This window comes from Heptranchias perlo, chromosome 29 (assembly GCF_035084215.1).
Source record: "Heptranchias perlo isolate sHepPer1 chromosome 29, sHepPer1.hap1, whole genome shotgun sequence".
Taxonomy (NCBI): domain Eukaryota; kingdom Metazoa; phylum Chordata; class Chondrichthyes; order Hexanchiformes; family Hexanchidae; genus Heptranchias; species Heptranchias perlo.
The window spans coordinates 19,977,401-20,121,579 of record NC_090353.1 but is presented as its reverse complement, the minus strand read 5'-3'; the positions used below and the strand labels follow the sequence as shown (position 1 = coordinate 20,121,579).

Sequence of the window (144,179 nt, the reverse complement as noted above, 5' to 3'; positions counted from 1 at the left end):
TCCTCGTAACTTAACCCTTTACGGAGCAGAGCAACCACGGCGCATCCTCCGCCCAGTCGGCCATCTAAATTGTATCAGGGTCCTATGTACATCACAGGACCCCAATTTTCATAGATTAATGAGGCTCCCGCCTGATTATGGCAGGCACCTGGGCCGCCCAGTGGAAGGCCTGAGTTAAAATGGCAGCAGAGCAGGAACAGGCCGGTAAGTCGACCACCTCAGTTTTAACTCCACTACTGCCCCTTTTCTGCTGGATGCTATCCTTGTTTAGATTAAGCCCGTCAATCTTGTAAAGACTACTCCTGCACATAACAGGTCCCAATGTCCCAGGAATCTGAAGCCTTCCTTCATGCATTATCTCTGCAGGCACAGAATTAATTCCCTATTTTACTATTCATATTGTGACTAGCAAATGTAACTGGGAGTAATCCTCTTAAGGTCTTTCTTTTTAATCTACAACTCATAAGTGTGTCATGATGCTGTTTGGATTGTGAAGAAAGTTTCCAGCTTCTCTCAGATTTTGATTAAGCTCTTACAATTTATCATGGGTGTCATGGTAGCCACTTTGATTTGGATGGAGGAAGAGGAGCTGCAGCAAAAGCAGCAGCCTCAGCAATGTTGTCAGCCATGTCTCAATGGTAGCACTCTTGCCTCTGAGTCAGAAAGTTGTGGGTTCAACTGCAAATACTTGAGCATATAATCCAGGCTGAAAATCCCCAAGGCACTATTTGAAAAAAGAACAAAAGAGTTCTCCCTGGTGTCCTGGCCAATATTTATCCCTCAATCAATATCTCTTCAAAAAAATATTATCTGGTCACCGTCTCATTGCTGTTTGTTTACTGTATGCAAATTGGCTGCCATGTTTCCTACATTACAACAGTGACTACACTTCAAAAATACTTCATTGGCTGTAAAGCACTTGAGGTCATGAAAGGCGCTATATAAAGACATCTTTCTTTAAAACAGCAGGAGCTGGAGATGGGGCGTATTAAAAGACAGCAGGTGAGGTGGGCAGCTCGTAGAAGGCCATACCCAACCCACAGAGTCTGTAGGCCAAGAGTCATTTTTGTGGATGTATGTGAGGAGCAGTGCGGGAGGAGGCTGCGCTTCTCCAGGCAGGCTGATGCAGACCTCAACAACCTCAACAGGACCTGCTGCCTGGGTGGAAAGACTATTGCACAGATCTTCATTAAGAACATAGGAACATATGAAATTGATGAGCAGGAAAAGACCAACTGGTCCATCAAACCTGTCCCATACCATGATGGCCGGAGCATCATGACTAAGCACTCCCTCCCTCCCTCCCCCCCCCCCCACCTCAGCTATGTAATTGTGTAATGTCACAAATCCCATTTCTGACACCATATATTAAGATTCAGTCAGACTGCTGTTCTTTAGTTAGTGAAGTTTGGTGCAAAACCTACCAAACAACATAATAAGGAGTCAGTCTCTGCCTGAGAGCTAACACTACAGGAGCTCACCTTCAGAGCACCTGGGCACAAAGCATGGGAACGTAAGAACATAAGAAATAGGAGCAGGAGTAGGCCGTATGGCCCACTCGAGGCTGCTCCGCCTTCCAATAAGATCATGGCTATATTTTCTACCTCAACTCCACTTTCCCACCCTATCCCCATATCCCTTGACTCCCTTAGTGTCCAAAAATCTATCGATCTCAGTTTTGAATATACTCAACGATTGAGCATTCACAGCCCTCTGTGGTAGAGAATTCCAAAGATTCACAATCCTCTGAGTGAAGAAATTTTTCCTCATCTTGGTCCTAAATGACTGACCCTTTATCCTGAGACTATGACCCACTAGTTCTAGACTCTCCTGCCAGGGGAAACAGCCTCTCAGCATCTACCCTAACAAGCCCTCTAAGAATTTTATACGTTTCAATGAGATCACCTCTCATTCTTCGAAACTCCAGAGAATCTGGTCCATTCCATTCAATCCCTCCTCATAGGACAGCCCTCTCATCCCATGAATCAATCTAGTGAACCTTCATTGCACTCCCTCTAAGGCAAGTATATCGGGGGTTAAATTGGTTAACCCTCGAAAACGGGCGCTGAGATTGCAGTGCGTGATTAACCCACACCCGATTGTTGAGATGCAGGCAGCACGTTACATTCGTGCTGCCTGCTGATTTCAATGATTGCTGCGTGCAGCCAGTGCTACCTGTGCTGTTGATTGATTGCACGCACCAACAGGGGGCCCCGATATCAGGAATGGCTAGCATCACTTAAAGGAAACCTACCCCTCTTAAAGGGGTGGTGCACTGTGGCAGCAAGGAGACCTGGAATTGGTGTGGCAACCAACTCTGTACTGGAATATACTGAAAAATAGCTGGACTTGTGAGACAGCGTGCACCAAGGATCTCGGATGGAGCACTAGAGGCCTTGGTGCAAGAGGGGGACAGAAGGAGGGGCATTTTATATCCACAGGGGGGCAGGAGGCCCTCCAGACACATGCTAAAGAGGCAGTGGAAGGAAGCGGCGCACGAGGTGAATGCCAGGAGCATAGCTCCAAGAACATGGATGCAGTGCAAGAAGAAGTTCAATGATCTGACATGAGTGGTCAAGGTGAGTGAGTTCAACTGTCAAGTGGTATATCCTACCAATTGCACCACGAGCCTCATCCCCTCATCCACTGCTCCACACAATACGTACCCCATCACCCACCTACCAACAAACTCTTTCATTCAGTACGCACCTCTTCAAATCAGATGCTACATCACCCTTACACAATACTACTCTTGCAAGCTGCACACCCACAACTCACAGGTCACGCACACTGGCAGCTATTTACCCATGACAGCCACATCATCCAAATATCTTACAGGACTCTCACCGACAAACTTCCCACTTTAATGTAGGAGAAGGTGGTGCATAACAGGGGGCAGCAAGTGGCAGTGGCTCCATGGAACATGAACCTGCTGAGCTCGATCAGAATCACTGTATTCCTGCTCCCACCCCTGCCACTCCGCCAGTGCCCTTGCTGTTGCCAGTCAGCTAGCCAGCCCACTGTCTGTAGTGTATTGAAATTTTATTATTGGAACATAGGAACAGGAGTAGGCCATTTAGCCCCTTGAGCCTGTTCTGCCATTCAATGAGATCATGTCTGATCTGTGACCTAACTCCATATACCCGCCTTAGCCCCATATCCCTGAATACCACTGGTTAACAAAAATCTATCAATCTCAGATTTAAAGTTAACAATTGAGCTAGCATCAACTGCTGTTTGCAGAAGAGAGTTCCAAACTTTGACCACCCTTTGCATGTAGAAGTGTTTCCTAATTTCACTCTTGAAAGTCCTGGCTCTAATTTTTAGGCTATGTCCCCTAGTCCTAGTACTCAAGTATTGGAGACCTCCAAAAACAGGTACAAATGCATCAGCAGCCAGAAGCAATAATCTAGCAACTAACCCATAATTCCTGCATGATCACTTTAAATAGTGCTGGTGGGGGGGTCCTCCATGCCATTTAAGACCTGTTCAGCTGTGTGAGGTAAAAATCATGCGTTGGCTGGAACGTGGATTTCCAATATAGCAGCGGTCCCTTTAATTCAGCGTTGCAATTGATTTAGGTTATAATCTCCCTACTTTACATGCTGCCGTGTTCGTTAGGTGCGCATGCACAAATGCCTTTACCAATATGGCGTCCTGCACACGTCATGCTGGAAGTGTGCACGTGCATCACGGACGCCATTTTCGGGGCTTAGGAGTCTGCATAGCGGCTACAAAACGGGTGCTACGTGGCCAAATTTAGCCCCCTTCCTTCCTTCCTTAGGTAAGGAGACCAAAGCTGTACACAGTACTTAAGGTGCGGCCTCACCAGAGCCCTATATAATTGCAACCCCCTTGCAATAAAGGGCTAACATACCACTTGCTTTCCTAATTGCTTGCTGGACCTGCATGTTAACTTTCTGTGATTCGTGTACAAGGACACCCACATCCCTCTGAATACCAACATTTACTAGTCTCTCACCTTTTAAAAAATATACTGCTTTTCTATTCTTCCTACCAAAGTGGATAATTTCACCTTTCCCCACATTATACTCCATCTGCCAACTTCTTGCCCAATGACTTAACCTGTCTATATCCCTTTGTAGCCTTTTGTGTCCTCCTCACACCTTACTTTCCCACCTAGCTTTGTATCATTAGCAAACTTTACATCACAGAAACATTACCCTCAGTCCCCTCATCTAAGTCATTGATATAGATTGTAAACAGCTGAGGCCCAAGCACTGATCCTTGCAGCACCCCACTAGTTACAACCTGCCAACCCGAAAATGACCCGTTTATTCCTATTCTCTGTTTTCTGTCTGTTAATCAATCCTCAATCCATGCTAATATATTACCCCCAATCCCATGAGCCCTAATCTTGTTTAACAACCTCTTATCGAATGCCTTTTGAAAATCCAAATATACTACATTCACTGGTTCCAGCTTATCTACCCTGCTAGTTACACCCTCAAAAAACTCTAATAGATTTGTCAAATATGATTTCCCTTTCATAAAACCGTGTCGACTCTGCCTAATCATATTATGATTTTCTAAGTGTCCTGCTACTACATCCTTAATAATAGATTCTAGCATTTTCCCTACTACTGATATCAGGCTAACTAGCCTATAGTTCCCTGTTTTCTCTCTCCCTCCTTTCTTGAATAATGGGGTTACATTTGCTACCTTCCAATCCACGGGGACCATTCTAGAATCCAGGCAATTCTGGAAGATCAAAACCAATGCATCCACTATCTCTGCAGCCATCTCTTTTAAAACCATAGGATGTAGGCCATCAGGTCCAGGGGATTTGTCGGCTTTTAGTCCCATTAATTTCTCCAGTACTTCTTCTTTACTAATCTTAATTACTTTAAGTTCCTCATTCTCATTAGCCCCTTGGTTCCCCACTATTTCTGGTGTGTTTTTTGAGCCTTCTACCTTGAAGTCAGATACAAAATACTTGTTTAATGTCTCTGCCATTTCCTTATTCTGCATTATAATTTTTCCTGTCTCTGCTTCTAAGGGACCCACATTTACTTTCGCTACTCTCTTCCCCATTACATAGTTGTAGAAGCTCTTACAATCTGTTTTTATTTTTCTTGTTAGTTTACTCTCATTCAATTTTCTCCCTCTTTATCAATTTCTTGGTCATCCTTTGTTGATTTCTAAAACTCTCCCAATCCTCAGGTTTACTATTTTTTTTGGTAACATTGTAAGCCTCTTCTTTTAATCTAATACTATCCTTAACTTCTCTAGTTAGCCACGGTTGGATCACTTTTCTCATGGAGTTTTTATTCCTCAAGGGAATGTATATTCGTTGAGAATTATAAATTATTTCTTTAAATGTTCGCAATTGTTTATTGAATGTCATTTTTTTAATCTAACTTCCCAATTTACCTTAGCCAACTCGTCCCTCTTTCCTACATAATTGGATTTGTTTAAATTTAAGACCCTAGTTTCGGACTTGACCACATCACTCTCAAATTCAATATGAATTTCTATCATATTATGATCACTCTGCCCCAGAGGATCCTTAACTATAAGATTACTAATTAACCCTGTCTCATTACACAATACTAGATCTAAAATAATCTGTTCACTAATTGGTTCCACGACATATTGTTCTAGAAAACTGTCTCGAATACATTCCATGAACTTGTCCTCTAAACTATTTTTGCCAATTTGGTTTGCCCAGTCCAAATGAAGATTAAAGATCCCCACGATTATTGGACTACCCTTGTTACACGCTCCTCTAATTTCCTGATTTATACTCTGTCCAACACTATAACTACTGTTAGGGGGCCTATAAACTACTCCCACCAGTGTTTTCTACCCCTTGTTACTTCTTAGCTCCATCCATTCTGATTCTACATCCTACGTTCAGCTGAACAGAGCTTGGGGAGGAGTGTGCCCTCCATCGTGGACTCTCCATACAGCTACCCCTGCCAACAGTGTCTGCTCGTGCTCACTTGTGAATTGTGAATCACCATGTGAAAACCTAACTAACTGTGTAACAGGACCCACCGAAGTGCGAGTATTTGCGCTGGTGCATGGCTGTGTATCCTGTGATGGTGCACCCTCAGAAAGAATGAGATCCTCTGAGGAATCATTGTCATGCATCTCCGCAGAATCATATTGTACACATGAAGGCCCTGGAAGAAAAAAGAAAGTGCTATCAATTAGTCCTGGCAAAGTAACAATCTTGCCAATCACCATACTCAGGCTGCTCATTATTCAGTTATTGTTGAAATAATGTGCTTGAAAGAGGTTTAAGTTTTGTCATGAGGCATCTGCGAGTTCCCAGTCTCTCCTTCTCTGATTAAGAGGGAATCAGATGTGTCACTTATCTCCATGGCGTCCTCCTCTGCATCAGTGAGCTGTACTATTTGTGGAGGGCCACCTCCAGTTCTTTCCCTCTCCCTTGCATTTTGCACTCTCTTCGTCTACAAGAGGTGAAAGAATAGAACTGTGAGTGACCAATGGATGCTGTGCATTGAGTGAGATGACTATCAGACAGATGCATCACATTGCATAAGGATTGGGGTGGGTGGCAGCGGTGGATGGATATGTAGGTAGGTGTGGAAATGTATGGAAAGTGAAGGATGGGTGCTGCTGAAACTTAAGTGGGGTGTGAGGAGTGATGTGATGGAGTACGCTTGGCAAGACAGAGTGAGAGGGGGGTGTTGTACACCATAGGATGTAAGTGAATCAGCAACTGTACTCACTTTGCCTGACCTGGTTAGGTCATTAAAGTGCTCCCTGCATTGCGTCCAAGACCAGGGTACAATGCTTCTGCTGCTCACCCCCTCAGCCACCTCCAGCCACGCCTTCTTGGTAAAAAAGCAGGTTTCTTCCTGCCATTGCTGAGGAAAATGATGTCCCTCCTCCCCTCACTACACCCAGCAGTACTTCAAGGGAAGCATCAGTGAATCTGGGTGCTAGCCTTGCTCTTTGTGAATCCATGCTTAAATTCCTCCTGTCTCCTCCAAATTCCACTTTTGCATTAGCCCTTTAAATAATGGACTTCAGATCGCATCATGCAGGTGTGCATCACACCCACTTTCATTTCGAGGATTTCATTTCCAACAACGTTCACCTGAGGAAGGAGGAAGCCTCCGAAAGCTTGTGAATTTAAAATAAAATTGCTGGACTATAACTTGGTGTTGTAAAATTGTTTACAATTGTCAACCCCAGTCCATCACCGGCATCTCCACATCACACCCACTGCACAGCTTAGAGACCTGAAACCCAGAAGAAAAATTGTAATTCTTCAATTAAGTTGCGATCACAGAATCCGACTCGCTAACTTCAATTCCGGGTTTTGTGTCTGAAAAACTTCCCTCACTCTCTTCCCGGCTCCGAGTAAATATCGGGGCCTCTATGTTAGGTTTCACCTGCAAATCACCTGCCTAATTTGGGCATATCAGCAGAGTAACACCTCATGAGAGGGACTAGAATGTTTGCACCCTTGTTCGTCTAAATTTGCCTTTACTTAATTTCGTTCTTGGAAAACTAATGTCAGAGCCATTAAACCCCACATATTCCTGTGAAACTAAACAGTCTCCCTATGGGTACTTACATCATCACAAGCAGTGTGCTACACACCCAGGTGACAGATTCCTCGAACAGGTCTGAAGCCACACCCCACGGTCGAACCTATAATTATTTCTTAGTTCTGTTCATTTCAAACAATTTAGCCATTCCTTCCTCTTAAGTAAAGAATCAGTTGATACCTGGCACTCTGTTGTGATTACTCATACTCTAAACAACGAGTTTTTATTTGGCCAGCCAGACATCTGACACACCTGGAAACCTACCAGTATGCTTAAATGTTCCTAAAGCAAACAACTAAAAAATTCAACATTGGTACAACTTCTGCCTGCCTACTTTTCAGTAATTAGTGCTGTCCTGTGTGTGTATGTGTATATATATATATATATATACATAGAAAGGCTGAGCAATTCGATGGCGCGCGCCCATTTTCAGGCACAAAACAGGCACCTAAGCATCCATTATGGTGGATGGGGAGGAGCACTAGCACTTAGTACGTAGCAGAGGTGGGCAGCCTGTCATATTGGATTGCAGTGCTCTGTAGGCATCCAGAGCACACATCAGAACTATTTAAAACAATGAATGAAATATTGATATTAAGGTCCTACACTTGTTGTAAGAACCCTTTTCTGATATTGGTCTGCTCCAGCGCCGGATTTGTCACCTGCCAAACTCGCCCAGCAACTCGAGGCACTAACAGGTAGGAAGGACCATTCAGCAGCGCTATTTAAAGGTTACAGGTTACAGCACTACTTACAGGTTAGTTGCTGGTTTGTCATTTGAGGCTGGGTCACAAAATGTGGGTACCTCGTCACTGTGTCTTCCAGCCATCTGTTTGTTGCGATGTGTTCTATCCTGTCTGCAGCCAGAGTACACCTTCAAGAGGTGCTGGTTGCTTTTAAATGGCGTTCGCCAAGTCTGATTTCTGGCCCCCCCAAACAGGTAGCGCTGGCTGCATGCCTGCCACATTATAATAAGGTCCCAGCACCAATTTCAAGTGCTAGCTGGAACAGCCAAACAAGCGCGTGAATCGCAAACCCCACCCCCTGCGTGTGCATTTTCAGGCGCGAACGAATTTCTGGACCAGAGTCCATTTTTCTCTTTACAGAATATGCATACATAACCAACATCTCTCCCCACAGTGACTTGCCTCATCTACCAGACCCCAGAGAACTTAGTTTCTAAGTGCCAAGGTTTAGGGATCCCCTATTGCACATTGCTGGAGTTTAAGTGCCTAGAAGCATGCAGTTAATCAGCTCAAAGCACTTATAAGCTTCTTGCTGCTTGCCCAGTTAGGATCACCTTACCTGTTAGGAAATTGGGTTATCTGAGGCGGAATACCCTCAGTGATAGATCCCATCAACGATCTAGGCTGACTGGTCTACTGTGAACAGCACCCTGGAATGGCCTGGCTTAGATATCAGAATTTGAGTTTTCCTCAAAATGTTCATGTAATTCCAATCTTGAATTCATGTCAACCTCAAGAGAACCCTGCTTATATTCCTCCAATGAGAAATGTTGTTCATGAGTGGTATTCTTTTAATGGTATCTTCACACAGTGAAGAAAATGCAGATAGAACCATAGAAACATAGAATCATAGACTGCTACAGCACAGAAGGAGGCCATTTGACCCATCATGCCTGTGCCGGCTCTTTGGTAGAGCTATCCAATTAGCCCCACTCCCTTGCTCTTTCTCCGTAGCCCTGCAAATTTTTCCCCTTCAAGTATTTATCCAATTTCCTTTTGAAAGTTACTATTGAACCTGATTCCACCACCTTTCAAACAGTGCATTCCAATTCACAACAACTCGCTGCATAAAAATAATGTCCTCATCTCGCCTCTGGTTCTTTTGCCGGTCACCTTAAATGTGTGTCCTCTGGTTACTGACCCTTCTGCCACTAGAAACAATTTCTCCTTAATTACTTTATCAAAACCGTTCATAATTTTGAACACCTCTATCAAATCTCCCCTTAACCTTCTCTGTTCTAAGGAACTTCTCCAATCTCTCCACATAACTGACGTCCCTCATCCCTGGTATCATTCTAGAAAAATCTCTTCTGCACCCTCTATAAGGCCTTGACATCCTTCCTAAAGTGTAGTGCCCAGAATTGAACACAATACTCCAGCTGGGGCCAAACCAATGTTTTATAAAGGTTTAGCATAACTTCCTTGCTTTTGAACTCTATGCCTCTATTAATAAACTCAAGGATCCCATGTGCTTTTTTTAACAGCCTTCTCAACTTGTCCTGCCACCTTCATAGATTTGTGTACATACACCCCCAGGATTCTCTGTTCCTGCACACCCTTTAAAATTGTACCATTTAGTTTATATTGCCTCACCTCATTCTTCCTACCAAAATGTATCACTTCACACTTCTCTGCATTAAATTTCATCTGCCATATATCTGCTCATTTCACCAGTGTGTCTATGTCCTCCTGAATTCTGTTACTAGCCTCTTCATTGTTTACTACATTTCCGAGTTTTGTGTCATCTGCAAACTTTGAAATTATACCCTGTATACCCAAGTCCAGGTCATTAATATATATCAAAAAAAGCAGTGGTCCTAATACCGACCCCTGGGGAACACCACTGTATACTTCCCTCCGTTCCAAAAAACAACCATTCACCACTACTCTCTGTTTTCTGTCCCTTAGCCAATTTCGGATTCCCGCTGCCACCGCTAACAAGTCTATTATGTGGTACTTTATCAAACACCTTTTGAAAGTCCATAAACACATTGACTGCACTACCCTCATCAACCCTCTCTGGTACTTCATCAAAGACTTCAATCAAGTTAGTCAAACATGATTTGCCTTCAACAAATCCATGCTGACATTCATTTATTAGCCCATACTTTTCTAAGTGCCAATTAATTTAGTTCTGGATTATTGTCTCTTAAAGTTTCCCTAGCACTGACTTTAAGCTGACCTGTAATTGTTGGGTTTATTCCTCTCCCCTTTTTTGAACAGCGGCGTAACATTTGCAATCCTGCAATCCTCTGGCATCGCTCCCATATCTAAGGAGGATTGGAAGATTGTGGCCAGAGCCTCCGCAATCTCCACCCTTACTTCCCTCAGTAACCTAGGATGCATCCCATCCGGACCAGGTGACTTTTCTACTTTGAGTACTGCAAGCCTTTTAAGTATCTCCTCTTTATCTATTTTTATGCTATCCAATATCGCTACTACCTCCTCCTTTACTGCTACAATCTTTTCAAGTGAAGACGGATGCGAAGTATTCATTTAGTACCTCAGCCATGTCTTCTGCCTCCACAAGAAGATCCCCTTTTTGGTCGCTAATCAGCCCCACCCTTCCTTTGACTATCCTTTTACTCTTTATATGTTTGTAAAAGACTTTTGGGTTCCCTTTTGTGTTAGCTGCTAATCTATTCTCATACTTTCCCTTTGTCTCTCTTATTCCCTTTTTTAGATCTCCACTGTACTTCCTGTATTCAGCTTGGTTCTCTATTGCATTATGAACCCTACCTTTGTCATAAGTCTCCTTTTTCTGTTTCATTTTAATCTCTATATCTTTAGTCATCCAGGGAGCCTAGCTTTGGATGCCCTTCCTTTCCCCCTCATGGGAATGTGTCTACTCTGTTCGCAAACCATCTCCTCTCTGAAGGCCTCTCATTGTTCAATTACTGTTTTGCCTACCAATTTTTGATTCCAATCCACCTGGACCAATCTCCTTTTTAACTCACTGAAATTATCCCTCTTCCAGTTTAGTACTTTTATGCTTGATTGTTCCTTTTCCTTTTCCACAACTATTCTAAACCTGATGATATTATGATCACTGTTCCCCAAATGCTCCCCGACTGAAACATGCTCCTTTTGCCCCACTTCATTCTCCAGAACTAGATCCAGCACTATTTTCTTCCTCATTGGGCTAGAAACACACTGATCAAGAAAGTTCTCTTGTACACATTTCAGGAATTCCTCCCCCTCTCAGCCTTTTACACTGTTACTATCCCAGTCTATATTGGGATAATTGAAGTCACCCATTATCACCTCTCTATAGGACTTGCATCTTTCTGTAATTTGCCTGCAAATTTGCTCCTCTATCTCCTTTCCACTATTTGGTGGCCTATTGTATACACCAAATAGTGTAATAACTCCTGTATTGTTCCTTAATTCTAACTTAATAGTTAATCTTCTCTCTACATCATCCCTTTCCAGTGTTCTAGTTTCTTTGATCAATACTGCCAACCCCATCCTTTTCTTCCTTCCCTATCTTTCCTGAATACCCTGTAGCCAGGAATATTAAGTTCCCAATCCTCCCCTTTCTTAAGCTAGATCTCCGTTAATACCATTATATCATAGTCCCATGTGGTGACTTGTGTCTGCAGCTCACTAACCTTATTTGCCACCCTACGTGTATTTGCATACACTCGAAACTCATCTTAGGATCCTTCGCATTTGCCCCTAGTCTGATCCCTCCTATTTTTGAACTATTCTTTACTCTCGTGCTATTTGTCTCTCCCAGTCCTTTGTGCACCTTGTTTCTCCTCTCTAATATTTCATCCTGGTGTCCAGCCCCCTGCCAAATTAGTTTAAACCCTTCCCCACAGCAGTAGTTAACCTCCCCACAAGGACATTGGTCCCAGGTCTGTTGAGGTGCAATCCATCCATCTTGAACAGGTCTTTTCTGCCCCAGAACTGGTCCCAATGCCCCACTGTAACTGCTGATTTACATTTGTTCTTTAATTGCTGTATGCCCTTGGGCCCATGTTAACATCCTTTGTATGTGCACATAGGGTATTAGCCTTGACATTGGTAGGATAAAATATTTTCAGCAATCATGTAATTTTGTGTCATTTTGTTTCTTTCTGAAAAAAAAGGCTTCAGGTATATTTGTTACTAAGCAAAAGGTCAGGGAGTTGTATAGCATATATAATGTTGCTGTGCGATATTCCAGGGTGGGACATGACTCAGTGGGAAAAGTTAGAGCTCATTGTACTTTTATAGTGGTCATTTCTTGGGCCAATATTCAGGAGATTCCTGTTCAAGCCATTTGTAAGATGACACCTTGGAGTCGTTTATATGCTTTCAATAAATGGTTATGATCCGCACTACTGGCACCCATTGAGGTTGATGTTAAAAGTGACAGAAAATTGGGAAATAAGTGGCAGCAGTATCCTTCAGTGATTTTAGTGCTATTTCCAGTTTTCTGTGCTTAAAAACAGAAATTATGAATAGCTTTGTGATGTTATTTTATCAGCCGTTGATAATTAATGCTAATTATCAACTTGGTAATGGTTGTTTGGTGTTGTAGTCCCCTGGAAAAAAAATTAGTCCAATAGTTGTCATGGCTGCACAGCTAAATTTAAGTTATGTCCTCTTTGGTTACAGAAGGTGGCAGATTGAGCTGTTGTAACAAGTATTGACCTGTGTATTAATTGTGGGGATTCATGATGATCTTGTACAATTATGTTTCTTTTTACAGAACAGGCATACCCAGAATGATGTTTCAGTCAGTGCCAACATTTATTTCTGCTAATATGCCCTACTGTGCAGATGCAGTGCCTATTATGGGGTGTATGAACCCAGATAATGCCAGGCTTTTTTCTTCTACCAACCTCCCCCTTAACCTCAGTTTGGGTTCCGCCGGGACCACTCGGCTCCAGACCTCATTACAGCCTTGGTCCAAACATGGACAAAAGAGCTGAATTCTAGAGGTGAGGTGAGAGTGACTGCCCTTGACATCAAGGCAGCATTTGACCGAGTGTGGCACCAAGGAGCCCTAGTAAAATTGAAGTCAATGGGAATCAGGGGGAAAACTCTCCAGTGGCTGGAGTCATACCTAGCACAAAGGAAGATGGTAGTGGTTGTTGGAGGCCAAGCATCTCAGCCCCAGGGCATTGCTGCAGGAGTTCCTCAGGGCAGTGTCCTAGGCCCAACCATCTTCAGCTGCTTCATCAATGACCTTCCCTCCATCATAAGGTCAGAAATGGGGATGTTCGCTGATGACTGCACAGTGTTCAGTTCCATTCGCAACCCCTCAGATAATGAAGCAGTCCGAGCCCGCATGCAGCAAGACCTGGACAACATCCAGGCTTGGGCTGATAAGTGGCAAGTAACATTCGCGCCAGATAAGTGCCAGGCAATGACCATCTCCAACAAGAGAGAGTCTAACCACCTCCCCTTGACATTCAACGGCATTACCATCGCCGAATCCCCCACCATCAACATCCTGGGGGTCACCATTGACCAGAAACTTAACTGGACCAGCCATATAAATACTGTGGCTACGAGAGCAGGTCAGAGGCTGGGTATTCTGCGGCGAGTGACTCACTTCCTGACTCCCCAAAGCCTTTCCACCATCTACAAGGCACAAGTCAGGAGTGTGATGGAATACTCTCCACTTGCTTGGATGAGTGCAGCTCCAACAACACTCAAGAAGCTCGACACCATCCAAGCTAAAGCAGCCCGCTTGATTGGCACCCCATCCACCACCCTAAACATTCACTCCCTTCACCACCGGTGCACAGTGGTTGCAGGTGTGTACCATCCACAGGATGCACTGCAGCAAGGCTTCTTCGACAGCACCTCCCAAACCCGTGACCTCTACCACCGAGAAGGACAAGAGCAGCAGGCACATGGGAACAACACCACCTGCACGTTCCCCTCCAAGTCACACACCATCCCGACTTGGAAATATATCGCCATTCCTTCATTGTCGCTGGGTCAAATCCTGGAACTCCCTTCCTAACAGCACTGTGGGAGAACCGTCACCACACGGACTGCAGCAGTTCAAGAAGGCGGCTCACCACCACCTTCTCAAGGGCAATTAGGGATGGGCAATAAATGCCAGCAACGCCCACATCCCATGAACGAATAAATTAAAAAAAACCTCCTCTCCCCTGCCCCTGCAGCCTCACCTCTAGCAATAAGTACAACAAATTCATGGATTTCTTTCTTACCAAGATAAAGAGCATCCAATCAATCTGTAGCTTCCCTCTTTTCCCTTTGCTCCCGAAACCAAACCCTGACGACCGAACTTCTCTTCCTGGCTACCATAGTAGCTGACATTGTAAGTGGTTCTCTTTATTCAGGCACAGTCCCTCTCCCTTTCAGTAATGCTGTGATCTTTTACCCCACAAAAAAACACACCCCAAATCCCTCTATCCTCATAAACCACTTCCTTTCTCTCCACATTTCCTTAACATATTGTTGCCTCCCAGCTCTGTGCCCATCTGTCCCACAACTTCATGTTTGCTTGAATGTCTCTAATCTGTATCTGCCCATCCCACTGCACTAAAATGACCCTAACCAAAGTCATGAATGACATCTTCTGTGACTGTGACCCTGGTGTATTATCCCTCCTCATTCCCCTCAATCTCTCTGCAGCCTTTGACACAGTCGACCACAGCACCCCCTTTCCAACACCTCTCCTTCGTTGGCCTGCTCAATGGGAATGCCCTCACTTGGCTCCACTTTTGCCTATCCGATCATGGACCGAGTATTTCTAGAAATAGCTTCTGTCCCTACCCCTGCACTGTCATCTTCAGTGTCCCCAAAGGATCCTTCCCTGGCTCCTTGCTCTTCCTCATCTACGTGCTGCTCCTTGCGCAATTATCTTCAGACATGAAGTCAGCTTCCATATGTATACAGATGACACAGCTCTCACTCTGCAGAACCTCTCTTGACCCTGCCACTGCCTTGATGTTGTCAAAAGTTTGTCTGGATGCGCCTTGGATGAGTCTCCACATAAATAATGAGAAGACTGAAGCCATTAGCCCCGACTTTAAGTTCAGCGTTGAGGCAGCAGGGTGAATGGCAGGCTCACCAAGCAGTCAGCATGAGACCCAGTCTATTTTAACTCCCGGGTTTCATTACCATAGTCCGGGCCCGACTCCCACCCGAACCCGGTGAGAATGATGTGGAGGCTAGCGGGTGGGAGTGGGAAAAGGAACTCATGGAAACAGTCCCTGGCATAAGATTAGTGATTGGGGGAGGGACCGGGAGGACTGAACCGATAGTGGTTGCAAGAAGGGGAAGGGAAGCCTGGGGCTGGGAAGACCCAAGTACTCCTTGCAAGGTTCTGCTCATCCTGACCCACAAGGAAACTTTTTTTTTTACTTACTGTGCCTCTTCTGGCCCTGAAACCTTCTCATGCCAGCTTCCCTGGCTGCGATTGTAACCCTCCACGTGCTCCTGTTCACGTTGGGGATTAAAATTGGGGCTATCGTCTTTGGATTCTACCAAAAACATTTTTTGCCACTGTCAACATTCCCCCTCCCAGCCACTGTCTCCGCCTGAGGTTAACTGTTCACAGCTTCAACATCCTGTTTGATTCCGAGCTGGGTTTCTGAACTCATTTCCTCTCCATCACAAAGAACATCTACTCTGCCTCACAACACCGCCTGCCTCCGCCTCTGCTTCAGCTTATTTGCCACTGAAACCCTCATACATGCTTTCGTCATTCCAGACTCAAATATTGCTTCCAGCCTTCCATCCTCCACCCGTTCTAAACTTCAGCTTGTCCAGAAATCTGCTGCTCATATCCAATCCTGCACCAAGTCCTGCTCACCCATCACCTCATGTCCTTACTGGCTTACATTGGCTTCTGGTCCCCCAACCCCTCAAATTTAAAATTCTTGTCCTTGTCTTCAGCCCCTCCCTTGCCTCCCCTACCTCTCCTCTCCTCTGACACTGGCCTCTTGTGCATTTCCCCTCCCTTTGCCTCACCTTTGAATCACAGCTGTGCCTTCATGTACCTAGGTCCCATGCTCTGGACTTCTGTCCCAAAACTCCTCTACATCTCTACCTTCCTCTCCTCCTTTTAAACCCCACTTAAAATCCACCTCTTTAATCAAGTTTCTGGTCACCCCTCCTAATCTCTCTTTCTTTGGCTCATTTCTGTTTTCTTCACGCATCTGTTCGGTGTTTTTGGGATTTTTTCTACTTCAAAGGTACTATAAATATACAAGTTATTACTGATGCTGTTGTCATTGTTGTGTAAATCCTTCAAGTATAGTTGTGAGAGATCGGAACTGCACTGTTGCACATTCTCTGACACCCTTTGCAGGGTGTTCAGCACAGTTTCAAAAGATGTCTTGAAGGCTTTTTGAACATTTAGCTGAAGGCAAGCGATGTGAGGTACTGAACAAAAACAGAAAATGCTGGAAAAACTCAGCAAGTGGGGCAGCATCTGTGGATAAAGAAAAAGAGTTAACTTTTCAGGTCATAGACCAATAGTCAGGTACAGAAAGCTGGCCCTTGCAGCAGTGTTGGCCTGAGTTGGAATGTGAGGGCAGCTGCTTCCTGTTCCTTGGTTGCCAACTGCACTTGTCCCTCCTCACTTATGGTTGGTGCTCCCTTCTCAAACACTCTATTTAAATGCCCTGGGGTGCTTCCAGTTTCTGGTAGCTGTGTTGATTCTGAGGACGCCTTTCAACATTTATGTGTCCTAGTGTAACTTGTTTGCATGCCTCACACAAAGTCTTCCCTACAGCATTTGACAATAAACATGTGTTGAAAGGTGAAAGATTACTTGATAGATAAAAGTAGCATTGACATTAAAGAAGATGATAAATAATTGAAGTAGTAAATGAATACCAGTTCATTCTGGAGTGATACTCAAAGGCACAAACTGAAAAAAAGGTTTTCTGGAGCACTTTGTAGAACTTTACATTTCAATAAACAGAAAGCAAAATCTTCCTTTTAGTAGTCTTAAGGAGCTGAAAATCTTAGGTCATCCCAGTGCTGTCCTGCTGTAACTCTGCCAGGAATGAGGTGGCTGGGACCCTGATATGCCAGGTCCTGGTCTTCCCCAGGAGTTTCTGAATGGCCTCAGCCTGCCCCAAACAAGGCAATCAGTGTAGGAGGGGACGTGGCCAGGGACAAGGGCCCCTAAGCCAATAATTCCTGCCTACTTGGCTTTGCAGAGCATTTGCTGGCAAGTAAGCCGGGTGAGACTAGGCGGCCCAGCCCATCCATTGGCAGAAGTGGTGCCCACCTAGTGGGGTCCAGGCCTGGATCGTGGCCTGGACTCCTGAAGAAAGAAGATTTTGTTGAGGGATTTTACAAAGGGGGCTGATAGGAGCACATTAATCATGTCCCCCTCCCCAGCCCAGCACACTCCACTACAGTTTACAGCTGCCTTAGGAATGTAGGCATCCCAAGATGTGCTCAGCATGGAACAGGTGCCTGCCTGGACAATTTGGATTAAGGGACCTCACCCTGACCCGCCACTTTGGCGAGGTCAGTGCTGGAGGTCCTGGGTGAGCACATCCCAGCAGTTACGCTGAAATGCTGGGGCTGTGGCATTTTGGCTCCCTTGTCTTGCTCACGGCTAGTCTGGGATCTGAAGTACAGTTTCTAATGCTCACTGTGGACCTGCTGCAATCTAAATACAACAGTGTTTCACCCATCGTTGTAACACATCCAATTTATTGAAGCAATATATCACAGGACTAATGCGAGGCAAAAAAATTACACTTTGCTGAAAAATGTAGGCCTGACAGAAGGTAAATTCACTGATCCCTAGCTCCTAATGGGAAAGCTATGTTTAAAAGCAGCATGGTTGGAAATAGTGCTATAGTACCATATGCTTCAAGCATTCAGAGCACGGGGTTAGTTAACTTATCCTAATATTTGCAATATTATTTGCCAAACACTTTATAAAACTTGCGTAAGATGCAAGTAACTTCATTTGTTCTTCTCTCCCCAAAACCTTCTATCGCCAGTTACGTAAATTATAATTTTTTTCGCTCTCCCTCCCATGATGGATTTGCAGTATTTCCTTATCATGAATATAGTTTATTTATTTATTTTTCCCAACCTTCCTCCCTCCCATAAACCCATTTTTTTTTCCCTCAGTTATTTATGTGATAATGAAATATATATTTTTCTTTCCTCTCCCATTTCCTACCATGGATTTCTGATCTTGGCTGAAACTGTTGTTAGTGAAGTTCGTTTTTCCCACTGTCGAGTCTCCAATTACCAAAAGCTGAATAGGTGGCCGTGTGGAATGGCCTAAGTCTGATCGTGGCCACACTGCCCTATGCCAGCTTCAATACTGCACTGAGGTGTCAGCCTAGATTATGTGCTCAAATCTCTTCGAGCTAGAGTAGGTTGACCCAGGGTTGAGCTAGGGCATGGGGTAATTTCTAACTGAGGAATGAGGATTTTAAAATGCTTTGGGACAGAGGAATACCCATGTTGCTCTTAATTTGGGTGGGGGTCAAAAATTTCTCGGGAGTCCGACAGGCACTCAGCCTGTCAGATTAAAGTCCTTCTCTGCATCTGACCAAAGCAAGGAAAAACTATCCGAAATCTCACTTGTAACTGGAGATATTCCCAGAAGCCTCTTGTCCCAGGTTGCAGACTGCATACAATCGAGAACTTCCACCAAGATCAGTTACCCGAGGAGCTACTACAACTCTTTAATTTCAGCATCAATTACGCTGGTTGACAAGGCGTCATTTTTGAATGCAAATTACAGGATGTCCACAAAGAAACACCATCCTACCATATACATACTGGGCTGGAAATTGCTTTAAAAAGACCGGTGAGCTCAACAGCGCTCATCATTGTTAGCGGCCAAATGAAAGAACAAGTTCCGGCATTCGTACATGTGCAGACAAATGCAGAAATCCGGAACTTGCTCTTCCAGTTTCGCCGGCGATCTGACAGGTTTGTTTTAAAGGGATATCACCAGCTGCAATCAACAGACCAGCACCAAACTGCTCTTCTGCCCAGCTGGAAACTAACAAATATCGCCACAAAACAGATATGCTTAAATATACCAGGTCTAAACTAAGTTTTAAGTCTTAATGACTGTCAAACAACTAAAAATTAACTTTTAAAAACATGGGAGTCTCATTACTCCTTATTTTAGTAGTTTTTGGTCATTGAAATTTTTTTTTTTAAATTTAAGTTTAAAACATTTTTCTTATTTTTTCCTTCTGTCTCTTATATTTAATTCAATATTTCTTACCCGCTCTTTTTCTCACTGTTTATAACTGTTTTCACAAATGATTTTATTGTTGTAGCTTTCACTTCCTGGTCTTTACTTCAAGATTTTGACTCTTGGCGGCTTTTCAAGGATGCTGCAATCTGATTGGTCGAGGGGAGAGTTCGCTCCTCTCACTTCTTCCACGGGTCCTGGAGCTAACGCTGGGCTCTACTCAGCTTCCTATAAAAGGAAGTACCCGCAGTAAAGACAGTAAGTTAGTGGGTGAGTATAAATCTATGGAGGAGCGAGGGCCGTTCATTTGCCATTTGGAGCAATTTACAGGCAATTATTTAAATGACCTTGCACTATTAGCCAAAAAAAACAAAAATCAATCAACATTTTGAAAACCTTCACATAAACATGTCTATAAAAAGTGATTGAGTACAGTATGGTGCTGATAAATTATTGTTGAATCCTGATCTGTGTAAATTTTAAAGGGAAACAGTCTTGAATCAGAGGGAGAAATGTTTCAACAACATTCATGACTATGGGGGAAGAATTATTTCAGTAGCTATTGTAGTAACGCAGTAAAAGGTTTCCTCTGGTCAGTATATCCAGCATCATTTTTCAGTGTTCTCAGTTTTGCTAAAATACCCAGCAGAGCAAATCTTCACAAATGTACTTATGATATTGCTTGCACAGAGAGATGAGAGCATTTCTTCCCCCTGTATTGCCATTTTGATCGCATTGGAAATTTGTGTATGTAATTCAAAATAATTCACTAAAGTGCCTGAAGCTTGATGCTTTAAAACTCCCAGCATGAGCGTCTGACCCTTGCAGATGGTCAAAGTTGATAGGTACTAGCGTACAGGAAAAAAAGACTATTCTTTAAAGAAGAATACTGTTATTACTAGATGGGTGCAAGGGTGGGTTATGCAAGGCATTGTGACAAAGGAAAGCACAAAAGTAGTGCTCAAAAAAACACTTATTTGATGAAACTTAAGAAATTTTGCAATTGTACAGGAGTTAGGATGGAATGATGTCACCCATCCTAAATTCTGGAACTTCCACCTTCCCATCCATCTTTGACAACATACACCACTTCTCATTCAAAAAACGTATCCAGTCTGCTTACTAACTTCTAAAAGAGTGCCAGCTGTTTCTCAATTCACATCAGCTCAAACAGTTGCAATAAATGAAAATTGACGTCATATATATGCTATAAAAATAGGCTATAAAAATAGATTTTCACATCGTTCACCTGTCGAAGGAGGAAGCCTCCGAAAGCTTGTGAATTTAAAATAAAATTGCTGGACTATAACTTGGTGTTGTAAAATTGTTTACAATTGTCAACCCCAGTCCATCACCGGCATCTCCACATCATAAAAATAGGGAAATGCCTGCTGGCGTTATGACTAATCAAAAGCTTATGGGTGGGTAAAATATGGGATCAGCAGAAAAGATCATCACCTGCATCATTCAGAACTATGTTTATTAGTGTGCAACGTCTGGGGAGTTGTCAATTTAATACTAAAGGAATCCTACTCAATCAATTCAAAGTTGATTTTTCAACCAAATTGAAGAAGAAAGACAGCAGCTTATTTATGAACAGGAAGATAAAAATATTCATGGAAAAACATACAGCTACCCATCTGTATACCATTGATGAAACAAGGCAAGTGCAAGATTCTACAGAAACATCAGGCAATTTGCTGGCAAACCATGACTTTCTATACAAAAACAAAATTGCAAATTAAAGCCACAGGCCCTGAAATTCCTGGGTTGGGGGAGGACTTAATTCGGCAATTATGCTCTTTGCTGGTGCAGTGGTTGCTAATGGCGCCACTGCTGCCAGGGTTCCATTGCAGAAATGCCCTGGCATTAATTCTGTTTAGTTTCAGGGTGCTCTATAGACGTGCCCTCTCCTTTGCAGACATGTGCACAAAATGGAGTTAGGATGGAATGATGTCACCCATCTTAAATTCTGTAACTTCCACTTTCCTATCCATCTTTGACAATGTGCGCCACTGTTTAAAAGGTGCAGTTTGCCAGGACCTGGTCATCGAGGCAGAAGCACTTGGTTGGAGGGACACTGCTTAACTGAGATGGCCTGTGGAGATTTGGCCATATCTTGGGAGACTCTGCAGATGCTGGAAAAATGTTTCCACTGTCTTACTCAGGAAGCCTTCCCCGACATTATGCATTATTCTTGGAAAGCGTTGTATTACAAGAGAATTACTGAGTTAGTATCTGAGGGCGACACAATGGGCTTCTTCATGCGAATCCCACTTTCCATGATCTATCTGCTGGAAGATGAGGAGCAGCAGGAGGCTGTAAGAGAAACAGATTAATCAGATAGCACCAAAGCAGAGTCAAACCATCCCTTACAAAGCAATCTAAAAAATCTTGGAAATGGTGGAGAGCTGGCACAACCAGGTCCCTGCCATTTTCTAGTGGGTTCTATTGGTCTCTTGATGAAGTTACGGCAAGAGACCGGTGGAACCCGGCTAGATTTTCAGGACCATTGACTTCAACAAAATACTGCAAACAAGAATTTGATGGTGGCATGTTACTAAAAAATACCACCCAGAGGAAATTAAACTCCTATGGAATATATCCCTATAAAAAATTAAAACTAGAACCAGTGAATTTGTCAAAGATATATGAAACCATAAATGTACATAAATGCCACAAGTCCTTCCCAAGACCTATTCGCGACACACAAGCTGTCTTCAGGAAACAGAGATCAGAAAAGCAAACCCATAAGGGTAACTTCCTGATTCCGAGCTGCCAGTCGGGAACCTCACCCACTGGGAGCTCATACCAGAAATGTGGGCATGTGCTATGTGCAATTTTCCAATCATAATGGAGGATGTGGGATGTGGTATTGGCCAGACCAGTATATGACTTTTTTTTTGCTTTGACATAGAAAATTGCCAAGTTTGGTAATGAGGTCATCTGATTTTCTGAGCCTACCATCCATCCTATTTCTCATCAGAAAGGATGATGGCGGCCACAATAATATCTTCAACATTACTTTTGTGGGTTTTGTGAAGCTGACATCCTCTTAGTGACATCTCTGAGCTGAACTGATAGGTAACAGGTCTACTATTTCTTCAGGTATATGAAAACTACAACATGGCCACTTACTTAGATTAATTATTAAACTTTAGCAATGTTTCTGACAGTCCTACAACTCATTTCTAGTATCAGATACAGGTGTTGGACACTTGTATTCTCTGTTCCCAATGGACAAACACGTTGCCGGGAACAACATAGCTATTTCTGGGTGGTGTTTTACTGTAAGCAAAGTTTCTGAGTGCAAAGAAATTTGCCCCAAGGACGTTAGGTGGACTCAAACCATTGACCTTTTGTTTGTCAACTGAGTCGTATTGCTGAATTATACCACAGTGATACCCGGTACGTACATGTAACTCTACTAGAAAAATAACAATGACTCTAATAAGCAGAATTAGCATTTTATCTTAGACCAGCTATTGCTTTTGAAAATGTAAAAATGGGTGTTGATTTGGAGATGGTTCTTGCAAGATAATTATTATTAATAATGACTAGGTAATGTAATTTATTTCCTTTCTGTTTGTATTGTGAACAAGTGTTTGTAGAGATACATGTGGTGGTAACTAGGTATCATGGGATAAGTATAGCTAATGACTCAGTAACAATATTGGGACACTTGGTTGGAATGTAAATGTCATTTTATAACCTATTACAGAAATAGAAAACCCTCTGGAATTAAGAAATGTCAGGGAGCGGCAACTGCGTGTTACAATCGACACAACTACATCACTGGTTAAGAAAAAGAAATAGAAACTGTCCTAGGACTTGATAGAACTAGCACTGACTGCCTCCACCAGTAGTCGGGCGTAACTGTTTTGAATTTATTATTTATAAAAAGAGGACCCTATGTTCTACTCTCAATTCCTATGGATTTTAGTTTAATTAGAAGTCTTTCATGTGGAACTTTGTTAAAAGTTTTTGAAAGTTCAACTAAATAATATCATAGGGAGTTTAACTTTTTCTTCATTTGTGGCATCCTCAAAGAAATGATCAAACATGGTCAGGCAAGATCGTCTTCTTATAAATCCGTTCTGGCTCTTTCGTATTAAGTTATTGCTATAAAGGTGCTCCTCTAGTCTACAAAAGCAACTTGTATTTGCATAGTGCATTTAAAGTAAAAAATATTTCAACGTACTTTAAATAAAGCAGATAAAGGAATAGACATAAAGCCATGAAGGGAATTAGGAGAGGAGACTGAATCCTTAGGTCAAAAGAAAGGTTTTGAGAAGGTTTTAAAAGATAGAGAAGTGGAGAGGCCAAAGGCCTTAGGTAGGGAGTTCCAGAAAGTAGGACCAAAGACCAAGGAAGTTGAACAGTCTGCCAGCAATATTGGGTTAATGGAGGGCTGTCAGTTAATGAGTGTATGGCAATTGTGATGGGAGACGTAAAGTGAGAGATGTGGGGATGTGAGGATGTTAGAGTGGAGGAAGGTGTTTTGGGATCGTGAAAGGCAGTTGGTGTGTGTTAGGAGAATTGTAGGTGCCTGTACCATGACTGTAGTGTGAAGGCTTAGTAGTGTGTGTTGCTTTAACAGGGTGGAGAGTGTGGTGGTGTCCAGGGTTAGAGAGGAGGACAGGGAGAGTGTGGCGACGTGCTATCCTTGCCTGCCCTCGTGAAGTGTCTTTATTTCTTTCTCCATTGTTGATCAGTCCTGAGTCTGAGGTAGTTGGGAGTCAGTGCCAGTGCAAGCTCCCTGCAGATAGCATGACTGATGTTGATGTCTGACTTGGTGAAAGGAAGATCAAGGAGTTTTGAGGCCCCTGTCTTGTACCTCACGGAGAGGGCTTGGAGATCTTCATTGGAGAAGCCGGTCGTGCTTCTTCTGCCTGTTGCCCTGATGTAGTGCCCAGTGGATACAGCTGGCATTTAAGTGTGCATGCTGATGCCAACCAGGACTAATGCAACAGGTCAAAGATGGCTTCAAGTGATTAGATGGAAATTTCCAGCAAAACCACTTGTTGACTGCTTACCTTCTCGTCAGGTGTCTAGTGAGTGCTTTTAAAGAGTTACATCATTGTTGCACTGAAGTTTCCTGGGTGAGAGGTCAGCAACCTACACAGTTTCTACATTCAAGTTACACCAGAGCTGCAACAAAAATATATAAATTAACTTATCCCATGAAACTTGTCTGTAACTCCCTTTGCTGGTAAACAACACTAAGGAAATTCAGGGACACGTTTCTGCAATATGCTTAACTTTTGTATTATCTTAATCTCTTGGGGACCTTTTTCACCTCTTTTAGCCTGTTTAAATAAACTCCTGGACAATACATCTCCCAGAAAATTTGGGGGGAATTTTAACCACCACAATGGGTGGGAGAGGGACAGTGGGGGGCGGGGGGAGGTTAAAATTTCAAAAATTTGAAACCTGACCCCAATCCACCTCAAATACACCCACTTCTGGTTTCAACGAAGGTGGGTTGGGGAGTGGGCAACTAACCTTCTCCCGAGAGGCGGGTCAGTTATTTAATTATGTTAATGAGGCTGCATACCTCAAATTTTAACAGAATTTTACATTTAACGGCTATGGGCTGGGTTTCCCAGGGTTTGGGAAACCCAGCAGCTGAAGACAGGTAAGAACTGCCAGATCCAGCAAGTAGGTGCTTTTCCAGCACTGCTTGTGAGCCAGGAGGATCAGGAGTGCTTCCCCCCAGCCCTCCCCCCGGCCAGGCAAACCTGCCGCAGGCGGCCTCCCTCTCTGCGATCCAAAGCCCCCCCACCAACCCACTATCCGAATCCATCCCCCGACTCATGATCTCTTCAACCCCCCTGCGATCTCCCCCCGACCTGCGATCTCCCCCGTCCTGCGATCTCCCCCCCAACCCGCGATCTCTCCTACTCCCCCCAAACCACAATCTCTTCAATCCCACCGTCATCTCTGATCTCCCCGCGACCCGCGATCCATTCCCCAGACTCGCGCTCTCTCCCCCGACCCACGATCTCTTCAACCCGCGTGCGATCTCCCCCCCGATCTGTTATCTCCCCCCACTCCAACCACGATCTCCCCCCCCGACCCACAATCTCCCCACCTGACCTGCGATCGCCCCCCCCCCGCCCCACAATCTCTTCAATCCCCCCGCGATCTCCCCCGACCCGCGGCCTCCCCCGACCCACCATCTCCCCCTCCCTCCCCCCAACCTGCAATCTCCCCCACCCCGACCCGCAATCTCCCCCGGACCCGCAATCTCCCCCCCCAACCCGCAATCTCCCCCCTGACCCACAATCTCTCCTACTCCCCCCCGTGATTCCCCCCCCCGATCCACGATCTCTTCAACCCACCACCCCAAACTCTCCCTTCCTCCCTCTCTCCGCTCCACTCCCCAGCTGTGGCCTTCTGGTGCAGGCCTTCTTGCCCAACAGCCAGTCACCCGCTCAATCTGGCCGGCTACCGGCTGGGAAACGGAGAAAAAAAATTAAAATAGGGTCATGTCGGTAAATTCATCAGGACCTCTGCATAACCCACATTTCCGGGTTTCCCGGCCACTACGAAACTGCGGCCCTGATTTTCCACTTTGGGCGCAATCGGCAATTGGATACAAATTGCGGTTGAAAATCATGCTGGCTAGGCTTTATTGCAAGTTTCCACTAAAAGGCATTAACATAATCACAAACCTAAAATCTTCCATGAATCAGTGCAATCCGGCAGCTTAACAGTGCAATTGTTTTTTTTGCAAAAAAAATTCATTAATGTATTTAAGATGTATTTAACAACAGCAACAACTTGCATTTATATAGCACCTTTAACGTAGTAAAATATCTCAAGGCGCTTCACAGGAATGTTATCAAACAAAATTTGACACCGAGCCACATAAGGAAATATTAGGATAGGTGACCAAAATCTTGGTCAAAGAGATAGGTTTTAATGAGCGTCTTAAAGGAGGCAAGAGAGGTGGAGAGGCAGAGATTTCGGGAAGGAATTCCAGTGATTAGGGCCTAGGCAGCTGAAGGCACGGCCGCCAATGGTGGAGCGATTAAAATCGGGGATGCGCAAGAGGCAAGTATTGGAGGAGCGCAGAGATCTTGGAGGGTTGTAGGGCTGGAGGCGGTTACAGAGATAGGGAAGGGCAAGGCCATGGAGGGATTTGAAAACAAGAATGAGAATTTTAAAATCGAGGCATTCCCAGACCAGGAGCCAATAGACCGTAGGTCAGTGAGCACAGGGGTGATGGGTGAACGGGACTTGGTGTGAGTTCGGATACGGGCAGAAGAATTTTAGATGAGCTCAATTTATGGAGAGTGGAAGATGGGAGGCCAGCCAGGAATTGTCGAATCTAGAGGTAACAAAGGATGAAGGTTTCAGCAGCAGATGATCTGAGACAGGAGTGGAGACAAGCAAAGTTATGGGGGTGGAAGGAGGCGGTCTTGGTGATGGAATGGATATGTGGTCGGAAGCTCACCTCAGGCTCAAATAGGACGCCAAGGTAACCTGGTACAGTTTTATTAATACAGCTGACAATGGGATTATCACAAACAATAAGCATTTTTAATAAGAGTGTCTAGTCCTCCACCTGTGAGTAACCTTATTATAACTGAAAATGACTTACAAAAACTGTACTGAAGCATTTATTACTTTTATTAGTGTACACTAGTCAGTTTCTTAGTAAATTAAATATGTTTTAATATTTAAAAACGTTTAAAACTTGCCTACTAGTGCCTGTGCACTTAAGAAAACGAGCTGAATTTAAGACCCTCCTCGGATGGGCACAGGCGGGTGCAATTGGTGCAAACTCACCATCCTCATTGTTTTGATCAGGGAGGTGTGGTCAGTTTTGTGGGTGGGGCCAACTGCAGTGCAATTTCTTTTGAACCAGTGCAAAACATTGCAAAAACTTGAATTACGCAGGGCATAAGTTTTGTCCTGTGTAAATCAAAATTCCGCTATGTCTTGCGCTGATTCAGCCTCTTTGCAGTGAAAAAGCCAACGCAATCTAGCAGAAACTCAGGGCCACCTTGTTTAAATTGCATATATTTTCCTTGGGATATATTAAACATTTTTTCTGAGATACTGTATCTTTCTTTGGTGCTTCCAAGTTAGTTTCTTTAGTTCATCCCACATTTCATATAAGTTTACTTTTCTAAAGTCAAACATTTTGTCTTGGTTCTTATTGGTGCTGGTTGCCAGATAATCTCTCAGTGGTCACCAGACCCCAAAAACACCACTGTATATATTATAAATATTACACTGGTTACTTATAGAAACTTAGTCTACATGCAAATTGTGCCTAGTGGTCTCTGTAACATATTAGGCCAAGTAGGGAATCTATAGTTCTAACTCTGTTGCCTCACTTTATTTAGGACATTGCCAGTTTCACTTGAGTGGAAGTGGTCACACATCATTACAACTTTATTGTCGGTACACATGCTTCTTATATCATCATTGTTGGCTAGGGGCTGCAGAAGGTAACCTGAGATGTCAGCTGCTGATACACAGGCAGGAACGACTTTTGAACTAAAGTAACCGTGTGTGTAGTAAAAACTATTTACAGGATGTACTGCAGCAACTTATCAAGTTTATTTCAAAAGCACTTTCCAGCCCTGTGGAGAGCAAGAGGAGGAAGATCAAGGGAACACCATCACTTCCAAGTTCCCCTCCAAGTCCTAGACCATTTAGACTCGGACACATATCGCCATTCCTTCAGCATTGCTAAGTCAAAATCCTGGAATTTCCTAACACCACTGTGGGCGCACCATGACAGTGGTTCAAGAAAGAGTCCCACAAACACCTTCTCAGGGCAACTGTGGATGGGTAATAAATGCAGCTTTCCTTGCCCGTGTCTCTCACATTCCAAGAATAAAACAAAAAGATAGCTGGACTTGCAGGATAAATTGCAAATTAAGAATGCTGATTTGGTACACCACAGAAAATGTAAGTAAAGTAGTCTGGCTTGAGTTTAAAAGTAAGCAGAGAATGGTGTTAACAATAGCTAGTGCTGTGCTACAGACTCCCTAGGAAAGGATAGGATGTCAGCAACATTAATGATGATGTTGACCGGAGGTCACCGGTTATGGTTACTGGCTTAGTACAAAGAGGAGAAGAGTCAATTCTCTCTTAACTCTCAATTCACTTTATTCACGCCGTTAGATCATATACATATAGCTTATACGTCTGGTTAGATATAGGCATGCAGTTTACACCAGGTTATACAGTCTTATACCCAAACTAAGATCTAAACGCACACCCACTAGGTTTCTCTGACACTCCCTGAGTGGTCACAGAATATAAAGGATAATACCCGAAAAGGAGAGCTGATGCTGGCCAGGCGTTCCGTTCTCTCTCTCTCTCGACGTCGTCTCTACATGCCTGACGTAGGGTCTTCCACTTCTGCGATGGTTGGTCTCTGGAGTCTTCGCTCTGGCTCCACACCCCAGATCCTTCATTCTTATTCCAAATCTTATCTCTTCAAGCTGTGCTGTCTCGCTCCCTTTGGTTTAGGCCTGCTCGCTTTTGCCTGGGTCTTCTCCTCATTGGCTCTGTCCCAAGGACTTAGGTAGCATTACCTCATTACTCCTTTTCTAAATAAGGACTTGTGTCTTATCACATTTCCTTTGTCTTTCACAAAACTTGGTAAATTCAAACCGGTTCCAGGCAGCTAAGGCCAACAATATACCTGGACATGTTTGCCACAGAGGTTCCATAACTCCCCTACAATCTTCCACAAGTGTATGGCATTTATACTGAAGGGATGTTCTTACTCACAGTCTGTTCTACAATATGTAGATAGCATTTTGATTGCCACCAAGACTCGAGAACAACATCTGGTAGTGCTCCGGGACGGTCTGGGCAGACTAAGGACGGCTGGAATAAAGATCAATCTCAAAAAAGCTCAGCTACTACAATCAGAAGTATCATTTCTGGGGATCACTTTATCACACGACAGAAAGACGCCTGATACCCACAAGGTGGACATTATACAGAGGCTACCATTGCCAGTGTCAAAGTCAGCTCTCCGGTCATTTTTGGGGCTGGTGGGATACCAATGATCATTCATTCCACAGTTTGCAAAACTCACGAAGCCATTGTACAACTTACTCAAAGGAAATGATGATTCAGTTCAGCAGGATTAGACGGACGGACATACTGATGCAGTAATCAAGCTGAAGCAAGTGGTTGCACAGGCTACGTGCTTGATCTCTCCAGATCCAAATCAGCTGTTTCACCTGGAAGTGGCAGTCACATCCGAAAGCCTAGCAGCTTTTCTTTGCCAGGAGGTGCACAGCAGATTGACACCGATCGCTTATGCATCCCACATCCTGGCTGGAGTTAAGAAGACATTCAACCCATGTGAGCGACACCTTCTAGCAACCTTCTGGGCAGTCAAACATTTTACTTATATCACCGGATTAGAGAATTTGGTGTTGCATTCTCCCCACACCCCTCTGAACTTGTTACTAAAGCCCGCTGACACATTGGTCTCGACACAACGACTGAACCACCGGACATGCTGCTGATGGAATGTGACATCCAAATCACCCCTAAAAAGACAATGCTTATTCTGCATCTTTTATTGTACCAAGGGGAGTCACACACATGTCCCTTGCCCATCATCCAGTTTGATCACCACCCAGCCCTAAAGACCCCAACAGACGATGCACAAAATGTCTACATTGACGGCTCATCCTATCACGTGAATGGGAAACCACATAACGGATTTGCAGTGGTTACCCATGAGCAGGTGTACCAGTATAAATGTAACACTCACTCTGCACAGTATACTGGATTGGCTACTTTACTAACGGCTGTTCAAATCACATCCGGTGTGGCTACCAACATCTATTCAGGCAGGGCCTATGTCATCAACACAGTACTGTTGTTGCCGCTTTATTACCGACATAACTTCTGTACCGCGGACCAGAAACTGCTGGTACATGCAGCAATGCTCTCCCAACTTTGGGTAGCGCTACAAGACAGGAGGGCACCGATCTACCTCGGGAAGGTCAGGGCTCATAGCAAAACGGGATACCCACATGCCCACGGAAACTCGCTGGCTGATCAACATGCTAAAGCGGTAGCATAGCATGGGGCGCCATGGTAACGTACTCCCATGCAGCAGGTGTCAGTGGTGAATTCTCCAACCTCCACCCGCTGTTGACGTACACACCTTTCAGAATGAATATGAGCCCTACTACCAGATCCGAGAGAGGCACGACCAAGGGAAACCTCTTCCACGACCCACGCTGTATGCCCACTGTACCACTCTCTCGATCCATTGAGTCATATTCGGTCCTCATGTACAAAGGGCCTGGTTGCCAATTCCCAGTTGGGTATGTGCCACCCAGCTCTGCAGAGGACTTCTTCCAAATGTTTCACTCATTGCCTATGGGCGGTCACGTGTCATCAGAAATTACTATCTTTTAAATCAAAGAATCAGCCGGGTGGCCCTCCCTTAAACCCAATATTGTTCACAGAGTTAGTCGATGTTTAGTTTGTCTGCAGTACAACCCGGGTGTTAGTGTTAATAATGTTCGTAAGGTCGGCACCTCCGCCTGACAGTCCTCGGACTCACATTCAAATTGATTTTATTGGCCCACTACCACAAGTGCTGGGTGGGTTTATTCACTGTCTAGTCATTCTGGATAAGTTTACTAAATGGATAGAGGCTTTCTCCGGTACTCACCAACACAGCTTTAACCGTAGAGTCCTAATTAATGCAATAAAATCTTCCTGAATCAGGGTGATCTGCAGGTGGGGAGTACCAATACAGGTGGACAGTGATCAGGGGTCACATTTCATAGGGAAAATTTTCATCCAGCTACAGGCAAAGATGGGAATCAAACAGAAGTTACACATTTCCTATCACCCACAAAGCTCAGGGGTGGTGGAAAGGGGTAATTGAACCCTAAACGCGATGCTCAGGAAATTTTGTGCCGATCACCCTGCACAATGGGCAAATGTTCTTCCTATGTGTTTCTACAACCAGCATATCGGCATATCAGGCTATTACCGTAAGGATGATGAGGACACATTGTCACTTGTTAACCCCAACAGCTACATCAATGTTGCAGGGAGCAGTTACTGAAAATTGGGTACAAAAAATGGAAGAATCAATCAGAACCACAAACATGTATATGGCTAAACAATTGGGCAAATAAAAAAAAACAGATGAAAAGGTATTTCGACAAAAAGGTACGACCTTTTAAGTATCAGGTCGATGACACAGTAATGGTAATAGATTATGGCAGAGAGGAACACCCCATTGCACCTAGATGGAAGGGACCATTCTCCATAATTGATAAAACTAGCCCATCGGTATACCTGATTCAGAGTATCGGGAAGAAGAATGTGAAAAGTAGTAGACAGTATCATATGAACCAACCTAAAACAGCGGCTTAACAATTACTTTTAAGACTGAGATAGTAACAGATGCTATGCTTGGTTTACAGAACTAAAACTGGAACTGGAAATTGGACGGTATCTACTGCTCGGACTGATATTCGACCTGTGGGTGAGTCCACAGTCAACGACTCGAGCATGTAACATCACAGTTGATGGAGATGGAGTTGAGAGATGCAACAGCACACAGCTGGACCAGCCACTACAAGGACTATATCTTGAGGACAGAAAATTTATGAACTGTCCGCTGAATGAAACCGAAGTAATGACTTACCAAATCCCGGAAGGGTCAGGCATTTGTACCGTCTTAGATTTCATAGAATCCGAACTTCACAACTACATTGCCTGGTTTGGTTATAATATCCCTCCGATTCGATAAGATTTTATAGCATTAATTAGGACGCTTAATGATTCTGTCAAACATCTATACCAGTTGCAGCAAAGGAATCAGGAACTATGCGCGGATATAAAGAACTTGACCCCCGAAATTCAATGGTGCGATGTTTTAATTGATATCTCCGCTCACCCCTGGGTCAGGATGTCTTGGTGATGTTGCAAGTGGTTATTATTGTTATATTGAGCATTATGATGTGCTGTTTAAAGCGTATGCTTAAAAGGCTTAACCGGCACGCTAACAATCTGGAGCTAGCCGCCCTTATGCGGGAGGGAGAAGATGATTAGTCATCCCGTTGATGGATCAAAACGTTTTTCACCCTCAAAGTGGGGGACTGCTAGATAACCTTATTAACTGTCAGACGAGCTGAGGGGGCCTTAACCTCGTTACTTGATGAACGTAAGCATATAAATGAAAGAGTGCAAAAAGAACGAAACACAGCAGATTTGAACGAGACCTACTATGCTGCGCTGCTTTCCAGAAGCTCGGACCGGGTAATATTGACCTTGATTTTGTTAATTGTTGCTTGGATACTGTGTGCATTATTGATTCTGCGAACATTACAATAAAACCTTGTTATACCCAATTGGGAGTACCAAGCCGAATCATTGGTAGGGTTACCTAGGGCCAAGTGCCCCTGACACCCGGCTGAACGGTAGTTTGGAGGTTAACAACAGCCCTGGGTTAAATGAGGAGTTGGGGAGGTGGAGTTGAATGTTACCAGCGTACATGTGAAAGCTGATCCCATCACTCCAGATGACATTGCTGATGGGTAAGCATGTAAATTATGAACAGCAGAGGGACAAGGGTAGAAACCTAAGGTGACCAGGGATGACTGTGCAGGCATGAGAGGAGAAGCCATTGGAGGTGATTAAATGTCTACAATGCAACAAGCAGAAGTTGGATAATGGGAGAGCAGTGCCACAAAGATGGGGGGTTGAGGAGGGTCATTTGAAGTGGATGGAATGGTTGAAAGTGAGAGAATGAGGCAATGAGGAGTGACAGCGAGCTGCAGTTGTAGTCACACAGGATGCTATCTTTGATTTTGACCAGTGCAGTCTTGATGTTGTCAATAGGCCAGAAGCCTCTTTGGAGAGCTTCTTTCAGGGACTGGTGGGAAGGGATGGTGTCCTGGATGGTGTCGAGCTTCTTGAGTGTTGTTGGAGCTGCATTCATCCAAGCAAGTGGAGAGTATTCCATCACAATCCTGACTTGTGCCTTGTAGATGGTGGAAAGGCTTTGGGGAGTCAGGAGGTGAGTCACTCGCTGCAGAACACGCAGCCTCTGACCTGCTCTTGTAGCCACAGTATTTATATGGCTGGTCCAGTTTAAGTTTCTGGTTAATGGTGACCCCCAAGATGTTGATGGTGGGGGATTCAGCGATGGTGATGCCGTTGAATGTCAATGGGAGGTGGTTAGATTTCTTTGCTGACCATCGATGCATCTCTTGGATTTGGCCATCAGCGCCGTAATCATTCTTGTCTTAGCGACATAACAAACTAAGTTGTGGCACAATATTTGCTGTTAATATTAAACTTGTTTTGTTTGTCCGCAGTGTGGTAAATGGTGACAGCACCACAGTGACTGCAATCTGTTCATTCAAAAATGATTCCACCTTTGAGGAGGTCGACAGAGTTCTTATATATCATGTGTTTGAAAACAAGACCAAGGACATTTCCAACTTGGGACCATATGCATTTGTCAACAACAGCCTCTATGTAAATGGTACTTATCCAGTTATTATTTAGTGTAGCTCTTTGTATGGTACATGTGTTACAGTTTGGGTAGAGTCTGAAAACATTTCAATGCAGAGAGCATAGCACCACTTTCACCTGCAAGGCCACGTATACAATGAAGCAAACCGTCAGTTTAGCTGTTAGTTGTTCAGGGATACTGAGTCCTCGGGTGAACATTGCAACCTAGAAAAGATATATGTTAGCACTATAACTCTTTGAGCAGCAAATGACATTCTTATAGAATGTGTAAGACTACAAACTATGAATCGGAATAATTATGAACCAAAATGACTGGAAAACAAATCCAGTTTTCACTAGAATACACAATCGGTTGCATAATAGTAAAAATTCAGCACCATTTAGCCAATTTTTGAATTTTGATTAACTGCTATCACAAGAGAGGCTTATCGGTCACTCTTTGCCTCTACCCATGAGGAAGCATCAAAAAGGAAGACTCGTAAAAGGTTCCTGTAGTTACTTTTCTGTCAGCTCTGCTTCGAGCATGGAACTGTCCATTGACACCAGGTTCTAATAATATAATTGAAGTGTTTTCCATAACAGACTCATTCCCGCTTGTGCTGTCTAAAAATCTCAAACAATTAGCAGTGCTAACTCGTTGAAGCCATAATCAAGTTTTTAGACAATTGCATCTTTCTGGACAGAGAGAGTAGAAACAGCTACATGTCAATGCTCCAGATCTTTCACTCCTCAAATTGCACGTTAATAAGTCTCGTTGGCTCATTGCAGCCGACCTTCATTCCAACATTCTATTGTGTATGTCTGGTCTCCTTCCAGCCATGTAATAAGCATTTAAAAGTGATTACGATACTGACCAGATACAAATTCCACTGAAGAAATATTAAAATTTAGAAATGTAAGTTATTGCAAACATGACTGTTCCCCCACCCTCACAGTGTTTTCCTAGGAGATTTGAGGTTGGTCAGATTAGTTACACTTAATGTTTGACATCAATTGCTGTTTATTTGACCAGAGCAATGGGCTGCGATAACTCGCTGTGACAGCATAATCTTTTTATATTTCCAGATTATCATGAATCATCGTATGTAACCAGTGAGTATGGTTTCTCTTCTATTTGTTGGGAAATGTTTGCCTATTCATTACATCACTGACAATCTAAGCATGCTATTTCTGGGTAGAATAGCTTTTGGTAAAGGTTGTGTTATTATTTTTTCAGTATTACTTTAATAGGTTGACCAGGTTATTTTTGGCTTAATATTGATTAACAAATACATCAGTTAAAAGTGTTAATTTCCTGAAGAAAACAGACTGCCTTTGTCAATGAGGCAAAATCTGGTTGGATAGCTTCAGATCAATTAAGTGTTTTGACAGTGATTGTCATACGTTCCTGGTCAGATCATGGAGCAGGAGTTCATTTTACAAAAATCAAAGCTTGAAATCAACTTGCTTTGGGATTTTCCCATTCCGCTAGTTAAGCTCTCTATCATTACAGGAGTGGAAAATAGTTCCTTTAATTCATTCTCATTTTTGTACTTTCTGTGCACTAAACTGTTTCTCTCTCTTTCCACAGCTGCAACACCACCTGTCACTGTAACACAGACTCCAACCGAAGTACCAAAACCTATTAACTATAACATGACATTCATTATAAACAGACCAGCATTCCAAGAAATTCAATCAAATTCCTCTTACCAGAAAAGCTTTGTGGAACAGTGCTGCGGTTGGTAGGATGTGCCACTCAACACTTGCATTCACTCACTTTGACCACTCGTGTCAAATCATTGAACTTTTTCCGGCACTGTATCCACATGCTCTCCGTTCCTGCACTCCCTCCACTAAGGCCCCCTATGCGCTGTTGGAGAACCTTGAGGCACGCTCTCTTGCTGCTCCAGCTATTCTGCCTGTCATCCTGCACTGCTTCCTTTAACAGTGTACCTCCCCTGTAAGAGATTCAGGCTGCCTTTACCTAGTGCTGGTCTCTTGCTGGTGCATTCAGCCACTCAATGGCAAGGATAGCGCTGGCTGCATGTGGTAATCATGGAAATGAGGATGCAGCACGAATCTCGCGAGCTACCTGCATCAGTAACCGTGCACCGCAACCTCCATGCCCGGTATCGAGTCTTATCCAATTTAACCCTCAATAATTTTTAGCTACCTTCGTTCAAATTTGTCTTCACGTAATACTACTAAAATAATGAATATGCTATGCCTTCCCTTATCAGTGGGTTGTCTTGCATGACTTAAACCAAATAACCTCTAGCGACTTTCCTCAATCCTAACCTTCTGATTCTGGACAAAAGTGTACTCTAGCAGCTTTATGTTTAAAAATGACTGTCACTGAGTGTTTCTCTTTGTTTTTATCTCCTTGTATTTAAAACCGGGAGGCCGGCCTTTGCCAGACAGCCCCTGCCAAGTACTTAGGACCAGGGACTTCCCAACGCAATGGTTTGAGGGTTCATTTATTACAAAGACAGGCTAATAAATTGTTTATTGTTTTCATCTTTGGAAAAACACCTTCAATGCCCGAATCATTAGTATTTTAACCACCTTTCATCTCAGAGCTTTTTTAAAAGAAGTAATTGTCAGAATACATTTTGCTTTAAAAAGCCAACATTTAAAAGTAACTCTTCTCCAAATCCTTTGTATAAAAAAAATCCTTATTTAAGCTTCTGCCACCTCCTCAAAACGTTCCAGAGAAAACAGTTCCGGCATATTGTAAGATATAGAATTTTTGGAATTTGTATGGCTTGGTCACTTTTATCTTGACATGTTATTAATAGAAAGGAAACTCAGCCTGTTCGGATAACCGTATACTTTCATCTGCTGACAAAAACCCAGGAAACAGAAATAGTACGACTTTGAAATACACTGTACTACCAGTTTCTCCCTATCTACCTCGCAAAACCCCATATAATTTCCCTTTAACCTTCTCTGCTCCAGAGAACAATCCCAGCTTTTCTAATCTCTCCATATAACTGAAACCCCTCATCCCTGGTGTCATTCTAATAAATCTCCTCTGCACTCTCTCCGAGGCCTTGACATCCTTCCTAATGTGTGGTGCCCAGAAATGGACACAATACTTCAGCTGAGGCCTAACTAGTGATTTATAAAAATTTAGCATAACTTCCTTGCATTTGTACTCTATGCCTCTATTTATAAAGCCAAGGATCCCATTTGATAATGACAAGATAATCTGTTTTTAGGTTTTGATTGAGGGGAAAATATTGGCCAGGACACCCGGGAGAACTCCCCTGCTCTTCTTCAAAATAGTGCCATAGCAGACAGGGTCTCATTTTAACCTCTCATCCAAAAGACGACACCTTCGACAGTGCAGCATTCCCTCAGTACTGCATGGAGTGTTAGCCTAGATTATGTGCTCGAGTCTCTGGAGTGGGACTTGAACACACAACCTTCTGACTCAGGCAAGAGTCCTATCAACTGACCCAAGGCTGAAGCCTGTAGCACCAAGTTTTTCTGAGAGCAGTTTTCCCCCTAAACTGCACCCAGGGCTATTAGAGGAAGTTTGAGTGCAGAGTTTTCTGTCATTCATTTACATAAAATATACACTGCTGCACTTCAGGTGTACACATTCTTCCTCTGCATTGCATCTATTGTTTGGGCAGAACGTGGGAGCAGGGCAGATGAAAATCAGCCCTGTGATGTTTAGCTAATAACCTGGTTTGTCACATTTAGGGTACTGCTCAAGTGCTCCCTGTGGGAATCTAATGAATTGTAAATGCTCCTTACTTGTTGAGATCAAACAGAGGTTAACATGTTTAGAAATGTCACCCTCCAGGTCAGACAAACCCACAATGAATTGTCTGGCTTTCTTTCGTTTTTTAAGATTCTTTTGCATTTGTAACAAAGTGTCGTATCTGGGGTATGACAAATAGATGGTAGACACAAGACATTATGTATATATAGCTTATCTCTTATGATGTTGCTCACGGGTAGCCAGGGGTCTGGAGCATGCTTGTGATATTTAGATGCTAATCTCGTCTGTTCCTTTAAGGCCACTCTGCCGACATCTACCTGTAGAGAACTGGTGTAACAGGTTCTTGGGGATGATTAAAAAATAATTATTGTCGTTATGGGGAGTTTACTTAGATTGGCAATTGCCTGGCTTATTTAACTGATTGCCATATCAACAATCTCTCCATGTTAGCTCATTAGCTCAGAAAATCAGAAACTAAATTGGTTTCTTTTTCTGTTTGTATACTTTTTACAGATTATTCAGTTGTAACTTGTTGGCGTTTTATAAAAAGGGTGATATCTGAACTGTGACATTTAGAATGTGACAGGTACTCTCAAAGGAGATAAATAGATGAAAGCCTGGACCTTGGCCAACTACCTGAGTTATACTACACCCAGTGCACAATCCCAAATGGCGTGAGAATACCTGCTGGAGACAGTCTCATTATTGCTGTATGAGTATATTTCGGATACACATCAGTAACCCTACTCATAAGATATATGCCACTTTCACACCTCTCTGCACCTGAAACTACTTTGTATTAATATAAAAGTAATAGTATAACTGCAGCCTTAGGCCTGAAAATTGAATCATGCTGTGCCCATTATACAGTCGTAAAACGGACGCCTCTGGGTCCAACATTGCAGGTGATGGGCATGTGTCGCCGGTAGGATGCCGCTTGCCATATTGGCGAGGGCTCCTCCATAGGCATCCAGAGCACATGGCCGAAACAAGGGTTAGGTCTTCTGCATATGTAAATCGAGGGCCTAATGCCTGTTTCAAGCCCCCTTTGCAAAATTCAATTGCAAATGACTGTGCTGTGCGGTCAGTTTCTTCAGCCACTTAGCAGCTAAACCAGCAAGTGGGGGTGGGGGGGACCGCTGGAGGCTGCCACCCAAAGGATAAGTTTAAACTTTTTTAATAACCTTATTATGGAGGCGGGAGGAACTGGAGTGCTTCTCTTGGCTCCACATTACACCTGTGGGCCACTGCCGGCCACCACTCGACCCCCTCCCAATTGCCTCCTACCCATGCTGATTCTCCTGAGGACATGAGGATCTTGCTGCCCCACCTTCCCCCCACCCACCCCCAGGGCCCCGACTGGAGCCCGAAGCTTGCCAGTAATAAACAAAGGAGGCCAATGGACCAATTCACGCTCAATCAAATTTCTAGGCCTTAAACTGGCTAGTTTGAATAATGTATCAGATACTGACCAGACCAGTGCCAAAATGCACTGACCTGTGGGAGCCAAAACGTCAGGTGCCAACAGCTGGCTGCCTGTACAGTGCTGATAATTTTTCTTATGTGGCAGGGCACAAATTCCCTCTTGAAGAATGGACCATTGAAGAAAGGTGAGGCATGAAGTAAGAGTGCCGAAATCAGGCAGACGGCCGCATTGGAGCAAAACATTTAAATATTTTTAGGCAGGCCTCCCCTTCAGTGTTCATTGGAAAAAAACTCTCAGTAACAAGAACACAGGCACTCCAGCTCCATAATTGGGAAGGCCCTAATTTAAATAATTGTGGGGGTTTTAATGAACTCTGCACACTATCAGGGCACAGGCGCTTAGTGTGTTAGATGCTGCTTGCCAGCATTGGGGTGTGCCGAGTTCATCAGATGTGGAATAGGCCTCAGGCCTCTGTGCAGACCATACCTGATAACATGGATCCCAGCCAACCAAGGAACTGCAGTGCTTCAAGCATCTGCCACTCCATTATGAGCTCTCATATTGAATGGTTTAACTCACCATCAGACTAAATTAGAATACAGTGGATCAGAATAATTGAGTTTAGAAGCTCAGTCAGAAATGTATAAAAGTCAAGTTTGCAGGACTGTTTAAATTGCCTTTTTCTTCAAAACTACGGCCGCAGACATTTAGGGGGGTGATTTTAAACCCCAAGAACGGGTGTGTTGGGGCGGGTGGGAGTTGAAAACAGTTTTTTTTTGGGTCGCAACCGCAAAATTTTTGGACTTGGCATTCCCAGTGGGAAGCCTGTACTTTTCCGCGCCAACATTAAACCCGGAAATAAAGCCGGGTTGCGGTCGCGACCCAATAAACAACTGTTTTCAACTCCCACCCGCTCTTGGGGTTTAAAATCACCCCCTTAGTTTATCTGAGCAAATAATCTTACAGGAAATTGCATTTCTGTTTATATAAAAGAGGAATAACCAATGCTGGAAGTATGCAGCATGTCAGTCAGCATCTGCAAGAGAATAAACATTTTCATTTCTGCTGGTCTAAACCTGCTTCCTTTTTGCAGACATTGATTGATCTGCTGTGTATTTCCAGCATTGCTTTCTCTTTATCCCTAGAAATGAAAATGCAATTCGCGGAGATAAGATAAATCAATATTTTATTTCATTTAAGATTGACAGATAATTGTTATCTAGAATATCTCATTCTAAATGTAAATGGCATTTGCCTGATATTGCAACATTATTTTTGTTTGGAACATTAATGACAAAAGTTAGGGTAGGCTTTTATTAAACCTCTAGTGTCAATGCAAAGCAATTTTATTTTACGGTATAACTCTGGAGTCAAATCTAGACCTGGCTCTTGAAGAGAATGTTGTGAGACTCCTGGAAAAGGCAGTCTTATATTGCTTGGTTTTGACAGCACATGGAGTATAAGTCCAATATGGTGTCAAACTGGGTTTAAAAAGTGTTCAGGGGATCTGTTGACACTTTATAAACCTACCCAGCACTTATTTAAATGTACTGAGACTGTGGGTGTTCCCGCGGTGACACTCAATCAGTGCATGTGTGAGTTCTCTCCGAAATAGTCCTGAATGCAGCTGGGCATTATATATAATGGCCTTGAAATCCGATTGTGCCCATTTTTGGGCACGCAGGGGCATAGGGATCAATCCCTGCTCCTGAATTGTGAGCCCTGAGGTGCACCCAATATTGGGCCTTGGGCCTCATTTCCATTGAGCTGGTGAGCTGTGGCAGCTCGTCAGTGAAGCAGGATTAAAAATCGGGCCACTGGCAGCAACCCTCATGTAAGTGAGGAAGTGGTGGGGGGGGGGGCTACCGGGAAGGGGGGGCGATTGGGTTGGAGGGCAACTGGGAAGTGGGGTGATCATGTCGGGAAGGAAGTGGTGACCGGGGTGAGAGAGCGATGGCGGGGGGGAGGTAGCGGTGGCAATTGGAGGGGGAGGTAACAGCAGCGATAGGGGGAATGGTGGCCGGCAGCGGTCCGTGTACTTTGAATATAGGGTCGGCAGGCATATTCCTACTCCACCTGGCTCCACTTTCAGGTAAGTATATCATAAAAACTTACCTTGTTGTTGTGGTTAAGGACCACCTGTTAGGCCGCATGTAGGCCTGGTTTTCCTGACTGCAGTCGACGCCAGCTGCCTCAGGGTAAACCAATCTTGCAGTGGGAGCCTCAAACAAGCGTTAAAACCCTTGTTTCAGGCATGGGCACTGTAAGCCGATTTCTTGGCCTTTACCACTTTGGCAGGTGCTGCACTTCTAACTCAGAATGAGCGGGTACTTCCTGCCCACCATATTGGAGGCTTTAGGAGGCCGTTTGGCGCCCGACAAAAACGTTTAGCGCAGCTGATTTTCAATGTCACAGTACTGTAAGGAAGCTGGGTAATGGTAGAATTATATTTTTTAAGTATTAGCTTAAAGCAAGCAGGGTGGTAATCACTGAATTCAAACATGATGTTAGAGTGAGTTTCGGTTGATGCAACAGTAAACTAGCAACTGTTTGATCATTTTGTGTGACGTACTGATAAGAAGAAACAATGTGAACAGTTGCAGAGATAAGGGGCTCGATTTTAGTAGCGGGTTCCCTGTGCGTTATTGGTGGGGTGGGCTCAAAAATGTCAATTTCCATGTGCGGGACCGGATCGCGCCGCGATCCCGGCCACTTCCGGGTCCCGCGCTGACGTGTGGGGCTGCGTGCGTGGCCCCCGCTGGTGGGAATCCCGCAGGCAATTAAAGCCAGCGGGATGCCACTTGAGTGTACTTAGCTTGCTTGTTGAGCTCATTAAATGAGCTGAATCAGCTGTCATAACAGGAAGTGTGGGATTTTACCTTCAACTCAGACTGTTTCACACACTGGGGGAAACAGTCTCCCTCCAACCGGACGTGTTGCAGCCAGCAGCCTGTGGCAGCTGCCAAGGTGCACTCCACAGGGTGGGGGGGGGGGGGAGAGCCCTCACCCACGCAGGAGGCCACCGCGTCACATATGGCAACCCCTGCCTTCCACCACCAGCCGCCAAGCCAGAGGACAGACCGACGTGAAACCGCAGCCCCAGTTCGAGGAACCACCTACCTACCCTGCACAACCCCTCAGACCAACACCTGCCAGATGGGTGGTGCGTTGACATCCTCGGAGGACGAACAGCATGACCATCCCCAGCAGCCTCGCAGTCCACGCCGTCCGCCTCAGAGTCGTGGAGCCCCCCAACACGGTGCTGTGGCACACCCACCTGCACAGCAGGAGGGAGGGCAACCGCAGAGAGAGATGCATCGCAGGAGGCACTATCCACCGAGGTTCAGCTTCATGGACCTCTCCGAGGAGCAGTGCATACGTTGGCTCAGAGTCATTCGCCAGGTAGTCGCCGACATCTGCAGCCTCCTGAACGACGAGCTGCTCCCGGATGGACCAAGCAGCATCTTCTTACCTGTCGCCGTCAAAGTCACCACTGCCCTCAACTTCTTCACATCCGGATCTTTCCAGGGTGCCACCGGGGACATCACCGGGGTCTGTCAGTCGTCTGCACACAAGTGCATAAGGCAGGTCACCGATGGGTTGTTCCGCAGGGCCTCGCACTACATCAACTTTGCCATGGACGAGCGCAGCCAGATGGAGAGGGCGGTTGGATTCCATGCCATGGCTGGCTTCCCACGGGTACAGGGTGTAATCGGCTGCACCCACATCGCAATACGGGCACCTCCGCATGAGCCAGGGCTGTTCATCAACAGGAAAGGGTATCACTCCATGAACGCCCAGCTCATTTGTGACCACCGCCAGAGATTCCTACACGTGTGCGCCAGATACCCTGGCAGCTGCCACGATGCCTTCGTCCTCAGGGAGTCCACCGTCCCGCCTATCTTCCACGCACCCAACGCGGGCAACAGCTGGCTCATCGGCGACAAGGGGCTTCCCCTACACACGTGGCTCATGACGCCTCTGAGGAACCCCATCACCGAGCCGGAGCGTCGGTACAATGACAGCCACACTGCTACCAGGTCTACAATTGAGCAGACCATAGGGCTGCTCAAGATGCGCTTCAGGTGCCTTGATCGTTTTGGGGGAGCGCTCCAATACACACCATTCAGAGTGGGACGAATCATAGTTGTCTGCTGTGCCCTGCACAACATGGCCCAACAGAGAGGGGTGCCGCTGGAGGAGGCCCAATCCACACCCGCCACCCACATTGAGGACGGCGATGAGGACGAGGAGGTGGAGGTGGAGGAGGAGGAGGAGGAGGAGGAGGAGGGGGTCGCGTCACAGGATGATGGACGACCCATGCGCCGAACCCCGACTCACCGTGATGCTCGCCGGGCCAGGGAGGCACTCATATGTCAACGGTTCTCCTAGAGTCAGACAGTGCGAGGCGCTCGCATCTCCTCACCTGCTCATGCGAGGGGCCATACCAGCCCCCTCCACTGAAGAGTGTTGCCAGTACTCCTGCACCCACAGCAGTGTGCCCAATGGGCGGCAGCAGGTGTTCGCCGTCATGATGGGCTGCACGGAACGCACCTATTGCACAGGCCGCAGAAGAATGGACGAGAGGTGGCAGGAGTGGTGAGAACAAGGTGCAATACTATAAACAAAAAGTGTACAAAGTAACAGACACCCTGGTGCATTCCCTTTGTGCTTATGACGCCTTTGGAGTTCTTTTCCGGGTACCCCTATGTGGTGCTACCCCTGTGGCTCCAGCAGAGGTAGTGGCAGGTTGCTCGTGTTGTTGCCCTGACCGGGTAGATGCTTTGGGCGGACGGCCCCTGGGTTTCGGTGCCCGTGAGGGCACCTCCACAGACTGCTCCTCCTGCACCTGTGTAGGGGCAGACTCAGCCACCTGGAGAGGAGGCACCATTGCGGGTACTGGTTGAGAGGGGGGGCAACGGGTGGGACGTGGGGGCACCTTGAGACGTGTCCCCGCTTCCATGTCCCCGGTCACCATCATCCCTCTCGTGGCCTCGGCCCACATCACCCCTTCCACCCTGCTGGACGACAGTTTGGATTGCATGTGTGAGGCCTTGCAACGCCACCCCTAGTGTATCCGTCAGCCTGTTTATGGCGGCGGAATGTTGCTCACCCTGGATCCGTACAGCCGTTGTCAGGGCCTGCACGGACTCGATGTGGAGCTGTGCGTGACGCTCGAGGGAGGCCAGCCTGTCCTCCACCGCAGACGCTCCCGCACCTACCCGCGACACTGTGTCGCCGGTACCCTCCTGTGCCTGCGCCACCAATGCCCGCATGCAGGAGTTGGACTCCTCCATCGCCTGCACGATTGCCGACAATGCGCGCGGCACCTCTCCCAGTACCTCGGCAATTGGCTGGTGCCCCTCGACGACTCTCCTTTTCACTGGTGGCCCCCTGGGTTCAGCATCTGGGTCCGGCTGAGCAGAGCCTGGAGATGAGTGCTCCCACCGACGCGGACCCTCCGCGGCTGCCCCTGCCACCAGGGTCTGCTCATGCTCACACGTGCGCGGTGATTCACCAAGTGCAACCCCAACTAGTTGGCGAGGGGGACCCACCGAGGTGCGTGTCTCTGCGCTGGTGGATGGTTGGCTCACATGTGACGATGCACCCTCAGAGACCGGCATGTCCTCTGAGGAATCGCCCTCCTCGCACGAAGCGCTCGCAGACGGCCCTGCAAGGGAACAGAGGGCACTATGAGGCATGTGCACAGAGGTCGCGGTGCGCCAGATGGCAGGTGATGCTAAGGTCATTCGCGATCATGAGTGTTGAGTGTCGGCTGTCCCTTACCGGCCGATGCTGTAGCGCCAGACTCGCCATCGCCCACCGACAGGCACAGTTGCGTTCCGCTCAGCTCCAGCGCCTCTGCCTCGGCGTCCATGTGCTCGAGCACGTGCGGCGGGCCCCCTCCAGTGCGGTCCCTTTCCCGCGCGTTCTTGGATCTCTTCTCCTGTGAAGGCAAAACACAGATGCGTGAATACGTGCAGATTGCATAGTGAGACGCCTGGAGCATCGGTGTGGGTGGGTTGCGCGTGGGGCGGATGGATGGGAGGATGCGTGTGCCACATGCCCGTCCCATTGCATTGGGGTTGGGGCGTGTGGTGGTGTTCCAGTGGGGACGGGGATGGTGGGTGAGTGCAGGCACGGTGAGGATGGTGAGTGAGTGGCTGTGAGGATTGCTGTGGGAGCGCTGTGGTGGCTGTGCGGAAGGGGTTGTGGGGTGTTTGGCGTGATGGTCGAGACGGGTTCTTGTGGGGGGGGGGGGGGGCGTTCGTGTACTCACCTTGCCGGACCTCGTGAGGTCGTTGAAGCGCTTGCGGCACTGCTCCCAAGACCTGCTTGTGTTCGAGCTGCTGCTCACCTCTGCCGCCACCTCTGCCCATGCCCTCCTGGTTACCGAGCCAGGGCACTTCCGTCCGTCCCTCGGGAAGAGGGTGTCCCTCCTCCTCCGCACACCGTCCAGGAGGAGCTTCAGCGCTTGGTCAGAAAAGCGGGGCGCAGCCTTACCCCTGGGTTGCGCCATGGTCCGCTTCCTGGTGCTGGATGCAGGGGGGGCTCTGTGGAACTGCCCCTTTAAGTGCGGCTCCAACATCGCGCTGGCGTCACTGCGCGTGCGCGGGCGGCCGGCGCACAGCTGGCCTGCGGCGAACCCGGAACCACGGCTCAACTAGATCAATTATCCCGCGATCGCGCGGGGGGCGCCCTCAATTAACCGGCCGCGTTTTCCACACTCCCGGAGGACCATCCGCTGGGAACCCGCAGGCCTGGTAAAATCGGGCCCAAGGAAGCAAGACCAACAAATTGTTAAGAGATTTTTTGATGTTTGATAATTAAACAGCAGATTTTGGAAAGGAAACCATATAAAATAGTTCATTCTACAAGAGTTTTTAGGAGAACCACGGATGACATCAGAACAAGACGCAGTAGGAAAGGAACCTTTGTTTTCTCCCCAAGACAAAGACTCTGATCAAATCTTTGTTTTGAGTTGTACTCGTTAAAAAGAGAAAGGTTGTACGAAATGTTACTACTTTCTCTCTGGTACAAACTGTCACATTGTACATCAAAATAAATGCTTGAAAGTTAGAAAATAACTACAATGTCTCGCTTGATTTCTTAGCCTTTTGTATTCTGAACGAGAGAAAAACAGTACTGCCAGCTGAAAATGGAAATATGGCTACATTAGAGCTGTACCCTTAAGTACAATCATATTGAGGTGTTGACTTTCAAGAATGCACTAATGTATAATTTTGAAAAGCTCCCTCCTCTCTGTTCCCTTTTAAGTATACAAAATACTGCACAGCTTCAATGGCAATAGACAAACTTGATTATTATTTGCTTTAGCCTTTGGTTGATGAGTGTAATATTAGTAAATTTGTATATACCTACGTATGGGAGTTCATTCATAACTGGGAAAGGGACTGGTCAGCCTATGGAATTTAGGGAAGAACCCAAATCACACTTAAGAGAATTTGGGTGGGGAAAGACTTTCTACAATCACTGTAAGTTTACACCTATTATTACGTGCTTAACCTATCTTTCTTTCAATGAACAAAGCAAGGTGTGGTATTTGGAGACGTCAGACATACCAAAACACTTCATAATTGGAGGTGTGATATATTTGAAATCAGAAAGGTTTCAAATACTCCTGAGCCACTTTCCTTGAGACAGTGGAGTTTTGGTTCCTGCAATAATAGGACTTACACCAACTGGAGAAATGGATCATAAAAAGTTTAAGTCAGTAATGTTATTTTGGCATGTAATTATGGGTAGCCTCTGTCTTTCAGGTAAGAATTCAAAGTAATTGAAAATTAATTGATCCTGGCAATATGTAGAGTGATTATTATATTTTTCATGTGTGTTATGTGAAAACTTATTGTTATTTTTAGTGACAAAGGAAAATAAAAGTTGTTGGAATGGTCGTGTTAATTCAGCCTTTCTCATTCGGCAAATTGCCTTCATCTTCTAAGATTTTGTCCTTCAACCTTCCTAGGTTAAGGAGGTGAGGCTAATTGGTATGATGAGATAGTCAAGAATATCTTCATATGAGAAGTGTGGGTGAAATGTGATATTTTTTCTTTGTCAGAGCTAAGACCAGTGGCATTGGTAGAGCCTGTTTCATGAAGGGATTAACAGGTGTGTGAAAAAATGTGTATATTTTTAATGTTGGTTGCAAAAATACTTAGAATGCCCCAACTATTTTGAAACTTCTGGTGCATATTATCGATTTATGGAAAACATCTCTGTGACCCCCAAATCTGACAGAACAAATGGAAATTTGGAACAATGCCAAATTATGGTTGAAGTGCATTGTTTCAACATATCTATTTTCTCGGTCATACTTTTAAATCTTCATTAAGAAGCTCAAGATTCTCATATTTTATTAGAAAATAGTAAAGTCAATTTGATAATGCTGAGAGCTAGTTTAAATGTATTCCATTGCAGGTAAACTTCCAGGAACAGAAACGCAACAAACTGAGTTATGCACTAAATGTTAGAAAAAATAACAAACGTAACAGAAACACGAGTCCCAGAAGGTGCAGCCTGAATGTAACTCAATTTATTTTATTCAGAGTGTGTTTAGTTATGCATGGTATACATTTTACAAAATAGTTTACATCAGAGTGATCAAAAGTATGTAACTTGACTCAAAAAGGAATTAAATTATAAAATCAATAAATATAAATGCTTTTAAAACTTATTCATGTAATATCAGTAATCAAGAAAATGCTCTCGAGCAACATGCAGTACATCATCTATGTTTGTCTAAAGTGCACAGAGAACATAAGAAATGGTCAGTATTGTTTTATTTAATATTTATAAAATCATTTGCCATGTCTTAAGGTTGCTGGGAAAAAAAATTGCCGGTAATTGTTTTATCAACAGTAATTATGTGTAATTTTCAAACAGTTTTGATTCTATAATAACTGTGAAATCAATTTCAGACAGATGAAATGTATGTTTATAATTATTTCTTTAATGATATTTTGTTTTGAACTGTAAACCCTTTCAGCAAGCTATACATATGTTTAGATAATTCATAATGATCTCTCACAGAACAGGGCTTGTTTGTGGTCAGGTTTCAAGTCAAATCTGGTGCAAGTATAAAGTATTCCTTAGTGAATACGGAATTCATACTACAGTTCAATGTGGCTATGAAAAAATATGGTAATCTTAGGTGCAGCATACTGCATCTTGATTGGAATTGATCCTTGAGTAGCTTGTCAGACAAAGAATGTAAGGCACTTACTTGGTCAACGTCTGAAACGAGGGGAAATTAAGTGTCAGTATTAACAAGTTACGAGACATTGGTTCAATTTGCTGCATTACTGGTCAAGCATAATATTCACCACTAATCATTAGGTGTTCTGGTTCAGTAATGACCAATCCCCACAGAAAATTGATAGACTTATTTTATCAAATTATTAATTAGGCTATAGTAATGCTGCAATTATGATTATTAAAATTATAACTCATTTATTCCAGTCTCTATATAGCAAAATCATATTGAGATATCTGTTGCTTTTACTATGTAGAAAATCAGAATACTGTGAAGGCTCACTTAGATCTGAAAATTAGGGTTGTGCAACATTTTGGTTCTGCGCCAAGTGGTGCAGTGTGCCAATAAAAACAGTTCCCTAATATTTTGATTCGACATGTGGAACATAAAAGAGGCAGAAACAACTTTTGCTGCCAACAGCAGCTGAGTGCCAGCATTATTCTAATATATTTTTCTGCTCAATGAGGATGCAAACCCACTGCATTCGCAGAAGTACTAATTATGAAAATTCCGCTGCAATCCTATTAGTTTTTGTAAATTACATTTTTAGGTGTTACCATCAGATTTTTTTTGTGGCCATATGGGTTCCCAGTGCTTGTGGGAGGATTACATTGTTACATTAGAACAAGGATTTTGCAACACTGTAGTGGCACGGAGCTTCAGTCCTGCAAGTGCAGATTGCAAAATAGGATGTGCAGACTCACACACCTGATTTGCCGCATGCAAGTAGGCTGTGCTGGAGCCTAACATGAACCACATTTAAAATTTGTAAATTAATTACAATTGGTCCCACATCAGGTTTCATGCTCCTTTCACCAGCTGTGGTTTTTCTTGGACCTCACCCATGTAAAATGGACTCATAACTAACCATTCGACTGGCTTAGCCTGCAGACGTAGACTTAAAATTGGTTATCACTTGGAATTTGTTTCTGTTTTTTGAACAAGTACTAATTTTTTGCTGCATTTTTCTCACTATATTAATCCCTGCAGTTGTGAAGGGTTGTATTTTTCCATTGCAAGACTATTACTTAATTTGTAGCAAACAAAGTGCTCAGAATGAGAATTTCTTGGTTTAAATGAGGAAGCTCAATTCATGAAGGTACACCAAAGGCAGGTGCAACTACACCCGAGCCATTATGTTTGCTCCCATTTTTGCCCCAGGATCCACATTTACAGATTCCAGACCTTTGTGTGACAGCCTTGGCTAATTGATAGCACTATCAACTCTGAGTCAGAACATTCCAGCACCATTACAGAAACATGCACACAAAATCTAGGCTGACATTTCAGTGCAGTCCTGAGGGAATAATGCATTATCAGAGGTTCAGTTTTCAGATGAGACTTTAATCCAAAGCCCCGTCTGCCCTTTTAGGTAGATGTAAAAGATTCCCTGGTACTATTTCAAGAAGAGCAGGGGAGTTCGCCCAGTGTCCCTGCCAATACTGATACCTCAACCAACACCACTAAAATGGATTATCTGGCCATCTATTTCATTGCTGTTTGTGGGATCTTGAGGTGATATGAGTTGCCCTAAATTATAACAGTGACTACAGTTCAAAACAAAAAGTACTTCATTGACTTTGAAGTTCATTGGGATGTACCGAGATTGTGAGAGGTGCTATATAAATGCAAGTTCTTTCTTGGTGATCCTGTAAGATGCGCTTCCCATAGTGCATAACCTAGTGTAGATTTAAGAGTTCCCTAAGTGGCAGGAGCAAGTGTGGTGGTAGGTTGCTGTCCTTCAATTGGGGCTTCATTATTGGAGGTGGCCCTGTAACTCTGGGTTAAGGGTAATGAGATGGTATAGGAAGAGCCTTGCTCAAGTAAGCAATGCCCACCAATTGGCAAATCTTCAATCCTTCATGGGTTGGGCTGGGTTGGACAGAAGTGCAATCACCCTGGATAGAAGATCCCTAACCTGGCCCTCTTTCTACAATGCTCCAGCTACCAGGCACTGCTGCATGATGACTAGCAAATTGTATGGGGAAAAAAACAGAGAATATCACTAAGCAGTGTGAAGCCTGCAATAAACATTTTCTTGGGCTCAGCACCAGCCTATCCCTATCCTGCATTGACAGACAGCAGTAAGTTTGAGCCCAAGTTCTTAACATACCCAATCACATTGTTAATGACAAAAGCTGCATGGTGGCTTGGCCACACTGTTCTCGGGTCTCCCCTGCAAATGTCCATTGTTCTCATGTACTTTATAGTGCACTGTCATGCATTGCTGTGTCAGAGATCGGAGGGTACCATTACCTGGATCATGCAGCATTGAAACACCTGGGCCTAGATCCCTCATGCGTTGCTTTTCGCTCCTCAGCTGCCGCCAGCTCTTCCTCCTCCTCATTTATGAGTAGTGCTGTTGAGAAGGCTGTTAAAAAAGCATACGGGTTCCTTAGCTTTAAAATAGAGGCATAGAGTACAAAAGCAAGGAAGTTATAGTAAACCTTTATAAATCACTCGTTAGGTCTCAGCTCGAGTATTGTGTCCAATTCTGGGCACCACACTTTAGGAAGGCTGTCAAGGCCTTGGAGAGGGTTCAGAGGAGATTTGCTAGAATGGTACTAGGGATGAGAGACTTCAGTTATGTGGAGAGACTAGAGATGCTGGGATTGTTCTCCTTAGAGAAAAGAAGGTTAAGGGGAGATTTAATAGAGCTGTTCAAAATTCTGAGGCATTTTGATAGGGTACAAAGGGAGAAATTGTTTCCACTGGCAGGAGGGTCAGTAACCAGAGGACACAGATTTAAGATAATTGGTAAAAAAGCGAGAGAGGAGATGAGGAGAAATATTTTCACGCGGTGAGTTGTAATGATCTGGAATGCACTGCCTAAAAGGGTGGTGGAAGCAGATTCAATGGTAACTTTCAAAAGGGAGTTGGATAAATACTTGAAAAGAAGAAATTTGCAGGGCTATGGGGAAAGGGCAGGGGAGTGGGGCGAATGAGATGGCTCTTCAAAGAGCCGGCATGGACATGATGGGCTGAATGGCTCCTTCTGTGCTACATCATTCTATCATTCTATCATTCTAGTAGCATGTGAAGATTACTGTGAGTTGGGTAGCACAGGCACTTAATAGAGGTGTCATCAATCAAAGCATATCTTAGTTATCTTAAGGGCTGATTTTAGTGTCCATTGTGTTGCATCCATTTCTGTTTTTGGGCGTAAACAGAATCAACCACATTCTCGACAGTACCACTCACTTCAACAACAAGCGGTGAGTATACTCGTACACTTTAATCAACAGTTTCATTCTGATTCATTTCAGTTAAAGCTAATTATGAGGAGTTAAGGATGGACCTAGGAAAGGTAAACTGGAAAAAAAAATCGACAAACAAAGAGATAGAACAGCAGTGGGAAATATTTAAAAAGATGATTAATAGAGTTCAGGAGAAGGATATTCCGCTAAAAAACAAGAACAAACGAGCCCATAATGAGACACCATGGATGAATAAAGAATAAAGAGATATGGGTAAAATTGAAATTAAAGAAAAAGGCTAAATACATAGACAATAAAGGGAAGGATGACGAAATGGAATAAGAAGAGGTTACGAAAGAAATCATAAAAAACAACTAGGAAGGCAAAGAAGAATTACGAAATGAAATTATCAAAGAATATAAAAAGAAATAGGAAAGTATTCGACAGATACATGAATAACAAAAGGAAAATTACGATAGGGATAGGGCCACCAAGGGTTGTTCAAGATAAACTCACAAGTAATGACATTGAAATGGCAGAAATATTGAATAATTACTTTGCTTCAGTATTTACCAAGGAGACTAACAAGGTGGGCATGACATTGGAAGACGAGATCAAAAAGGATATCAACACATTTAAAATAGAAACAGAGGAGATAATTGATAACCTGGTCAAATTTAGAGAAGATAAAATCCCTGGTCTGGATGGATTGCATCCGCGCATACTAAAAGAAGCTAGGGAAGAGATAGCAGATATATATATATTAAAATTCAATAGAAAAGTGCCAGAGCACTGATGAGCAGCTAACGTTATTCAAATATTTAAAAAGGAAGATAGAACAAATCCATGGAATAGTTAGCTTAATGTCGGTGGTAGGAAAGATAATGGAATCCTTACTCACAGATGTAATAGAATAACATCTAGAAAGCGAAAATATAATAAGGAATAGTCAGCATGGATTTCAAAAGGGAAGGTCACATTTGACCAATCTTATTGTCAACAGGACAGCCAAATGACGTGGCTCCCTCTATAGGGCATCTGGGACCTGTGTGAACAGGGCAGGTAACTGAGTAACTCCTTAAACAATCAGATTGAAGAATTGTTAATGACAGCGAAGAGTCAGATCCGGGAAGTATAAGTTAGAATAGTGAATTCAATGTCAAATCAGGTACAGAAAGCGAAATAAAGAGAGGGTAAGAAAGATTGAATTAAGAGATAGAGATAAAAGAGACAGAAAGAAAAAGTTATAAAACTGTATTTACATTTATTTATAAATGACCAACAATAATTAAAATCTGAAAGAATGAAACTCCACGATTGTAAAAGTTAATTTTCAGTGCCAGAGAGATTGTTTGGCAGTAATTAAGACTTACCACTCCATTAAAAGGGTACTTAGACTTGAAATGACTTGACATAACTTTTTTTGGCGAGTTTAGTCCGTATCTATGAGTTAAGTACAGGAACTTTACGCTGTTCAATGTATTTGAATGGTGAGTAAGCTGGCGAGATGCAGTTTTCGCACAGCTTTTGGAGGAGCATGGCATCTCGAACACCAACTTCACAATTTCCGCGTCTAACTGTGCATGTGCAGTCACCAGACGGTACTGTTCAATTTGCACATAAATAACGGTAAGCAGTGTTAGCTTCACTGTTATATTTACAGCAAAATCCGAAACATTACTGTGCAATTTACAGTATACAAGAGTTCTAATACAAAATAACAGTTAGTCTTTAATGGAACAACATAATAAGAATTGTCCAAGTTTCCTGTTTTCCTCAATAACGCACTAACTACTTTCTTAACAACAACAGAAATATTGACTACAAGTGCACAGAACTCCACTGTTGCACCGACCTCTACTTCAGATCCCGTCTCAACAAGTACGACATTAACAACAACTACAGGGAGCTCTTCTGAAGCATCGACAACTGAACTAACGACAATCACAACACCACTCACTTTAACGACAAGTGGTGAGTATATTAGTACACTTTTATCAGATGTTCCATTCTAATGCAAGTTTAGAAAGACATCTGAGAAAGTACGACAAAATATTGTCATGGTATGTTGTCGGCTACAATTATGCAGGGGAGAATTGTGTGCAAATGTCACTTGGTGCTATGCTATTGTTACAACATGGCAATATTGTTTTAATTCGTAATTTGCAGTACATCGTATGTTACTCCAAGTTTCCTGTTTGCCTCAATAATGACATTAACTACTTTCACAGCAACAACACAGTTATCGACTACAAGTGCACAGACCACCACTGAAGCACCGACCACTACATCAGTTCTCGCCTCAACAAGTACAATGCTACCAACAACGACAGGGAGCTCTACTGCAACATCAACATCAGAATCAACAACAATCACAAGACCGCTGACTTCAGCAAGTGGTGAGTATACTCGTACATTTTATCAGCTGTTCCAGTCTGATTCCTTTCAATTGAATGCAGAATTAGAAACACAAAATGAAATAATGACAAAGTACTGTAGAGGCATGTTGTCAGTTACAATAGTGCAGGGAAGAATCATGTGCAAATGCCACTTGGTGCTCTGCTGCTGCTTCAACGTGGCTACGTTGTATTAGTGAGTAATTTGCATTCTATATGAGTCTGAACAAAACATAGCAGTTTGTCTTTAATGCGCAATTCTTTGTAAGTTGTTCCAAGTTTCCTGTTTGTCTCAATAACGACACCGACTACTTTCACAGCAACAACAGAAACATCGACTGCCAGTGCACAGACCTCTACTGCAGCACCAACCTCGACATCAGCTCCGGCCATGACAAGTACAACCGAACCAACAACTACATGGAGCTCAACTGAATCGTCGACAACAGAATCAACAACAATCACAACAATACCACTCACATCAGCAAGTGGTGAGTATACTCGTACATTTTATCAGCTGTTCCAATATGATTCCCTTCAATCTAATGCAGAATTAGAAACACAAAATGAAATAATAACAAAGTACTGTAGAGGCATGTTGTCAGCTACAATAGTGCAGGGAAGAATCATGTGCTAATGCCACTTGGTGCTCTGCTGCTGCTTCAACATTGCTACGTTGTATTAGTGAGTAATTTGCATTGTATATGAGTCTGAACAAAATATAGCAGTTTGTCTTTAATGCGCAATTCTTTGTAAGTTGTTCCAAGTTTCCTGTTTGCCTCAATAACGACATCAACTACTTTCACAGCAACAACAGAAGCATCGATTGCAAGTACACAGACCCCCACTGCAGCGACAACCACGATATCAGCTCCCGCCTCAACAAGTACGACAGTACCAAGAACTACAGGGAGCTCCACTGAATCAACAACAATCACAACAACACCACTCACTTCAACAACTGGTGAGTAGAAACATCGGAACAAAGGAATAGTTTACGTCATTCCGCCCCTCGAGCCCGTTCCATGACACATGTATATCTGGTTTAACAAAACATAGAAGTTTGTCTTTAATGGACAATTCTTATTATGTTGTTCCAAGTTTCCTGTTTGCCTCAATAACGCATTAACTACTTTCTTAACAACAACAGAAATATCAACTACAAATGCACAGACCACCTCTGCTGCACTGACCTCCACATCAGATCCCGTCTCAACAGGAACGACATTAACAACAACTACAGGGAGCTCTTCTGAAGCATCGACAACTGAATTAACAACAATCACAACAACACCACTTGCTTCAACAACAAGTGGTGAGTATATTAGTACACTTTTATCAGATGTTCCATTCTGATTCCTTTCAATCTAATGCACGTTTAGAAAGACATCTGAGAAAGAATAACAAAATATTGTCATGGTATGTTGTCGGCTACAATTATGCAGGGGAGAATTGTGTGCAAATGTCGCTTGGTGCTTTGCTAATGTTACAACATGGCAATATTGTTTTAATTCATAATTTGCAATACATCATATGTTATTCCAAGTTTCCTGTTTGCCTCAATAACGATATTAATTACTTTCACAGCAAAAACACAGTTATCGACTACAAGTGCACAGACCACCACTGAAGCACCGACCTCGACATCAGCTCTCGTCTCAACAAGTACAACGCTACCAACAACTACAGGGACCACGAATGAAGCATCAACAACTGAATCAACGACAATCACAACAACACCACTCATTTCAACAACAAGTGGTGAGTAGGAACAGAGGGACAGGAGTAGGTCATTCAGACCTTCGAGCCTGTTCCGCGAATCAATTAAATCATGGCTGAGTAATTTCCATATATATGAGATTTAACAAAACAGAGCAAATTGTCTTTAATGGACAATTCTTCATACATTATTCTAAGTTTCCTGTTTGCCTCAATAACAACACCGACTACTTTCTCAGTAGCAACAGAAACATCGACTGCTAGTGCACAGACCACCACTGCAGCACCCACCTCTACATCAGCTCCGGCCATAACAAGTACAACCGAACCAACAACTACATGGAGTTCAACTGAAGCATCGACAACAGAATCAACAACAATCACAACACCACAGACTTCAGCAAGTGGTGAGTATACTCGTACATTTTATCAGCTGTTCCATTCCGAGTCCCTTCAATCTAATGCATAATTAGAAACACAAAATGAAATAATGATAAAGTACTGTAGAGGCATGTTGTCAGCTACAATAGTGCAGGGAAGAATCATGTGCAAATGCCACTTGGTGCTCTGCTGCTGCTTCAACATGGCTACGTTGTATTAGTGAGTAATTTACATTGGATATGAGTCTTAACAAAACATAGCAGTTTGTCTTCAATGCGCAATTCTTAGTGTGCTGTTCCAATTTTCCTGTTTGCCTCAATAACGACATCAACTACTTTCACAGCAACAACAGAAGCATCGATTGCAAGTACACAGGCCCCCACTGAAGGACCAACCATGACATCAGCTCCCGCCTCAACAAGTACGACGGTACCAACAACTACAGGAACCTCTACTGAATCAACGACAATCACAACACCAACACTCACTTCAACAACAAGTGGTGAGTAGGAACATAGGACAAGAGTAGGCCATTCAGCCCTTGAAGTCTGTTCCGCCAATCAATTAGATCATGGCTGAATAATTTCCATTATAGATGAGATTTAACAAAACAGAGCAAATTGTCTTTAATGCACAATTCTTCATACATTATTCCAAGTTTCCTGTTTGCCTCAATAATAACACCGACTACTTTCATAGAAACAACAGAAACGTCAGCTGCCAGTGCACAGACCTCCACTGCAGCACCTACCTCTACATCTCCGGCCATAACAAGTACAACCGAACCAACAACTACATGGAGCTCAACTGAAGCATCGACAACAGAATCAGCAACAATCACAACAACACCACAGACTTCAGCAAGTGGTGAGTATACTCGTACATTTTATCAGCTGTTCCAGTCTGATTCCTTTCAATCTAATGCAGAATTAGAAACACAAAATGAAATAATAACAAAGTACTGTAGAGGCATGTTGTCAGCTACGATACTGCAGGGAAGAATCATGTGCTAATGCCACTTGGTGCTCTGCTGCTGCTTCAACATGGCTACGTTGTATTAGTGAGTAATTTGCATTGTATATGAGTCTGAACAAAATATAGCAGTTTGTCTTTAATGCGCAATTCTTTGTAAGTTGTTCCAAGTTTCCTGTTTGCCTCAATAACGACACCAACTATTTTCACAGCAACAACAGAAGCTTTGATTGCAAGTACACAGGCCCCCACTGAATCGATGACCACAACATCAGCTCCCGCCTCAACAAGTACGACAGTACCAACAACTACAGGGAGCTCTGCTGAAGCATCGACAACTGAATTAACAACAATCACAACAACACCACTCACTTCAACAACTGGTGAGTAGGAACATCAGAACAAAGGAATAGCTTAGGCCATTTTGCCCCTCGAGCCCGTTCCATGACACATATATATGTGGTTTAACAAAACATAGAAGTTTGTCTTTAATGGACAATTCTTAGTATGTTGTTCCAAGTTTTCTCTTTGCCTCAATAACGCGTTAACTACTTTCTTAACAACAACAGAAATATCAACTACAAATGCACAGACCACCTCTGCTGCACCGACCTCTACACCAGATCCCGTCTCAACAAGTACGACATTAACAACAACTACAGGGAGCTCTTCTGAAGCATCGACAACTGAATTAACGACAATCACAACAACACCACTCGCTTCAACAACAAGTGGTGAGTATATTAGTACACTTTTATCAGATGTTCCATTCTGATTCCTTTCAATCTAATGCACGTTTAGAAAGACATCTGAGAAAGAACAACAAAATATTGTCATGGTATGTTGTCGGCTACAACTATGCAGTGGAGAATTGTGTGCAAATGTCACTTGTTGCTTTGCTACTGTTACAACATGCCAATATTGTTTTAATTCATAATTTGCAATACATCATATGTTATTCCAAGTTTCCTGTTTGCCTCAATAACGACATTAACTATTTTCACAGCAACAACACAGTTATCGACTACAAGTGCACAGACCACCACTGAAGCACCGACCTCGACATCAGCTCTCGTCTCAACAAGTACAATGCTACCAACAACTACAGGGACCACTACTGAAGCATCAACAACTGAATCAATGACGATCACAACACCACTCATTTCAACAACAAGTGGTGAGTAGGAACAGAGGAACAGGAGTAGGTCATTCAGCCCTTCGAGCCTGTTCTGCGAATCAATTAAATCATGGCTGAGTAATTTCCATATATATGAGATTTAACAAAACAGAGCAAATTGTCTTTAATGGACAATTCTTCATACATTATTCCAAGTTTCCTGTTTGTCTCAATAACGACACCGACTACTTTCTCAGTAGCAACAGAAACATTGACTGCCAGTGCACAGACCTCCACTGCAGCACCCACCTCTACATCAGCTCCGGCCATAACAAGTACAACCGAACCAACAACTACATGGAGTTCAACTGAAGCATCGACAACAGAATCAACAACAATCACAACAACACCACTCACTTCAATGACAATTGGTGAGTATATTAGTACACTTTTATCAGATGTTCCATTCTGATTCCTTTCAATCTAATGCAGAACTAGAAACACAAAATGAAATAATAACAAAGAACTGTAGAGGCATGTTGTCAGTTATAATAGTGCAGGGAAGAATCATGTGCTAATGCCACTTGGTGCTCTGCTGCTGCTTCAACATGGCTACGTTGTATTAGTGAGTAATTTGCATTCTATATGAGTCTTAACAAAACATAGCAGTTTGTCTTTAATGCACAATTCTTAGTGTGCTGTACCAAGTTTCCTGTTTCCCTCAATAACTACATCAACTACTTTCACAGCAACAACAGAAGCCTCGATTGCAAGTACACAGGCCCCCACTGCAGCGACGACCACTATATCAGCTCCCGCCTCAACAAGTACGACAGTACCAACAACTACAGGGAGCTCTACTGAAGCATCGACAAATGAATTAACGACAATCACAACAACACCACTCACTTCAACGACAAGTGGTGAGTATATTAGTACACTTTTATCAGATGTTCCATTCTGATTCCTTTCAATAATGCAAGTTTAGAAAGACATCCGAGAAAGAACGACAAAATATTGTCGTGGTATGTTGTCGACTACAATTATGCAGGGGAGAATCGTGTGCAAATTTCACTTGGTGTTTTGCTGCTGTTACAACATGGCTATATTGTGTTAATGCATAATTTGCATTACATCAAGTGTTAATAAAATAGAGTTCATCTTTAATGCACAATTCTAAGTATGTTATTCCAAGTTTCCTGTTTGCCACAATAATGACATTAACTACTTTCACAGCAACAACAGAATTATCGACTACAAGTATACAAACCACCATTGAAGCAACGACTTCTACATCAGCTCTCGGCTCAACAAGTACAACAGTACCAACAACTATAGGGAGCTCCGTTGAATCAACGACAATCACAACAACACCACTCACTTCAACAACTGGTGAGTAGGAACATCGGAACAAGGGACTGGCTTGGCCATTCCGCCCCTCGAGCCTGTTCCATGACACATATATATGTGGTTTAACAAAACATAGAAGTTTGTCTTTAATGGACAATTCTGATTATGTTGTTCCAAGTTTCCTGTTTGCCTCAATAACGCGTTAACTACTTTCTTAACAACAACAGAAATATCAACTACAAGTGCACAGACCACCACCGCTACACCGACATCTACACCTGATCCCGTCTCAACAAGTACAAAGCTACCAACAACTACAGGGACCATTACTGAAGCATCGACAACTGAATCAACGACAATCGGAACAACACCACTCACTTCAATAACAAGTGGTGAGTAGGAACGTAGGAACAAGAGTAGGCCATTCAGCCCTTCGAGTCTGTTCCGCCAATCAATTAGATCATGGCTGAGTATTTTCCATTATATATGAGATTTAACAAAACAGAGCAAATAGTCTTTAATGGACAATTCTTCGTACATTATTCCAAGTTTCCTGTTTGCCTCAATAACAACACCGACTACTTTCTCAGTAACAACAGAAACATCGACTGCCAGTGCACCGACCACCACTGCAGCACCCACCTCTACATCAGCTCCGGCCATAACAAGTACAACAGTACCAACAACTACAGGGACCTCTACTGAAGCATCGACAACTGAATTAACGACAATCGGAACAACACCACTTACTTCAACAACAAGTGGTGAGTAGGAACATAGGATCAGGAGTAACCATTCAGCCCTTCGAGCCTGTTCCGCCAATCGATTAGATCATGGCTGAGTAATTTCCGCTATATATGTGATTTAACAAAACAGAGCAAATTGTCTTTAATGGACAATTCTTCATACATTATCCTAAATTTCCCATTTGCCTCAATAATGACACCGACTACTTTCACAGTAACAACAAAGACATCGACTGCCAGTGTACAGACCTCCACTGCAGCACCTACCTCTACATCTCCGGCCATAACAAGTACAACCGAACCAACAACTACATGGAGCTCAACTGAAGCATCGACAACAGAATCAACAACAATCGGAACAACACCACAGACTTCAGCAAGTGGTGAGTATACTCATACATTTTAACAGCTGTTCCTGTCTGATTCCTTTCAATCTAATGCAGAACTAGAAACACAAATGAAATAATAACAAAGAACTGTAGAGGCATGTTGTCAGTTACAATAGTGCAGGGAAGAATCATGTGCTAATGCCACTTGGTGCTCTGCTGCTGCTTCAACATGGCTACGTTGTATTAGTGAGTAATTTGCATTCTATATGAGTCTTAACAAAACATAGCAGTTTGTCTTTAATGCACAATTCTTAGTGTGCTGTACCAAGTTTCCTGTTTACTGCATCAACTACTTTCACAGTAACAACAGAAGCCTCGATTGCAAGTACACAGGCCCCCACTGCAGCGACGACCACTATATCAGCTCCCGCCTCAACAAGTACAACAGTACCAACAACTACAGGGAGCTCTACTGAAGCATCGACAAATGAATTAACAACAATCACAACAACACCACTCACTTCAACGACAAGTGGTGAGTAGGAACATAGGACAAGAGTAGGCCATTCAGCCTTTGAAGTCTGTTCCGCCAATCAATTAGATCATGGCTGAATAATTTCCATTATAGATGAGATTTAACAAAACAGAGCAAATTGTCTTTAATGCACAATTCTTCATACATTATTCCAAGTTTCCTGTTTGCCTCAATAATAACACCGACTACTTTCATAGAAACAACAGAAACGTCAGCTGCCAGTGCACAGACCTCCACTGCAGCACCTACCTCTACATCTCCGGCCATAACAAGTACAACCGAACCAACAACTACATGGAGCTCAACTGAAGCATCGACAACAGAATCAGCAACAATCACAACAACACCACAGACTTCAGCAAGTGGTGAGTATACTCGTACATTTTATCAGTTGTTCCAGTCTGATTCCTTTCAATCTAATGCAGAATTAGAAACACAAAATGAAATAATAACAAAGTACTGTAGAGGCATGTTGTCAGCTACAATACTGCAGGGAAGAATCATGTGCAAATGCCACTTGGTGCTCTGCTGCTGCTTCAACATGGCTACGTTGTATTAGTGAGTAATTTACATTGGATATGAGTCTGAACAAAACATAGCAGTTTGTCTTCAATGCGCAATTCTTAGTATGCTGTTCCAAGTTTCCTGTTTGCCTCAATAACGACATCAACTATTTTCACAGCAACAACAGAAGCTTCGATTGCAAGTACACAGGCCCCCACTGCATCGATGACCACAACATCAGCTCCCGCCTCAACAAGTACGACAGTACCAACAACTACAGGGAGCTCTGCTGAAGCATCGACAACTGAATTAACGACAATCACAACAACACCACTCACTTCAACAACTGGTGAGTAGGAACATCAGAACAAAGGAATAGCTTAGGCCATTTTGCCCCTCGAGCCCGTTCCATGACACATATATATGTGGTTTAACAAAACATAGAAGTTTGTCTTTAATGGACAATTCTTAGTATGTTGTTCCAAGTTTTCTCTTTGCCTCAATAACGCGTTAACTACTTTCTTAACAACAACAGAAATATCAACTACAAATGCACAGACCACCTCTGCTGCACCGACCTCTACACCAGATCCCGTCTCAACAAGTACGACATTAACAACAACTACAGGGAGCTCTTCTGAAGCATCGACAACTGAATTAACGACAATCACAACAACACCACTCGCTTCAACAACAAGTGGTGAGTATATTAGTACACTTTTATCAGATGTTCCATTCTGATTCCTTTCAATCTAATGCACGTTTAGAAAGACATCTGAGAAAGAACAACAAAATATTGTCATGGTATGTTGTCGGCTACAACTATGCAGTGGAGAATTGTGTGCAAATGTCACTTGTTGCTTTGCTACTGTTACAACATGCCAATATTGTTTTAATTCATAATTTGCAATACATCATATGTTATTCCAAGTTTCCTGTTTGCCTCAATAACGACATTAACTATTTTCACAGCAACAACACAGTTATCGACTACAAGTGCACAGACCACCACTGAAGCACCGACCTCGACATCAGCTCTCGTCTCAACAAGTACAATGCTACCAACAACTACAGGGACCACTACTGAAGCATCAACAACTGAATCAATGACGATCACAACACCACTCATTTCAACAACAAGTGGTGAGTAGGAACAGAGGAACAGGAGTAGGTCATTCAGCCCTTCGAGCCTGTTCTGCGAATCAATTAAATCATGGCTGAGTAATTTCCATATATATGAGATTTAACAAAACAGAGCAAATTGTCTTTAATGGACAATTCTTCATACATTATTCCAAGTTTCCTGTTTGTCTCAATAACGACACCGACTACTTTCTCAGTAGCAACAGAAACATTGACTGCCAGTGCACAGACCTCCACTGCAGCACCCACCTCTACATCAGCTCCGGCCATAACAAGTACAACCGAACCAACAACTACATGGAGTTCAACTGAAGCATCGACAACAGAATCAACAACAATCACAACAACACCACTCACTTCAACGACAATTGGTGAGTATATTAGTACACTTTTATCAGATGTTCCATTCTGATTCCTTTCAATCTAATGCAGAACTAGAAACACAAAATGAAATAATAACAAAGTACTGTAGAGGCATGTTGTCAGTTATAATAGTGCAGGGAAGAATCATGTGCTAATGCCACTTGGTGCTCTGCTGCTGCTTCAACATGGCTACGTTGTATTAGTGAGTAATTTGCATTCTATATGAGTCTTAACAAAACATAGCAGTTTGTCTTTAATGCACAATTCTTAGTGTGCTGTACCAAGTTTCCTGTTTCCCTCAATAACTACATCAACTACTTTCACAGCAACAACAGAAGCCTCGATTGCAAGTACACAGGCCCCCACTGCAGCGACGACCACTATATCAGCTCCCGCCTCAACAAGTACGACAGTACCAACAACTACAGGGAGCTCTACTGAAGCATCGACAAATGAATTAACGACAATCACAACAACACCACTCACTTCAACGACAAGTGGTGAGTATATTAGTACACTTTTATCAGATGTTCCATTCTGATTCCTTTCAATAATGCAAGTTTAGAAAGACATCCGAGAAAGAACGACAAAATATTGTCGTGGTATGTTGTCGACTACAATTATGCAGGGGAGAATCGTGTGCAAATTTCACTTGGTGTTTTGCTGCTGTTACAACATGGCTATATTGTGTTAATGCATAATTTGCATTACATCAAGTGTTAATAAAATAGAGTTCATCTTTAATGCACAATTCTAAGTATGTTATTCCAAGTTTCCTGTTTGCCACAATAATGACATTAACTACTTTCACAGCAACAACAGAATTATCGACTACAAGTATACAAACCACCATTGAAGCAACGACTTCTACATCAGCTCTCGGCTCAACAAGTACAACAGTACCAACAACTATAGGGAGCTCCGTTGAATCAACGACAATCACAACAACACCACTCACTTCAACAACTGGTGAGTAGGAACATCGGAACAAGGGACTGGCTTGGCCATTCCGCCCCTCGAGCCTGTTCCATGACACATATATATGTGGTTTAACAAAACATAGAAGTTTGTCTTTAATGGACAATTCTGATTATGTTGTTCCAAGTTTCCTGTTTGCCTCAATAACGCGTTAACTACTTTCTTAACAACAACAGAAATATCAACTACAAGTGCACAGACCACCACCGCTACACCGACATCTACACCTGATCCCGTCTCAACAAGTACAAAGCTACCAACAACTACAGGGACCATTACTGAAGCATCGACAACTGAATCAACGACAATCGGAACAACACCACTCACTTCAATAACAAGTGGTGAGTAGGAACGTAGGAACAAGAGTAGGCCATTCAGCCCTTCGAGTCTGTTCCGCCAATCAATTAGATCATGGCTGAGTATTTTCCATTATATATGAGATTTAACAAAACAGAGCAAATAGTCTTTAATGGACAATTCTTCGTACATTATTCCAAGTTTCCTGTTTGCCTCAATAACAACACCGACTACTTTCTCAGTAACAACAGAAACATCGACTGCCAGTGCACCGACCACCACTGCAGCACCCACCTCTACATCAGCTCCGGCCATAACAAGTACAACAGTACCAACAACTACAGGGACCTCTACTGAAGCATCGACAACTGAATTAACGACAATCGGAACAACACCACTTACTTCAACAACAAGTGGTGAGTAGGAACATAGGATCAGGAGTAGGCCATTCAGCCCTTCGAGCCTGTTCCGCCAATCGATTAGATCATGGCTGAGTAATTTCCGCTATATATGTGATTTAACAAAACAGAGCAAATTGTCTTTAATGGACAATTCTTCATACATTATCCTAAATTTCCCATTTGCCTCAATAATGACACCGACTACTTTCACAGTAACAACAAAGACATCGACTGCCAGTGCACAGACCTCCACTGCAGCACCTACCTCTACATCTCCGGCCATAACAAGTACAACCGAACCAACAACTACATGGAGCTCAACTGAAGCATCGACAACAGAATCAACAACAATCGGAACAACACCACAGACTTCAGCAAGTGGTGAGTATACTCATACATTTTAACAGCTGTTCCTGTCTGATTCCTTTCAATCTAATGCAGAACTAGAAACACAAATGAATTAATAACAAAGAACTGTAGAGGCATGTTGTCAGTTACAATAGTGCAGGGAAGAATCATGTGCTAATGCCACTTGGTGCTCTGCTGCTGCTTCAACATGGCTACGTTGTATTAGTGAGTAATTTGCATTCTATATGAGTCTTAACAAAACATAGCAGTTTGTCTTTAATGCACAATTCTTAGTGTGCTGTACCAAGTTTCCTGTTTACTGCATCATCAACTACTTTCACAGTAACAACAGAAGCCTCGATTGCAAGTACACAGACCCCCACTGCAGCGACGACCACTATATCAGCTCCCGCCTCAACAAGTACGACAGTACCAACAACTACAGGGAGCTCTACTGAAGCATCGACAAATGAATTAACAACAATCACAACAACACCACTCACTTCAACGACAAGTGGTGAGTATATTCGTAAACTTTTATCAGATGTTCCATTCTGATTCCTTTCAATCTAATGCAAGTTTAGAAAGACATCTGAGAAAGAACGACAAAGTATTGTCATGGTTTGTTGTCGACTGCAATTATGCAGGGGAGAATCGTGAGCAAATTTCACTTGGTGTTTTGCTGCTGTTACAACATGGCTATATTGTGTTAATGCATAATTTGCATTACATCAAGTATTAATAAAATAGAGTTAATCTTTAATGCACAATTCTAAGTATGTTATTCCAAGTTTCCTGTTTGCCTCAATAACGACATTAACTACTTTCACAGCAACAACAGAATTATCGACTACAGGTGTACAAACCACCACTGAAGCACCGAATTCTACATCAGCTCTCGCCTCAACAAGTACAACAGTACCAACAACTACAGGGAGCTCCACTGAATCAATGACAATCACAACAACACCACTCACTTCAACAACTGGTGAGTAGGAACATCGGAACAAAGGAATAGTTTAGGCCATTCCGCCCCTCGTGCCCATTCCACTAAACATAAATGTGGTTTTACAAAACAGAAGTTTGTCTTTAAAGGACAATTCTTATTATGTTGTTCCAAGGTTCCTGTTTGTCTCAATAACACGTTAACTATTTTCTTAACAACAACAGAAATATCGACTACAAGTGCACAGTCAACCTCAGCCACACCGACCTCTACATCGGCTTCTGTCTCAACAAGTATAGCACTACCAACAACTACAGGGACCTCTACTGAAGCATCGACAACTGAATCAACGACAATCGCAACAACACCACTCACTGCAACAAACAGTGGTGAGTAGGAGCATAGGAACAGGAGTCGGACATTCAGCCCTTCGAGACTGTTCCGCCAATCAATTAGATCATGGCTGAGTAATTTCCAATATAGATGAGATTTAACAAAACAGCGCAAATTGTCTTTAATGCATAATTCTTCATACATTATTCCAAGTTTCCTGTTTGCCTCGATAACGACACCGACTATTTTCACAGTAACAACAGAAACATCGACTGCCAGTGCACAGGCCAACACTGCAGCACCCACCTCTACATCAGCTCCGGCCATAACAAGTACAACCAAACCAACAGCTACAGGGAGTTCAACTGAAGCATCGACAACAGAATCAGCAACAATCACAACACCACAGACTTCAGCAAGTGGTGAGTATACTCGTACATTTTATCAGCTGTTCCAGTCTGATTCCTTTCAATCTAATGCAGAATTAGAAACACAAAATGAAATAATAACAAAGTACTGTAGATGCATGTTGTCAGCTACAATAGTGCAGAGAAGAATCATATCCAAATGCCACTTGGTGCTCTGCTGCTGCTTCAACATGGCTACGTTGCATTCGTGAGTAATTTGCATTCTATATGAGTCTTAACAAAACATCGCAGTTTGTCTTTAATGCGCAATTCTTAGTAAGTTGTTGCAAGTTTCCAGTTTGGCTCAACAACTACATCAACTACTTTCACAGCAACAACAGAAGCACCGATTGCAAGTGCACAGACCCCCACTGCAACGACAACCACTATATCAGCTCCCGCCTCAACAAGTACGACAGTACCAATAACTACAGGAAGCTCTACTGAAGCATCGACAAATGAATTAACAACAATCAGAACAACAGCACTCACTTCAACAACAAGTGGTGAGTATATTAGTACACTTTTATCAGATGTTCCATTCTGATTCCTTTCAATCTAATGCAAGTTCAGAAAGACATCTGAGAAAGAACAACAAGATATTGTCATAGTATGTTGTCGGCTACAATTATTTAAGGGAGAATTGTGTGCAAATGGCACTTGGTGCTTTGCTACCGTTACAACATGGCTATATTGTTTTAATTCGTAATTTGCATTACATCAAGTATTAATAAAATATAGTTTGTCTTTAATGCACAATTTTGAGGATGTTATTCCAAGTTTCCTCTTTGCCTTAATAATGACATCAACTACTTTCACAGCAACAACAGCAATATTGACTGCAATTACACAGGCCTCCACTGCAGCTCCGACCTCTACATCAGCTCCTGCCTCAACAAGTACAACATTACCAACAGCTATAGGGACCTCTACTGAAGCATCGACAACTGAATTAACGACAATCACAACCCCACTCACTTCAACAACTGGTGAGTCGGAACATAGGAACAAAGTAACAGGAGTTGGCCATTCAGCCCCTCTAGCCGTACTGTGATTCAATTAAATCGTGGCTGAGTAATTTGCATAATATATGAGTTTTAACAAAACATCGAAGTTTGTCTTTAATTGACAATTCTTAGTATGTTGATCCAAGATTCCTGTTTACCTCAATAACGATATCAACCACTTTCACAGCAACAACAGAAACATCGACCGCAAGTACACAGACCTCCGCTGCAGCACAGACTTCTATCTCTGCTCCCACCCCAACAAGTACAATAACACCAACAACTACAGAGACCTCTACTGAAGCAGCGAAAACTGAATCATCGATAATCTCAACAACACCACTCACTTCAACAAGTGGTGAGTATATTAGTACACTTTTATCAGCGGTTTCATTCTGATTCCTTTCAATCTAATGCAAGTTTAGAAAGACATCCGAGAAAGAAGAACAAAATATTGTCGTGGTATGTTGTCGACTACAATTATGTAGGGGAGAATTGTGAACAAATGTCACTTGGTGCTTTGCTACTGTTACAACATGACTATATTGTTTTAATTCGTAATTTTCATTACATCAAGTGTTAATAAAATATAGTTTGTCTCTACGGCACAATTCTGAGTACATTATTCCAAGTTTCCTGTTTGCCTCAATCACGACATTAATTACTTTCACAGCAACAACAGAATTATCGACTACAAATGTACAAATCACCACTGAAGCACCGTCCTTTACATCAGCTCCGGCCATAACAAGTGCAACAGTACCAACAACTATAGGAACCTCTACTGAATCAACGACAATCACAACAACACCACTCACTTCAACAAATGGTGAGTAGGAACATAGGAACAAAAGAACAGGAGTCGGCCATTTCGCCCCTCGAGCCCGTTCCGTGACACATATATATGAGATTTAACAATACATAGAAGTGTGTCTTTAATGGTCAATTCATAGTATATTGTTCCAAGTTTCCTGTTTTCCTCAATAGCGCATTAACTACTTTCTTCACAATAACAGAAATATCGACTACAAGTGCACAGACCACTCCTGCAGCTCCGACCTCCACATCAGTTCCGGCCATAACAAGTACACCAGTATCAACAACTGCATGGAGCTCAACTGAAGCACTGCCAACTGAATCAGCAACAATCACAACAACACCATTAACTTCAGCAAGTGGTGAGTATACTCGTACACTTTTATCAGCTGTTCCAGTCTGATTCCTTTTAATCTAATGCATAATTAGTAACACAAAATGAAACAATAACAAAGTACTGTAAGGCATGTTGTCAGCTACAATAATGCAGGGAAGAATCATGTGCAAATGCCGCTTAGTGCTCTGCTGCTGTTGCAAAATGGCTACGTTGTATTAGTGAGTAATTTGCATTATTTTTGAGTCTTAAGAAAACATAGCAGCTTGACTTTAACGCGCAATTCTTAGTATTTTGTTCCAAGTTTCCTGTTTGCCTCAATAATGACATCAACTACTTTCACAGCAACAACAGCAATATCGACTGCAAGTACACAGACCCCCACTGCAGCTCCGACCTCTACATCAGCTCCTACCTCAACAAGTACAACAGCACCAACAACTATAGGGACCTCTACTCAAGCATCGACAACTGAATTAACGACAATCACAACAATACCATTCACTTCAACAACTGGTGAGTAGAAACATAGGAACAAAGTAACCGAAGTTGGCCATTCAGCCCCTCTAGCCGTACTGTGATTCAATTAAATCGTGGCTGAGTAATTTGTATTGTATACGAGTTTTAACAAAAAACATAGGAGTTTGTCTTTAATTGACAATTGTTTGTTTGTTGTTCCAAGTTTCCTGTTTACCTCAATAACGATATCAACCACTTTCATAGCAACAACAGAAACATCGACCGCAAGTACACAGACCTCCGCTGCAGCACAGACTTCTATCTCTGCGCCCACCCCAACAAGTGCAATAACACCAACAACTACAGAGACCCCTACTGAAGCAGCGATAACTGAACCAACGATAATCCCAACAACACCACTCATTTCAACAAGTGGTGAGTATATTAGTACACTTTTATCAGCGGTTTCATTCCGATTCCTTTCAATCTAATGCAAGTTTAGAAAGACATCGGAGAAAGAACAACAAAATATTGTCGTGGTATGTTGTCGACTACAATTATGCAGGGGAGAAACATATACAAATGTCACTTGGTGCTTTGCTGCTGTTACAACGTGGCGATGTTATATTACTGAATAATTTGCATCATATCAAAGTGTTAACAAAACACAGTTTGTTTTTAATGCACAAACCGTAACATGTTGATCCAAATTTCCTGTTTGCCTCAATAATGACATCAACTCTTTTGACAGCAGCAACAGAAGCGTCGACTGCAAGTACACAGACCACCACTGCAGTACTGACCTCCACACCAGTTCCCGCCTCAAAAAGTGCAACAGGAGAGACAACTACCGGGAGCTCTCCTCAAGCAATGACAACTGAATCAACAACAATCTCAACAGCACCACTCACTTCAACAACAAGTGGTGAGTATACTTGTACACTTTTATCACCATTTTCATTCTGATTCCTTTCAAATCTAATACAGGATGAGAAACACATTTGAGAAAGAACAACAAAATATTGCTGTGGTATGCTGTCAGCTACAATAATCGGGGGGAATCGTGTGCAAATGTCACTTGGTACTTTGCTGCTGTTGCAACATGGCAATATTATGTTAATGAGTAATTTCCATTACATAAAAATGTTACCAAAATATAGTTCGTCTTTAATGCACAACAACATTAACTACTTTCACAGCAACAACAGAAATGTCGACTGCAAGTACACAGGCTACCGCTGTAGCACCCACCTCTACACTAGCTCCCGCCTCAATGAATACAATGGTACCAACAACTACAGGGACCTCTACTGAAGCATTGACAAATGAATCAACGACAATCGCAACAACAAGTAATGAGTATACCAGTTTACTTTCATCAGCTGTTCCATACTGATTTCTTTCAATATAATGCAGGTTGAGAAACACATTTTCACAAAAATTGGCCATGTAGTTGATAGTGAAGAGGATAGCTGTAGACTCCAAGAAGATATCAATGGGCAGAAATGTGGCAAATGGAGTTCAACCCGGAGAAGTGTGAGGTAATGCACTTAGGGAGGGCAAACAGTCAAAGGGAATACGCAGTAAACGGGAATATATTGAGAGGGGTAGAGGAAGTGAGAGACCTTGGAGAGCATGTGCACAGGTCCCTGAAGGTGGCAGTACAGGTAGATAAGGTTGTGAAGAAGGCATACGGAATGCTCTCCGTTATTAGCAAAGGTATAGAATACGAAAGTAGGGATCTAATGATGGAACTGTCTCAAATGCCGGTAAGGCCACAGCTGGAGTATTGTGCGCAGTTCTGGTCACCACATTACAGGAAGGACGTAATTGCTCTGGAGAGAGTGCAGAGAAGATTTACAAGAATGTTGCCAGGGCTTGAAAATTGCAGCTACGAGGAGAGATTGGATAGGCTGCGGTTGTTTTCCGTGGAGCAGAGGAGGCTGAGGGGAGACTTGATTGAGATGTACAAAATTATGAGGGCCCTAGATAGAGTATACAGGAAGTACTTGTTTCCCCTAGCAGAGAGTTCAAGAACTAGAGGACATAGATTTAAGCTGATTGGCGGAAGGATTAGAGGGGACTTGAGGAAAAACTTTTTTACCCAGAGGTTGATGGGTGTATGGAGTTCCCTGCTTGAATTGGTGGTAGAGGCAGGAACCCTCAACTCTTTTAAAAAGCACCTGGACCTGCACCTAAAGTGATGTAAGCTGCAGGGCTAGAGACCGGGTGCTGGAAGGTGGGATTAGAATAGGCACCTGGTTGTTCTTCGAGCCGGCGCGGACACGATGAGCCAAATGGCCCCCTTCTGTGCTGTATCTTTTCTATGGTTCCATGGTTCTATTTGAGAAAGAACGAAAAAATATTGTCGTGGTATGTTGTCGGCACTAATTATGCAAGCGAGTAAAATGTGCAAATGTCACTTGGTGCTTTGCTGCTTTTGCAACATGGATATGTTATATTACTAAATAATTTGCATTACATCAAATAGTTAACAAAACACAGTTCATCTTTCATGCACAATTCGTAGGATGTTGTTCCAATTTTCCAGTTTGCCTCAATAACGATTTCAAATACTTTCACAGCATCAACAGAAATATCGACGACAAGTATACCACTACCAACAACTACAGTGAGCTCTATTCAAGCATTGACAACTGAATCAACAATAATCTCAACACTGCTCACTTCAACAAGTGGTGAGTATATTAGTACACTTTTATCAATGGTTTCATTCCGATTCCTTTCAATCTAATGCAAGTTTAGAAAGACATCGGAGAAAGAACAACAAAATATTGTTGTGGTATGTTGTCGACTACAATTATGCAGGGGAGAAACATATACAAATGTCACTTGGTGCTTTGCTGCTGTTGCAACATGGCGATGTTATATTACTGAATAATTTGCATCACATCAAAGTGTTAACAAAACACAGTTTGTTTTTAATGCACAAATCGTGATATGTTGATCCAAATTTCCTGTTTGCCTCAATAATGACATCAACTCTTTTGACAGCAGCAACAGAAGCGTCGACTGCAAGTACACAGACCACCACTGCAGTACTGACCTCCACACCAGTTCCCGCCTCAAAAAGTGCAACAGGAGAGACAACTACAGGGAGCTCTCCTCAAGCAATGACAACTGAATCAACAACAATCTCAACAGCACCACTCACTTCAACAACAAGTGGTGAGTATACTTGTACACTTTTATCACCATTTTCATTCTGATTCCTCTCAAATCTAATACAGGATGAGAAATACATTTGAGAAAAACCAACGAAATATTGCTGTGGTATGCTGTCAGCTACAATAATCGGGGGGAATCGTGTGCAAATGTCACTTGGTACTTTGCTGCTGTTGCAAAATGGCAATATTATGTTAATGAGTAATTTCCATTACATAAAAATGTTACTAAAATATAGTTCGTCTTTAATGCAGAATTCTTCAAATGTTGATCCAAGTTTCCTGTTTGCCTCAATAACGACATTAACTACTTTCACAGCAACAACAGAAACGTCGACTGCAAGTTCACAGGCTATCACTGTAGCACCGACCTCTACATTAGCTCCCGCCTCAATAAGCACAACGGTACCAACAACTACAGGGACCTCTACTGAAGCATCGACAAATGAATCAACGACAATCTCAACAAGTAATGAGCATATTCGTATACTTTCATGAGCTGTTCCATACTGATTCCTTTCAATATAATGCAGGTTGAGAAACACATTTTCACAAAAATTGGCTGTGTAGTTGATAGTGAAGAGGATAGCTGTAGACTCCAAGAAGATATCAATGGGTTGGTGGAATGGACAGAAAAGTGGCAAATGGAGTTCAACCCGGAGAAGTGTGAGGTAATGCACTTATGGAGGGCAAACAGTCAAAGGGAATACGCAGTAAACGGGAATATATTGAGAGGGGTAGAGGAAGTGAGAGACCTTGGAGTGCATGTGCACAGGTCCCTGAAGGTGGCAGTACAGGTAGATAAGGTTGTGAAGAAGGCATACGGAATGCTCTCTGTTATTAGCCAAGGTATAGAATTCAAAAGCAGGGATATAATGATGGAACTGTATAAAATGCTGGTAAGGCCACAGCTGAAGTATTGTGCGCAGATCTGGTCACTACATTACAGGAAGGACATAATTGCTCTGGAGAGAGTGCAGAGAAGATTTACAAGAATGTTGCCAGGGCTTGAAAATTGCAGCTACGAGGAGAGATTGGATAGGCTGCGGTTGTTTTCCGTGGAGCAGAGGAGGCTGAGGGGAGACTTGATTGAGGTGTACAAAATAATGAGGGGCCTAGATAGAGTAGACAGGAAGTACCTGGTTCCCCCAGCGGAGAGTTCAAGAACTAGAGGACATAGATTTAAGCTGACTGGCGGAAGGATTAGAGGGGACTTGAGGAAAAACTTTTTTACCCAGAGGTTGATGGGTGTATGGAGTTCCCTGCTTGAATTGGTGGTAGAGGCAGGGACCCTCAACTCTTTTAAAAAGCACCTGGACCTGCACCTAAAGTGATGTAAGCTGCAGGGCTAGGGACTGGGTGCTGGAAGGTGGGATTAGAATGGGCACCTGGTTGTTCTTCGAGCCGGCGCGGACACAATGGGCCGAATGTCCCCCTTCTGTGCTGTATCTTTTCTATGGTTCCATGGTTCTATTTGAGAAAGAACGAGAAAATATTGTCGTGGTATGTTGTCGGCTCCAATTATGCAAGCGAGTAAAATGTGCAAATATCACTTGGTGCTTTGCTGCTTTTGCAACATGGATATGTTATATTGCTAAATAATTTGCATTACATCAAATAGTTAACAAAACACAGTTCATCTTTCATACACAATTCGTAGGATGTTGTTCCAATTTTCCAGTTTGCCTCAATAACGATTTCAAATACTTTCACAGCATCAACAGAAATATCGACGACAAGTATGCCACTACCAACAACTACAGAGAGCTCCAGTCAAGCATTGACAACTGAATCAACGATAATCTTAACAACACCACTCACTTCAACAAGTGGTGAGTATATTAGTACACTTTTATCACCAGTTTCATTCTGATTCCTTTCAATCTAATGCAAGTTGAGAAACATATTTGAGAAAAAACAGCAAAATATTTCTGTGGTATGTTGTCAGCTACAATAATGCAGGGGAGAATTATGGGCAAATGTCACTTGAAGCTTTCCTGCTGTTACAACATGACTATGTTACCGAGTAATTTGCATTACATCAAAATATTAGAAAAAACATAATTCGTCTGTAATGCACAATTCTGAATATGTTATTCCAAGTTTGCTGTTTGCCTCAATAACGACATCAATTACTTTCACAGAAACAATAGAAATATCAACTACAAGTACACAGACCTCCATTGCAGCACTGACCTCTACTTCAGCTCCCGCCTCAACAAGTACAACATTACCACCAGCTACAGGGAGCTCTACTGAAGCATCGACAGCTGAATCAATGACAATTTCAACAACATCACTCACTTCAACAATAACTGGTGAGTATATCAGTACACTTTTATCAGCAGTTTCATGTTGATTCCTTTCAAGCTACTGCAGGATTAGAAACACATAATGAATAATAACAAAATATCATCATGGTATTTTATCCACTAGTTATGCAGAGGAGGATCAAGTGCAAATGTCAAATGGTGCTTTGCTGCTGTTGCAACATGGCTTTGTTATATTACTGAGTAATTAGCATTATATATGAGTTTTAACAAAAAATTGCAGTTTGTCTTTAATGTACAATTCTTAGTATGTTGTTCCAAGTTTCCTGTTTGCCTCAATAACGACAACATTTTCACAGCAACAACAGAAACATTGACTGCAAGTATACAGACCTCGACTGCAACTCCGATCTCTACATCATTTCCCACCTCAACAAGTCCAACAGCAACAACAACTACCGGGACCTCTGCTGAAGCATCGACAATTGAATCAACGACAATCTCAACAACACCACTCACTTCAACAACAAGTGGTGAGTATACTAGTACACTTTTTACTGGGCTTCAATAGTAAGTGCTTCTACCTGGTGGAAACTGAGCGGGGGCAATTAAAATAAATGGATTTCAGTTACCTCCACTGATCCCGCTTTCTTCCTGCGAGTCTCCACATTAACCTACTCTTTTAAGCAAGCAAGCAGGAAGGAAGTGGGGTCCTGTTTTAAATATGCAGACCAGATCCAATGATGTCATCAGCAACAACAGAAACACAGGCTCTGATATTTACGGGTGGGGGGAGGGTGCGGGGAGTCTGAAGAACCCAGCACGGCCGGGGACACGGAGGTCCTGCTGAATTTAACGGCAGGACCTCATTAACATTTTTTTCTTCCGTTTCCCGCCCAGCAACCGGTCAAATTGATAGCCTGGCCGGCTGCCGGGCCTAATAACCAGCGGCAGGTGGCCGCAGCCTGGGTCCCTTGGGGACAGTCTCCAGTAATCGGGAGGGGGGAAGGTTGGTGCTCAGGGCTTGTGGGGGTTTGACATCGGCCACGGTTGGGGAGAGAGAACCATCGGGGCTTAGGGGTTGTGGAGGGAGGTCGTGACCGGGGCTTGGAGAAGGAGGCCATCGGGGCTTGGCAGGGGAGTCGCCGATTACGGCGGGGGGGGGGAGGAGAGAGAGGCCGCGAATGGCAGAGGGGAGTCCAAAGGCTTCCTTGAGGAGCCGGGTGGAGTACTCCAGCTCCTCCTGGCCCACAAGGAATGCTGTAAAAGGCACTTACCTTGTGGAGCTGGCAGCACCCGTCACCCTTTCACTGCCAGGTTTACCGACCCCTGGGAAATCTGCGCAGCAACTGTAAAATTTAAATCGGGCTCCCATTTGCACTGTGGGAGCCTGATTTAAGGATGTTAATGAAGTATACACAGCGGCATACTCGGACACCTCGAAACCCTCTGCTGTAAAAACGGGGTGTTGGTGTTGTGTTTCCCCTTTTGTCATTTTTAATTCCCCCCCCTGACCTTCTCCCACCCTTCATGCGGGGCTTAGTATTGAGGCCATCGACTCACCCTGCTCATATTTGCTCCCACCTCTTACATGTCAACTTTTCCTACTAACAAAGATTGAGTATTGAGATGTCGGAAGCTTGAAGAGGACACACTGTGACACGGAATTGCCACTGCATCCCAGCATGTGTGTGAATCAATGAACTTACACTGTGCAGTTAATTTGTGTTAAAATATGAGGGTAAAAATCTCCCCACAGAAAGTGTGATGATGCTTTTGCCTCACAGGGCAAGGTCATTACTGCAATAGGGGCAGGTGCCTGCATCAGTCATGGTTCTGCAGGAGCACCCACCCAGCATAAATGATATGATTTTGGAGTAGCATCTGCTGCTCCGAGAGGGAGAACCCCAGGCCTGCCAGACCAAAGAGAAAAGTGCTGCCAGAATCTTTGGTGAAGCTCCTAAGTCAAATGCCATTCGATTAGTGGCATCCTCTTTCAGCCCAGAACAGCACCTATACCTGCTTTCTGCCGCTGGGCCTTAGGGTGGCATACCCATCAGGATCTCTGGAGAGTCCAGGAACCCCCCATATACAGCCCAACCTGAGGTTCGGACATAGAGAGGTTGTGCAGCACCCACCCCTGAGTCTGCTGTATGTGAAATGAATGGGCGGAAGGTTGGAAGAGCCGGAGTTTGCTCCAACGTTCAATCCCCCTATTGTGCCAACATCGGAATTCTATCCCACAATCACCTAATGCAGCAGCACCTACGCTTCACCATCTGTAAAGTGGGAGATTTGCAGACAAAAGACAAGGCTGACTGTCTGATGCATGAGCACTGGTGTAACAGTCTGAATGTTCTATTTTGTGCAACAGAATCATCGTCTAGTCTGACACCATTAGTAACAGAAACACCTTCTACATCTATTCAAACCTCCACATCTGCACCTGAAACAACCTCAGCAGCGTTTGTGACCTCCAGTGAAGCATCCACAACACGAACAACCAGCCTAATGACAGGTACAGACAGGAACAACTGAGAGATAATGAATAAAAGTATTGAGTAAAGTATATTTATGTCGACATTCTTTCCATTTTCTTGATCTTTTAGTCTGCGAAGTATATTTTTGTACCATCATTTGAAATGTTTTACTTTTATTTTGATTTGAAATATCCCTGATGGTTAGGAGTACAGAGAGATGGGTGGGGGGGGTAGGTGTTTCTCATGAACTGGGTGGGTGGCTTGCGAGTGGAACGCACCGGCTGGCCGCCCGATAGACCCGACGGGAGGCCTGGTGCATTTTGAGGGCTGGGTCTCTTAAGTATTGGGACCTACCTTCTTCTGGCCTGGAAGCTGGCCACTTCTTTATCATGTGGCCTGGCCAGCTTCCAGGCCAGAAGAAGGTAGGTCCACGGGGGCTCTGATCCCGAGGGAGGGAGCCAGAGCGACAGAGGCACAGGCTGGTATTATGGAGTCTGGAGGGAACGGGGCAGTAAGTTTTTCCACGCCATATTCAGGGCATTTTGAGGGCCGGGCCTCATTAGCTTTGGGTCGGCTGGCTGCGGGTAGACTTTAATAAAATTTTGAATGGAATTAAGAGGGAGACTTTTGTGGGTCTCCTCGCAGGCCCACTGCATCGCCTGGATACTATGACTATTAGAAAATCAGGCAAATTGCAGCTCATGGCTGCATAGAAAGGAAAATGGGGCCGGTACCTCTATGGGCGTGTGCTCCGATTGACTAATTTCTGTGGCTGGGCACACACCCAGAAAGATCTTCCCTAATAAGTTGTAATCCTTATTTGGATGGATTTAAATTTTTTTGAGCTTATTTTGCTTTGCACCTCTTTCTTTTATAGTGGAACCCCCCATTGTACCTGTAACAGACAAACCAGTTCAAGAAACTCAGACAAAAATTTTTAATGTAACCTTCAATGTGCTCACACTGCCATTCACACCAAGTCTACAAAATCTCAGTTCCCCACTGTACACGGCTGAATCAAGCAACATTCTTGACAAGGTAAGTATGTTATCTAAGTCATTAGGGAATAAAATGTTGTATTTCAGTGCACTTCTCATACTAAAATGTTAAATTTTAATTTCCTACAGCTCAATAATCTGTATAACAATAGCAAAATAAATTCAACATTCTCGAATTGTCGGTCTGTATCTTTCAGGTAAGAAATTAACTATTACTGTAAAAGTTCCAAGTCAAAATGAATGCACAACCTATATTAAAGTTTAAATGACCTGTATTTATTACATAACTCAAAAAAATAAAATTACATAGAGTGTAAGAAAATCCTTTACTCACTGTCCTAATCTGATGAGCTAATTCCCTAACTGCACTGTTGCAATCACCACACACCCAACCTTCGTCAATTTAACAGAACTCATCCTGCTATCTGCCTCACAGAGCAAAAGCCACCTCAAATTAACATTAGTGTGTGACTGTGATATACTTCGTACATCTTGGAATTTAGTGCTTGCTCCTAGAGAGTGATTTTGCCTCAGTAATTGAATAATGTACTTGTAGGTAAACAGGGGATGCTACAGGAACTTCTACTTTATTAGATTGCAAATAGCCTAAAATAATAGGGCAGAGACCATCTCAGGCTAGTGGGCTTGACAGAACAATGTTAATATACATGTTAATTATTATCTTAGTCAAGACTACAGAAAAAGAACAGAGATTATAAATAGCAGGAATATGTTCTTCGAGCCTCAGAGGTTAATGTAGCAGGTACACAGGATTTTGAATGAACTACCGCTGTTCAGGAATGTCCTCTTAGATGATTGGAAAATAATGGAGAACACAGAGTTCCCCATCCTCACCCATGGCTCATGAATCATGGTGTCTCCAATACAATGGGTGAACCATGTGAAGATCACCCATTTGGAAATGAAGCCTCGTTGTATATTGCTGTGTAGCAACATTTAATCTGTTGATCACAAGTACCGTGGGTGAGAGGTGGTCAGGTAACCTGACCCCAGGCCTCCACCAATGCTGACATTCTACTGAAGGGCTTCAGCAACCTGTTGTTGATATTCCTTTTGATTTTTCACTCAGTTCCTCTAAAGAGGGGAAGAAAGAAAGATAGAAAGAATGAATGAATGGTAGATCAAATTCAAGTCCTTGTGCTCCGTAAGAATCACTTTTTTGATCAAACAACTTCAATGCCACTCTGCTTCAGGAATCTAGGTCAGGGAAGCCAAGTGCAGCACATCCACTAACTTGCATTGAAGTCTGTAGTAAGCCTTCTGCCAATTAATAACCTCAACTTTTTCAATGTGTACAGTTACCTAAATGTACAGAACTGTGTAAGATCCTCATTGTATTTTCAAATGTCATGTAATGTACCATCATTCAAGAAATAATGATTATTTTCAGTTGATTTCATAAAATCTATTCTGCAAACAAATTATACAGAAACATATCTTTCTAATGTTGACAGTTATTCAGTTATTCAGTATTATGTTTAAGATTTTAAAACTAATTAACCACCTGGTATTTGTATGTGGCAGACCTGCAAGTGACGGTAACAGTACAATTGAGGCAATCTGTACTTTCATAAAGAGTGCTACTGCCCAGCAAGTTGATAAAGTTCTACTCTACCATGAATTCCAAGACAACACAAAAAACATCACCATCTTAGGAACATATTTACTGGACAGCAACAGCCTCTTCATAGATGGTATATGCTCATTTTAATCAAATATATATTTATTTTTACTTATGCTGTAAACAGTTAAATCTTTACTTTCTAGGCATTCTCTTCCCAGCTACACTGTCATCCTGCCACCACCTCTCTAGCTAGTGTAGTTCTGCCCTTCCTAATCTCCTGGTTCACCCTCACCCCTGTTTTCTGGTTCTCTGCCACTACTGATCTGCTGCCTCTCACACTCCTGATCTGTTGGCTCTCTCACCCCTGGTCTGTTGACCCTTGTTCTTGTCCTACTGGCTCTTGCTCACTCATCCCTAGTCTGTTGGCTCTTGCTCACTCATCCTTGATCTGCTGGCTCTTGCTCATTCATTTCAGGGCTGTTGGCTCTTGCTCACTCATCCCTGGTCTGCTGCTCTTGCTCACTCACCCCTGGTCTGCTGCCTCTCATTCACCCCTGATCTGTGAACTCTCTCTTGCTCTTGGTGTGCTGGCTCTTACTCATCCCTGGTCTGCTGCTCTTGCTTACTCACCCCTGGTCTGCTGCCTCTCATTCACCCCTGATCTGTGAACTCTCTCTTGCTCTTGGTGTGCTGGCTCTTACTCATTATTGGTCTGCCGGCTCTTGCTTATTCATTCCTAAATCAAAGAGATAAAATAGCTAAAACACAGTTATTGTAACATTCATTTTTAAGTGGAATCCTGAGTGTAAGACATTTTAGCATTTTGAAACACTCAATTTCTTAAAAAATGTGAAACATCTTACCCAAGCCATCACATGTATCTGACTCTGGTAACATAATTTATATCAAACTCATGTAATTAATTCCAGTTTTAAAGGAAAGCATTTTAACTAGCTTCATTCATCCTTTCCAACTATATTTATTTTTTCAGGTTACCACGAATCAGCTGCTTTAACCAGTAAGTACGATCATTATTTCTCTGTTCAGTTAATATTGCCCTTTAATAACGCTACAAAGGTAATATTGAATTACAACAGCCTGACCTGAGACAAGGATCATATGGGGAAGATTTCCTTTGTGTGTTAGACATAGTGAAATCATATGCACATTCTTTAGAGATTTGTTTAGGATTACGTTACAACTAATACATGCTCCTTATATTTAATTGGATGCTAAAATATGACTGATGTCCAGGACTTGTAAAATGTATTGGTTGAAAACACATTGTAAAAACTTTTAAAACTCAGAAATAACAATTCCAGTTGCTGAAAGGTCTGGTGAGTGGGATAAATGATCATCCAGTCAGTATCACCAGTGACTACACTAAGCAGGCAGCTTTTTAACTCAGGTGCCTGTTTATTTATTACAATCACTACATTGTAACTGTGAGTATTATACAAAGTCATTCCTTTCTTTATTGAAAAAAGAACCATCTAATAATGATATCCAGAAAATTCTACATCTCAATTTACTGATCAGATACGAAAAATCTACTTAGTTAAATCCCCTATGTAATAAAATGCAATCTACTTCTGGGTTATGTATGAAATGAATTTGTGCAGAAAAGTAATTATCAAACACAACTGTCCTTCTGGTCATATTCCCCAGTTGGTCAGTGACAGGTGCAGGAGGAGATAGGTCATGAGATGATACAGTGGAATATTAGTGTACGAATGTTTAACATGCTCATCTGAAACTTCTCTCTACTATTTTAGCAGAGATATTAACCCTTTCAAAATAAATGGGTTTTAATGTCTCTGCTAAAATATCAAACAGTGGAATTTCAGGTGAATGAAGTGAGGAAGAAGAGAATGGAATGATATGGGGGCTGAGTGGGAAGATGTAATTAGAATGAGAACAGGCTCGTGTGGAGTATAAACAACATAGACCAGTTGGGCTGAATGGCCTGTTTCTGTGCTGTACATTCTATGTAATTTACCGCATTGAGCATTCGTACACTAATATCCCAGGGCATCATTTCAGAGCCATTGTTTTTAAGTAAATAAATCAAAGTATCAACTTTATAGATTTGCATAATAACGCTTACATTCAAGTGAGAAAACAACATTTTCTCTCAAGGGGCCTTAGAAGCTACATAGAAAATAAGATTCAAATGCCACCACAAAGTCCATTCTGTGATCAGACAGTGGGCACTCAGACTGGCTGTATCTGAAAGTTAAACTAGTTAACATCACCAACAAACAGACTATATCAACTTGTGCCCAGTGCTGCAGGTAGCAAAATGTAAGCATGGACAGCTCCTGTATCCTTAAGCAGCAAAGTAGCAGGCTACACCACAATGGTAAATTAGTGGATGCACTGCTGAAAGTGGTATCTTTCCTCACTTTCAAAGCAGCTTTCAGATATCAGCAATGGTTTCACGCAACTCCCAAGGCTCAAACCTCTCAATCTTTCTTTCTGTTAATTCAGATAATTTTGAGCATGTTCATATGTCGTGCTCCTAGACAAAAATTTCATGTGCATGAGAGGTCTCAATGGTGAGTATTACTGCACCAAAGGGAACCAAGTAAAAACCTTATTATTATTCTTGTAGCCCTATCTACAACCCATGTTCCCTTTGAGCGCAGCTCCCTGTTGGGAAGATGTGATTAATGAATTAACTGACATGTACCTTCCAGTGGATGTCAAGCTAATTAAAACAACCTATAATTATTACTCTAATCACTACTCTGTAGCTTTACAACCCCTCTTAGTATATAAAACATGAAGTGGTATAGATAAGGTAAAGCCAGAATATTACTTCAAAGTAAACCAGACAACATGAATGGAAATTAGTAAAAAGTTAAATTAGAAAAGGAAAAGCATCAAAGAGTAATAAATATTTAGAAGAATCTACCAGACAAGGCAGTAGAGACAAAAGCAGTGGTGATGGTCAAAATACAGCTGGATGTTAAGTTCGGAGAGCAGGGCTCTGGAAGAAACAACTTTGATGACTGCATGGTCTTTAGTTGTCCCTGATATTCCTTGTCCTCTCAGCTTCACAGCACATAAACAGTATGAGATTGCCCTGGCACATCTTTCATTTATGTTGGTTGTATCTACTTAACAATAATGAAAAATTACATTTGCAAGAATACTCTAGCAATCACCAACTTCGGTTTCAATCAGAACAAAACAGACTTCTTCAAATAAATTCACTGACTCAATGGGGAAACTTATTCAAGAGTATCTTATCTTCTGTGAGGGAACTAAAGCAGTAATACAGTGCTGTTAATTTACAGGCAGATTGGAAATATTCACTCACATTTTCGCTTACCTTGACTCCAAAGAAGAAATGTTGCAAATATAGAGACGCTGATATTTGTTGTATTCTCAGTCTAATGTTCTTCTAATGTCTCCTGATAGCGATACCACCAACTGTGACCACAACACAAACTCCAAGCCTCGAAGTGAAACCCATTGAATTCAACGTGACCTTTGTTATCACGAACTTAGAGTTTACACAAAGTCTACAAGATTCCAGTTCCTTGTTGTACAATTCTGCATCAAATATTATTTCCCACCAGGTAACCAATATATTATACTAATAATTATTACTTTCCAGATAAGTTAATGTTGATTAAAGAAGATGATTAACTGAAATATTTTACTACCATTGAGAGCTTCTCCCTCTAACACTGTGATTGTGAATTTATTGCAGCTCAATGACCTCTACAACAAGAGCAAGATTACTGCAATGTTTTCAAGTTGCAAAGTTATTTCCTTCAGGTGAGTGATATCAGTGCTATTTACTGAAAATCTGTGTCGAGATTAATTGAAAATAAAAACCTGCATTGTTTATGGGTGAGAAGGTAATAATTCCTTGAACAACGTAAAAAAAAGTTTGCAATTGTTAGTAACTGTACAACGTACCACTCACAAACAAATGCTGTACGTACCGTTGAATGTCCCATGATTAGATTGATTTCTGGGATGAGAGGGTTGTCAAATGAGGAGAGGTTGTGTAGAATGGGCCTATACTCTGGAGTTTAGAAGAATGAGAGGCAATCTCATTGAAACATACAAGATTCTGAGAGGTCTTGACAGGGTAGATGCTGAGAGGTTGTTTCCCCTGGCTGGAGTGTCTGGAACTAGGGGGCACAGTCTCAAGATAAGGGGTTGGCCATTTAAGACTGAGATGAGGAGGAATTTCTTCACTCAGAGGGTTGTGAATCTTTGGAATTCTCTACCCCAGAGGGCTGTGGATGCTCAGTCGTTGAGTATATTTAAGGCTGAGATAGATCGATTTTTGGACTCTAGGGGAATCAAGGGATATGGAGATCGGGCGGGACAGTAGAGTTGAGGCCGAAGATCAGCCATGATCTTAATGAATGGCGAGGCAGGCTTGAGGGGACGTATGGCCTACTTCTACTCCTATTTCTTATGTTCTTATGATGCTGTTTGAAATGTACCAGTGTAAAACAAATATAAATCACAATCACTGGTTAGACCTCAGCTAGAGTATTGTGTCCATTTCTGGGTACCACACTTTAGAAAGGATGTCAAGGCCTTGGAAAGGGTGCAGAGGAGATTTACTAGAATGGTATCATTTCAGTTGTCTGGAGAGATTAGAGTAGCTGGGATCGTTCTCCTTAGATTTCACAGAGGTGTTCATAATTATGAGGGGTTATGATAGAGTAGACTGTTTCCACTGGCAGGAGGATCGGTAACCAGAGAACGCAGATTTAAAATAATTGGCAAAAAGGCCAGGGGGAGATGAGGAGAATTTTTTTTTACTCAGCGAGTTGTTATGATCTGCAATGCATTGCCTAAAAGGGAGGTGGATGCAGATTCAATAGTAACTTTCAAAAGGGAAAAATTGAACATCTGTATTTCTGCTCAGTTTGATTCAAGCCTTGATGTGGAGATGCCGGTGATGGACTGGGGTTGACAAATGTAAAAAATCTTACAACACCAGGTTATAGTCCAACAATTTTATTTGAAAATCACAAGCTTTCGGAGATTATCTCCTTCGTCAGGTGAGTGACTCACCTGACGAAGGAGATAATCTCCGAAAGCTTGTGATTTTCAAATAAAATTGTTGGACTATAACCTGGTGTTGTAAGATTCTTTACAATATTAAACCTCATCAGTGTTAGTTTCAAGATTATTTAAAAATTTAGTAAAAATACTTAACATTGCAATAATGTTAAAATGGTTAAAATTTCCTGTTAGTCTACAGAATTCTGGTTGCTGGTTCTGTGTTCAAATCATTATTATTGAAATTGAACATCTACTTTTTATGTTTGATGTCTATTAAAATTTCTACTGCTGTAAACAGCACAGATTTCCTGTAGCTCACCAAACAGCAGATTTGTTTGGGGTGTGAGATTTAAATTGTTACATAGATTAGTAGGGGAGATTTTCCTGAGCACAGACCCAAGAAAATCTCCTGTAATAGGCAACTGATCCAATTAATGTGTTTACTGAAGATTAAAGTTTATATTGTTTTGAGCAATATTTGTCTCATACATTTGAGAATTTGTAATTTCTATGTTCCATGTCAGCCTATAAAAGATGACATAGAATGTGCTGTCTTTAATAGACTCCCATTAAAACACTGAGCAAGCTGGTCCTTGTATGTGTTTATTGGTACGTGTGGATGATGCTCTTCTGACGCTGAGTGTGAAGCACATTGGTGAGGCAGAGTAAGGGGAGGTTTCCTCTGCATCTAACTGTGCTTGAACCTGAAATGGGTATTTGAATGGAAGGTGTTCCATTCCCCAGTACTAAAGTCCCTCAACTTGAGCACAAACATGACATAGATAAAAAGTTATTAATTAATGAACTGTACGACTCTGAAACTATGAATAGTACAGTGATAGTAAATTGTGTGATATGTGTCACAAACAAAAATTATTCTTACACGTAAATAGAGCAACAATTAGGTGTTACGATTTCTGACTTTTTTTACACACGTTCTGAATGTATACCTTTACTCTACACTTTCTGGAAGCTCAGATAATAAATGATTTGACAGTGTTCACGCAACATTTGGATGTTCCTCAAGTGACCTATTTTTCTGTCGCTGAAAGTGTTCGGATGTTACACGTGTGCTCAAATGACAACATGGATGGAGTTAATGGTACCCTATGTCCCAGAAATGTATTGAAAAACACTGATAGCCTCTTCTGTGCTTGTAAGCTGGCACTGATTTTAATACATTCATCAGCAGGTCAATTTGTGACCAGGGTGATGTAGTTGTGAATCACAAACTTATTGATCTTTGCTGAGACTCCTGCCATTTCCTGGAAGGAGCCTGTGGCAAAAACATTCAATGGCATTGCCGCTATTACAACTCCCGGCCGCAGAATCTGTGCTGAGGCCATTGTTAGTCGCCAGAAACATAAATGATTTGGACTCAGAAACTGGAGGTATGGTTTCAAAATTTGCAGTTGATAGCAAATTTGTGGGTAAAGGACTGCACCAAAATACAGGAAAATGTAAACAGGGTTACAGAGTGGTCAGATAAATGGCAAACTAAATTCAATACAGCCAAGCGTGAGGTGGTTTATATTGCTAAGAGGAATAAGGAGGTCACATATTCCTTGCAAGATAAGAAACTCAGTGGGGTAGAGGGGCAAAAGGATCTGAAAATACAGATACATAAATCATTATAGGTGGCAACACAATTTGTACAAACAAATTACTGGGGCTCATTTCTAAAGGAATCGAATACAGAAGCAGGGAGGAAATGTTAGAATGATATAAAACCTTTTTAGACCACACTTGGAGTACTGAGTGCAATTCTGCTCTTCATATCATAAAAAAAGGATAATGAAACACTGGAGAAAGTGCAGTAAAGATTTATCAGAATGTTAACAGAATTTAGAGGCTGCAACTATCAGGAAGGATTGAGCAGGTTGGAGCTCGTTCCTCTGGAAAAGGGAAGACTAAGAGGAGATCTGATAGATGTCTTTAAAATTATGAACGGTTTTGATAGGGTGGATATGGAGAGACCGTTGTCACTTGTGGGTGAGTCCAAAGCAATGGAACATAAATAGAAGATAATCATTAATAGATCAAATAAAGAATTTAGGAAAAATTTCTTATACAGAGAGTAGTGAGAAGTTGGAACTTGCTGCCACATGGTCTGCTTTAAGCAGATAGCAATGTTGTATTTAAAGGCAGGCTTGATGTATACATGAGGAAGAAGGGAAAAGAGGGATATGGGTGCAGGGTCGGAGGAGGTAATTAGAGTGGATGAGGCCTGTGTGGAGTAAGAACATTGACATATACCAGCTGGGCCAAATGGCATGTTTCTCTGCTGTAGATTCTAAGTAATTCTATGTACAAAGACTAATATTGCTCCTGAGCTGCGGGTCTGCTTCCTGCAGAAGGCACAATTGATCTATGACTTCTATAGGCTTCTCACACATTGATCCTCAATGACCTTGGATAGTGGGTTCTCATAGTCCTCCCACTATGGCTTCAGACCTCCCTGGCTATTTATGACTCTTCCTCAAATATATCCAAGAAAACAAGATTTCCTGATACACCAACGCTACTATAAAGACAGAAACAGCTAAGTCACTATTTATAAATCTGTCATGATCTGTTCCAGGCTGGAACTCTGCCAATTCTCTCGACTGGTTTAATGCCACTTTTACAGCATGCATCCTTAATACAAAGCGGGTGATATGGGAAGTATGAATGATTTTGCACAGTCACATTGAATTGCTGTTTACAAACCATCAATGAGCCAAATACCTGTTATCAGCTCTCCGTGTTAATTTGCGTTAAACAGATTTGGTTCTGGGAGGAATTTTGGGAACATAGGCAAAAATGTACTGATGCTCTGTCAATATAAACACACCAGTGGTACGGACACTGGTGGCATTATTTTAAACAAATGAATCACTGAGCAAAAAAATTTATCAGGACTACATTCGATATTCAAATGTTGAAGTCACTCTGCATGATTAATCCCATAAACGGATTCAAACCAGTTCACTATAACACACAGCTGGCATACATATTAGCTGTAACACATTGAGAAATTTCACCCCCACTATTTAAAATTAATACACAGGGAAGTATCAAAGCTGCTAAATAGGATTTCAAAATAATGTTTTCTGATTCACTTAATTGTGTATCCGTCTACTTTACAGCCCGGCAAATATTGATGGCACCAGTGTGTATGCAGTCTGCACTTTCAGAAATGATTCTGCTCCAAAGGAGGTTAATAAAGTTACTGTGTACCACGAGTTCAGAGACAACACGAAGAACATCACTGCTTTCGGAGCATATTTACTGGATAATGACAGCCTCTATGTGAATGGTATTTAGCATTTGAAGGAGATATTCTGTTCTGTTAGATTTCATTTTATCAACTTGAATGTGTTAACATGATCAAATTGAGGACAATTAAACCAAATCAATTAATTTTATCCCAATATTTTATGATTACTTTCCACCTGACTCATTTTATAGAAGACACATGTTTTTGATTTTTCAGGTTATCATGAATCCGTTCCTTCACCCAGTGAGTATGGTTTATGTTTCTGTGTTTCCTTAACATTTCCTTTTATTGCAGTGGGTAATAACAAAGGAAATTCTTTATTAAACCCTATTTATATATTGTCAAATACACCCACCTTATTGGAGGTGCAATGCTTCCCATTTAGAGCTGTTGCATCATTATTTTTCTATTTGACCATTAAGGTAAATTCTGAAATTGAGAATGTTTGAAGTTTTAACCAGAGATTCTGTGAGTGCTATATCATCCTATCTCCTTAATGTGAGGCATGTTAATAGACTGACACTGAAGCTGCAAGTAACTGGAACAGGAGCTGATAGTTCTTGGAATTAGACCTGTGGTCCAAATTTAAAAATAAGCAGAAGACTCCAAGTCAGTCACAGACTTAACAAAATCAGGAGAATTTTCAACACAAAGAAGCAGTCAATTACATGATCACTGGTTGGGCAGTTTCTGTCCCGATCATGTACATGATAGAAAAAGTTGTTGGACAATCCTTTCCGTCTCACCCCACCTCAAAAACTTCTAACACTGGCTTGAAATATTCTGCTGTGGTTTCGATATTCATAGTTTATTTTGCTGTCACTTTGTGTAATACAAATGATGCCGTCACAGAGATTTTTTATTCTCAGTTTAATATTTTTCTAATTTTTCTTAACAGCACTATCACCAATTGTGAGCACAACTGATTTTAATGTGACCTTCATTATAACTAACTTGGCCCTGACAGCAAGTCTACAAGATTCCAGTTCTGAACTGTACAAATCTGCATCACATATTATTGCTTCTCAGGTCAGATGACAATTTAAGAATTATTACAAACATATATTTTAATTAATTATGTTATTTTCTCTAAAACTGTAAACTGTTTCTTTCCTTCAGTTGAACGAGCTGTTTACTAACAGTGATATCAACAGAACATTCTCAAGCTGCAGAGTTGTCAATTTCAGGTAAGAAATGTTGACATTAAATCTAATCAGCATTTCTTTCAAGATTGTTTATAAGTTTAGTAAAAATACTTAACATTGCAAAAATGTTAAAATTTCCAGGTTTCTGCAGAATTGAGATTGTTGTTTCTGTGCTCAACTCATTAATATTATTGAAGTGCAATTTATTTTTCTGTTAAATGTATATTAAAATTCCTGCTGCTATAAGGAGTGAGGATTTCCTGTAGCTCACCAAACAGTTGATTATTTGGGGTGTGAGATTTAAATCATTGAATAGATTAATAGGAGAGATTTTCCGAGCACAAGCCTAGGGAAATTTTCTGTAATAGGTAACTGATCCAGTTGATGTGTTTACTGAAGATAAATTGTTTTGAGCAATATCTGTCCAATAGATTTGAGAATTTGTAATTTTTATCTTCCTTGTCAGCCTATAAAAGATGACATAGAGTGTGCTTTCTTTAATCGACTCCCTTTAAAACGCTGAGCAAGCTGCTCCTTGTAGTGGGACATGTGGATGATGCTCTTCGGATGTTGGATTTGAGGCATATTTGTGGGCAGAGTAAAGGGAGGTTTTCTGTGCATCTAAGTGTGCTATACCTGACCTGGGAGTGATTGAAAGAGATAGTGTGTGCTTAAAATTGTAGATGTTCCATTGCCCAGTACTAAATGCCTCAACTTGAAACAAAAGTGACACAGAAGTAAATAGTTAAAATGTGAAGAATTCGCAAACTCTAAGAGGCTGGAGCCAAGAAAAATGCAGTGATTATATTAACCTTGTGTGATCTGTGTTGAAAACAGAAAAGTAATCAGGTTGAAATTATTCTTGCGCTCAGGCAGTATATTAAATTAGGGTTATAATTTCTGCCAATTTTTTTTACACATTCTCGGGAATGTGTAGCTTTACTCAGCACACTTTCTGAAAGGTTAGTCGCACTGCAATTCACTTAAATAAACACAGAACAGAGCAGGGAATTGGAAAACACGTGATGAACTGGCTAAACAGCAACTTAACTGGTATAATTAGTGCAGGGTTGGCAAGTCCAACTGTGAAGTGTACAATTTCTGGAAGGAATGGAGAGAGCTTGCAGAAAGGGTGAATCAAGATTTAGAGAACATGAGTTCCAGATCTTGAAGTCACACCAAATGCTCTCCATACAGCAGAGCATAAACCATCAATGCCTACAAAGTGAAGCAAGCATGTGAGACTATTACTCAGAAGATCACACGGTAAGGGATATTGGAAAGATATCTGGTAGAAGGGGGTCATAGGTTAGAAACAGTGCCAAGGTCAAAAGAAGAATGAGAATGAATAAATATAGCCTGCCATACCTGGAGGCTTCCACTGTTGACAATCATTACAGATGCCAGGGAAGTTTACAAGTACTTTAATTCATCAATGTAGTGACCTATTGCCAAGGCATCACAAAAGGAAGTAATGATGATGGCTGAGATGTAGTACAGCAGGCTAAAACAAATCACCAAAAAGATGCAGCTCAGAAAGATTAAAGACTGACTATAATTATTCATATATACGATGGACTTAGTCAGCTTTCAAACATCATCACAAAGGTTCTACACAAGGTCATGAAACAGTAGAGCTACCGCTAATACACCACACAGAATTTTTCTGCAGTCACCGCATGTTTGCCTTTTCTTTTCAAAAAAAAGGGCTGCCCTCCAACAGCAGGCACAGAGAGCAGATGGGCGGGATTGTGGGACTCAGCAGGCCAAAACTTTCAATCCCTTTCAAAGATGCTTATCTAATGGGGCAAGCTATCAATTGGAGGATACTCATCAAACAATTGCCTCCTTCCAGAGCACAATGCAAACAGTCAGTGTTGAAGTGGGAGGTGTTGTTTAGCAAGAGTTCTCAGCTGACATTCATTTTAGCCCCAGTATCATAAATTGATGCCCACAAGAGCACGGGAGTTTATGTCTGCTAACCTGATTTCAACATAATGTTTTCTAATTCATTTAATTAAATATTTGTTTATTTTACAGCCCAGCAAATGTTGGTAGCACCAGTGTGTACACAGTCTGCACGTTCCGAAATGATTCTACTCCTCAGGAGGTTGATAAAGTTACTGTGTACCAGGAGTTCAGAGACAACACAAAGAACATCTCCACCTTAGGAATATATTCACTGGACAATAACAGCCTCTACGTAAACGGTATTTAGCATTTAAAGGAGCTATTTTGTTCCATTAGATTTCATTCTATCTAATTGAATAATTTAATCCAATTGAATCGAAGAGATTTCAAGCAAACACAATAATTTTATTCCACTATTTAATAGTGATTTTCCACCTGGCTCATTTGATAGAAAACACATGTTTTTGATTTTTCAGGTTACCATGAATCAGCTCGTTTACCCAGTGAGTATGGTTTTTGTTTCTGTGTTTGATTAATATTTCTTTTCCTTACAATAGGTAACAAATACAGCAAGTTCTTTACTAATCATCATTTGTATACAATAAAATACACCCACCTTATTAGGGGTGCGGTCTACTGTTCAGAGCTAGTCGATTGGTGATGAAATATCCAGTTGTTTAGTATTCGAGCACAAATATAATCCTGGAAGTGTGTTTTCGAAGCAGGATCAGGAGCTGGGAGCTAATGGATGCTACCTGTGCAGATCAGATGCTTCTTTATATTTGGCATATTTTTTCAGTAGGCACATAAAATTATACCATAGAATTACACAGAATTTACAGTACAGAAACAGGCCATTCAGCCCAACTGGTTTGTTCTAGTGTTTATGCTCATTATTTTTTAATGCAAAGTGGTATTAAATATTGCAAACTCGGAGACTAATTATTAGTGCAGTCACCAATGATGTTAGACTCTTGCCAATTTATTTCTGGTGCGTTCTCGTGAATAATCCTCATGACCTCCCTTTAGACTATTATCAGTAGTACCCCATATAATGTTTGCAAGCTAATTGAGTCATGGTTATTGATTATTGGGCTCTTTGTTGCTCATCCTCCAGTCCTCAGGTACAGCTTCAATGTTTTTACAGCTCCTCAAAACATTCACCAAAACTTTGCCTGTTTCATAATTTCTTTGAAAATTCTCAGATGTATCAAATGAGGCTCAGATGCCTTGTAGACATTCAGGAATATATTTTCTTTTGCTGCAATGACAGCAGACCTTTGGTGGGGGGCAGGACATCTGTCCACCCTATACCTGCTTCCCTAGCTCCAGATAATGGAATAATTTGGCAGGGTCTGGCTACAATTCCAATGAAAGTGGGTCATTTGCCTCAGCCAGAGCATGGGTAATTACTGTGGTGTCTGGTCTGCGATCTATTGCAATAGCCAAAGCAGTCCTTTAATTTTTTAATCCCCTCTAGCAGCCCATTACAACATGCCTCACATGTTCTTGTTTTTTTCCATCTAAGTAGAGTACATCCACCCATATTGGATGAATGTCACCTCTGGGAGAAAATCACGGAAGTGGCATTGGTTGGCGGGCAGTTTGGCTCCCTGACTGACCATGTTCTACCGCCTACCCACGTTACGCCTCTTTACCAGCATAAGTGAAGAGGAAATTTGGCCTCTTACTTCTTTAAATTGCTTCTTAAAACATGTTCTGCTGATGTTTCATGCAGCTTCAAGAGGCTAAGGGAATTCTATGCCCTGGAGCAGTTTGTGGTTTTATAAATAGACTGTGCAGACTTGTCCGTGACTGAGGTACTTGGACCTTAATGGAATGCCAAAAAGAAGTCATATTTATTTATTAGCTGATTGAATGACTGACTGTGTTTGCAAAGATTTATAGATACCATTCTTTAAAAATTATCCTACTTCCTAGTTGCTTTAATACAACCAGAAATGAACAATCATGCAGCTTATAGTGATTTTTTTTTGTAAATCGCAGCACTCTCATTATTAGAAAAAAGAACTCTGTGTGAATGTTTGTATGTGTGTGTTCATGTGACTATTTGTATATGTGGGTACATACAGAAATATCAAAAATAAGTCATGCTACTTGCTAAAATAAGCAATAACTAAGGTGTCCAACTTTAAAATAAAGCAAAATCCATTTTTTAACTTTAGCTAAGTGCATTTCAGAAAGTTTGCTTTTCTCACATTCCCAATGTAACCGATGGATTAATTGAAAACGGATTTGTAACAAGATCGCATTTTGCAAGATAATGCTACAGACCAGAGGTTAATGGGGAAGATCTGATTTTAGAGACTCAGCCATTTATTTCAAGTGCAATTGGTGAAGTTAGGAAATGTTTTATTACATAAAGCCTTATGTCTGTTGCATTCCCCGTGTAACTATTTATTCTCCTTTCCTTGTAGCTGAAGAACCCATTGTGGTAGTGACACTACAACCGAATGAGGGGTCAAGACCCATTGATTTTAATGTCACTTTCACTATAAGTAATTTGACATTCACACCAGATTTACAAAATATTACTTCCCCTGAGTATACATCTACATCAAGCAATGTTATTAATTCGGTAAGTCTATACTGGAATTATATATTATTGATTGATACAAATCAGAATGTATTGATAGTGTATTGATGCTCCTCTCTCTAAAACATTCACCGTTGATTTTTTTTTGTAGCTCAACAACCTGTACAGAAAGAGCAAGATAAAGAAAACATTCTCAAATTGTAAACTCGTATCTTTCAGGTAAGACTAATTTCTATTGACTGCTCATTGTCTGCATCAAAATATTTCTATAGAAACATATTTTGAGGACTGTGATGCCTTTACCAAATATCTTAATTTGCTTGAAAGAAAAACAGAAAATGCTGGAAACATTCAGCAGGTCAGTCAAATGAGGCGCCTGTGTCAGAAGAGGAAGATATTACAGATGAAGAGTATTTAAAAAGAACACACACATACACCCACCCACACACACACACACACACACACACACACACACTTAACATGAAGGCACAATGAGAAAGATATAAGAAATTAAAGACATTTACAAGATACATTTAAGGTCTGAAATTATTAAAGTCAATATTAAGGCTAGAGAGCTGCAAAATGCCCAAGGGGAAGAAAAGTTGTAGTTTCCTGAGCATGCATTGAGCTTCATTGGAACTGTGTGGAAGGCCAATAGCAGAGAGGTCAGAGTGGGAGCAGAAGAGGGGATTGAAATTACAAGGGACAGAGATCTCGGAGTCGTACACTGCAGAATGGAGGTGTTCGGCAAAGTGATCATCTACAATTAAAAGTTTTGCTTATTTCAGTTTATTAAACCTTTAAATTTTCCTCATGAAAATAACAGCCATAATCAGATGCCACCATCACGTAAACGTACTTAGGAAATTAATTTTTGTCATTTGCCCTTCACTTTGAATACCGTAAATCTAAGATGTGATCTGTGCTATGGAAACCTCGCTGTGTTGTGCATGACATCATTATGGTGAAAACGATGAGTGGTTCATCTGCTGTTCAGTCTTCTCAGCAATAAATCTTTCGTCACCATAACAGTTTAATTGTTAGAATGGCAACTGCATCATCGGAAACCACATGTATGAAGCATTAAAATAATGGAAAACATAGGCCACAAAAATCTATGGGGGCATGATTATGACAGTCACGCCCACCACTGAACTCTGCAGCTGACCCTGCCAAAATTCGTGGGGGTGGGACTCAAGGCCTGGGCCTCAACAACCACCAAAGAAGCCAGGAATGACCACTGGCCGGGGGTTGGGGGGGGAACAGTGGGTGGTTTCCAGGTCCCCACAGGAAAGTAACTAATTCTCGCCCTGATGGCCCCATGTGTCTGGGCTGCTTTAAAAATTAATTACATTGGTTTCAGCGAGGTAGGCCTGGATGAGACCAGTGTACTGTGCTGATGCTACATCAGGTCCCAAATGAGCACCAGGGAGCAAGAACTTCTAACTTAGGGAGTCCTTGTCTTAGCCACATCCCTTTACGTTGATGGCCTTGTAGGGGTGAGTGGAAGGTCTTGCATGGGACTTCGCCGGAACGGCTGTAGATTTTCAGGGCCATATCTTTGGAGAGAATCTTTAAGCCAGTGTCAGGAAATGATTTCAAAAGCAACTTGCCTCTTGCTATCTATGACTTTTAATATATAAAAAAAATATTTGTTCAAAACTGTTATTTAATATTTAGTCAGAGGAAAATAAGTTGAATAAAGACTGTTGATGTAGTTGACAGGCTGCTTTAATTTTCTACTCATTGAAGTTGTAAAGTATTTTAACTTCTGTTAGATGCTGGTACTCACTACCTGAATGGGTGATAGAGGCAGAAACCCTCAACTCATTTAAAAAGTATTTGGATGTGCACTTGAAGTGCCGTAACCTACAGGGCTATGGACCAAGTGCTATAAAGCGGGATTAAGCTGGATAGTTCTTTTCCACCGGCACGGACACAATGGGCTGATTGGCCTCCTTCTGTGCCGTAACTTTCTATGATTCTATGCTTTTTTTCCCAGTTCTAGCTCAGGAGAAGATAAATTCCTCATTACAATTTGTATTTTAAATTCTATTGTTAATTAAATATTGAAGTAGCCATTGCCCACTTCAACAGACCAGTTTTAATCTATCAGTCTACATTTTATTTCAGCATTATATTGTAATCATAAAACAATGAATGTGATGTTAGTTACTTTACAAAAGATCCATACATATTAATGCAAAATATCTAGAAATATTAATATTTTAGTGCTAATAAATCAGTATTGTATTTTGTAATGATATTCATGAATTCTATGTTCCCTTTCTTTCCACAGTCCTGCAAATCGAGGCAATACTAAAGTTGAAACACTCTGTTCTTTTAAAAATGATCCCACTGTTCCAAGAGTTGATAAAGTCACTGCTTACAATGAATTCAGAGACAACACTAAGAAAATCACTGCATTAGGAGTGTATTCACTGAACAAAAACAGCCTCTTTGTAAATGGTACGTATTGATTCAATTTAAATGATAATATAACTTGAACAGCAAAACACTATTACATTGCAATTGTTTCACAGCTAAACCTTAAAATTAGCTTGGACCCAAGTAGTTATCTGTAGATATGAACCACACAAAGCCCTCAGTGTGACACAAAATAATATGGTGGCAGCCCTGACTCCTGCTGATCTCCAGTTATCCACAAAGTTTTTATGGATAATCAAGATGGAGATAATGAGAGCAGAGATAATAAAGGCTCACTGTAGATTACTCCTAGGAAATGAAAAGACGATCAGTTTCCCACTTTCAGGAAATTGTGAATCATTTTGTGAAACTGGTATATTTAAGATATTCAACAAAAAGTGATATTCTCACTGAAACCCTGGGCAACATATTTACATTTCACATCTTAATTTCAGGTTATCAAGAATTGGAACCAACGACAACACCAACTATATCTATACCTGCAGTGCAAGAAGGAGACCTGTCATTTGAAGTTAACTTCACAATAATAAACAGAAATTTTACTGAAGAACTTAATGACCCAAATTCCCCTGAATACCAAAGCATAGTTGCCAATGTGACCAAAATGGTAAGGACCATTTTTGCAGAAGACCAGATAAACTAATTATTTTCAAGTGCACTCTTACTCAGTGTGTGCATTTTTGTTAAAAACCTACTTTATAAATCTTTGTTAGAACATTTTTTGTAAGATTTATTTCACATTTCATGAAAAGTGTGCGATCTGTACTTACTATCGTATATCTTTTGCAGCTCGCGGGGTTATACAAGAACAGCTCTTTAAAGGACAGCTTCCGCATCTGTAAAGTTACAGGACTGAGGTAAGAGGATTTCTTTTGCATGTTAGGTACAGTTGAGATAAAACTAAGAAATTATCTTTAATCGATCCAGCATCTCACATAAAAGGGGTGTAGACCCAGAGTTGTAGGTCTTCAGACAGTTTGCTGTGTCACATGGGGTGTAGCAGACATGAAAATTAGTACCAGACTGTGCTGTAATGTGTGATAGAACCCTGAATTTCTCTAGGATATATTATATAATGATGCAGTGAAAATTACAGATCAACTATTACTATATTTGCTGCACATATACAAGTATTTTGAAATAGTCTTGAAAGGATATGTTACTTTGATTCAAACTTAACTTGATAAGTAGACATTTGTAATATATACTGAATCACTGAATCTTAAATATTACGTTAGGGCATTATATGTGTGCTCAAGGTACTTGGGTCATTTTAGATTATGAATGGTTTCCTTCTACAATCAATTTTTCCTCCGCTTTTCCCAATAGAATTGGATCAGTTAAAAGTATTTGCACATGCTATTTCAACCCAAATGCTGCAAATGAACCAGTGACGGTACAAAAAGTCAGAAAAGAATTTTCCACTGGAACAAATGGCACTAACTTGCTTGGTAACGTCTATCAGCTGCGAAATAACAGTTTGGCCGTGGGTAAAGTATCAACTTTAATTACATTTATTTCTAAAGATTTCCATCTTTCCATGTTGATTATTAATTAACGAGAATCTGGGCTGGTTCATTACTCTGCAAAAAGTGGGCAGAAGTGTTTTTTTTGAGGGGGGATTATGTCACATAGTGGTGTTGAGCAGAATTGTTTAATACCACACAGACCTCAGCTGCTCCAAGTAAGGAGTTAATAATCAGGAGCTGCAGCATCTCCCAGTTTGGGTGCAAGCAGTGGCAAAGCCAGCAAGGGGGGCGGGGGGGAATCAAGGGAGTCAGGCCCCCACCCCTAATCATTTTGAAGTCAGCCAACGTGGCTTTGAAGGACTGCCTCCAGTTCACCCCCCAAAGAAACTCTAACACCCGTCTTCGGCCAGAAGGTTCAGGCTACAAGTCTGTGTGTTTCCCTGCCCACCTTTGGACTAGTGTGTCAGCATTCCCCAGTTCCCAGTTAGGTCCCCTTCCTGATAAGTTGGCCAGTACTTCGAGAATATCACGAGTTCGGCCGCTAATATTGAGTTACACAGCTTATTACAAAGGTAGTGATTATAAATTCTCTGTAAAGGCACATTTGTTCGTCAAGGGTGAGAGTCTGAAAAAGCTATCCAGTGATCATTGGTAATATAAACTTTTTTGAGCTGGTTACCATGGCAATCTAACAACATGTTTGGATTCAACTAAAATTGAATTTGACAATGAACAATCTTTTCAAAGCAATCTTTTAATATTTGTGATATTCTCAGTAGCAAACCTTTTTCTGACATACTGTATATCTGAACTCATTCAAATAAGGCCATACAAAGGATAATTCCATGAACCCACATTCCCAGTGGGGGACATTACTCAGAGTATCAGAGCTACGGTCTTGTAGCTCGATCTCTGACTCCTGCTCCCTTCAGCTGGGGTGACCCCACTGGAAGCACGGGATCGCAGAATTACCCCATGTAGTTCCAAAACCATTACCTAACTGGGTTGAACACTGCACACTAATTTAAATTATTATCCATCACAGGAGTGATAAGATTTTATTCAATTACATTTCACTATTAATTGTTCTGTATTTATTTTATGCAGAAGCTAAAGCACCCATCACTACTGACAAAGTAGAAATACCATATTGGGGAATCATACTCATCGTGCTGGGCATACTGCTCATTCTATTTCTACTCTTCCTCTTGTGTTTATTGGTAAGTACATCCGATTTTTCAATATTTTGCAGTGTCTCATTGCAGGGCTGAAGTGTAGAAATGTGCAGCATATAATGGAAAATAATTCATGGAGTGTATGACCAAGACCATGACCTAGATATGATATTTTAAGATCACTGGTCAAATCAATCACAAGGATCATTTGTCTCCAAGGTTTAACAGCACATAATTATTGATCATTATTATTTTATTTTAAATTCAGAATGAAATCTATTAGTTCTTCTTAAGAAGAAGTAGCATATTTCAAGAAAAGCCTGCCCTTAATATGAAACAAAAACAAAGTGCTGGAAACACCAAGGAGGTCAGTTAGCATCTGTGGAGAGAAAAGACAGGTCAATGTTCCAGATAGAGCCTTTCTTCAGAACCGGAAACCAAGATAAGCAAATGAGAGAGAGGGAGGGACACCAACAGAGCCCATCATATCACCAGCACCTCCTACTTTAAAGAAACTGGAGAATATAGGGAAGGTCTGAAGTTACTAAAGTCAATATTCAGATTAGAGATTAGCTGCAAAGTGCCCAGGAGAAAGATGGGATACTGTTCCTGAGTTTAGTTGGAACAGTGTAGGAGCCCAAATACGGAGAGGTCAAAGTGGGAATAGTGGGAGTTGTAATGGTGAGCTAAAGGGAGGTCAGGATCATACTTGCAGAAACAAAGATTTTCATCAAAACAGTCACCTAACCTCTGTTTGACCTCTCCGAAGCAGAGTATACTGGACTATGAACAGTGAATGTAGTATACTAGACTGGAGATTATTGCAGGTCATTCAACCCTTTAATTTCCTCCGTCTGGTGTTTAGAGAATGCTTATTTTTCTCTTCCTCCTCTCCCTTTTGTTGTTCTAATTCTATTAAATTCTTGCTCATCTAATGGTTTAAAGTTCTGAAGAACGGTCCTCACTCCTGAAATGTCAACCTATCTTTTCTCTCTACAGATACTGACTGACCTGCTGTATATTTCCAGCATTTTCTGTTTTTGGTTTTGAGGGTTATTTACACTGTTTTAGGGTCATTTTCACTAGAATGATTAAATTGGGAGAAATATCTTTTTGGAGAGAAATTTAATGCTGGAAAGCTCATCCATCCAAATTGGCATGTGATTTTGCAGGTTTTACACTTCTGAAGCAGCATAACAGCTACTTAACCAGCAAGGATAACATCAGGGGACATTAGGTTAGCGGCTGAGAGCATAAAATCAAATGTTAGTACTTAAGACTAATTGAAATGAATGTAAAATCTAGGTGAACCAGTATTTGAATATCCTGTGGAACTCAGTTATTTATTTTTTTTACATAGAATTTACAGCACCAAAACAGGCCATTTGGCCCAACTAGCTGATGCCGGTGTTTATGCTCCACACAAGCCTCCTCCCAACCTACTTCATCTAACCCTATCTGCATATCCTTCTATTCCTTTCTCCCTCATGTACTTACCTAGCTTCCCCTTAAATGCATCTATGCTATTTGCCTCAACTATTCCACATTCTTACCACTCTTTGGGTAAAGACGTTTCTCCTGAATTCCCTATTGGATTTATTAGTGACTTATATTTATGACCTCTAATTTTGGACGCTCCCACAGTGAAAACACCTTCTCTTATACCCTAAGTTCTTGTGGCAAAGAGAAAATTGGTATTTGACTTTTATTTTTAGATCAATAGAGATTCTGACATACATGGAAATCCATCACCATCCTAAATATCTCCAAACTTAGCTACTGAGCAATCACACAAGTAGAGTTTCTGTTTGCCCAATGCGGAATGCATACACACTTCCTGTAGGGACACATCCGCCAAAGAGTTCAACTGTAGTCGGGCTCAAACCAAGGCTTAGAGACCCTCCAAATATATGGCAATTTAACCAGCTAAAATTACAGTTTACCAGCAGAGTACTGGCCAGCTTTACTAGTGAGGACCACCATACCAACAGCAGAATTGGCTTGCAGGGTTATCTGGAACAGCATGGGATGAATTCCAAGCTCCTATGACAAGCCTACAACTGTAGAATCCATTAATATGCCAGGTAGGCTGGTCAATCAGAGCCCTATTTAAAAGTCAAAGGAGCTTACTGCGTTGAGGAAGTGGGTCAGAAAACTTCCTAGGTTTGAGGATGAGGAGATGGGGAGGGTTTGCCACTACTGGCATTATTTACCTGTCAGCGAGCAAAATACCAACCTGAGGCAGCCCCACTCCCATGAAATGCCAACAGCAGCTCATAAAGGAAATACTGCAAAACTAGTTATATTCACGATAAATAAATTGACACAAATTACAGCAGTTTCATGAAATGTTATTTAACACTAATTCCTCCATTCGTTGGTTTCCCCACTCACCAGCACTTTAATTTTAAACAGAGATATGTTTCAAGTACCAGTTCTCTGACTTTCTCCAAAGTGAATGAATTGGATATGGATTGGGATAAACTATTAGTGTAAAGGTTTCTATAGTACTGTATCTGTCAGCAGTGCACATTCTGAAATGATGCAATGGACTGCTGAAAATACACACTGGCACTTTAAACATGTTTTAAAATTAAACTGCTTCAATGCAAAGAAACTGATTAGTTATTAAAAAGTAAATAATATTTCCAGATTATTGCAATTAATGAATATAATGAAAATGTATTATGACAAATATAATGAGATTCACAGTATACCATATGAGCTGCTCTTCAGATTCCCTGGGAGTGGGGCCAGATCGGATTTACAGCCGACAAGGTCTGTCCTCCTGAATCCACTACTCACAAGTTCAGTCAGTTCCCAGCTAAAAGCTTCTCTAGCTGAAAGACAGTTTATTTATGACAGGTAGTTGGACCTGGGCCTCGGGACTAATTTGTATGAGTGGTTATCTGTCCTCCAGCTCTTGCCACACTGAGGTACTGCAGAAATTGTAACAGTCGCCCTCGTTAGCAGCATTGTTGCTGGAGAGAACACGGCCAGGATTTTCCGCTGGCAAAATCGCAACAAAATTTGGGATGCACGTTCTGCCTGCTCTGTGGTTGCATTCCTAACCCTGGCCGATTTGTATATTTCCATGTGGGCTCCAGGCAGGATTTCTGTGTCCATTAGGAAGCTCACTAGCCGGAGGGTTAGGGGGGAAGGGATGAGGGGGGCAGAGGAGGAGAAAAATGGCTGCAGTAGGCCTCAAGCACCTACCACAGCCTAGTATTTTCGACAGCGTCAGGCTGGAATTTTTTTTTAAAATCTCATTTTGACCGATGCAATAGATTGCCCAGTAATTGCACTAGGCAATGCTGACTTTTAAATTGTTCATCTATCCCCATAGCAACCATTGACACCAGGAGCCCTGCGAACATTTAAAGAAATATTTCATAATTCTCAACGAATATATGAATAAAACGGGATATATTAAGGAATAAAAACTCCATGGGAAAAGTGATCCATCCGTGGCTAATTAAAGAAGTTAAGGATATTAGGTTAAAATAAGAGGCTTATGAGAAGAGCCCAAGAAGAGTAGTAAGCCTGAGGATTGGGAGAGTTTTAGAAACCAGCAAAAGATGACCAAAAAATTGATAAAGAGGGAGAAAATAGAATATGAGAGTAAACGAGCAAGAAATATAAAAACAGGTTGGAAAAGCTTCTACAAGCATGTGAAAAGGAAGAGAGTAGCGAAAGTAAACGTGGGTCCGTTAGAGGCTGAGACAGGAGAAATTATAATGCAGAATAAGGAAATGGCAGAGAGATTAAACACATATTTTGTATCTGTCTTCACAGTAGAAGACACAAAAAACATACCAGAAATAGTAAGGAACTAAGGGTCTAATGAAAGTGAGGAACTTAAAGTAATTAATATTAGTAAAGAAAAAGTACTGGAGAAATTAATGGGACTAAAAGCCAACAAATCCCACGGACCTGATGGCCTACATCCTGGGGTTCTAAAATAGGTGGCTGCTGAGACAGTGGATGCATTGGTTGTGATCTTCCAAAATTCCATGGATTCGAGAACGATTCCCGTGGATTGGAAGGTAGCAAATTTAACACTGATGAACTGGATTCTGGTTCAGCAAACACTGAGTCGAATACACCTTTAAAGTTCAACACAATTTTATTAGCAGGACTTAGTCTGCAGCTTCGATTCTGACTCCTGATAGAGTCTAGTCGATTCTGACAGAGTAAGACAAAGACACACAGAACTTCACACGTTTATACATTATCCACAGGGGTTGGAACCTGATTAGCAAAGGGTCAACACCAATCATAGGCTAGGCATAGGTTGGCCATGAGGGGTTACATGATTGCAGGCCGATCATAGGTAGTACATTTGGCTGATCACGCCGCAGTGACAGACATAGATGGATGTCTCCTCATCTCCCAGCTTGGAATGTTTCTCCTGTTCATCCCACATCCTTATCTACTAACTTGGAATGTTTACGGCCTTGCTCAGCTTATTATTTCTATTGATCAACCAGCTGTACAGAGACCCCCACACCAGACTCCCTAATGTTACCATGTCTCCTCCACCGATGAGCATAAGCAGGCCTCTACATCTGACAAGCTACTCACACCACTATTAGCCTTGAAGGGGCCCATTGTTCCAAACCTTAGCTGGCAGGTTTCTAATTAACCCTTGCTTAATCACATTACTATGTCTTCTACTTTGCCACTTAGGCCTTTTACTATCTACTGAAAACTGACTATATAGGCATTTTCATTAAAGGGGCACTACGTAGGCATTCTCAACACCGCGATTGAAGAAAGGAGGGAGTGAGAAAACAGGGAACTACAGGCCAGCTGGCCTGACATCAGTAATCAGGAAAATGTTGGAATCTATTATTAAGGACGTGGTAACAGGGCACTTAGAAAATCAGAATACGTTTATGCAGAGTCAACATGGTTTTATGAAAGGGAAATCATGTTTGACAAATCTATTAGAGTTTTTTGAGAATGTAACTAGCAGGGTAGATAAAGGGGAACCAGTGCATGTAATATATTTGGATTTTCAAAAGGAATTCGATAAGGTGTCTCATAAAAGGGCATTACACAAGATAAGGGCTCATGGGGTTCGAAGTAATATATTAGCATTTATAGAGGATTGGTTATCGGACATAAAACAGAGAGTAGGAATAAACGGGTCATTTTCAGGTTGGCAGGCTGTAACTACTGGGATGCCGCAAGGATCGGTGCTTGGGCCTCAGCTATTTGCAATCTATATTAATAACTTAGATGAAGGGACCGAGTGCAATGTATCCAAGTTTGTTGACGATACAAAGGTGGGAAAGTAAGCTGTGAGAGGATACAAAGGGGTAAATTTTAACCCCAAGAATGGATGGGTTGGGGGCAGGTGGGAAGGTAAAAATCGGTTTTAACGGAGGTAGGTCGAGGGGCGGGCGACCAACCTGCTTTCAGGAGGCAGGTCGGTTAGTGAAATCTTTTAAGGAGGCCATTATTGCACTGCTTGTGGGCCAGGAGGAGAAGGAGTGTTTCCTCCAGGCCCAACAAGCCTACCTGCCGCGATCGGCCGTGCCCCCAACAATGATCTCCGACTCCCCCCGCACGATCTCCGACCCCCTCCCCACGGCCTCCGACCCCTCCCCAACAATCTCCGACCCCCTCCTCACAATCCCTGACCCCCCCGAATGTCCGACCCCCCGATGTCCGATCCTCTCATGACCCCCAAATGACTCCCTGATGAACCCCAAATTACTGCTGACCCCAACCCCCCCGATGACTGACCCCTCCCCAATGACACCCAACCCCGACCCCCCCCCCCCCACCGTCCCGATGACCGATCCCCCCACCCCCGCATCTAAGACTTACCAGCTGGTATCCGCTCCCTGGCTGCTCTCCCGTCCAACTGACAGCCAGCCTGTCAATCTGTCTGGCCTGTTGGCAGGAAACCTACAGAAAAGAAAATGAAAGACGGCCTTAAGTCAAAATCTTAAGGATGTCCGGGAAATCCGTACATCCGAGTTTCCCATCAGGAATTCCCCCCCCTACCCCTCGCCCCGGTCCTCTTCCCGGTAGGAAGAGTAGAAAAACAGAGTATTTTTTAAATGGTGAGAAACTTGAATGTTGGTGTTCAGAGGGATTTGGTGTTTCCTTGTACACAAAACACAGAAAGTTAACATGCAGGTACAGCAAGCAATTAGGAAGGCAAATAGCATGTTGGCCTTTATTGCAAGGGCGTTGGAGTTCAAGAGTAAGGATATCTTGCTGCTGGGCTTTGGTGAGACCACACCTGGAGTACTGTGGACAGTTTTGGTCTCCTTACCTAAGGAAGGATATACTTGCCTTAGAGGTGGTGCAACAAAGGTTCACTTGATTGATTCCTGGGATGAGAGGGTTGTCCTATGAGGGGAGATTGAGTAGAATGGGCCTATACTTTCTGGAGTTTAGAAGAATGAGAGGTGATCTCACTGAAACATAAGATTCTGAGAGGGCTTGACAGGGTAGATGCTGAGAGGCTGTTTCCCCTGGCTGGAGAGTCCAGCACTAGGGGTCATAATCTCAGGATAAGGAGTCGGCCATTTAGGACTGAGATGATGAGAAATTTCTTCACTCAGGTGGTTGTGAATCTTTGGAATTCTCTACCCCAGAAGACTGTGGTTGCCCACTCATTGAGTATATTTAAGACTAAGAGCGACAGATTTTTGGACTCTAAAGGGATATGGGGATCGGGTAGCAAAGTGAAGTTGAGGTCGAAGATCAGCCATGATCTTATTGAATGGTGGAGAAGACTCAAGGGGCCATATGACCTACTCCTGCTCCTATTTCTTATGCTCTTATGTTGCTATGGCAGGTTATGTATGTCATGCGTATCTTTTCACTATGCTCGGTCCTATTAGAACAGATGTATTCTATGTCCCGATCACTTCTGATCACCTTCATCGCCCCCGCTACCTGGAGTTTTGTGTGGGGGATCAGCCTTACTCAGCTTTTCAGGAATGGTTGCATAGATATAAATATTGCACCAGCGGTAAAAGACACTAATCAACGTTAGTACCACCTCCAAGCCTTTAACTGGCATAAATGAGCACTGGATGTTAAACTAATGCCAAAATCTTATTCCTGTTAACTTTTGCTTTTACGGCAGAAAACTGGGAACAGCATTAAATCTTTGACTGTGATTACTGATTTTCCTGTTTTTGGAGCCATGTACGCTAGCAGCAAGACTCACATTAGATTGTGTGTCACAGTAAATTGCCCTTCAGTTATTCAATTTTAAAAGTACAATCTGCAGAATAGAGTACGGTCACCTTTATTTAACAAACCAAAGTGAATAGAGAGCTGAGCTGTACTCGGTTGATGAGAGAGGCAGCTGTTCACATTGGTACATTCAGATAATGTAACAGAATTTTATTTATAGAGCTATATAATGTTACATAACAAATTGTAATATCTAGTATGTTTACTAACAGATAACATTTTAATCTTTCAGATTGCATTATGTTTGAAAAAGAAGTATCACGGATCCTACAGCATGATGCAAAACCCTGCTGGAGTCTACTTTCCACATCAGAAATACTACTGATAAGAAATATGAATAATAAATAACAATCATGCAAATTACAGAGTGCTTAAAGTAGAAGAAAGTACATTACTACAATTATGTAGTTAAACTGAACTAAACTAAAACCAGAGCTCTCTTGAAACTGAAATAAATGCACTGTAGTAAAAACTTAAATTATTTTTACACATCCTCTGATTTTTAGATATGTCTGTTGGCCTGTAAAACTATGATGCTTTCGGGGCATCTGGGGTGCAATTGCGGCAGGCAGAGGGGGATTCTGAGGTGCGATTTCCTGCATGAAGTGTGCATACAGAACGTTCAGGAAGGCAGACGTAAGACCGGTTTCCTTACAGCTGCCATAAGAAAAGCAGCCTTCTTGGAAAAGGGCCCAAATTCTTCATTCGTCTGAAAAATCAGATATGGGTATTGTGACTGTCACACACCTCCCAAAAGCTGGCCAAAGAGGGTAGGACACCAATCCCCTCAGTAGCAGAAGCACAGAATGCAAGTGGGACCTACAATATTGGGCTCAAAGTTGAGGATGTATGCTTTTCACTGAAAGCTAAATTCTTCTGCCCAAAAGCAGTAAAGAAAAAGCATAATAAAATGGAAATAATGATTGTTATAAATATCAGGCAAAATGAATTATTTCACTCAGTAGATTTGTTAAATATTTTAAGAAATGAACAAAAAAGTGACACTTAACACGAGAAGCTTCTGTAACTAAATTAGATATATTGTATTAGATAGATTTGTCTGGAATTTGCAGATGATCTTTTTGTACTTCTGATTGACTCAATGTAAGCTTCCTTAATAACTGGGAAGTAATCGACTAAGGTGTTTTATTGTAGTGCTATGATTGCTCAATTCACTTTCCTTATGATTGATATTTCAATAAAAGAATATACACCTCAGATGTTCTACATTCCTCAGCGATACATTTAAGATTCTACTTGAAGTGAGGCACACAAGGAATAAATAGAATTCTCAATGATGACAGAATGTTCAATTATTCTTGAAGTCAAACAAAATGCTCTCAAAAGTTACAAACAGTTGAGTGTTTCTGAATCATAGGTATTTCTTATGTGAATCAGTTGCAGTAACTTATTGTCACCAATCAGACATTTTCTGTATTGTCTCAAATGTTATATTTATTTGTATTATCTTCACACAAACTTTAAGGATATGCACTTTGATAGTAATTATTACTGTAATGATCTGATTGTTCCATTATATATTTATAAAAACAAATTATTTAAAAATAATTTTGATGAAAAAAAATAGATCAAAGTATTTATATAAAGTGTATTTCTTGGGTGCTGAACATTTTCAAAGCTCTCTATTTTTGTAAGTCTTGTCACATAACAAAACCCAAGAATAAACTATGCTTTGTAACAATTCATAATTTTGTATTTAATTTTTTAACAGCATCATTATGTGATGAATATAGTAACCTACATTAGAATTACACATTTTCTTCAATCAAAATTGATGGTAATCAGAATAAAGATAACCCAACTTTCCTCCTTCTTCCACCCAGGTGTTAGCCCCAGGATAACTCCCAGTGCAGGCCCACCCCTGACAATGGCCTTCGCTGAGAACTGGGGCAGGCAGAAATTCAGCTGCTAAGGCAGGTCTGAGAGGCCTGCAACAATGGTTATAGCCAATGACTGCAGCAGCCATAATGCCTCCAGCACCAAAGGTCTTCTGCAGAAGCTAAAAAAAGGAACTGATGATGTCACCAGCCCTGATAGATACTCCAATTAATGTCGGACTAGGGCAAGGATGACCACCTGCTTTTGGGCATCTAAATGGGCATCACTCCACTGCCATTTAAATGCCATTACAATTTTTATGCCTGCTCCAGACACAAGCAATCTTCCTCTGAGCAGAAAAATCTCCAGAAGTTCCTGGTAATGCTGAAGCCCAGTATCACAAGTCTTCATACCTTTTTCCTGTGCTTTGCGCCCAGGAAATGGGCATTCCCATGCGCAAATGAGAAAATTGGCCCTATATTTTCTGAGGAACAGATAATTGGGCTTAGCATGCCATGTGCAGCCATTTTTGGGGTACAATGCAGAGGAACAGTGGGTGTAGATCCATTAGACCAAGTCTCTGTACTAATTATACTGTGTGCTGACTTCTTCTCAGGTGATGGTATTGGCTTTTCTGATTTCTGAAATGAGTACAATCGCCATAAAGGTGGCCTGCTTTTCCTATATAAATGGTTTATGACTCATACATCTCAATAAATATAATGGGCTAGAAATTCGACAGTGTAGCGCCCGTTGTTTCGGCGCTACGCAGCTTCCCGAAGTTCCAAAATGACGTCTGGGATGTGCGTGCACGCTTCTAGCATGACGTGCGCCAGGCGCCATCTTGGTCAAGGAGTTTGCGTAGGTGCAGTTAATGAACGCCGGCAGCATGTAAAGTAAGGAGAATATGCATTAGATCAGTGTGCAATGCTGATTTAAAGGCATAGTCTTAACCACGAACAGCTAAACATGCCCTAGACGTCGTGGAGGATCCCATCAGTGCTATTTAAATGAACCATGCAGGATTTACAGGTTAGTTGCTGGATTATTGCTTCTGACTGCTGATGCATTTGTACCTGTTTTGGGGGGTCTCCTATACTTGAATATTAGGACAAGGGGACATAGCCTAACATTTAGAGCCAGGATTTGCAGGAGTGAAGTTCGGAAACATTTCTACACAAAAAGTGTAGGAGAAGTTTGGAACGCTCTTCTGCAAACGGCAATTGATGCTAGTACAATTGTTAATTCTAAATCTGAGATTGATAGATTTCTGTGAACCAAGGGTATTAAGGGATATGGGGCTAAGGCAGGTATATGGAGTTAGGTCACAGATTAGCCATGATCTTATTGAATGGCGGAACAGGCTCGAGCGGCTAAATGCCATTGCCACTTGTTGCCTCCTGTTATGTGCCACCGTCTCCTGCAAGTAAGCGGGACGTGTGTCGGTGAGCGTCCTACGGGATGTTTGGGTGATGTGCCTGCCATGGTTGAATAACTGCCAGTGTGTGTGACCTGTGACTTGTGAGTGTGCAGCTTGCAACAGTGGTAATGTATGAGAGTGAGAGGAAGCATCTGATTGGAAGAGTTGAGCGATGATTGAAAGAGTTTGTTAGTAGGTGGGTGATGGGGCTGTAGTGCGTGGAGCAGTGGATGAGGTTAGTGATGCATTTGATAGGAGATGCCACCTGACAGTTGACCTCACTCACCTTGACCACTCGTGTCAAAGCATTGAACTTCTTCCAGCACTGCCTCCATGTTTATGGTGCTATGCACCTGGCATTGACTTCGTCCCCTACTGAGTCGTTAAGTATATTCAATGCTGAGATAGATAGATTTTTGGACTCTTGGAGAAATCAAGGGATATGAGGATTGGGCGAGAAAGTGGAGTTGAGGTTGAAGATCAGACATGATCTTATTGAATGGCAGAACAGGCCCAAGGGGCCGTATGGCCTACATCTGCTCCTCTTTATTATGTTCTTATGTTCTTACTGCCTCCCACTGCCTTGGGAGTATATGTATGGAGGGCCTTTTGCCCCCTGTGGATATAGGATGCCCAACCTGCTGTCCACCTCTTGCCCCAAGCTGCTAGTGCATCATCAGAGAACCTTGATACACGCTCTCTCGCAGGCATGGTACAAACTCAGAACAGCAGATTGGTGAAGTCTGGGATACAGATTGGAGGATATGGGATTTAATAATGCGCAACCTTTATTCAATGTTTCAACATAAATCACAATTAGATAATGGCTTCGAGAACTATTCTTGGTGCCTGAACAGTTTTTTAGTGCTGTGATGCTAATTCACCAATGCTGCATTGTTAATTACATAAGCTTTTTGTAGATATTTGTTCTTGGGATGTGGACAATGCTGGTAAGCCTGCATTTATTGACTATTCCTAGTTGCCTAAGAAGGTGGTGGCTGAACCTTCTGCTTGAACTGTTTCAGTCCTTATGGTGATGTTGCTCTGACAGTAGTGTTAGGTAAGAAATTATAGGATATTGATTCTGCAGTGATGAATGCTGGAAGCTTCTCCTGCATTGTCAGAATGCCACAGTACGCTACAAATTCTACTAATTAGGATTGAGTAAACATTTTACTGCAGGGCTAACAAAATGTGGGATTTTCATTTTCCCCCACTCCTATTCCAAAGCAATAGAGATGGTCCAGATTATACAGCCAGACTGGTTTGACAACAGCTTGTGAAGGCATCATTTTTACAGATTAACCCTAAGAACACCATGGATACTTTACTTGGCAATCGAAGACCCTACCTGTCTCAAAGACAAATTAAACTGCCTGTCCAACAATGTACACAGCATCCAAAATAAAACGGGGGAGCTGGAGGCAATAATTCATCGCGATGAACCAGATATAGTAGGAATAACTGAAACATGGCTACATAAAGAACAGGACTGGCAAAATATTGCAGGTTAGGGTAATAGGGGTGTACTGCAGACCACCTAATAGTGGGAAGAAGGTAGAGGAAGAAATATATAAGCAAATATGTGAAATGAGTAAAGGACATAGAACAATAATCATAGGAGATTTTAACTACCCTCGAATAAAATATCAAGTAGGTAAAGGGGTACAGGGATTGGAGTTTTTACAGTGTTTGCAGGACTCCTTTCTTACCCAGTATGCACAACGCCAACAAGAGAGGAAGCACTGCTGGGTCTAGTAATGGGAAATGAACCAGAACAGATAAGAGAAGTAAGCATAGGGGAACATCTAGACAATAGCGATCACAACATAATAAAGTTTAAGATAAAGATTGAGAAGGACGTAAGTAAGACAAAGACCAAAGTAATAAATTGGAAAAAAGCTGATTTTAAGAGGATGACAATGGAACTAGAGAAAATAAACTGGAAAAATTTACTGACAAAGAAAGAAATAGACCAGCAGTAGGAAAGATTTAAAACGGTGATCAATAGAGTCCAGGAGAAATATATCCCACTCAAAAGCAAGAACAAACTAGCCAATAATGATGAATAAAGGATGCAATGGATGAATAAAGAAATAAGGGCAAAATTGAAACGAAAGAAAAAGGCATACACTAAGTATATAGACATCAAAGAAGAAGATGACAAAAGGGAATATGAAGAGGATGGAAAGAAGTAAAAAAAAAACAATTAGGAAGGCAAAGAAAAACTACAAAATTGAATTATCAAGGAGAATGAAAAGAAATAGTAAAGTATTCTACAAACACATAAACAACAAAAGAAAAATCAGGATGAGGATAGGGCCACGAAGGGATACACACAATAAACTCAGGTAATGACAGTGAAATGGCAGAAATATTAAATAATTACTTTGCCTCAGTATTTACAGGGAGACTAACATGGTGGGCATGACATTAGAAGAAGAGATCAAAAATTATATAAAGACATTTAAGATAGAAAGGGGGGAGATGATTGATAAACTAATCAAACATAGAGAGGATAAAACCCCTGATCCAGATGGATTGCATCCACGCATAATAAAAGAAGTTGGGGAAGAGACAGCAGAGGCACTATTACATTTATATCAAAATTCATTAGAAAAGGGAATAGTGCCAGAGGATTAGTGGATAGCTAACGTGATTCCTATATTTAAAAAGGGAGATAGAACAAGTCCAAGGATCTATAGACCAATTAGGAAAGGTAATGGAATCCTTACTCAAAGATGTAATAGAAAAACATCTAGAAACCGAAAATATTATAAAGAATAGTCAGCACGGATTTCAAAAGGGAAGGTCATGCTTGACCAACCTTGTTGAATTCTTTGATGAAGTAACAGAAAGGGTAGACAAGAGTAATGTAGTAGATGTAATATATTTGGATTTTCAAAAGGCCTTTGATAAGGTACCACTTAATAGGCACATGACTAAGGTCAGAGTATATGAAGTCAGGGGACAAGTAGCAAAATGGATAGCAAGCTATACAATACAAAACAGAAAACAGACTGTAGGGGATAAAAGTGGTTACTCAGACTGGCAAAAGGTGGGATGTGGTGTTCCATAAGGATCAGTGCTGGGGCCACTGTTGTTCACTATTTAAATAAACAATTTGGACTTGGGAATCGGAAGTGCAATTTCAAAATTTGTAAATTACACCAAATTGGGTGGTATAGTTAATACTGAGGAGGACTTTAACAAAAGCGAGGGTTGATGAGGGTAGTGTGGTTGACGTTGTGTATATGGACTTTCAAAAGGCATTTGATGAAGTACCACATAATAGACTTGTTAGCAAAATTAAAGCCCAGGGGATTAATGGCAGCAAGGATACAAAATTGGCTAGGGGACAGAAAGCAGAGAGTAGTGGTGAACGGTTGTTTTTCAGACTGGACGGAAGTATACAGTGGTGTTCCCCAGGGGTCAGTACTCGGACCACTACTCTTTTTGATATGTATTAACGACCTGGGCTTGGGTACAGAGGGTATAGTTTCAAAGTTTGCAGATGACATAAAACTCAGAAATGTAGTAAGCAATGTGGAGGATAGTAACATCGTTCAGAAGAACTGAGACTAACTCGTGAAATGGGCAGACGCAGGGTGCGGTAGCATAGTGGTTATGTTACTGGACTAGTAATCCATGGGCCTGGACTAATAATCTAGTAGTCGTGAGTTCAAATCCTACCACAGCAGCTGGGGAAATTAAATTCAATTAATTAAATAAAATCTGGAATTTAAAAAAAACTAGTAGCAGTAATGGTAGCCATGAAACTACTAGATTGTCATAAAAACCCATCTGGTTCACTAATGTCCTTTAGGGGAGGAAACCTGCCGGTCTGGCCTATACGTGACTCCAGACCACAGCAATGTGATTGATTCTCAACAGGCCTCTGAAATGGCCCAGCAAGCCACTCAGTTGTAAAATCTCGCTAAAAAAAGTCAGAATAAGAATAAAATCAGATGGACCACACGGCATTGGACCACTAGGCACCGGACACGACAAAGGCAAACCAAGCCCAGTTGACCCTGCAAAGTCCTCCTCACTAACATCTGGGGACTTGTGCCAAAATTAGGAGAGCTGTCCCACAGACATGTCAAGCAGCAGCCTGACATAGCCATACTCACAGAATCATACCTTTAGCCAACGTCCCAGACTCTTCCATCACCATCCCTGGGTATGTCCTGTCCAACCGACAGGACAGACCCACCAGAGGTGGCGGTACAGTGATATACAGTCAGGAGGGAGTGGCCTTGGGAGTCTGCAACATTGACTCTGGACCCCATGAAATCTCATGGCATCAGGTCAAACATGGGCAAGGAAACCTCCTGCTGCTTACCACCTCCCGCCCTCCCTCAGCTGATGAATCAGTCCTCCTCCATGTTGAGCACCATTTGGAAGAAGCACTGAGGGTAGCAAGGGCACAGAATGTACTCTGGGTGGGGGGGGGACTTCAAAGTCCACCACCAAGAGTGGCTCGGTAGCACCACTACTGACCGAGCTGGCCGAGTCCTGAAGGACATGGCTGCCAGACCGGGCCTGCAGCAGGTGGTGTGCGAACCAACACGAGGGAAAAATCTACTTGATCTCGTCCTCACCAATCGACCTGTCGCAGATGCATCTGTCCATGACAGTATTGGTAGGAGTGACCACCGCACCATCCTCGTGGAGATGAAGTCCCGTCTTTGCACTGAGGACACCATCCAACGTGTTGTGTGGCACTATCACTGTGCTAAATGGGATAGATTCAGAACAGATCTAGCAGCTCAAAGCTGGGCATCCATGAGGCGCTGTGGGCCATCAGCAGCAGCAGAATTGTATTCCAGCACAATCTGTAACCTCATGGCCCGGCATATTCCTCACTCTACCATTACCAACAAGCCAGGGGATCAACCCTGGTTCAATGAGGAGTGCAGAAGAGCATGCCAGGAGCAGCACCAGACGTACCTAAAAATGAGATGCCAACCTGGTGAAGCTACAACTCAGGATTATATGCATGCTAAACAGCGGAAGCAACATGCTATAGACAGAGCTAAGCGATTCCACAACCAATGGTTCAGATCAAAGCTCTGCAGTCCTGCCACATCCAGTCGTGAATGGTGGTGGACAATTAAACAACTAACGGGTGGAGGAGGCTCTGTAAACATCCCCATCCTCAATGACGGCAGAGTCCAGCACGTGAGTGCAAAAGACAAGGCTGAAGCGTTTGCAACCATCTTCAGCCAGAAGTGCCGAGTGGATGATCCATCTCGGCCTCCTCCCGATATCCCCACCATCACAAAAGCCAGTCTTCAGCCAATTCGATTCACTCCACGTGATATCAAGAAACGGCTGAGTGCACTGGATACAACAAAGGCTACGGGCGCTGATAGCATCCCGGCTGTACTGCTGAAGACTTGTGCTCCAGAACTAGCCACGCCTCTAGCCAAACTATTCCAGTACAGCTACAACACTGGCATCTACCCGACAATGTGGAAAATTGCCCAGGTATGTCCTGTCCACAAAAAGCAGGACAAATCCAATCCGGCCAATTACCGCCCCATCAGCCTGCTCTCAATCATCAGCAAAGTGATGGAAGATGTCGTCGACAGTGCTATCAACCGTCACTTCCTCACCAATAACATGCTCACCGATGCTCAGTTTGGGATCTGCCAGGACCACTCGGCTCCAGACCTCATTACAGCCTTAGTCCAAACATGGACAAAAGAGTTGAATTCCAGAGGTGAGGTGAGAGTGACTGCCCTTGACATCAAGGCAGCATTTGACCGAGTGTGGCACCAAGGAGCCCTAGTAAAATTGAAGTCAATGGGAATCAGGGAGAAAACTCTCCAGTGGCTGGAGTCATACCTAGCACAAAGGAAGATGGTTGTGGTTGTTGAAGGCCAATCATCTCTGCCCCAGGACATTGCTGCAGGAGTTCCTTAGGGCAGTGTCCTGGGCCCAACCATCTTCAGCTGCTTCATCAATGACCTTCCCTCCATCATAAGGTCAGAAATGGGGATGTTCGCTGATGATTGCACAGTGTTCAGTTCCATTTGCAACCCCTCAAATAATGAAGCAGTCCGAGCCTGCATGCAGCAAAACATGGACAACATCCAGGATTGGGCTGATAAGTGGCAAGTAACATTCGCGCCAGACAAGTGCCAGGCAATGACCATCTCCAACAAGAGAGAGTCTAACCACCTCCCCTTGACATTCAACGGCATTACCATCACCGAATCCCCCACCATCAACATCCTGGGGGTCACCATTGACCAGAAACTTAACTGGACCAGCCACATAAATACTATGACTACAAGAGCAGGTCAGAGGCTGAGTATTCTGCGGCGAGTGACTCACCTCCTGACTCCCCAAAGCCTTTCCACCATCTACAAGGCACAAGTCAGGAGTGTGATGGCATACTCTCCACTTGCCTGGATGAGTGCAGCTCCAACAACACTCAAGAAGCTCGACACCATCCAGGACAAAGCTGCCCGCTTGATTGGCACCCCATCCACCACCCTAAATATTCACTCCCTTCACCACCGGCGCACTGTGGCTGCAGTCTGTACCATCCACAGGATGCACTGCAGCAACTCGCCAAGGCTTCTTCGACTGCACCTCCCAAACCCGCGACCTCTACTGCCTGGAAGGACAAGGGCAGCAGGCACAAACAGCCACCCAACCTCAAACAGACCATCGTTCACAGCAAATTACCCAGCTTTCAGGAGAAAAGCGTCCACGACACCACGCAACCCTGCCACGGCAACCTCTGCAAGACATGCCAGATCATCGACACAGATACCACCATCACACGAGAGGTCACCACCCACCAGGTACATGGTTCATACTCCTGTGACTCGGCCAACGTTGTCTACCTCATACGTTGCAGGAAAGGATGCCCCGGAGCATGGTACATTGGCGACACCATGCAGACACTGCGACAATGGATGAACGGACACCGCGCAACAATCGCCAGACAGGAGGGTTCCCTCCCAGTCGGGGAACACTTCAGCAGTCAAGGACATTCAGCCACCGATCTACGGGTAAGCGTTCTCCAAGGCGGCCTTCGAGACACACGACAATGCAAAATCGTCGAGCAGAAATTGATAGCCAAGTTCCGCACCCATGAGGAACACCTCAACCGGGATCTTGGGTTCATGTCACACTACACGTAACCCCACCAGCGCAAAAAAGTTATCTGTTTTTAATACAACGGGTCATTCTCTGTCTTTCTCTTCCTTTTGGATGTTTCTCTCTCTCTCTCTCTGTCTTTTGTTCTGGCCGTTTGTATATTTGGTGGTCCTGTAGGTAACATCTCTCTGTCTGAACACTTTGATTGCCTTGACAGCAGGCAGTTGGAAAGATTATCTGTAATCACCAGGTATTGTTCTCTGACTATAAATTCGGTAACCTTCCATGGAATCCCACACTCACCTGACGAAGGAGAAAGCCTCCGAAAGTTTGTGATTTTCAAATAAAACAGTTGGACTATAACCTGGTGTTGTAAGATTCCTTACAATTTTAAAGGGGGTGAAGGAACAGAGAGACCTGGGGGTGCACATACACAAGTCTTTGAAGGTGGCAGGGCAAGTTGAGAAGGCTGTTACCAAAGCATATGGGATCCCGGGCTTTATTAAAAGAGACATAGAATACAAAAGCAAGGAAGTTATGCTAAACCTTTAAAACACTGGTTAGGCCTCAGCTGGAGTATTGTGTTCAATTCTGGGCACCACACTTTAGGAAGGATATCAAGGACTTAGAGAGGGTGCAAAAAGAGATTTACTAGAATGGTACCAGGGATGAGAGACTTCAGTTCTGTGAGAGACTGGAGAGGTTGGGGTTGTTCTTCTTGGAACAGAGAAGATTTAGGGGAGATTTGATAGAATGTTCAAGATCATGAACGGTTTTGCTAGAGTAAATAAGGAGAAACTGTTTCCAATGGCAGAAGGGTCGGTAACCAGAGAGCACAGATTTAAGGTGATCGGCAAAAGAGCCAGAGGCGACACGAGGAAACATTTTTTTATGCAGCGAGTTGTAATGATCTGGAATGCAGTCCCTGAAAGAGGAGTGGAAGTAGATTCAATAGTAACTTACAAAAGGGAATTAGATAAATACTTGAAGGGAAAAAAAATACAGGGCTATGGGGAAAGAGCATAGGAATGGGACTAATTGGATAGCTCTTTCAAAAAGCCAGCACAGGCATGATGGGCCGAATGGCCTCCTCCTGTGCTGTACCTACTATGATACAATGAAAATACAGGAAGACATTAATAAACTTACACAATGGGCGTGTAATTGGCAAATGAATTTTAATATAGATAAGTGTAAGATGGTACATTTTGATAGGAAGAATATGGAGGCTACATACTCCTTGGAAAATAAGAGACTAAATGGGGTGGAGGAGCAGAGGGATTTGGGGGTACAAAAATACAAATCATTAAAAACCATCACACTCCTGCAGGTTAATAAGGCCATTAAAAAAAGCAATCAAAGCACTGGTGTTCAATTCTAGAGGGATAGAATTGAAAAGCAGGCAAGTTATGTTAAACTTGTATAGAACCTTGGTTAGGCCACACTTAGAGTACTGTGAACAGTTCTGGTCTCCATATTATAAAAAAGATTTAGAGGCATTGGAGAAGGTGCAAAGAAGATTCACAAGGATGATACCAGAGGTTATACTTATCAGGGAAGATTGAACAAGCTGGGGCTTTTCTCTCTACAAAAGAGAAGACTGAGGGGTGAACTGATAGAGGCCTTTAAGATTATGAAAGGGTTTGATAGGGTGGATGAAGAGAAGATGTTTCTACTTGCAGGGGAGACCAGAACTAGGGGCCATAAACATGAGATAGTCACGAATAAATCCAATTGAAAATTCAGGAGAAACTTCTTTACCCAGAGAATGGTTAGGATGTGGAACTCGATGCCACAAGGAGTAGTTGAGGCAACTAGCATAGATGAATTTAGGGGAAGCTAGATAAACACATGAGGGAGAAAGGAATAGAAGGATATGTTGATGGGGTTAGATGGTGTCATTTCCAGACATTACTTGAGCAATAATTTGGGTGTGCAGATTGCTCTGGGATTCCCTACAGTTTGAGCCATTCAAATTCCTTTGGGTTATATTACACAGCAATAAAAATTACAGCCTCCCCCAGAATGCAGTTCATTAGGTCATGCCAAATTATTGTGGTTCTGATCCTTACAACACGACTGATCAACATGGGGGCCAGTTAGTGGGGATGTCAGCAGATATCTCCACAGCACCTGAAGGGTCATTCCTGCTTAAACCCTTTCCCATATGATGCTTAAGAATTCACCCTGATACCCACTCTGCTGCACTTTCAATCCTGGCGGCTGGTTGCCGGACAGATGTGTCGTGGGTCTGAGGGTGGTACATACTGGCGGCGGTATGCTCCTAGACTTCTGCTGCTGCTGGCTGCGTCCCAGGAGGGAAATCCTGAGCTGTCTTGTGCAGCCTGCTGTGTACAGATGGCATCGTGCCTGCTGTTGGAAGGCCGGAGCCCGGACTGGTGCTGCTGCCCGGAGAGGTAGCAGTAGCAGGTACTTGGAACGCACCTGCTGCCCTTCCACTGCAGACTTGATCTGCGGTCCCGGTCATCAGCCTGATGGCTAGCATTATGGCTGTCATCAGATCCCGCAAGACCTCAATAAGAAACTGGAAGCCACGATTCATGGTGCCCTCCAGTCTGTTATCAGGGTGGAAGCTCCGACTGCTCCCTCATTCTGAGCAGACTTGGGGACCACACCTGCGACAAGCTCCAGGTTATTGCTGATGGGCCCTCAAGTATTCATGCTCCTGAATGTCCACTTTCCCACTTACCTTATCAGATAGAAAGTAGTCTGAAAAAACAGACAGAAAATATGTTGTTGGTATATGTGATATTTCTGAATGCTGCACCTTATTTTCCTTTTAAAAGTGGTTCTAAAACAACAGTAACATGTAATAAGGTGTTAACACTAAAGAGAGGAAGATTTTCTCCACCCTAAACCATCCTTAAATGTCATAGGCTTTGGAATTTTGAGTCATTCTTTGCAATCATCTTAAACTTTCTGTGCCCAGGTATGTAACATTTACAAAATATTTCACCCATCTATGTCGAAACAATGTAACAATGGATATGGAAAGATAAACTAAATGGCTCTAGACCACAGGACACAGCACAGGAGAGGATATGGGGGCATTGATAGCTAGCGTATTGAAATCAACAGTGCAATGTGTGGCAGCACTAAGGAAAGCTAACTGGATCTTGGAATCTATAGCCGGAGAAAAAGGGCATAAATCCATGCAGATGAAAATGAGTCTGTCTACACAAGCACTGGTAATGGCCATACTGGGAGTACTGTATAATTCTGGTTATAACACAAAAAATTGCAATTTGGAGCCAACTATCAATTTGTTTGCCAAGAGTCACCCTCAATTCACAAGGGACAAAAATCTGTGTCCCTTCTGGTGAACCCCAATGGTAACTTTGGCAGGAATGTACCAGAAAGGCCAGAAATTAGGCCGCGGTTTGAATACCTCAGGTTCTGGAATCATGTCAGAGATTGTAGGAAAGTCTTGAGCATTTTCCCACCCCAAACAACACCATTAGTATCAGGCATTCACTACATCCAGGTGTCTCTGACCCTCAAAGGGACCGAGTGTGGGATCAGTGGTGGTACAGACCATTGGCAGAGTTAAGATCTACTTGGACATCCTGAAAAAAGCTGTCCAATCTTTCTAAAGAAACATTCAAATGTTTTATAAGCACCTAAGAGTAGTTTTGGTGGTAGGAGGGCATCGAGCATCCACTGGAAATGGCTCATGGGGTTGAGGGCTCTCTCGTTGTAGTTGGGTCAGTGGTGGAAGTCCGAGCAAGCACTTATGCAGGGATGCACCGCTACATTGTAGTTTTGGCCCTATAAGGAAAATCTGTCTTAAGGGGATTTTTTTTTAGCGTTTTGTGGTGTATGAAGGTTTGATTCGGGTTTTTACTTGTTGATATGATTTTGTATTTTGTATTGCTGTTTTTGGAGAGTATAGGATTTGATTGTGGGTCAGGAGAAAGTTTCGGGTAGACTGTACTTTGTTAGGATTAGAGCGTGGGTTTTCCTTGTGTATTGTGACATTGTTGATGGTTGCTTTTCCTCAGACACTATTCTTGTTCCCTTCAAAACTGCCAACATCTCTCCTCTCCTCCAAAAAACCATCCTTGACACTGCTGCCTTCTCTAACTATTGCCCCATATCAAAACTCCTTTTCCTCTCTAAGGTCCTTGAGCATGTTGTTGCCTCCCAGCTCCATCCTAATCTCTCCCAAAACTCATTGTTCTAATTTCTCCAGTTCATTGTGATATGCTTCTGTCCATAACACAGTACTGAGACCACCCTGTCCTGAATAACATCCTCTGTGACTGCGACTATGTTGCGTTACCCCTCCTTGTCCCCCTCAATTTTTTCACAACATTTGATATGGTTGATTATGCTGTCCTTCTCCACCACTTCTCCTCCATTATCCAGGTCTGCAGAACTACCTTCTATCCATCAAGATGCAGCCAGATTATCTCTAGCAACGGATTCCCTTTCCTTCCTTTTACCACCACCTTTGTAGTCCTCAAGTATTTATTTTTCGCCTCTCCTTTTTGTTATGTAAAAGCTGCTCATGGTGGCATCATCCACAGGCACAGGATCATTTATTGTATGTGCACCGATGACACCCAGTTCGCCCTTTCCATGATGACCTCTGTGCTGTCAAACTGCTTGTTTGACATCAAGTCATAGATGAATCACAACTCTATTCAGCTGAACAGATCAAAGCAATTGTTCTTGCCGGCCACTAGAAAATCTATTCCGTTGTCTGACTCCACTCACTCTCCGATGATGCATTCACCCTGAACAAGACTGAAAAGTCTTGGTGTCCTGTTTGACCCTGATCTTCAAATCTTTGGCCTTTATTGCAAGGGGGTTGGAGTACAAGAGTACCAAAGTCTTACTGCAATTGTACAGGGCTTTGGTGAGACCATACCTGGAGTACTGTGTATAGTTTTGGTCTTCTTATCTAAGGAAGGATATACTTGCCTTAGAGGCGGTGCAACGGAGGTTCACTAGATTGATTCCTGGGATGAAAGGGTTGAGTAGATTGGGCTTTTACTCTCTGGAGGTTGGAAGAATGATCTCATTGAAAGGTATACGATTATAAGAGGGCTTGACAGGGTAGATGCTGAGAGGATCTTTGCCCTGGCTGGAGAGTCTAGAACTAGGGGACATAGTCTCAGGATAAGGGGTCGGACATTTAAGACTTTATTTTATTTTTCATTCATGGGATGTGGGCGTCGCTGGCAAGGCCAGCATTTATTGCTCATCCCTAATTGCTCATCCCTAATTGCCCTTGAGAAGGTGGTGGTGAGCCACCTTCTTGAACCGCTGCAGTCCATATGGTGAAGGTACTCCCACAGTGCTGTAAGGTAGGGAGTTCCAGGATTTTGACCCAGCAATGATGAAGGAACGGTGATATATTTCCAAGTCAGGATGGTGTGTGACTTGGAGGGAAACGTGCAGGTGATGATGTTCCCATGCGCCTGCTGCCCTTGTCCTTCTAGGCGGTAGAGGTCACGGGTTTGGGAAGTGCTGTGGAAGAAGCCTTGGCGAGTTGCTGCAGCGCACCTTGTAGATGGTACACACTGCAGCCACGATGCGCCGGTGGTGGAGGGAGTGACTGTTTAAGGTGACGATGGGGTGCCAATCAAGCGGGCTGCTTTGTCCTGGATGGTGTTGAGCTTCTTGAGTGTTGTTGGAGCTGCACTCATCCAGGCAAGTGGAGAGTATTCCATCACACTCCTGACTTGTGCCTTGTAGATGGTGGAAAGGCTTTGGGGAGTCAGGAGATGAGTCATTCGCCGCAGAATACCCAGCCTCTGACCTGCTCTTGTAGCCACAGTATTCATATGGCTTGTCCAGTTAAGTTTCTGGTCATTGGTGACTCCCGGGATGTTGATGGTGGGGGATTCAGTGATGGTAATGCCGTTGAATGTCAAATAGGAGGTGGTTAGACTCTCGTTGGAGATGATCATTGCCTGGCACTTATCTGGCGCGAATGTTACTTGCCACTTATCAGCCCAAGCCTGGATGTTGTCCAGGTCTTGCTGCATGCGGGCTCGGACTGCTTCAGTATTTGAGGGGTTGCAAATGGAACTGAACACTGTGCAATCATCAGCGAACATCCCACTTCTGACCTTAAGATGGAGGGAAGGTTATTGATGAAGCAACTGAAGATGGTTGGGCCTGGGACACTGCCCTGAGGAACTCCTGCAGCAATGTCCTGGGGCTGAGATGATTGGCCTCCAACAACCACTACCATCTTCCTTTGTGCTAGGTATGACTCCAGCCACTGGAGAGTTTTCCCCCTGATTCCCATTGACTTCAATTTTGCTCGGGCTCCTTGGTGCCACACTCGGTCAAATGCTGCCTTGATGTCAAGGGCAGTCACTCTCACCTCACCTCTGGAATTCAGCTCTTTTGTCCACGTTTGGACCAAGGCTGTAATGAGGTCTGGAGCCGAGTGGTCCTGGTGGAACCCAAACTAAGCATCGGTGAGCAGGTTATTGGTGAGTCAGTGCCACTTGATAGCACTGTCGACGACACCTTCCATCACTTTGCTGATGATTGAGAGTAGACTGATGGGGTGGGAATTGGCCGGATTGGATTTGTCCTGCTTTTTGTGGACAGGACATACCTGGGCAATTTTCCACATTGTCGGGTAGATGCCAGTGTTGTAGCTGCACTGGAACAGATTGGCTAGAGGCGCAGCCAATTCTGGAGCACAAAAGTCTTCAGCACTACAGCCAGGATGTTGTCGGGGCCCATAGCCTTTGCTGTATCCAGTGCACTCAGCCATTTCTTGATATCACGTGGTGAATTGAATTGGCTGAAGACTGGCTTATGAGATGAGGAATTTCTTCACTCAGATGGTCGTGAATATTTTGAATTCTCTACCCCAGAGGGCTGTGGATGCTCAGTTGTTGAGTATATTCAAGATTGAGGTCGTTAGATTTTTGGACTCTGAGGGAATCAATGGATATGGGGATTGAGTGGGAAAGTAGAGTTGAGATCGAAGATCAGCCATGATCTTATTGAATGGCGGAGCAGGCTCGAGGGGCCGTATGGCCTACTCCTGTTCCTATTTTTTATGTTCTTATGTAAACACCACATCCTTTCCATCCTTTCATCCATTCCACATCTGCAACATTGCCCTCTTCTACCTCTACCTCAGCCCGTCTACTTCTGCTGAAGTCCTTACCCACACTTTTAATCACCTCCAGACTCAATTATTCCAATGTTCTCCTCACTGATGTTATTCCACCCACAATAAAGTGAAAAAACAAAGTTCAGCTGCCCGTATCCTATGGCATAGTAAGCCCTCCCGATCCATTGCCCACATCCTCACTGACCTCCACTGGCTCCTTGTAATCAACGCATTAAATTTTAAATCCACATCCTCATCTTGAAATCCCTCAAAGGCCTGGCTCTATCTTAGCTCTGCAACTTCCTCTAGATTTGCCACCCTACCTGCACTTCGGTCTTCCAACTCTGGCCTTCTGTGTCTCTCCCTCTCCTTTTGCGGCACCACTGTTACAGCCATCAGCTACTTAAGCCCTGGTCTCTGGAACTCCCTCCCAAAACCGCTTTCTCTCCATTTCTCTCTCCTCCTGTAAAAATCTCAAAACTCACCTTTTCACCCAAGACTTCAATTATCCCTCCCTAACTATTTCCCTAGCTCAGTATTCTTTTTCTCTTACTGTTTTTCTGCAGTGCCTTGAGTCATTTTGCATTTTAAAAACACTATGGCCCAGAATTTGCTGTCAAAATAACGGTGGGGCTAACACCGCTCACCGTAATTTATGCACAAATTGCACAGTAACTTCAGGCAAGGCCAGATGCCAAAATCTGGAAGTTGCTGTCCGAGATGCGCCGTTCCGCCATTAACTTCACAAAAACGGCATCTCGCTGTCTGACTCACCATTCAAATGCATTGAACGGCGTGAAGTTCCTCTACTTGCATGGTGGATACGAACTAAACTCTCCACAGAAAGTTAAGGCTTGTCCATTTCAGTCTAAGTATCCTTTTTAATGGCGTGATAAGTCTTAATTACTGCCAAACAACCTCTCTGGCACTGAAACTTAACTTTTACAAGTGTAGCATCTCATTCCTTCATGCTTTAATTGTTGCTGGAGATTTTTTTTAAATTTAATTAATTAAAATTAAATTAATTTTTAAAATTTTTTCTTTATGTCTCTTTTTTCTGTCTCTCTTAATCCAATCTTTCTTTCCCTCCCTTTACTTTGCTTTCTGAAACTGATTTGACATTGAATTCACCATTCTAACTTACACTTCCTGGTTCAGACTCTGTGCTGTTCATTTCACAATCCTTCAATCTGATTGATTAAGGAGATACGCAGTTGCTTGCCCTGTTCACACAGATTCCAGATGCCCTGTAGAGGGCACAGCACCATTTCCATCTCCCACTTACAGCATCTTCCAGTGCAAAGTCTCATAGAAATGAAACAAGCAAGGACATGTCCAATAAACACGGACTGCAGTGGTTCAAGAAGGCGGCTCACCACCACCTTCTCAAGGGTAATTAGAGATGGGCAACGAATGCTGGCCTTGCCAGCGATGCCTACATCCAATGAATGAATTTAAAAAAATGGCGGGCACCGTTTGTCACCAGCTACAGTAAATTCTGGCCCTATATAAATACAAGTTGTTGTTATACAGGTGATGGGAGGACAAGGTGGTGAAAAGTAAAGAAAGGCAAAAAATTAAATGAATGGAAAAATAAGTGTACTTTTAAAAATAAACATGAAAGGGAGGTGGGGTGGAAGTTCTAATTAGGCATGTTGGCGGGATGTTTGGGGCCCCAATATATGGATAGGGATGGAACAAAAGATGGTAATATGGGCCTGGAATGCCCTGTGGGGCTGTAACCTGGTAGTTGCACCCAAACTTGCGCCCTTTCTGCTGATGTCAAATTACGTTGAAATTTCCTGCCATCTCATTAGTATATGCCAGAATGTAAAAATGAGTGTAAATCAGCATATAAACCAGCATGATTTGAATGTAACTGGAACATAACCAATGGTATCTCATGTTAGGGTGGAGCACTATAACAGTGGGGGGAAAACTCCAACAGAGGCCGGGGAATGCAAGGTACGTGGCAGACAGCTCACTTGTCGTAAAGATTTTTCATTAATTTTTATTTAAATTGCTCAACAGAAAGTTTCCATTGTCTCAAATCTTTCTCTTCTCACAGATGAGTGTTGCTGATTCACAGGAGAAAGCTGCCAGCAATTTCGTGGTAGGCGATCTGCAGGCCCTCCTGAATGAAATTGTGGGAAGGAAGTATTGACTCCTCAGTTTCTCCACATCCCAACCTTCACGTCCAGTCAGGAGGTGGGTGTGGACGGAGGTGGCAAAGGCACTAAGTGCCACATCCATAGTCCCCAGGACGATAGATCAGTGCCACAAGAAATTCAATGATGTGACCAGAGCAGGCAAGGTAAGACACTCAACATGCTTTTCCTTTCTTCTGCACCCACTATGGGCACTACACTCAAGTCTCTGAGGTGGAACTCTGCAAGCCCAATTTTTCTCTCTGTTTGTCTTTGCAGGGCAAGGTGGCGCACAAATCTTGGGAGAGGGCAAGGACCGGGGTGGGGGGGGGGAATCACAAACCTCCACCCACTGACCACCACAAGGAGATGGCAGTGGAGCTCATGTGGCTGCGGTACCACATGGTGAAGGACCATGGGGAGGTAACAAGTCCAGAGCCAGGTGAGTTGCTGTGTGGAGCTGGAGGGGGACGGCAAGGAGGAGGTTGAGGAGGGAGGAGAGAGAATTGGAGCAGCCTTTGGAGGAGCTAGAGAATGCAGATTCTGGCCTTATCGTGCAACTTGTCCCCATCAAGCTATCAGATGAGGAGATGATGGAAAGACAGTCCTGCACACCTCCCTTCTTTCCTGGGAGTTCACTCTTCCCTACCCCCTCCCCCACCCCAGCCACCTTCAGGTGGCCCCCAAGCAGAATGATTCACCCAGTTCTTGTCAACCGGATACCAGCACAGGATCATTCCACTGGACCGAGTGAGCACCTCAAGGCCATATGAACTCTCCAGTGTCACAAACCAGTTTCGGGGACCAAGGAGACTGAGGAGATGGAGGATACTGCCACCTCTCCAGAGATACTGGATAGATAGCGGCCAAGGACTGGAATCTGATTTGACTGCTGCAGACCTGAAGAAGCACCTGCCGAATTCTAAATATAACTAGAATTTGCCTGACATTGTAACATTATTTTTGTTTGGAACATTAATAACAAAAATTAGGGTAGGTTTGTATTGTACCTCTAGTGTCGATGCAAAGCAGTTTTTTTATGCAGCATAACTCTGAAATCAAATCTAGACCAGGCTCTTGAAGAGTACATTGTGAGACCCCTGGAAAAGGCAATCTTATATTGCTTGGTTTTGACATCAAATGGAGTATATGTCCAATATGGGGACTTAACTCAAACTGGGTTTAAAAAGTGCTCAGGGGATCTGTTGGACGCTTTATAAACCTATCCAGCACTTATTTAAATGTACTGAGACTGTGGGTGTTCCTGCGATGATACTCAATCAGTGCATGTGTGAGTTCTCTCCTACATAGTCCTGATTGCAGCTGGGCATTATATATAATTGCCTAGAAATTCGAGCGTGCTGTACAGGGATCAATCCCTGCGCCTGGATTGTGTGACCCAAAGTGCACCCAATATTGGGCCTTGGGCCTCATTTCCATTGAGCTGGTGAACTGTGGACAGTAATGGGCAGCTCGCTGGTGATGCAGGATTAAAGATTGGGACACTGGCAACAGCCCTCAGGTAAGTGAAGAAGGTGGGGGGAGGCTATCGGGAAGGGGGACAATTGAGTCGGAGGGCTACCAGGAAGGCGGGGTGATCATGTCGGGAAGGAAGCAGTGGCCGGAGTGAGGTAGCGGTGGAGGGGAGAAGGTAGTGGTGGCGATAGTAGGAATGGTGGCCGGAAGCGGCCTGCGTGCTTTGAACGTCTCCTGGCTCCATTTTCAGGTAAGTATATTTTAAAAACTTACCTTGTTGTTGTGGTTAAGGACCACCTGTTAGGCCGCATGTAGGCCTGGTTTTCCTGAGTGCAGTCGACGCCAGCTGCCTCAGGGTAAACCAATCTTGCAGTGGGAGCCTCATACAAGCGTTAAAACCCATACATAAGGAGGATTATGCCTGTTTCAGGCATGGGCACTGTAAGCCGATTCCTTGGCCTTTACCACTTTGGTGGGTGCCGCACTTCTGCCCCGGAACAAATGGGTGTTTCCTGCCCGCCATATTGAAGGCTTAGGAGGCCGTACGGGGCCCGAGAAAAATGTTTAGCGCAGCTGATTTTCAATGTCACAGTACTGTAAGGAAGCTGAGTAATGGTCGAATTATATTTTTTAAGTATTAGCTTAAAGCAAGCAGGGTGGTAATCACAGAATTCAAACATGATGTTGGAGTGAGTTTCAGGTGATGCAACAGTAAACTGGAAACTTATCATATTGTGTGATGTACTGATAAGAAGAAACAATGTGAACAGTTGCAGAGATAAGGAAGCAAGACCAGCAAATTGTTAAGATTCTTCGATAATTTGATAATTAAATAGCAGATTTTGGAAAGGAAACCATATAAAACAATTCGTTCTACAAGGGTTTTTAGGAGAACCACGGACGACATCAGAACAAGACGCCGTAGGTGTATTGTACAGAATGAATTAGAAAATATGATCAGTGTTTTATCTGCACTGTATTGCTTTGAACTGCTGTGCTGCATTTTGTGCCCTTTATTTGAACTGTGTGTAAACTGGGTGTATCTTTAAATTTCATGGAATAAAGTAGATGTTGAAATTATAAAAAGAAAGGAATCTTCCTTTTCTCCCCAAGACAAAGAATCTGATCAAATCTTTGTTTTGAGTTGTACTCGTTAAAAAGAGAAAGGTTATACGAAATGTTGCTACTTTCTCTCTGGTACAAACTGTCACATTGTATATCAAAATAAATGCTTGAAAGTTAGAAAATAACTACAGTGTCTCGCTTGATTTCTTAGCCTTTTGTTTTCTGAACGAGAGAAAAACAGTACTGCCAGCTGAAAATAGAAATATGGCTACATTAGAGCTGTACCCTTAAGTACAATCATATTGAGGTGTTGACTTTCAAGAATGCACTAATGTATAATGTTGAAAAGCTCCCTCCTCTCTGTTCCCTTTTAAGTATACAAAATACTGTGAAGCTTCTAGTTTTAGCCTTTGGTTGATGAGTGTAATATTTGTAAATATGTATATGCCTACGTATGGAAGTTCCTTCATAACTAGGAGAGGGGCGAGTCAGCTTGTGAAATTTAGAGAAGAGCCCATATTATACTTTAGAGAGTTTGGGTGGGGAAAGACTTTCTACGGTCACTGTGAAGTTTACACCAATTATTACGTGCTTAACCTATCTTTCTTTCAATGAACAAAGCAAGGTGTGGTAATTGGGGACGTCAGACATGCCAAAACACTTCATAATTGGAGATGTGATATATTTGAAATCAGAAAGGTTTCAAATACTCCTGAGCCACTTTCCTTGAGACAGTGGAGTTTTGGTTCCTGCAATAATAGGACTTACACCAACTGGAGAAATGGATCATAAAAAGTTTAAGTCAGTAATGTTATTTTGGCATGTAATTATGGGTAGCCTCTGTCTTTCAGGTAAGAATTCAAAGTAAATGAAAATTAGTTGATCCTGGCTATATGTAGAGTGACTATTATTTTTCATGCATATGATGTGAAAATGGTCGTTTTAAGTCAGCCTTTCTCGTTCGGCTAATTGCCTTCATCTTCTTAGATACTGTCCTTCAACCTTCCTAGGTTAAGGATGTGAAGCTAATTAGTATAATGAGATAGTCAAGAATATCTTCATATGTGAAGTGTGGTGAAATGTGATTTTATTTCTGTGTCAGAGCTAAGACCAGTGGCATTGTTAGAGCCTGTTTCATGAAGGGAGAAACAAGTGTGTGAAGAAATGTGTATATTTTCAATGTTGGTTGCAAAAATACTTAGAATGCCCCAACTACTTTGAAACTTCTGGTGCATATTATAGATTTATGGAAAACATCTCTGTGACCCCCAAATCTGACAGAACAAATGGAAATTTGGAACAATGCCAAATTATGATTGAAGTGCATTGTTTCAACATATCTACTTTTCTGGTTCATACTTTTAAATCTTCATTAAGAAGCTCAAGAATCTTATATTTTATTTGAAAATAGTAAAGTCAATTTGATAATGCTGGGAGCTAGTTTAAATGTATTCCAGTACAGGTAAACTTACAGGTACAGAAACATAACAAACTGAATTATGCACTAAATGCACAAATGTAACAGAAACATGAGACCCAGAAGATGCAGCCTGAATTTAATTCAACCTATTTTGTTCAAAGTGTGTTTAGTTATACTGGATATACATTTTACAAAATAATTTACATCAGAGTGATCAAAAGTATGTAACTTGACTCAAAAAGGAATTAAATTATAAAATCAACAACTATAAATGCTTCTAAAACTCATTGGAGCTGATTTTAAACCCAAGAACGGGTGGGTTGGCGGCGGGTGGGAGTTGAAAATAGTTGTTTTTTTGGGTCGCAACCGCAAAATCTTCGGACTTTGCTTTCCCAGTGGGAAGCCTGTACTTTTAAGCACTGAAGTTAAACCCAGAAATAAAGCCGGGTTGCGGTCGTGACCCAAACAACAACTATTTTCAACTCCCACCCACCCCCAACCCACCTGTTCTTGGAGGCTAAAATCACCCCCATTAAGTATACAGTGGTGTTCCCCAATACTCTTTTTGATATATATTAATGACCTGGACTTGGGTATAGAGGGTATAATTTCAAAGTTTGAAGATGACACAAAACTCAGAAATGTAGTAATCAATGTGGAGGATAATAACAGACTTCAGGAGGACATAGACAGACTGGTGAAATGGGCAGACACATGGCAGATGAAATTTAATGCAGAGAAGTGTGAAGTGATGCATCTTGGTAGGAAGAATGGGGAGAGGCAATATAAGCTGAATGGTACCATTTTAAAGGGGGTTCAGGAACAGAGAGACCTGGGGGTACACACACACACAAATCTTTGAAGGTGTCAGGACAAGTTGAGAAGGCTGTTAAAAAAAGCATATGGGATCCTGGGCTTTATTAATAGATGCATAGAGCACAAAATCAAGGAAGTTATGCTAAACCTTTATAAAACATTGGTTAGGCCTCAGCTGAAGTATTGTGCTCAATTCTGGACACCACACTTTAGGACGGATGTCAAGGCCTTTGAGAGGGTAGAAAAGAGATTTACCAGAATGTTGCCAGGGATGAGGGACTTCAGTTATGTGGAGAGACTGGAGAAGCTGGGGTTGTTCTCCATAGAATAGAGAAGGTTAAGGGGAGATTTGGTAGACATGTTCAAAATCATGAACGGTTTTGACAGAGTAAACAAGGAGAAATTGTTTCCAGTGGCAGAAGGGTTGGTAACTGGAAGTCACAGATTTAAGGTGATTGGCAAAAGAGCCATTGACAACATGAGGAAACATTTTTCTACGCAGCAAGTGGTAATGATCTGGAATGCGCTGCCAGAAAGGGTGGTAGAAGCAGATTCAATAGTAACTTTCAAAAGGGAATTGGATAAATACTTGAAAGGAAAAAATTTACAGGGCTAGGGGGAAAGAGCAGGGGAATGGGACTAATTGGAAAGCTCTTTCAAAGAGCCAGCACAGGCACAGTGGGTCGAATGGCCTCCTCCTATGCTGTACCTACTATGATACTATGATCAGTAATGAAGAAAATGCTCTAGAGCATTGTGCAATATGTCATCTATGTTTGTCTAAAGTGCACAGAAAACATAAGAAATGATCAGTATTGTTTTATTTAAGATTGATAAAATCATTTGTCATGGCTTAAAGTTGCTGGTAAAAAAATTGCTGGTAATTGTTTTATCGACAGTGATAATGTGTAATTTTCAAACAGTTTCGATTGGATAACAAATGCAAAATCAATTTCAGACAGATTAAATGTATGTTTGTCATTATTTCTTTAATTTTTTTTTCAAACTGTAAACCATTTCAGCAAGATATACATGTGGGCGGTGTGTTTAATAACTCATAATGATTTCTCACAGAACAGGGCTGGTTTATGGTCAGGTTTGAAGTCAAATCTGGAGCAAATACAAAGTATTCCTTAGTGAATACGGAATTCATACTACAGTTTAATGTGGCTAAAGAAAAATATGGTCCTTTTGGGTGCAGCATACTGCACCTTGATTGGAATTGATGCTTGAGTAGATTGTCAGACAAAGAATGTAGAGTGCTTGGTAAACATCTGAAATAAGGGAGTCAGTGTTAAGTGTCAGTATTAACAAGCTGCTAGACAGTGGTTTAATTTGCTGCAAGACTGGTCAAGAACAACAATAACTTGCAATTATATAGCACCTTTAATGTAGTAAAACATCCAAAGCACTTCACAGGAGTGTTATCAAACAAAATTTGACACCGAGCCACATAAGGAAATATTAGGACAGGTGACCAAAAGCTTGGTCAAAGAGGTAGGTTTTAAGGAGCGTCTTAAAGGAGGAAAGGTAGCGAGGTGGAGAGGTTTAGGCAGGGATTTCCAGAGCTTAGGGACTAGGCAGCTGAAGGCATGGTGGAGCGATTAAAATCGGGGAGGCGCAAGAGGCAAGAATTGGAGGAGAGCCGAGATCTTGGAGGGTTGTAGGACTGGAGGAGGTGACAGAGATAGGGAGAGGCAAGGATTTGAAAATAAGGATGAGAATTTTAAAATTGAGTCATTCCCAGACTGGGAGCCAATGTAGGTCAGCGAGCACAGGGGTGAACGGAACTTGGTGTGAATTAGGATACGGGCAGCAGAGTTTTGGATGAGCTCAAGTTTATGCAGAGTGGAAGGTGGGAGGCCAGCCAGGATAGCATTGGAATAGTCTAGAGGTAACAAATGCATGGACAAGGATTTCAGCAGCAGATGAGCTGGTCAAGCGTAATATTCACCGGTGATCACTAGGTGTTCTGCTTCAGTAGTGATCAATCACCACAGAAAATTGATAGAATTATATAATCTAATTTAAATTAGGCTACTACAGTTGTGCTGTAATTATGATGATTAAAATTATAATTAGTTTGTTCCACTTTATATAGCAAAAACATGAGATATGTGTTGCTTTTACTATCTAACAAAGCAAAATACTGAGAAGGCTCACTTAAATCTGGAAACTTGGGTTATGCAACATTTTTGTGCCAAGTGGTGCAGTGTGGTACAACTGTAAGTCTGTTTCCTAATATTTTGCTGACAACAACAGCTGAATGTCGGCATTATTCCTATATATTTTTCTGTTCAACAAGAGTGCAAAACCACTGCATTCGCAGAAGTACTAATTATGAAAATTCTGCTGCAACCCTACTAGTTTTTGTAAATTACATTTTTAGGTGTTTCCATCAGATGCATATTTTTTGTAGCCATCGTATACGTGGTTTAACAGTGCTTGTGGGAGGATTACATTGTTACATTAGAACAAGGATTTGCAGGACTGTGGTGGTGGCAAGGAGCTTCAGTACTGACAAGTGCAGATTACAAAATAGGATGTGCATTTAAAATTAATTACAATTGGTCCCACATCGGGTTTCATGCTCCTTTCACCAGCTGTGCCTTTACTTGGACTTCACCCATGTAAAATGGGGATATATCGATTCGACTGTCCTGGTGTGCAGATGTAGACTTAAAAGTTGGCTATCACTTTGAACGGTTGGCTGGAATTTTTTCCTGTTTTTTGAATGTACGAATTTTTTGGTATATTTTTCTCAATGCATTACTGCCTGTTGCTGTGAAGGGCTACATTTTTCCATTGCAAGACTAAAATTTGCTCATAGAATTCCTGCAGCGCAGGTGGAACCCAAAGCATTATGTCCACTCCCATTTTTGCTCCAGGGCCCACATTTGCACATCCCAGATATTCCTTCCTTTATGTGTCAGCCTTGGCTCAGTAGTAGCACTATCACCTCTGAATCAGGTCAGAGGTTCAAGCTCTATTTTAGAGACATGCACACATAATCTAGGCTGACATTTCAGTGCAGTCCTGAGGGAGTGCTGCACCTACGGAGGTGCAGTTTTCAGATGAGACTTTAAACCAAAGTCCCTTCTGTCCTCTCAGGTACTAGGCACTCCTGGGAGTTTGCATCAGCTATCCAATTATAAAACAGGAGACATGAGGTCCAATTTTGCAATTGTGGCAAAATCAGGCTGAGCCTGCTGGTACCATGAAAGGACTTTGCCAGTCGGAGGGTTCTCACTGCACTTTGCATAGCCAGCCCCCCTACTTATTTTTATGCATGGAAAGAAACAGTGTACGGAGCCATGCCAGCAGCATGATTGGCTGGGAAACAGCTCTTAGAGGGCTGCTGCTCACATTTAAAAGGGCAGAAATTGACCAGGAAGAAATTTTCTGTGATCAGGAAGGTTGCCAAGGTAAATGTACTCTCACTTTGTGTACCTTTAGTGTATGACCTTGCAATAAATGCCAACAAGAATTCACTCTCATCTTGGTGCTGCTGCACAGAGAGGCAGCATGCAAAGTACGCAGATTACTATTGTTGTGGGAAAAATCACCACTCAGAGTCAGACTTAAAGATTCAACATGCAGTTTATTGGACAAAGTACTTTGGGAGAAGACTGGGCATTCCGCAATGCACGCAGACAGCTTCTCAACTTTAAAATGGTTGTCATGCTTTTTTATACCTTTGAAATACAGATTTCAGTAGCTTTTACATCATTAATCTTGATTACACACATTAACCAATTAAGTCCGCACAGCAACAACGGACAGTTTACACATTAACCAATTAAGTCCGCATAGCAACAACGGACTGCTTACGCATTAACCAATTAAGTCCGAACAACTATTATCACCTTAAGACAGCATGCCTTTGTTTCATGCAGTCTGGTTCTATAGTTTTATCAGTTCGTTATGAAATGTCCTTTGTATTCCCAGACTGTAAGCCAGTTCTGGAATGTACAAACTCAACACTTTTAACTGTCTTTCCCACAGTCACAGAATCCATTTTATTTAATAGTGTCCCTTTGTTTAATAGAATCCATTTTGTTTAATAGTGTCCATTTTATTAGTAGTCAAGCGTTATATTTAATCCTTTAATTAAGGTTAGTCTAATCTACACAAAGCGCATTTCAGTGTGGTTTTAGGGTAAATACCACTGTCGTATGCCCATTAGTCACTTCATCGTTGCCTTTAATTCAACAGTCCAAAATCCACGCGAACACTATAAACCTGGTTGACACTTGCACACACTTGCCCAAGTTGCTGCAGGGCAAATTTTGTTGCTGGAACTGAAATATGCTTCTATGCTGGAGAAGAAGCTGTAACCATCAAACATGCTGCCAACATACATTACCTGCATACTGCAAGTTCATGGACTTAAAAAAGGTGGATAATAGCCCAGGCACTTCAATGATACAAGGGGGAATCTACCCCCCCCCGCCCCACCACCGACGGACGGGAGAGGGTTGGAGTGGGGCAGGGGCTGTTGAATCATGAAATTTGCAAAACCCGACCCCAACCCGCTGCGAAAGCGCCTATTTCCATTTTAACTTCGGCAGATATCGGGGCATTCGAGTAACCCGCTCTGGAGAGGTGGCTCCATCATTATAACATTTAAATGAGGCTCCTTTCCTGAGATTTTGGCAGCGATTTGAAATTAACGCCTCTTACATGGGTTTCCCAGGATTCGGAAAACTTGTCAGTGAAACGGAGGTGAGATTGGGCATTTCACGGGGATGGTTAAAGTCAGGAATCCTGATATGAATAAAGGCTCACTGCTCACAGCTGCTTTCCCAGTTCCCTCTCGGAAACAGTTTGGTGAGATCACTTGTAGTGAGAGACTTATTTGTACAGTTTGGATGTGTTGACACACAGAACACCAGGATGGATGGCGTCATGGCTGCTTTTGATTGGACTTCAGAAGAGGAAGACAATCAACATCCACAGCATCAACGGCCTGCTGTGGAGGAAGCTGCAGGTGGACAACAGAGAGGGGAGCAACTGAGGGGCCGAATTTGTAGGAGGAACTACCTACCTAACAGAGTGTACAGACAGAGGCTCACCTTCCTTGACCTCACGGAAGAGCAGTACTTCCGAAGGCAGATTTGTCATGTCAGGTGGTCACAGACATCTGCAGCCACCGAGAAGAAGACCTGCTCCTTGCTGGACTGGTGGCCACACATTACCAGTGGCTGTGAAAGTCACCACCATCCTCAATTTTTTTTGCCTCTGGTTCCTTCCAGGGGACTACCGGAGACATACCCAGGGTCTCGCAGTTGGCTGCACATAAATGCATAAGGCAGGTGACTGATGGATTGTTTGCCAGGGCTGGGTAGTATGTGAACTTCCCATGTGATGATAATAGCCAGAATGAGTGGGCACTCAGATTCGCATGTCGAGCTACCTCCGATGAAGACACAAGAACAGACTTTGAAGGCTTCACTAACATGTGTGGAAGCCTGACCATCTGTTCAATTTAGGAAGATGAGGTTAATTTGCATCAATCATTGCAATGGAACCGTTCTGAAGCATACACTTTTTAGTTTTATTCGGTGCAGCATCAAGGAAAAGGGGCCACCAAATGCGAGTCTGTTTCTTGAAGCCCTCCTGGAATTACCGAACGAAACATCTTTGATTATCCTGCTTGCAGCTGCTGCAACAACTAATTTCACACCAACAATAGAAACATCGATTGCAAGGACACAGACCTCAATTGCAGCAATGACCTCCACATCAGCTCCTGCCTCAACAAGTTCAAGAGCAGCAACAACTAAAGGAAGCACTACTCAAACATCCACAACTGAATCAATGACAATCTCAACAACACCAATCATATCAACAAGTGGTGAACATACCAGGACATTTTTATCATTCAGATGCCTTTCAATCCAGTTTGGGAACACAATTGAGAAATAAAAACAAAATATTCTTGTGGTATGTTGTTAACTACAATTGTGGTTTGGACAATCACATGCAATTGTCACTTGATACTCTGCTGTTATTGCAACATGAATGTTAGATTAAACAGTAATTGCATTTGTATCTAGGTATTAAAAACACGGAGCAATTAGTCTCCAATGCATAATTCAGAGCATGATGTTCAAAGTTTAGTGTTTGTCTCAATAATGACATCAATGGCTTTCACAGCAAAAACAGAAGCATCTACTGTAAGTACACAGACCTCCACTGCAGAACCGACCTCGACATCAGCTCCCGCCGCAACAAGTGAAACACCAGCAAAAACGACAGAGAGCACTTCTCAAACATCGACAATTGAATCAACAGCAATTTGGACAACACCACTCACTTCAACAAGTGGTGAGTATACCAGCACACTTTTATCAGCAGTTTAATTCTGATTCCTTTCAATCAAATGCAAGTTGAGAAACAGACTCGAGCAATAATAACAAAATATTATTGTACTGTGTTGTTAGCTACAGTTGTGCTGCGAGGAATCACGTGCAATGGACAGTTGAAACTCTGCTGCCGTTGCAACATGGATATGTTATATTTGTGAATAATTTGCATTCTATATCGGAATTAAAAATACAGTGCAGTTTGTTTTGAATGCATAATTCGTAGTATGTTGTTCCAAGTTTTATGTTTGCCTCAACAACAAGATCAATTACTTTCACAGCAACAACAGAAGCATTCACTGCAAGTACACAAACCTCCGCTGCAGCACCGACCTCTATATCAACTCCCGCCTCAACAAGTACAACAGCAGCAACAACTGCAGAGAGCACCTCACAAACATTGACAATTGAATCAACAGCAATCTCAACCACACCACTCACTTCAACAAGTGGTGAGTATACCAGCACACTTTTATCAGCAGTGCAATTCTGATTCCGTTCAATCTAATTCAAGTTTAGAAACAAACTCGAGCAATAATAACAAAATATTATTGTAGAATGTTGTCAGCTAAAATAATTCAGCGGAGAATCTTATGGCTTTGTCACTTGACATTCTGCTGCTGTTGCAACATGGATAAGTTATATTACTCAGTAATTTGCATTATATCCAGAGGTTAAAAATACAAAGCAATTTGTCTCTGCATAATTCATAGTATGTTTTTTCAAGTTTTATGTTTGCCACAATAATGAGATCAGTTCCTTTCACAGCAACAACAGAAGCATCCACTGCAAGTACAGAGACCTCCACCGCAGCACCGACCTCTATATCAGCTCCAGCCTCAACAAGTACAACAGTACCGACAGCTGCAGAGAGCACCTCACAAACATTGACAATTGAATCAACAGCAATCTCAACCACACCACTCACTTCTACAAGCGGTGAGTGTACCAGCATACTTTGATCAGCAGTTTAATTCAGATTCTGTTTAATCTAATGCAAGTTTAGAAACATACTTGAGCAATAATAACAAAATATTATTGTCGTGTGTTGTCAGCTACAGTTGTGCTGCGAAGAATCACGTGCAATTGTCAGTTGACACTCTGCTGCTGTTGCAACATGGATATGTTATATTTGTAACTAATTTACATTCTATATAGGTATGAAAAATAAACAGAGCAGTTTGTCTTAAATGCATAATTCGTAGTATGTTGTTCCAAGTTTTATGTTTGCCTCAATAATAAGATCAATTACTTTCACAGCAACAACAGAAGTATCAACTACAAGGACACAGACCTCCACTGCAGCAACGACCTCAACATCAGCTCCCGCCTCAACAAGTACAACAGTACCGACAACTGCAGAAAGCTCCTCTCAAACAGTGACAATTGAATCAACAGCAATCTTAACCACACCACTCACTTCAACAAGTGGTCAGTATACCAGCACACTTTTATCAGCAGTTTAATTCTGATTCCATTCAATCGAATGCAAGTTTAGAAACATACTCGAGCAATAATAACAAAATATTATTGTGGTTTGTTGTCAGCTACAATAATTCAGCAGAGAATCTTATGGCTTTGTCACTTGACATTTTGCTGTTGTTCCAACATGGATATGTTATATTACTGAGTAATTTGCAACATATCTAGAGGTTGGAAATACATAGCAAGTTGTCTCTCATGCATAATTCATGGTATGTTTTTTCAAGTTTTAAGTTTGCCACAATAATGAGATCAGTTACTTTCACAGCAACAACAGAAGCATCCACTGCAAGTACACAGACCTCCACTGCATTAGCGACCTCTGTATCAGCTCTCGCCTCAACAAGTGCAACAGTAGCAACTACTGCAGAGAGCACTTCTCAAACATTGACAATTGAATCAACAGCAATCTCAACAAGTGGTGAGTATACCAGCACACTTTTATCAGCGGTGCAATTCTGATTCCGTTCAATCTAATTCAAGTTTAGAAACATACTCAAGCAATAATAACAAAATATTATTGTAGAATGTTGTCAGCTAAAATAATTCAGCAGAGAATCTTATGGCTTTGTCACTTGACATTCTGCTGCTGTTGCAACATGAATATGTTATATTACTCAGTAATTTGCATGATATCTAGAGGTTAAAAATACAAAGCAATTTGTCTCTGCATAATTCATAGTATGTTTTTTCAAGTTTTATATTTGCCACAATAATGAGATCAGTTACTTTCACAGCAACAACAGAAGCATCCACTGCAAGTACACAGACCTCCACCGCAGCACCGACCTCTGTATCAGCTCCAGCCTCAACAAGTACAACAGTACCTACAACTGCAGAGAGCACCTCACCAACATTGACAATTGAATCAACAGCAATATCAACCACACCACTCACTTCAACAAGTGGTCAGTATTCCAGCACACTTTTATCAGCAGTTTAATTCTGATTCCATTCAATCTAATGCAAGTTTAGAAACATACTCGAGCAATAATAACAAAATATTATTGTGGTTTGTTGTCAGCAACAATAATTCAGCAGAGAATCTTATGGCTTTGTCACTTGACATTCTGCTGCTGTTGCAACATGAATATGTTATATTACTCAGTAATTTGCATTATATCTAGAGGTTAACAATACAAAGCAATTTGTCTCTGCACAATTCATAGTATGTTTTTTCAAGTTTTATGTTTGCCACAATAATAAGATCAGTTACTTTCACAGCAACAACAGAAGCATCCACTGCAAGTACACAGACCTCCACTGCAGTAGCGATCTCTGCATCAGCTCCCGCCGCAACAATTACAACAGTACCAACAACCACAGAAAGCACGACTCAAGCTTCGACAAGTGAATCAACGACAATCTCATCAACACAACTCACTTCAACAACAAGTGGTGTGTAGACTAGTGCACCCTTATGAACCGTTTCATTCTGATTCCTTTCTCTCTAATGCAAGTTTGCAAATATGCTTCAGCAAAAAGTAACAAAATATTGTTGTTGTGTGTTGTCAGCTGCAATAGTGCTGTGAAGAATCACGTGCAATTATCAGTTGACAATCTGCTGCTGTTGCAACATGAATATGTCATATTACTCAGTAATTTGCATTGTATCTAGGTATTAAAAATACAGAGCAATTTGTCCTTAATGTATAATTCAACGTGTTCTACCAAATATTATGTTTGCCTCAATAATGAGATCAGTTACTTTCACAGCAACAACAGAAGCATCCACTGCAAGTACACAGACCTCCACCGCAGCAATGACCTCTACATCAGCTCCCGCCTCAACAAGTACAACAGTACCGACAACTGCAGAGAGCACCTCCCAAACAGTAACAATTGAATCAACTGCAATCTTAACCACACCACTCACTTCAACAAGTGGTGAGTATACCAGCACTCTTTTATCAGCAGTTTAATTCTGATTCCGTTCAATCTAATGCAAGTTTAGAAACATACTCGAGCAATAATAACAAAATATTATTGTAGAATGTTGTCAGCAACAATAATTCAGCAGAGAATCTGATGGCTTTGTCACTTGACATTCTGCTGCTGTTGCAACATGAATATGTTATATTACTCAGTAATTTGCATGATATCTAGAGGTTAAAAATACAAAGCAATTTGTCTCTGCATAATTCATAGTATGTTTTTTCAAGTTTTATGTTTGCCACAATAATGAGATCAGTTACTTTCACAGCAACAACAGAAGCATCCACTGCAAGTACACAGACATCCACTGCAGCACCGACCTCCATATCAGCTCCAGCCTCAACAAGTACAACAGTACCTCCAACTGCAGAGAGCACCTCACAAACAGTGACAATTGAATCAACGGCAATCTCAACCACACCACTCACTTCAACAAGTGGTGAGTGTACCAGCACACTTTGATCAGCAGTTTAATTCAGATTCTGTTTAATCTAATGCAAGTTTAGAAATATACTTGAGCAACAATAACAAAATATTATTGTCGTGTGTTGTCAGCTACAGTTGTGCTGCGAAGAATCACGTGCAATTGTCAGTTGACACTCTGCTGCTGTTGCAACATGGATATGTTATATTTGTAACTAATTTACATTCTATATAGGTATGAAAAATAAACAGAGCAGTTTGTCTTAAATGCATAATTCGTAGTATGTTGTTCCAAGATTTATGTTTGCCACAATAATGAGATCAGTTACTTTCACAGCGACAACAGAAGCATCCACTGCAAGTACACAGACATCCACTGCAGTAGCGACCTCTGCATCAGCTCCCGCCGCAACAATTACAACAGTACCAACAACCACAGAAAGCACGACTCAAGCTTCGACAAGTGAATCAACGACAATCTCATCAACACAACTCACTTCAACAACAAGTGGTGAGTAGACAAGTGCACCCTTATGAACCGTTTCATTCTGATTCCTTTCTCTCTAATGCAAGTTTGCAAATATGCTTCAGCAAAAAGTAACAAAATATTGTTGTTGTGTGTTGTCAGCTGCAATAGTGCTTTGAAGAATCACGTGCAATTATCAGTTGACAATCTGCTGCTGTTGCAACATGAATATGTTATATTACTCAGTAATTTGCATTGTATCTCGGTATTAAAAATACAGAGCAATTTGTCCTTAATGTATAATTCAACGTGTTCTACCAAATATTATGTTTGCCTCAATAATGAGATCAGTTACTTTCACAGCAACAACAGAAGCATCCACTGCAAGTACAGAGACCTCCGCTGCAGCACCGACCTCTACATCAGCTCCCGCCTCAACAAGTACAACAGTATCGACAACTGCAGAGAGCACCTCTCAAACATTGACAATTGAATCAACAGCAATCTTAACCACACCACTCACTTCAACAAGTGGTGAGTATACCAGCACACTTTTATCAACGGTGCAATTCTGATTCCGTTCAATCTAATTCAAGTTTAGAAACATACTCGAGCAATAATAACAAAATATTATTGCAGAATGTTGTCAGCTAAAATAATTCAGCAGAGAATCTTATGGCTTTGTCACTTGACATTCTGCTGCTGTTGCAACATGGATAAGTTATATTACTCAGTAATTTGCATTATATCTGGAGGTTAAAAATACAAACCAATTTCTCTCTGCATAATTCATAGTATGTTTTTTCAAGTTTTATGTTTGCCACAATAATGAGATCAGTTACTTTCACAGCAACAACAGAAGCATCCACTGCAAGTACAGAGACCTCCACCGCAGCACCGACCTCTATATCAGCTCCAGCCTCAACAAGTACAACAGCACCGACAACTGCAGAGAGCACCTCACCAACATTGACAATTGAATCAACAGCAATATCAACCACACCACTCACTTCAACAAGTGGTCAGTATACCAGCACACTTTTATCAGCAGTTTAATTCTGATTCCATTCAATCTAATGCAAGTTTAGAAACATACTCGAGCAATAATAACAAAATATTATTGTAGAATGTTGTCAGCAACAATAATTCAGCAGAGAATCTTATGGCTTTGTCACTTGACATTCTGCTGCTGTTGCAACATGAATATGTTATATTACTCAGTAATTTGCATGATATCTGGAGGTTAAAAATACAAAGCAATTTGTCTCTGCATAATTCATAGTATGTTTTTTCAAGTTTTATGTTTGTCACAATAATGAGATCAGTTACTTTCACAGCAACAACAGAAGCATCCACTGCAAGTACACAGACCTCCACCGCAGCATCGACCTCTATATCAGCTCCAGCCTCAACAAGTACAACAGTACCTGCAACTGCAGAGAGCACCTCACAAACATTGACAATTGAATCAACAGCAATATCAACCACACCACTCACTTCAAAAAGTGGTCAGTATACCAGCACACTTTTATCAGCAGTTTAATTCTGATTCCATTCAATCTAATGCAAGTTTAGAAACATACTCGAGCAATAATAACAAAATATTATTGTCGTGTGTTGTCAGCTACAGTTGTGCTGCGAAGAATCACGTGCAATTGTCAGTTGACACTCTGCTGCTGTTGCAACATGGATATGTTATATTTGTAACTAATTTACATTCTATATAGGTATGAAAAATAAACAGAGCAGTTTGTCTTAAATGCATAATTCGTAGTATGTTGTTCCAAGATTTATGTTTGCCACAATAATGAGATCAGTTACTTTCACAGCGACAACAGAAGCATCCACTGCAAGTACACAGACATCCACTGCAGTAGCGATCTCTGCATCAGCTCCCGCCGCAACAATTACAACAGTACCAACAACCACAGAAAGCACGACTCAAGCTTCGACAAGTGAATCAACGACAATCTCATCAACACAACTCACTTCAACAACAAGTGGTGAGTAGACAAGTGCACCCTTATGAACCGTTTCATTCTGATTCCTTTCTCTCTAATGCAAGTTTGCAAATATGCTTCAGCAAAAAGTAACAAAATATTGTTGTTGTGTGTTGTCAGCTGCAATAGTGCTTTGAAGAATCACGTGCAATTATCAGTTGACAATCTGCTGCTGTTGCAACATGAATATGTTATATTACTCAGTAATTTGCATTGTATCTCGGTATTAAAAATACAGAGCAATTTGTCCTTAATGTATAATTCAACGTGTTCTACCAAATATTATGTTTGCCTCAATAATGAGATCAGTTACTTTCACAGCAACAACAGAAGCATCCACTGCAAGTACAGAGACCTCCGCTGCAGCACCGACCTCTACATCAGCTCCCGCCTCAACAAGTACAACAGTATCGACAACTGCAGAGAGCACCTCTCAAACATTGACAATTGAATCAACAGCAATCTCAACCACACCACTCACTTCAACAAGTGGTGAGTATACCAGCACACTTTTATCAACGGTGCAATTCTGATTCCGTTCAATCTAATTCAAGTTTAGAAACATACTCGAGCAATAATAACAAAATATTATTGCAGAATGTTGTCAGCTAAAATAATTCAGCAGAGAATCTTATGGCTTTGTCACTTGACATTCTGCTGCTGTTGCAACATGGATAAGTTATATTACTCAGTAATTTGCATTATATCTGGAGGTTAAAAATACAAACCAATTTCTCTCTGCATAATTCATAGTATGTTTTTTCAAGTTTTATGTTTGCCACAATAATGAGATCAGTTACTTTCACAGCAACAACAGAAGCATCCACTGCAAGTACAGAGACCTCCACCGCAGCACCGACCTCTATATCAGCTCCAGCC

General features: G+C 42.2%; 1 protein-coding gene across 7 annotated transcripts; it reads left to right on the top strand.

Annotated features, from left to right (window-relative positions):
- The first annotated feature begins 46,751 nt into the window (after positions 1-46,751).
- On the top strand, positions 46,752-107,916 carry LOC137299479 (mucin-2-like). Of its 7 annotated transcripts, none has more exons than XM_067968243.1 (70): positions 46,752-46,890; positions 53,393-53,554; positions 53,812-53,979; positions 54,297-54,467; positions 54,785-54,940; positions 55,127-55,291; positions 55,564-55,737; positions 55,938-56,102; positions 56,420-56,578; positions 56,776-56,943; positions 57,261-57,431; positions 57,618-57,782; positions 58,055-58,225; positions 58,423-58,596; positions 58,915-59,088; positions 59,402-59,557; positions 59,743-59,907; positions 60,106-60,279; positions 60,477-60,644; positions 60,952-61,125; positions 61,323-61,490; positions 61,808-61,978; positions 62,165-62,329; positions 62,602-62,772; positions 62,970-63,143; positions 63,462-63,635; positions 63,949-64,104; positions 64,290-64,454; positions 64,653-64,826; positions 65,025-65,192; positions 65,503-65,676; positions 65,992-66,147; positions 66,330-66,494; positions 66,693-66,860; positions 67,178-67,351; positions 67,667-67,834; positions 68,040-68,210; positions 68,526-68,681; positions 68,869-69,030; positions 69,348-69,518; positions 69,726-69,896; positions 70,213-70,386; positions 70,661-70,813; positions 72,047-72,160; positions 72,477-72,650; positions 72,966-73,115; positions 74,362-74,478; positions 74,791-74,964; positions 75,276-75,449; positions 77,291-77,434; positions 78,274-78,434; positions 78,524-78,591; positions 79,940-80,109; positions 80,971-80,997; positions 83,406-83,566; positions 83,701-83,768; positions 88,151-88,320; positions 88,498-88,524; positions 89,180-89,310; positions 89,401-89,468; positions 91,467-91,636; positions 91,814-91,840; positions 93,776-93,936; positions 94,046-94,113; positions 96,194-96,363; positions 96,777-96,949; positions 97,132-97,199; positions 97,672-97,832; positions 98,919-99,031; positions 106,446-107,916. In XM_067968243.1, the coding sequence occupies exons 1-70, from the start codon at positions 46,821-46,823 to the stop codon at positions 106,536-106,538; spliced, it is 10,401 nt and encodes a 3,466-aa protein (XP_067824344.1). In that variant the 5' UTR covers positions 46,752-46,820; the 3' UTR covers positions 106,539-107,916. The 7 variants fall into 7 exon arrangements, with proteins under 7 accessions (XP_067824344.1, XP_067824345.1, XP_067824346.1 ...); XM_067968244.1 differs by having other exon boundaries at positions 55,935-56,102; positions 58,426-58,596; XM_067968245.1 differs by having other exon boundaries at positions 55,935-56,102; positions 62,973-63,143.
- The last annotated feature ends 36,263 nt before the right edge of the window (positions 107,917-144,179 follow it).

What these genes read in the sequence shown, in the direction of transcription:
- LOC137299479 (XM_067968240.1), top strand. Translation starts at nt 46,821, where the DNA reads ATGGATCATAAAAAGTTTAAGTCAGTAATGTTATTTTGGCATGTAATT. An exon ending in ACTCACTTCAACAACAAGTG is followed by an intron (nt 75,450 to 77,290) that starts GTGAGTATACTA and finishes TTTGTGCAACAG; the next exon opens with AATCATCGTCTAGTCTGACA. An exon ending in AAATAACAGTTTGGCCGTGG is followed by an intron (nt 97,833 to 98,918) that starts GTAAAGTATCAA and finishes TATTTTATGCAG; the next exon opens with AAGCTAAAGCACCCATCACT.